Genomic DNA, 144179 nt, shown 5'->3' on the forward strand with positions numbered 1-144179 from the left:
GGGGGGGTCACTGACAGACAGAGGGGAGAGTGTATGTGTGTGTGGGGGGGATCACTGACAGACAGAGGGGAGAGTGTATGTGTGTGTGTGGGGGGTCACTGACAGACAGAGGGGAGAGTGTATGTGTGTGGGGGTCACTGACAGACAGAGGGGAGAGTGTATGTGTGTGTGTGGGGGGGGGGGTCACTGACAGACAGAGGGGAGAGTGTATGTGTGTGGGAGTCACTGACAGACAGAGGGGAGAGTGTATGTGTGTGTGTGGGGGGACACTGACAGACAGAGGGGAGAGTGTATGTGTGTGTGGGGGGGCCACTGACAGACAGAGGGGAGAGTGTATGTGTGTGTTTGGGGGGGTTACTGACAGACAGAGGTGAATGTGTGGGGGGTCACTGACAGACAGAGGGGAGAGTGTATGTGTGTGTGGGGGGGGTTACTGACAGACAGAGTGAATGTGTGGGGGGTCACTGACAGACAGAGGGGAGAGTGTATGTGTGTGTGTGGGGGGGATACTGACAGACAGTGAATGTGTGGGGGGTCACCGACAGACAGGGGAGAGTGTATGTGTGTGTGGGGGGGTCACTGACAGACAGAGGGAAGTGTTTGTGGGGAGGGTCACTGACAGACGGGAGTGTGTGTGTGGTGGGTCACTGAGAGAGGGGAATGTAGGGGGGATCGCTGGGAGAGAGAGGGGAATGTGGAGGGGATCATTGAGAGAGGGGAAAGTAGGGGGTGTCACTGAGAGAGGGGAATGTGGGGGGATCGCTGAGAGAGAGTGAAATGTGGGGGGATTGCAACTGGTACAATAAAGTTTTTATTTTTTTTATTGAGGCAAGGCACACATGACGCCATTACATCATGCACGCCGCACAACTGACAGAGGATCCGGCTGCAGCGCAAGGAGGAACAGCCAGAAGATACAGGAGAAGGTAAATGTCTGTGGGTTGTAGGGGGCAGAATAGAGACAGAGGGGTGCTGGCTAGGGAGACACTGCAGGGCTGGAGTTGCAGAAACACGGGGAGGTGGGGGGGCCCCTGCCTATTTTGTAAGTCCCGGGCCCCACGATTTCTGATGGCAACCCTGGAACCAGCCACTGCCCACCAGGGGAAGGAAGGGGAATCATCGGAAGCCCTGGTGCAGCAGTGTGCAATGCAAAAGAGCTGGAACAAGGAAGAGGAAAACATCAGAAGCCCTGGTGCAGCAGAGTGCAATGCAAAAGAGCTGGAACCAGCCACTGCTCACCATGTGAAGGAAGGGGAAAACATCAGAAGTCCTGGTACAGCAGTGTGCAATGCAATAGAGATGGAACCAGCCACTGCCCACCAGGTCAAGGAAGGAGAAAACATCATATGCCCTGGTGCAGCAGTGTGCAATGCAAAGAGCTGAAACCAGCCACTGGCTACCAGGGATGTAGTCTGGAACCCGACGGTCTAAATGCCGACCGCCGACTTCCAGACTGCTTTATCCTGACTAGGGACAAATGACAGGCATCTAAATGACAGCCGCGGGGGGGAGGGTTAGGTTTAGGGCTCCCGGGGAAGACTTAGGGTTAGGCACCCCCCGGGAGGTTAGGGTTAGGCTAGGGGGAGGGGGGGGTTAGGGTTAGGCACCCCCAGGAGGAGGTTAGGGTTAGGCACCCCCCCTGGGGACTTAGGGTTAGGCAGTGGGGAAGGGGGGGTTGGGTTTAGGCACTTAGAGGGGGGTTTAGGGTTAGGCACAGGGGGAGGTTAGGATTAGGCACCCCTAAGGAGGGTTAGTTTAGGTTAGTTGATACTTACCTTTAAGACTATCGGGATTTCCAGCGCTGTCGGGTAACCGCTGTCGGGAATTGAACCGCCGGCCATGCGCCCGCCGGTAATACATATCACACCTGGCCACCAGGTGAAGGAATGGGAATACATCAGAAGCCCTGGAGCAGCAGTGTGCAATGCAAAAGAGCTGGAACCAGCCACTGCTCACCGGGCGAAGGAATTGGAAAACATTAGAAGCCCTGGGGTTGTGGAGGGTGAAGAGTACCAGAAGCACTGAGTGTGTCAGCCCTCAGATGGGAGCTCAGAGTCAGGATGGGCCCCTGGCTGAACCAGGCCTGGTTCAACCAAAGAAGTCAGTTTTCTGTGCATACAACATTTTCTAAAATGCTGCATCATCTAAATGCAGAAATACTCAAAAATACTTAAGTCAATCTAACTAACGACTAGAATTGCAGAATAGCTGCTTACTGTAAACTAAAATGAGTTGTCCTCTTAAAAATATATAAATATGTTTTATAGCAATAATAGTGTGATTCTTACACAATGGATGTGATTAGGGGGAACCACTGCATCTTGTAACTATGGAAACTAAAAAATAAACAAGGCTAGACAAGCAAGGTCTATATGCATGGAAATTATCACTAATGTACTGATTCATCCACTGCTTCCAACGATTATGACAGGCTGGGCTGACTTAATCATAATAAGAGACAAATATATCCTGCAAAGCATTACTTATACGTGCCCTGACAATTCAGGATATTATCAACACTACACCAATAAAAAACTAAACGATTACTGATGTGTCAGCTGGAATTTAAATGACTATAATAGGACTTAATTTGTTTAGAATATAATTCTCATGAGTGTAGATTGCTGCTAAATGATAGCTTTAGTTTTGTTTGGGAACATAAAATGATCTGTAAAGCAAGAAAACACCTGAACATGTTCACAAAGGTGACAGCCTGTCATTATATTAACATAATTCCAAATCGTGTTCTGTATGTTGTGATTAACTTTGCAGTAACGTCTGCCAGTGTTTTGCAGCAGAACTGTAAAACCAGTCCTGTTGCCAAGTAGCAGAAATGTCGCCGGCTTTCTTATGTACTAAAAGACTAAAAGAGGTATTCTTTACAAGGGTATTGCTAGATACCAAAATCTCCCAAATCTTCAGCATAGTGTCCGGGGTAAGTTTAGAAATGTACTGTCTTACTTTTCTTTTATTGATTTCTTGTATCCTTGATAAGATTAAACCATTAAATGGTTCCAAAAAAAATCTCTTTCATTCATATATAATACCTACTTTTTTAAGATGATCCTCGGAAGATCTTGGGAAGGGGGGGTCTAGATGAAGGTGATGGGAGTGATGCCACTTTGACTAGCATCATCATGGATCTGTCCCCTGCAATGTGCTGTTGTGATTTGCATTACGCCATGGGCAAAGCAATGATGACTGGATTCACAGCAAATCACATCATGGTACCGTCCCACCCACTTCGCTGGGAACGTGGAGGAGGGATCTGGGAAGGTCGTCTCCCAGAACCTGGGAGAACTCATGTTTAGAAACCTCCAAGTATGAATGTTTACCAAATGTGTTTCCATGGCTGAATGACAACAGATGTAGTGAGGGGAGACAAGAGCAACGTTACCTAGCACATTTTACTTTTGCCATTTTAACACACTTTTAACTATAGCAATAATTACAGTACATATATGAAAGATCTTAATTACCTATAGTATTGGTTTTTCAATAGGACAAATTTTAAGCATGAAAGAAAAAAATAATTTTGTTTGTCATTGTTTTTATTTGCCAGGTTAACAACGCAGCAGCAAGGAACATTGGTCTACCTGCCATGAAATTTAAGGTGACCAAGTCTACCAGAGATTTGCACCATTATTATTTTTGCAGCTTGGTAGTGCTTCTCCTTTTCTGTATCCAAGATGTTGCAACAATTCCCTGGTGTATTCATCTATTGACTTGTTACTTATCCAGCATTTGTTAATGATCTTAGGAAACAGCAGTTCCTGCTCTATGATCATTGCCTTTGTTCATTGTTCTACTTTGATCAATAACATCACAAGATACAAAATAGAGTAATAATCATAATGTCATATATTACAGTGGCCTTTGTAAATGTGAACGCTTTGGAAATTGTAATGCTCTATTTGGCTCCTCGTTCATGTACATTTCATGGTTTACTCCACAGAAAAGAGTTTGACAAAAATCAGATGTCTGTCGGATTGCTGTAGTTTATTTATAGATATGTAGTTTGATATAGTAACAATAAAATTGCAGCAGTAAAAAAAACAAACAACTTTTTGATGAAACACCACGACTGTTAATGTTTTTGGCAAATGAGTCAAGTTCTTAAAAGGTCTGTTTGTAATCCCAAAATATTACAGTATCCAATAATGTTGTCCCATTCACTTGGACTAAATAGACTCACCCTGACATGTTTTTACTTCCTGTTACTGATGCATTTTCCCCTCAGTTTTATGGCTTTTCAAGCTTTATAAATATTTGTTTTACTATCAGACAGCATATATACTGCCACATTATTATTATTATTACCCTTCTCCTAAAGTTAAATAATAGCATTGCCTGGAAGAGAAATAGTCTTATAGGATATAAGTAATGGTTTCACAAACCTATATAATATTAAAGTAGTGTAAGCGGTATGTCACGTTTATATACTGGCCTCCTTTGTTTGTTACTGACAGATGAGAAAACCCGTTGCAAGCAGTAGTAGGTGAACTTTTGATTGTTGGTTGTTGAAAAAGACACTTTGAAACACCCCCATGCTAATAACCATATATTGTAAAAAACAGTTATTGTAATCATGTTATTGGGTCAACTCTAAACCAACTTCTGTATAAGAAAGTGAGTCTCACTTGTTAGTTTGCTTCATGGTAACACAGAGAAGCTCTGTAATGTTCCATAACTGAAGAAGTCAGTGCCTGGCAGCCATATATCAGTGTTTCATTGCTATTCAAGGATGGCTTAATGAGGTATCTTGGCCAAGAGGAATTGCGGCTTTGGCGGAAATACAAGCATGTAATAAATTGATCCCTGCTGAACAAAAAAATTGCCATCCTATCTAAAAATGAATGTAGCATTGCAGTGCTCTGTAAATCTGTAATTCGCTAGTAGTCAGCAATGACTTTTAGTTTTATAGCTATGTTTATTGAAAATACAGTTGAGAAAACAATAAATAAATCACAGTGTAATGAAAATATGATAAGATAGTTAATTGTGTATAGATCAGATATTTGCATCAAATATGCTAGTTGAATAAAAACTTGACATAAAAATGCACTGGCTTACTGTAACTGTCCCTCTTTAAAGATCTGAAATAAACAATTTAAAAATACAATGGATAGTCAGTGATATAATCTTCTTACAAGCAATACTATGGGGTCTATTCATGATGTTAATTATCGGGTCTGAATGGACCCCGATAATTAACATTCTAACCTGCCGAGGATGCCGGAGCAATTCATCATTGCTCTGGCGCGGAGACAGCTGATGCGAAAATCATCTGTCCCCACGAGTGGCTTCACTGATCCAAAAGGATCTTAGAGGTCACGCATGCGCACAAGAGCACCAACGTCCGACGGAAGGAGCCAGACAGGGGCGTAGGGATCCGAAAGGATCCCTCTTCACAAACCAGGACCCAAAAGGATCCCTCTTCACAACCCGGGACTCCTTCCCATAGGGAAGGAGCGGGTAGTGGGAGCACGCACCATCTGAAAATGGCGAATACTCCCGCAATCAAGCTCCGAAAATATTGTATTTTCGGAGCTTGATGAATTCTGTCCCCATACTAGTGTATGGGGACAGTGAGACATTCCTCCAGAGGAAGGTAAGCAGGAGATATCAGTAATATCTCCTGCTTTACCTTCTTGATGAATGGCCTGATAACTTAATTATTACAATTGCAGTTAAAATTTTTCATTTTCACCTACTTTTGTAGAGGTTTAAACATAGCTTAATCATAATACATTCTTAGTGTATTGCAGCGTGACGTTTTTCCTAAAATTCCTGTGCCCATGTATCACTGGAAATAGTGCTGTGTGACTTTGCATGTTATAACTGCTCTCTGTATTCAGGACAATGGCCACAGTTTGGCATAGTGCATTCACAGAGTACTTGTTTGTTCAATTTTATGTCTCTGTCCCTTCAGCTGCCCTGGCAACAGAGCAACAAACATTAAAGGATACAATCTTTCTCCTACCAGGGTGGAGTTAGTGATCTGTTTCACTATTTTCCATTCTTACAACACCCATCTTCATCTGCTGACGATCTTGTGGTGACTTTTTACCACAGAAATATAACTGCTAGAGAACACAGCAAGTTTACAGCACCACAACTGTGTAGAAAGTGTAAGCACAATGGCCTAATAGAATCACACAGATTAAGGGCTTATAAACAGCATTGAAAAACAACGCTAGCTAAAGCAATGACAAAAACTTGTACTTTGTGGGTTTGAACAAACATACTATGTGTATTTACTAAGCAATTCCATAACAGTAAATTGTATTTTTGACTAGCATCAATACTACTGATGTCAACACTGACTGAAAGCAGAGTGAACGCCTGTCGGGTGATGTGTGTACAGGTCCATTAGATTAGGTTATTTTTGGACTATGCATCGTTTCTGGATGTTTTTTTAAAGTACAGTATGTGCACATTCATTACATTTTCTAACATAACAAAGAGAGAAAATTATAGTATTTAGATTATGAAAGAACCCACAAATAGAGATTAGACTAAGGGGTATATTTACTAAAGTGAGAGTTTTAGAAGTGGAAATGTTGTCCATAACAACCAATCAGATTCTACATAACATTCAACTAGCCGATAATAGCTAAAATCTGATTGGTTGCTATGGGCAACATCTCCACTTCTAAAAACTCTCACTTTGGTAAATATACCAGAGTGTAAACCCAATCCCACAGACATGAACCTAAGCATATACATAGACTATATATTTTTTTTTCTATTTTTTTGCGCTTAGGAATTATGCCCAGAGACACACATATGTATGTTTGCAGCAAGCACAAGCTATTGTAAGTGCATCATAGTGAGATTGTGTGTAGGCCACAAAACCATGTGTTAGTTACTGTAACTAAATTACAATGAATCTGTTACTATAAACTGAAATACGATTAAAACAGGTTATCACCAGCCACTTGTAGGACAGATGTACACCTGTGAGAAATTATTAAGTATTAATCTTTTGTATTGTTCCGCTTAAAACGGTCACACCCATGTCCTAATAGTTAGGACAAAATACCCATTGACTGTAGTTTTCCATGTGCATTTGTGTTTCCATGTTCTTATGTTTTGCAAACTTTTATGGTGTAAGAGTCAATAAGACCCAGTGCCGGGCACCCAGACAGGGAGGAAAACGAGCATAGCAAAACCAGCAATGAGGTTCAGTATAATGAACGTGTTTTGTATAGCTCCTCTATCCCAGCGGTCAGCAAGCTGTGGTTCCCCAATTATTCCTTAACTATCAGTTAAATAATTACAGGTTGCAGATGATCTTCTATTTTATTATTACAAAACACTATCACTATATTCTCCTAACTTATAGTTACAATATGATCTCATATTTTATTATTACAAAAACACTACCATAACATTTGTTATAAATCAATATAACCGTCTGGAAGAAAAAAAACATACTCCTAGATATATATATATATATAAAAAAAAAAGTTTATTGCAGGATCCACTGAGTTATGTACATTGTAGATATCTTTGACAGTAATATTAAACAGAAAAAGATACTGATTCCATCGAGCCATGTAAGGTTATCGTCAGAAGTATTAGTGCTAAAGGCATTAATATTGCAGTAAAAAAAAAGTCCATAGTCTTTAGTTTTCCCGGATTTTAAAGTGTCGTGTGTGAACTTTTACAGAAGGTCCTTTTTAAGCCAATGTGCTCTGGCAAGAAGACAGATAAAAACCAGAAGGACATATAAATACAATCTAATCTAGACGTGTACAAAAAAGACAAAAAAAAGAAACACAGATAAAAGATAGTGTCCATATTAAATGTAGCATACTCCAAGCCTTCATTGAGACTTAATAACAACTGCTTAACCAACACTAAATATTATCTGTATACATTATGCTAAACAGCCCTGTGATATGTGGGGATTTTAAGAAGCCTCCACTAGCACTTACGAGGGCAATTGTTAGCCAACTAAAAACAGATTTCCATATCAAAGTGTTGAGGTGCATATCAAACTCTGCTTTGTTCTGCAACCGAATGGAGACACCTATTCTTCACCAGTCTCTTGTCCTCGGAGGTCATCATCCTCACTTTCTGCATTGGAAGAGTTTATGATGCAGCCAAACAGAGACAGTCCCTCTGACCAAACTTATACTCCATGGTTAGAGAACTCTTCTAGAGCGGTCTGTGGTCTCCTTCAGCAACTGCTGCTATTATCTTGGCTTTGCATTAAAAGCCTGACACCAAGAAAGGCATGTTCCATAGCGCACAAGCTCTCTCTGACTGGTACTCTTCTTGAAGAGTCCATTAATAGCTTCTCTCACTCTTCTCTTAAAGAAAAGACTTGCGAGGAAGCATGTACTAGCCCTGGTACATCTCATGGTGCCAGTTTAGGCTAGTCAACGACCCTCCAGGCCAAGGTGACACTTTAAAGAGGGGGGAAAAAAATTACATTTTTTTCTCATTTATCGAGGAAGATGAGTAAGAAAAGTTCAGTGGCTCTGCCCACTCCATAGACAGAGCCACTTAAACTGCAGATCCTGCTGAGCGTGGTAGGGATGAATGTAGAAAATCTAGGTTTGACATTCCTGTTGTTTCATCAGATGGAAGCCGGGACTGAAACTTCTTCATTTGCTCGGGACTGGCAAGGTTCTTCAGTAGACAGTTCTCCTTCTCAAGCTGAGAATTCTTCTCCACCAGCTCTTTGATTTGCTCTTTCAGGACTTCCACCTCTTCTCGCACTGCATACATAAGATGATTCTTTACCAAATCCTGTAGGAAACAGCAGTGAAAGGTCAAATTATATTGCTATACAAACAAATATTACCATGTTTCAGTAACCTACAGTATATACAGTGAAACAGCAGCTAGACAGATGCCCTACACTTTGTTAGACCAATGCAGTAAAGAAAGGCTTGTAAGGTCTGATCAAGACACACATGGTTTATTCTTCCATAGCCAGAGGGACCCTTATAAGTCAATACCTAGTTATTATATGATGAGTAAATTTAGATTTTTATACTGTACACAATTGCCACATCAATAATGCAGCACTCTATAGCATTATTCATCATTGCAAGAGAACATGCTTTATAAACTGTAATGCTGGGTCCACACTACACAATGTGTGTACCCAGCAATGGCACGATACATCACACCGTCCATACACACTGCACAATGCTGTGGACGATGGCGTGATGTGTAGTTCCATGCTGCATTTAGCATCATGGCACCATTCATCACATCGTCCCATCTGCTGTGCTGCATAGCAGATGGGACGATGCAATGAACGACCCGCGGGCACGCGCAATTGGGCGTACACACTATGCGATCCACACGATGTATCATTCTGATCCGTGTTGGAATGATATAGCGTGCAGTGGATCATGTACTGTGTATGCAGCTTTAGGGTGAGACTGAATTAAGTGTGAGTTGTCATTTAAGTGTGGGGGATTGTGCCCCTATTAAAAATTTTAGCTTCCGGTTAAGCAATTTGCTTTTTCAGAATTAGTAAATTTTTTACCATTACTGCTTTTAATTCTCTCAGTGTGGCGAGGAAATGTATAGTACAGCCGTGCAGCCTTTTTCATGTGTTCAAGATGGACTGGATGGAAACGTCCTTACACAAAGGACTCCATCGGGGAATCTTTTACTGATACCTTGAACACTGCAACAAATTCATAATGGTTTTCGTGCTACTTTATGGTATGAGACTAGATTGTTTATGTCTGATCCTTCTGTTCAGCTTATTTAAAAAGTGTTTTTGTCCAGTGGAGTGTTTGGGCCACAGGCGATCCCTCCCCCCCTTTCCTCCAATCCCCTTTATCTCTCCCACATCTTTTTCCTTCCCCGTTCATTTGCCTTTCTTTTTCTTCTATTTAGCATTTCAATGTAATATACTTATGTATTACATGGATTGTAATATTTCTTTAATATGATTGGTTATACTATTAGTTTTTACTTTATTATACAATGCTTGCAACATTCATATTTTCCTCTCTGTAATTACTCGCTGTAATTGTTTTTACATATTTTTGTAACCTATGTGCTAAAATCTTTCATAAAAAAACACTTACATTTTTTTTTCCATATGAACATAAGCACATTATTTTTATTTTATTAAGATTTCTAAGATCTCTAATTCAAGGATTGAGACCTTGAGGTATTAAAAGAAAAAGAAGGAGTTTTTGTTGAACGTGTACAAAAATGTCTGCAGTTTCCTTTCCAAGAGATGGGATTCCCACATACCCAGCCTGGCACAGTCTGCAGTTTACACTGCAGTCCTGATCTGTCCAATGAGATCCCAGAGTCTCTGTGGAGAAATCTGCTCAGCAACAGCAGCAGCAGCAGCAGCAGCAGCAGCAGCAGCAGCAGCAGCATATGTCCACATGGAAAACAGGGAGACCTCCAACTGGAAATCATTTCATCATATTAATGCACCTCAGTAATTCACTGTTAATATTTGAGTACAAATGCTCCCCAGATTCCAATACAAAGACTCTTCCTTGGTGCAAAGTGTAGTACAAATCTAAGATGTCACACTGTGTCATTGTAATGCAACAGTAAGGTTCACAAGATGCAGCCTTGTATTTTTAAGGATTCCTCGCATATACATTTCACCAAGACTTTCCCAGTTACCAAAATAAGAAATGGTGTCTAAAAAATAATTATAACTAGTTATGTGGGTGCATGACACTCACCATGGCTTGTTCAATCTTGTTATCTATTGCAACCACGCTTGCCCCTGATGCACTGTGGAAAAGAATAAAAAAAACTCTGTTAGTTACAGTTGTAATGAAACCTCTAAATAAATAGATAATAATAAAAAAGTGTATATATATATAACTACTGATGTAATAAGCTTCCTAATGCATGCTTTTGGCAAGGGATCATGTTACATGTGCATATACCCGAAGGGGTTAAACTGACAGCACAGACAAAGCAATAGTCTCCTGCAACCCTCTAACAAACAAGGAGGCGGAAACAGAGCTAGCTATTCCAGTCCAAACCAGGATAATCCTGCTGTAACCAACCCGCCATGGTCTCATGTTGCTCGGGCATGTATACAATACTACAGCACTATATAATGATACAATATTACTATACACAGATAAGCAAAACCACAATACATAGATATAAGGCTAAACGCAGCACAAGGTGCTCTGTAAATTCTATTGTTTGACTAGCCAATATTTCAACAATATTTTGTATGTATCAGTCAAAAAATATAAACTAATATATTATAATACATTACAGCAAGAAAACAGCTTGCTACATCCAGATTAGACACTAGGCAATTATTTATGTCAAATGAGCTACAAGAGTGTAAAGGCTGCTGTAATAAGCTGCAAGTGCAGACATATACAATAGGATTGAACCCCACTGTGCATACAGTATGCTGTGCAGTTGCAATTAATTCTTTTCTGCAAGTGGGAACAGTGCAAATCAACAGACATGGATGTAACGGCATCTGCAAAGCTTTACGGTGATAAAAATACATAAGCTGAATGCAAAACGTTATTACCTGTTATCCAGTTTAACAGATACGACGTCTGCCCCCAGAAGGGACGAGAAAAATGAAATGGAGAAATTGTGTAGTTCATACACAGCCACCTCCATGGGGTATTTACACATTCCTGTACTCATGTTTGCAGGAGGATATTTCTGTTTAAGCTTCCACAAGCAACAAAAAACCCTGCAGTTTTATATATCCTATACTGTATGCTTTGGTGTTTGAATGAAACACCCTGATCTGATCTTTAGACTTCAACTGCTGATGCCACAAGCTTGAGGCTGAGTGCTTGCTATTTCAGTGCTCCACGCCCTTAAATAGCTGTGGGCGATGACATCATATGGTGTCACCCCCCCATATGCAAAGTAGGATGACTTCGTAATACACCCCCCTTCTCTAACCCACAGAGCTAATAAACAAGCCCTGTGCAATACACTTGCAAAATAAGTCACATAGTGTTTATCTTCAGAACATACAATTTTTTTGGATTAGTAAATGAGCAATGAACAAAATAAGATCTGAGCCAGCATGGGAATAATCATATCTTGCCTGTAATATACACTACCTAGTACAGGGCCTTCATTTCTTCAGCAGGTAGATTTTTTTTTCCTGAGAAAAATATTTGAAGTAATGTAATGCCAGGAAAAGATGAGACTATAAATACAAAGTCTCCTATTACACTGCTTCATTATTTTTATTCTAAAAAGAGAATATTTTAACCTATTTTTTTCATCCAACTATAAACATTTCTGACACAAAAAGAGATAAATGATGTCACCAAGTAAAACAATAGTCTTTATGCTGACAATTTATTTTCCCTGTGCACTTTGAACAGCATTGCTATTTTAATTGTAAAAACACGGAAGAACAACTATAAAAAGCAACACGCTAACAAGTAAGGGGCGGGTGCAGAGCTGAACGTGCGCCCACCTGCGTGTATCTACAGTAGCATGGATTCGCCCTGTGCATGCTCCCAATATGGCCGCATTTCTATTGAATCTACCCATAAATACATGCCCGTCTATGTGCAATACTGATGGCTAGTAGCCAGCATACTGCATATGCTAAATTCACAGACGGATTACATCTTGGTATGAAGGCATCTCTGCCTATGGGCGAATATACGCATTTATAATGTGCTCGCTTCCTCAGCAACGTAGGCCTGATTTATTTATAACTCTACATCAGGCCCTAAGTGTATGAAGTATAATGTAAGGATGGAATCGGTGTGTAATGCCAGCGGCTGCACCCAATCTTACATCAGGCCCTAAGTGTATTTAGTATAATGTAAGGATGGAATCGGTGTGTAATGCCGGCAGCTGCACCCAATTGTATCATTTTACATCAGGCAGGCATTATTGTATAATGGCAAGTAGTACATTCGGATGTCATTTTTAGGGATCTGCAGCCGCCTCCAGTATGTAGATGGAATCAGTGTTTGTCAGGTTACTGACTCCACCGTTTTACCAGTACTGGCATATATATTCTACGTGATATTTTCCATAAAAAAGAAATAATGCAGATATGCCCACTTAATGCTAATATAATGTTAATAATAGTGTCCAAAAAATAAACATCACCTGATATTACACCTATGCACATATCTACAGGTGTGACTGCTCGTGGGCATTGGGCCTGATTCAGCAAGGAACGCAACTGAGAATGCAATAGCGATTACGCATGCAGTTCAACTGCGATAGTATGCTAATCCATTGCGATCGCAATGCCGCCACTGCACTACATAAGGACGCCCACTTTACTTAGCACATATCGTAATGTTTAGCAGGGCTGCAAAAACATCGGTACAATCGAGTACCATCGCAGCCTCACGCACACTTGCACAAGCCCTGACCTTTCTCAGGAATTGCTAACTTCCACGCACGCTATCAGACCTCTGCGTAGGCCATCACAGTACAGTAGACAATTTATGCACGCCCCTGCAATGGCAATCAAACGCACTGGTACGCCTGTGTTTCACTGACCACCCCCTGTCACCACCCACAAATGCTACTTCCTGTCAATCACTCTGCAATGGTTCTGCATACGCACGTGCAGAACGCAATAATCAGCCGTTTAAGTGCGTATTAGCAACTGCGTTCCTTGCTGAATCAGGCCCATTAGCAAATAATCTACAAAATGGCTTATTTTACCCTGGTTTTCATATGAAAGCTTAATCAATACATGACAAGCTCAGATAGATAGACAGACAGACAGACAGGAGAGATAGCTGATTATAACAATATATATTTTGGCTCTACTTCCCTGCCTCCCTGTGTCATGTCAGTAAGCACAAACCCTTCAGCTTATGTAGTGCAAGGATAATATGTCGTTTTATGCAAGCCATTGTTAATCACGTACTACAAAAACATTTGCCATGAATATTTACATGTATGGATAGTAAATAGATAATAGGTGGAGTTTGTCTTGTTTCATTATATAAAACACACACCATCCTCTATGGTGACATTACATTCCACAATTGCAGGTTGTTAATGAGGAGTGGAAAGAGACAAAGGGGTCAATCCTATTCCATGTGAAGGCTGCGAGTTTCTGTTGCAACAGTGTGAAAACGTCGGCAACAGCGCCGCACCTCATACCCTTTGCGGCCCGCTCCGAGCCCCAATTCGCTTCATTTTGCTCAGAGCTCTATGGGGCTGTAAGCACTTTTAGGTGAATCCGGGCTGCCGTCAAGTGCGGCCATTGTCATGATGACTCGCACCTGTAAGTACATCGCGTACAATTGGATTTACCCCAAAGTTTTAATCACCTTTATACTGTAAGGAGGTGTTTTATGGAGCCCTGCAAAACTGAGCTTTCACTTTGCAGAGAAAGAGAGTGGAAAGAACAAAATTAGGATATGGGGGTGGAAGGGATCCCTTGGTTTGCAAAAGGGCTCCATTTACACTCACTCCACAAAAAAAATACTTCCATTTTGCACAAGCTCTGAGCTAACAAGAGAAGAGGTCTCATCCTATAGTCTTAATGGGTGGGGAGCATTTTGAATCTCCCAGTTCCACTTCTATGGTGAAGTACATTTCTACGTGCATCTTTCTCCATGTAAATAAAATAATAAAATCTTAAATATTAATAAAATCGTAAAGCTCACTAATGTGACACATGCAAAATCAAAGAGATCTGCAGTGTGCAACCACTGCATTTTGTATTACCAGTGCACCGTGAAAGTGACAGCTATCCCTCCCCCACACGCTCTGTGTCCGGCGTTCTGCGTTCCTGGACATTAGTCTGCATTTCTCATTACGTTGTACTATGGTCCCTTGCTCCCTCTACTGGCCTCTCCCAGCAACTACAACTACACAATCCTCACCAATGTCATGTTTACACTTGGGCTGATATAAGAACACTCTGTTCTCTTCTGATATCTATGGTTTAGCCAAAACAATATTGAACCCAGAGAGATTGTAACTTTCCAAACAAACCAGATACATTCTGTTATTTCACGGGTGTGGCTGTCCACAATATGACCTCATTTAAAAGCAGACTGTCTAAAGTAGTTTTACACACCTTTGCACTTTTTTTATTTATAGCATTTAAAATTTTTCCATGAAGACATTTCACTTATTTACACTGTAATAAATACATATTAGAATAACCAAAACAGCACGTTCACTTCTATTATGCAAGGTCTTTTACTTCATGTTATCCTTGGCATAAGTAGGGCAGGGAAGTGTAAATAGAGTACATACATGATTCATCAATTATGGACAACTGATATACACAGATGGCACATGGACATGATATAGCTCTAATGAGGATCCCCAGCAGGGGCGTATTAAGAGAGGAGGGCCCGTGTTCACTCCCTGTCCGGGACCCCCTCCTCTCTCCCCAGCTGCCATCAGCGAACTGACAGCAGCAGTAGACTCCGGGCACTAGTCTGTGCCTGGAGTCTACTGTGCATGCTCAGGTCCCCGCAAAAAATGGCGCGGCAGCCATTTTCCCGGTGATTTCCTACAGTGCATGCAAAAAGCGCTGGAAAAATGGCGGCGGTGGCCATTTTCTGCATTTTGTGTAGCTCTACTCCGTTAGACTTCGGAAAGGTAAATATAAAAAAAAGTGTGTGCGGTGCGGGCCCCCCTTGGGTGTGCGGTGCAGGCCCCCCTTGCAGCCATTATAAATATGCCCCTGATCCCCAACACCAGAATAGTCATTTCCTACTTATGAGGTCTGCTTCCTACAGTAGTTATTGATAAATCATATCACTATGCACTCACACAACCCATAGTAGTAGGACAGCAGTGTGACCTAACTATCACATTAGTGGGCAGGGCCGGCTCTGGGTTCTCCTGTGCACCCCGTGCCCGGGCTGATGGCATGCGGCATGGCACTTTGGCAGTATCCATTTTAATGTTGTTATAGTAATGCATTGGATGCACGCACTCTGTCATCCAATTTCAGGGTTACGGAGAATGCTCCTTGACCAAAGACACATGTTGGAAGTACTGTAGGTAGATGCAACCATTTGCTAGATTACCATTGTGGTTTATAAAAACATAATATCTCATGGGCGCCCTCACTCCTTCATGTCTTTACATTCTTGTGATTGGTCTATTTGCTGTTTGGGGCCAGAAAAGAAGGAATGCTGCCATCATCCATACATCAGGATTAATGCTAGTCACATGTCAGGTCACTGAGGCAAACAAGTGGGCACAATGCCCTGTCACCAAGGGCCATATTTACAAGGCAGCTGCTTATGTAAGTAAGCCATCGCTTCTTTAAAGTCGCACTCACAATGTGAATAGCCAAATATTCTCTGCAAAGCACTGTGGAATATGTGTGCGCTATGTATAATCGGTAATAAATAAACACAGATTTTGCTAATTGGAATTAAAAAGCAGCATAACAATGCAAGTGACAAGCAAATTGTCTGTATCTGACACCTTGTGGTACAAATCAGTAATGCACGTGGAGTATCTGCATAGTGCTCACCTGTCATGTATTTCTCAATATAAATTTTGTTTTATTTTTTCCCACACAAAAACAGAGGAAAAAAGACTTCACAATCCAAACAAAGACAAAGGCCCTCATTCAGAGCCGTACGCTCTGAGCAGAGCGCACGCTCTGAATGAGGGCCGGGCTCCATTTTCATGGAGCGTCCTCCTGGACGCTCGTATAGCTGTGGGTCACCACCCACAGGCTATACGAGCGTGCTTTTTGATGGCCGCGATGGTCGAGACCATCGCGACCATCGAAATTGCGAGCCGGAGCCTGCGGTTGAGGTTTTCAACCGCAAGCTCCGGAGTGATTTTGGCTCTATCAGAGCCAAAATCACTCCCACTGACATCACTAGTGATGTCAGTGGGCCGGCTTCTGACGGGAGGCGTTCCCGTGGGAACGCCCCCGTCAGGGAGGCACGCCCCCGGCACGCCCACCAAAGGGGGCGTGCTGTCAATCAACATTGACAGCACGCCCCCTTTGATCGGACACAACGAGCGAAGGACTTTCCTTCGCTCGTCGCGTCTGGCGCATGCGCACGACAGAGCTCCCTCCGTCGTGCGCATGCTCAGTGCATAACATCGACCCACTTGCGAGCGGACAGCCGCTCGCGAGTGGGTCTGAATCAGGCCCAAAGACATCTGTGCAGCTGATTGCAGCTTTATAGGCAGCACACAGGAGCCTACGGGCCTGATTCTGAGTAGCACCCAACAGTGACATATACACAAATGGTGAATGTTTTTCAATTGCACATGCATGTAAGGGCCTGTTGCAGAGATGGACGCAGCACCAGTATTTACTATTTACGCAGTTGAACAATGTTTTGATACTGCGCAAACAGGAAAAGTCCAGAAATCCCTTACTGCGCACACACGAACCAATGTGTGCGATACCGTTGTTAATTGCGTACAGAAATGCTGACACAAGAGATGGGTTTGTAATCCCTGAGAGAATCAGGGTGGATACTGGAAGGTGACCTAAAGTGATCGCAAGGATGGGATGTTTCATAGGCTTGTTATACGAGTGTCACGGATTTGTTATAGGAGAGTCACGGGCTTGTTATAGGAGTGTCACGGCCTTGTTATAGGAGTGTCACGGGCTTGTTATAGGAGTGTCAGGGGCTTGTTATAGGAGTGTCACGGCCTTGTTATAGGAGTGTCACGGCCTTGTTATAGGAGTGTCACGGCCTTGTTATAGGAGTGTCACGGGCTTGTTATAGGAGTGTCAGGGGCTTGTTATAGGAGTGTCAGGGGCTTGTTATAGGAGTGTCACGGCCTTGTTATAGGAGTGTCATGGGCTTGTTATAGGAGTGTCAGGGGCTTGTTATAGGGGTGTCACGGGCTTGTTATAGGAGTGTCACGGGCTTGTTATAGGAGTGTCAGGGGCTTGTTATAGGAGTGTCACAGCCTTGTTATAGGAGTGTCAGGGGCTTGTTATAGGAGTGTCAGGGGCTTGTTATAGGAGTGTCAGGGGCTTGTTATAGGAGTGTCACAGCCTTGTTATAGGAGTGTCAGGGGCTTGTTATAGGAGTGTCAGGGGCTTGTTATAGGAGTGTCACGGCCTTGTTATAGGAGTGTCACGGGCTTGTTATAGGAGTGTCACAGCCTTATTATAGGAGTGTCAGGGGCTTGTTATAGGAGTGTCACGGCCTTGTTATAGGAGTGTCACGTCCTTGTTATAGGAGTGTCAGGGGCTTGTTATAGGAGTGTCAGGGGCTTGTTATAGGAGTGTCAGGGGCTTGTTATAGGAGTGTCAGGGGCTTGTTATAGGAGTGTCACGTGCTTGTTATAGGAGTGTCAGGGGCTTGTTATAGGAGTGTCAGGGGCTTGTTATAGGAGTGTCAGGGCCTTGTTATAGGAGTGTCAGGGGCTTATTATAGGAGTGTCACGGCCTTGTTATAGGAGTGTCACGGGCTTGTTATAGGAGTGTCACGGCCTTGTTATAGGAGTGTCACGGGCTTGTTATAGGAGTGTCAGGGGCTTGTTAAAGGAGTGTCAGGGGCTTGATATAGGAGTGTCAGGGGCTTGTTATAGGAGTGTCACGGCCTTGTTATAGGAGTGTCATGGGCTTGTTATAGGAGTGTCAGGGGCTTGTTATAGGGGTGTCACGGGCTTGTTATAGGAGTGTCAGGGGCTTGTTATAGGAGTGTCACAGCCTTGTTATAGGAGTGTCAGGGGCTTGTTATAGGAGTGTCACAGCCTTGTTATAGGAGTGTCAGGGGCTTGTTATAGGAGTGTCAGGGGCTTGTTATAGGAGTGTCAGGGGCTTGTTATAGGAGTGTCACGGCCTTGTTATAGGAGTGTCAGGGGCTTGTTATAGGAGTGTCAGGGGCTTGTTATAGGAGTGTCAGGGGCTTGTTATAGGAGTGTCACGGCCTTGTTATAGGAGTGTCACGGGCTTGTTATAGGAGTGTCACAGCCTTATTATAGGAGTGTCAGGGGCTTGTTATAGGAGTGTCACGGCCTTGTTATAGGAGTGTCACGTCCTTGTTATAGGAGTGTCAGGGGCTTGTTATAGGAGTGTCAGGGGCTTGTTATAGGAGTGTCAGGGGCTTGTTATAGGAGTGTCACGGGCTTGTTATAGGAGTGTCAGGGGCTTGTTATAGGAGTGTCACGTGCTTGTTATAGGAGTGTCAGGGGCTTGTTATAGGAGTGTCAGGGGCTTGTTATAGGAGTGTCAGGGCCTTGTTATAGGAGTGTCAGGGGCTTGTTATAGGAGTGTCACGGCCTTGTTATAGGAGTGTCACGGGCTTGTTATAGGAGTGTCACGGCCTTGTTATAGGAGTGTCACGGCCTTGTTATAGGAGTGTCACGGGCTTGTTATAGGAGTGTCAGGGGCTTGTTAAAGGAGTGTCAGGGGCTTGATATAGGAGTGTCAGGGGCTTGTTATAGGAGTGTCACGGCCTTGTTATAGGAGTGTCATGGGCTTGTTATAGGAGTGTCAGGGGCTTGTTATAGGGGTGTCACGGGCTTGTTATAGGAGTGTCAGGGGCTTGTTATAGGAGTGTCACAGCCTTGTTATAGGAGTGTCAGGGGCTTGTTATAGGAGTGTCAGGGGCTTGTTATAGGAGTGTCACAGCCTTGTTATAGGAGTGTCAGGGGCTTGTTATAGGAGTGTCAGGGGCTTGTTATAGGAGTGTCAGGGGCTTGTTATAGGAGTGTCACGGCCTTGTTATAGGAGTGTCAGGGGCTTGTTATAGGAGTGTCCTTGCACTAAGTAAACATATCAGTCCTTGCACTAAGTATCTCAGTCCTTGCACTAAGTAAGCATCTCAGTCCTTGCACTAAGTAAGCATCTCAGTCCTTGCACTAAGTAAACATCTCAGTCCTTGCACTAAGTAAGCATCTCAGTCCTTGCACTAAGGACCTGATTCAGACCTGCTCGCTAGCAAGGGGGCGCTCGTTGCAGACGATGTTCGCTAATGTGCGCATGTGTATAGTTTGCAGTGCGCATGCGCAAACTAGTATGAGCGATCGGATTTTGCTCATTCACCTTGCAAAGACAGCCCAGTGGAATGAGTGACAGGAGAGGCTATTTGTGGGTGGTAACAGGTGCAAGGCAGTAGTAACGGGGGAGTGGAGTTGCGTACGCAGTCGTGCCAGAGTGTTTCCACGCCATTTCTGGGGCATGCATAATTAAAAGGCAGCGTCATAGTACACATCACCTAGTTGAATAATACACTGAAGTGCTCACAGTGCTTGCGGTAGGGTACAGTCAACCGCAAGCACTGCGGTCAGATCCGATGGAACCCGATGTACCAATGGCTGTATATGCTTCCTGGAGATGATGTACACAAGTGGGCAGCTAAAGACAGGCTGGTGGGCGTCTCTAAACACAAAGTGATCGCTCGCCCAGACATAGCTTATGCCTTGCCGAGCGAGCGGCTGCCTTGACGTCACTTAGCAAAATTTCCATACACTGGGAGCGAGCGGCCGCATCTAGCGAGCAGGTCTGAATCAGGCCCTAAGTAAGCATCTCAGTCCTTGCACTAAGTAAACATCTCAGTCCTTGCACTAGGTAAACATCTCAGTCCTTGCACTAAGTAAACATCTCAGTCAGAGCCGTAACTAGACTTTTTGGTGCCCTGTGCCAGAAAGAGCATTGGCGTCCCCCTCATTCTTCAAATGGACATAATGCACCCAAAAAGGGGGAATGGCCTCATGGGGAAGGGCCAGGAAAGAGATAGTAGAGGCCAGGAGATGCTGGGGCTGAAATAAGAGGAAGCTACAAGTGAGAATGATAATAAACAGAAATTTGACAGGCCCAAATAGCGCCCCGTGATCTGTGGTGCCCTGTGCGATGGCACCAGCCGCACTACCCTAGCTACGGCCCTGATCACAGTCCTTGCACTAAGTAAGCATCTCAGTCCTTGCACTAGGTAAGCAACTCAGGGCCTGATTCAGACCCGCTCGCGAGCGCTGGGCGCTCGCAAGCGGGTCGATGTTGGCCCAGTGCGCATGTGCACGACGGAGGCGGCTCCGTTGTGCGCATGCGCGAGACCCGGATAGCAACGGGCAAGCCGTCGCTCCGGGTCTCACTACAAAGGGGGCATGCTGTCGATGTTGAGTGACAGCACGCCCCCTTTGGTGGGCGTGCCGGGGTGTGGCTGCCCAGACGGAGGCGTTCCCATGGGAACACCTATCGTCTAAGGCCGGCCCCACTGACATCACAAGTGATGTCAGTGGATGGACTTATTGCTCTGTAAGAGCAAGAAGTCCACTGGGACTTGCGGCAACGAGACCCTACCACAAGGGTCTCTTCGCAAGTTCGATGGTCGCGATGGTCTTGACCATCGCGACCATCATCCTGGTCGCTTGCACTAGCTGTGGGTGGTCACCCTCAGCTATGCGAGCGGCCAGGAGGCCGCTCTAAAAATACAATAGGCGGGCACTGATTCAGAGCGAGCGCTCTGAAAGAGCGTCCGGCTCTGAATCAGGCCCTCAGTCCTTGCACTCAGTAATCATCTCAGTCCTTGCACGTTCAGATGCATGCTTGTACACAAAGGAAAGGGCTAATACTAGCATTAACATAAAGTTGCAGACATGACTGCTGCAAAAGACTCTAAAGCCGTCTCACCCCTACAGATGTGTCATCCATCGTTGTTGCTGTGATACAGAATGACGCACCCTGTGTAACATAACCCATAATGCAGGAAGGACATATCTATATGTGTGAAGAGGTGTACGCACAGGATTAAGGATCAAATGAAATCTGTCAATAATGAGACTATGGGCCTGATTCAGGTTGGTTCGCACCCGATGTTTGCATTCTGCGAATGCTTATAAGATGCAGTGTGCATGTGTGAACTGGCCACAGCGATCAGGAAGCAATCGCAGTGAGCACGCAGAGTCTTCACACAGTGATTGACAGGAAGAGACCATTTGAGGGTGGTGACGGGGGGTGGTCAGAGAAACACAGGCGTGCCTGGGCATTTGAACGCCGTTACAGGGACGTGCATAATTAAGCCCCTGCGATAGCATACGCTAGCAGAAATCTAGATGGCGACAGGAAGTTTAGCAGTTTCTGCGGTAGGGTCATGTCAACCACAACTGTGCGGATGGTTTCGATGTTACTCGATGTTACCGATGTTTTCACTGACTTGCGGATGCATGTCATGGGAACTGGGCAGGCTTTACACAGTGATGGGTGCCTTGGTATTGTGCTGCGGTTGCCGTGCGATTGCATTCTTTAGCATATTTTTGCAGCGAGCGGGGTGCATGCAATTGCAGCCTTGCGAACCAACCTGAATCAGGCCCTATGTTTTCTTGGTTCACAAGTGTCATTTACAAATGGTAAAAAGCCCCTATTGGTGAGCCAGGTCCTGGGGTGACTCAGCCATGCTGAGCGTCTTGCTGAAAAAGTGCATCTTATTAGCATAAATAAAGCACCTGGGAGGTTTTGATGGGGATAAAGTATCGGGAGCGTGCCCGCTTTTCCCCGTATTCAATTAGGAATCAGCGAAAACGGGACCCAGCAGAAAGGTAAGTATCGAAAAAAATTAGGGAATTTTTCTGGAAATGTTCCTGGGACCCCCCTAAAGATGTGCAGACATGGGGGATCACTATGGGTATCCTCATATTTGCCCGCTGAAGGGAGTCAGGGTTTTTAAATAGCTGCGGCAGGTGCATAAATGCAGCATTGAAGAAGGGGTGAAGAATAGCACTCTGCTTATTTTTGGGGGCAAAATAACTATGCCCATCAAATTTGGGGTACACGAAAATTGGTGTAAGCATATTTTTAAGTCCCTTAACCACTTAACTGACTAATTATTTTTCAAAAAAACGCTCCGAAATTATGATTGAATTAGGTCAAGAACATCTTTTTAAAACTATTCCAACGCAATTTTTTTTTAAAAACACCATATATCATAAAAATAATTTTTTTTATGGTATACTGTAGTGATGGCCATTGACAACTGTACCATCGATGGCCGCTGGGTTAAAAAAATCGATATAAACAATTGATTGTTTGAGACCGCAGCAGCCGATGTTTCCTTGACATTGGTTGGGGGGCTGTACACACAAACTATACACATATACAGTATATATGCATATATATGGGTATATATGCATTTATACCCATATATGTTTATATACATATAGGTATATATACATATACTGTATATACAAACATACAGTATATGTATATATATATGTGTGTATATATATATATATATATATATACGTATATGTATACATATATACACACATATATAATATATATAATATATATACTGTACATACACGCATATGTATATACACATACATACACATATACAGTATATATATATATATATATATATATATACACACACTCATATATATATATATATATGCACACACACATATATACATATATATATACACACATACATATATACAGATACAATAAAGAACCTGAGGGCGCTAATCAACAATGAAAAACAATAAGTTAGAATAAAAAATTTTTATTTTTATTTTATTTTTAACAGTCCATCTTTGTAGGAAATAATGCTTGTTCCAATTTAGGGAGAATGACAGCAGTCCAGGAAAATTATTCATTAGACTTTTCTTCATAAAATGTGGAAGAACTGTTACGATTGGAGGGAATGTCCTGAAATATACCCTCACACCAAAATGTCACCCAAGAAAGAAGGCCGATAGGCCTAATTAGAACTGATACAAGAATTTATCTTTAGGTTTTGTTAAAAATTATTTCAAAACAACTTCTTACATCAGAATACAATGGTGTCAGATAACCAACGTCTTGGTAAGGTAGATGAACACCACCATTCACCCCAAAGGGTGTGAGCTCATAGGTGGATACCTGACGTGGGACAGAAGGGTACGAGACCTTTAATCCTACGCGTTTCATCTCTTGAATCTTGAATGGGACTTCCTCAGGGGTACAATCTTGCTGTTAAGCATAAACATAATCCACAGATAGTCACTGCTCTCTAATGGAGGTAATTTTATATATATATATATATATATATACATACATATATGCACACATACATATATATACATACATACACACATACACATATATATATATATATATATATATGTGTGTGAAAAGTCTTTAAAATTGAATACAGGGATAATTTAAACAGGCGAAAATTACATCATCGGCGATAAATTATCGCCGATAACGGCTTTTCGCAGCCAAACTAAATACCCCCTGAATCTGAATCTTTATCACTCCAAGTTCCGTTGTGTTTCATCTGCAACTTTTTCTATTATTAAAACTAATACCTGTGCAGTTAAATTCGCAGCCCAGCATTTCTAGTACTCTGTGACTGGTGTTTTATTGTATTTGCGATACGAATAAGAAGCTAAATTTATAGAACAATTTGGTTCTGTCCTCCTCTAGAACCATCTCAGTCACGCTGAGAGTCTCGCGCCATATGGCATATAGAAGCTAAGATGTATGAGGACACACACACATATATATATATATATATATATATAATCTTCAGTACAGGGTGCAGTAAAAGGAATCACTTATAAGAGTGGAAGCATATACAGTCAGGTGCATAAATATTGGGACAGTGACAGAATTTTCATATTTTGGCCTCTATTCACCACCACAATGGCTTTGAAATGAAACAAACAAGATGTGCTTTAACTGCAGACTTTCAGGTTTAATTTGAGGGTAATTACATCCAAATCAGGTGAACGGTGTAGGAATTACAACGGTTTCTATATGTGCCTCCCACTTTTTAAGGGGCCAAAAGTAATGGGACTATCAACTGAAAAGCTATTTCATGGGCAGGTGTGGGCTATTCCCTCGTTATTTCATTATCAATTAAGCAGGTAAAAGGTCTGGAGTTGATTCTAGGTGTGACATTTGCATTTGGAATCAGTTGCTGTCGACTCTCAATATGAGATCCAAAGAGCTGTCACTATCAGTGAAGCAAGCCACCATTAGGCTGAAAAATCAAAACAAACCCATCAGGGAGATAGCAAAAACATTAGGTGTGGCCAAATCAACTGTTTGGAACATTCTTAAAAAGAAAGAACGCACCGGAGAGCTCAGCAACACCAAAAGACCCGGAAGACCATGGAAAACAACTGTGGTGGATGACAGAAGAATAATTTCCCTGGTGAAGAAAAACTCCTTCACAACAGTTGGCCAAATCAAGAACACTCTCCAGGAGGTAGATGTATATGTGTCAAAGTCAACAATCAAGAGAAGACTTCACAAGAGTGAATATAGAGGGTTCACCACAAGATGTAAACCATTGGTGAGCCACAAAAACAGGAAGACCAGATTAGAGTTTGCCAAACAACATCTAAAAAAGCCATTACAGTTCTGGAACAACATCCTATGGACAGATGAGACAAAGATCAACTTGTGCCAGAGTGATGGGAAGAGAAGAGTATGGAGAAGGAAAGGAACTGCTCATGATCCAAAACATACCACCTCATCAGTGAAGCATGGTGGTGGTAGTGTCATGGCGTGGGCATGTATGGCTGCCAATGGAACTGGTTCCCTTGTATTTATTGATGATGTGACTGCTGACAAAAGCAGCAGAATGAATTCTGAAGTGTTTCGGGCAATATTATATGCTCATATTCAGTCAAATGCTTCAGAACTCATTGGACAGCGCTTCACAGTGCAGATGGACAATGACCCGAAGGATACTGCAAAAGGAACCAAAGAGGTTTTAAAGCTAAAAAGTGAAATGTTATAATGGCCAAGTCAATCCCCTGACCTGAATCCAATTGAGCATGCATTTCACTTGATGAAGACAAAACTGAAGGGAAAATGCCCCAAGAACAAGCAGGAAGTGAAGACATTTACAGTAGAGGCCTGGCAGAGCATCACCAGGGATGAAACCCAGCGTCTGGTGATGTCTATGCGTTCCAGACTTCAGGCTGTAATTGCCTGCAAAGGATTTGCAACAAACTATTAAAAAGTGAAAGTTAGATTTAGGATTGTTTAGTTTGTCCCATTACTTTTGGCCCCTTAAAAAGTGGGAGGCACATATAGAAACCGTTGTAATTCCTACACCGTTCACCTGATTTGGATGTAATTACCCTCAAATTAAACCTGAAAGTCTGCAGTTAAAGCACATCTTGTTTGTTTCATTTCAAAGACATTGTGGTGGTGAATAGAGGCCAAAATGAAAATTCTTTCAATGTCCCAATATTTATGCACCTGACTGTACATAGAGGTTTGATTGCGCTGTGGTTTCACAATTCACTCTACACAAAATGTAAATTGGTCTGTATTGTTACTAGTTAGCTCTAGAAAGTCATATGATTAGCACAGGACGTACATCCTGTAGTGTTTTCTGGATTTCAAGGTTGCTAAAATGTTCTTGATTTTCAAGACAGTTTATCATTTTAAAGCTTTGTGCCAGAAATTATGCATGGTGTACAAATAACTTTTGATCTCAGTGTCTAGACAGAAGAGGTTACCACCTTTCTACATGACTCCTTCTTCCCCTATATTATTATTGGATAACAGTGGATTTTCTACAAGTGGGACACGGGAGGTGAGTCAGCTTGGGACGGAATTACAAAGCTGCAAGCAAGCAGCCTTGCAATTCTATCCTTGTAAAAAAGGAAATGCAGTAGGAGAATTATGACATCCCCTGCTGCATTTGCGATCCTAGCACTGCGACCGTGGACGGCGCCAGGCCCCCAGCCAGCTGAGTAAGCCTCAGCTTACTCAGGCTGGCCGACTTCCAAGGCCAGAAATCTGCGTCCTTGGCCTTGCCACTCCCGGAAAACAGGGCCAACATGCCCCCGTTTCCGTGAACACCGGCCGACCCCACCCCTGCATTGCCCCTTAAATGCCTCTGCCTGTCAATCCTGTGCATGTGCAGATTTCTGATAATTGGGAATCTGCGTTCACTTGTGTGCAATGCTGAATTAGGCCCCCTGTTTGCATGATACATCTGTCCTTTACACACACTTGAACTAAGAAATCAGCTTGAAGTGCTACAAGAGAGCTGTCAGTAACACTAATAAGCAATGATAATGACAATTGGCATCTGTTTTGATGGACATGGCCATTGCCCAATCAGGATCCAGTTGTCATCTCTGTAGGTTCATCTTGTTCCTTTCCTGTGGATCTCACACAGCCATACATAGCAAGGGCTTTTATCCTCTATATAAGTAAGATTTAAGGGTCTATTTACTAAGCTGTGTTAGGAGATAAAGTGAACAATGATAAGGTACCAGCCAATCAGCTCCTAACTGCCATGTCACAGGCTGTGTTTGAAAAATGGCAGTTAGGAGCTGATTGGCTGGTACCTTCTCATTGTTCACTTTATCTCCTAATGCTGCTTAGTAAATAGACCCCTTAGTCAAATAAGTGTGTGTGCGTGTGTGTGTGTGTGTGGGGGGGGGGGGGGTTTGCGACTGGATTGTGATAGATGGGAAAAGACCCCCACCAAAGTCCTAATCTCTGGGATGTTGGATAAAATTACCCTAAAAGAGGAAAATCCTTTCAAAGTAGGGATGACCAATCGTGTGTCCCGAAAGATTGATGCAGGATCACTATGTCTGCATTTAAGGCAGAAGAACATCAGAAAACTTAATATCAGTCTTCTCTAAGAACAATATAAGTTTGCAGCATGTGATGTTACGCATTAAGAAAGGATTGGCCATGCACAGTTAATTAAAGAGAATAGAAAGAAAAGCCAACATATTCGCAGTGAAATGGGAAATACCGGGCATCAGATAAATACATCGATGTATTGTATTTTATATTGATCCTATTAATACATCATGTCTCCAGAATCGATGTGGCATCGGACATGAACATCGATTTTTGTAGATTATCGGAGATAGATGACCATCCCATATGGCCTTAGAAACTCATTCAGACCCACTCGCAAGTTGCGGTCGCTCGCTTGCAAAAAGGGGATGGATATTTAAATGAATTGCTCGCACTAGGTCGTGTATTGACGCCCACTATGTTTTAGCGAGCTACGGCAAAGTGCGCTCGCACGTGTCTAAAGACGCCCCCTTGCCACTCACAACACACGTCATCTCCGGGAAATGTAGGATTAATCGGGAACATCGAGAGCCATCGGAGCTGCTCGCAGCCCTTTAGGGTTGCCTTAACCCGCCGCAAGCACAGCGATCAGCGCTGGCTGAAATATATGCAGGTGACGTGTACAATGACGCTACTTTGCTAATTATGCACGCCCTTTAAACGGCATTTTGGCGGCCTGACACGTCTGCGTTCGCACATCCACTCCCCCGTTTACAAGCACCTTCCCCTGTTACCACCCACAAACGGCACTATCTGTCACTCAAAGCAGCGACCTGATAGTGGCTTACGAGCAACCAAAATCAGATCACAACGAAATGGCTTGCGCACGCGCACTGCAAATTATGCGCATACGCAGATGGGTGAAAATCGCTCAGAGCGAGCAATAGCGCCTTAGCGAGTGGGTCTGAATCAGGTCCTTAGTCCTATGATAATATTATTAATTATTCCTGTTGGTTCAAAAAAAAGTTTATTTTATGAAAAGTAATATTTTTTGTTTCGAGCTACCGTATGATCCTAGTAATGATATCACTTTGCTTGTTGTAGTGTCCTATGTTTGGATATTGTGTGTTGCCTTCACATGAACCTTCCCAGCCATAACTCTGAAAACTGTGTGTATAGTTGTCAGTAATAGCATGTACTGTATATGTAACATATATGTATATGTAACACATATGTATATGTATATATGTATATGTAACATTATCACACATATTACTGTTTACATTCCAAAATTAGTTCTTTTACTAAATCAGAATATAAACATTAAAGTTGCACTTCTTACACATATATAATGATATTGTATATATATTATAAGTACAGGTGAGTACAATGTAGGTGTGCACAGAAATGTATGCCAATCATTATATAATAGCAGGAGTGTTCTGGAAATAAGGTCACGCACTAACATGTAATTACAGCAGCTTATGAGTAAAGTCAGTGGAATGTTAATCTCCAGACACAGGAATATGTGTAATACCGATAATATCAATACCTTGATGTTGTTTGATTATATTAGGGATTAATGGATTAGATCCCATTATTAGGCATCAGATTCTTCACAATCTGCTCCTAACAGAGGGCCACAAAGTGCTTAGTGACCGCCCAGGTCATTTGTTAAGTACAGATGCTCTTCACTTAATGACCTATTTGTTTAGCGGCTGCTTGGATTTACGACCAGCGCTCTGACCAGCTATCTGGGGCTTGTACTGCAGATCCAAAATAGTTGGAGGATACAAAAAACATAAAAGGACAGACCCTGCCATGAGAGGGGGACATGGCTGTGGTGCGGGACACGCAGAAGACTCTGCCTGCCATTAGGAAAAGGACGGATGGGGATGTGGCACACACAGGGGCGCTTCACACTCTGCCCCGTTCCTGTTGCTTCCCGGCCACACTTTACGTCCTTGCTTAGCGGCTGATTCGTTTAATGACTAGTCTCAAGTACGGAACTTGGTTGTTAAGTGAGGAGCATCTGTACAACGGTGCGCAGAATAATGTTTTCATGCATTTATGACGTCCAAGACGGGATACAGTCAAAATGCCGACAACCGGGAGGCCATCTGCCTAAATCCTGGCATTGAAATACCGACGTGGGTCTAAACACAGGCGTCGAAATCTAGATGGACGGCTTCCCGAACGAAGGTAAACCGAGCAGTGTTACCGCTTTGCCGCGGGGGGGAGGGTTAGGTTTAGGGACCCCCGGGAGGACTTAGGGTTAGGCACCACCCCGGGAGGGTTAGGTTTAGGGTGCAGGGGGGGAGGGTTAGTGTTAGGCACCCCTGGGGGGAGGTTAGGGTTAGACACCACCCCAGGAGGGTTAGGTTTAGGGTGCGGGGAGGTTAGGTTTAGGCACCCCTGGGGGGAGGTTAGGGTTAGATACCACCCCAGGAGGGTTAGGTTTAGGGTGCAGGGAGGGGGGGGTTAGGTTTAGGCACCCCTGGGGAGGAGGTTAGCGTTAGACACCACTCCGGGAGGGTTAGTTTTAGGCACTCCCGAGGGGAGGTTAGTGTTAGGCACCACTAAAGGAGGGTTAGGGTTAGAGGGGGAGAGGGGAAGGTTAGGGTACTTACCAGCCCCAGTCGGGATTTTGAGCGTTCAGACTTGCGGCATCGGAATTTAGGAAGATGGCTTCCCAGCCATTGGCATTTCATACCCAACCCGTTAAAGACATTGCATTATTTTGCTCCAATCAAATTTGCACCGACCATGCAGGGAATAGCACAACAGGATGATATCATTTGTGTAGGTGCACAGGTTTTCACATAGCAAAGAGCAGATCAGTAAGTTCCCTAGAATTCAGCACCTACAGTATGCAGCCCAAACTGCACTTTTTGCCGAACGACAAAAATACTGTCTAAAGATAACAGATGCTGGTTTCAAATTGCCTCTGTATTTACAGATTCGTTGCAGTTGGTTAATCAAATCTACCTAAGTACCATCTACAAAATACCCTAGTTTAATGAACCTTAACTTACCATAAACATATCATGCCTATATGAGGCCTTAGGGGGTGTGACTTACAAGCCAGCCTTGCTGCATCATGCATGTCAGCCTCCCTCCATAATAGTGAGTGTAATTGATTTTAACTGCAATTCTTTATTACTTTAAGTATGATGTCAGAATAGCTTTTTAGGAATTTGAGGAGCCATGATGTGGGCTACAAGCTGAAGAAGCATATTTATTAATCACACGTACATTTTCAGGGGTGTACTCACAAAATGTTAGTATCCCCTGCAGTGTTGGCTCCAGGGATGGGGCTGCAGCACAGTCCAAAATTCAAATAGGGGAGCCACACCAACTGCCAGTGAGTCCCAGCCATCTATGTTTGGCAGTGTTTGCAATGGCAGTTGGTGTGGCTCCCCTATTTGAAATTTGGACTGCGCTGCAGCCCCACCTCTGGAGTCGCCACTGATCCCCTGAATGTATTACAGGGGTTCCGCAACAGATATCGGCGCTAATCTGCATCTATCAGGTGTCAATCAGAAATGGAGAAATGACTGCACATTAGACATTTAACAATTATGCCAAAAAAGAATCCAGCAACAAATGACTGGATCAGTAGGATGTGGGTATACACAGCTGCAGCATGAGGGGATGCGGGGGGTGCCTCACCCTCGGAGGGGGTGACATAAAAATGCTGGGTCCTCTACAGTGACAGGAGCCGGGTGTTGCAGTGTGATATTCTCCTGCAGTATCCAGCTCCTGTCATAAAAGAGTAACGGACAGTGCTGACAGCCCAGTTTCCAGGGACAGCCCAGCATCTCCGTCGATTCTGGGATGCCCCCGAAGTGACATAATCTTGATCCCCCGCAAAGCCACACCCCTTTATTTTCGGCCATACTCTCTTTTTGGACATGCAGGGATTTTTGGGGCGTGGGTCCCCTGGATTGCTTTGGTTGGTCTGGTTCAGGGCATCGCATTATAACACATTTTTCCTTTTTTGCACATTTTAACACTTTTATTGTGTGTTTATTATATTTGTATTTTCTCCATCCTATGTATGCAGCCGTAGCTGCTCTTACCTATCTTACTTTACACTTCACCTTTTTCATTCGAGCAATGCCCTGGCGTGGCTCGCCTAAGCTGGTTTGGGGGTGTCCTGCGCTCTGGATTTGAACCCTAGTATGTTAGGGACCTACCCTACAGAGGTTACCTGGATATGGTGGGTAGGCCCATAACCTTGGCTATGATTATGCTAAAAACCTCTATTTATTGCAAAATGTTACTGCATAATGTATTTATATATAATTAGTAATTTGGAGTTGTGCATCTGTGATTTGTCTTTTTTTGTGACTGCATTAATAGTCTCAACAGGTAGCAACTCCCATTATATATATTCAGGGTGTGCAGTCTAGGACCCTTTCCTATACACTCCATTAGGGTGCTTACTTGCACACCTGAAGGCATGAGACACCTTCAGCCTGGACTAGCACCCCTCCCTTATTGATTTAAAGCATGGAGTCTGGCATTGTGAATGCACACTAGTAATAGACACAATTTAGGTAAGCCCTACAACTTATATACTGTAGTACAACTTTGGGTTGATTTTTGGGGCGTGGGTCCCCTGGATTGCTTTGGTTGGTCTGCTTCAGGGCATTGCATTATAACACATTTTTCCTTCTTTGCACATTTTAACACTTTTACTGTTTGTTTATTATATTTGAATTTTTACTTCTCCATCCTATATATGCAGCCGTAGCTGCTCTTACCTATCTTACTTTACACTTCACCTTTCTCATTAGAGCGATGCCCTGGGGTGGCTCAGCTGAGCTGGTTTGGGGGTGTCCTGCGCTCTGGATTTGAACCCTAGTATGTTAGGGACCTACCCTACAGAGGTTACCTGGATATGGAGGGTAGGCCCATAACCTTGGCCATGATTATGTTAAAAGCCTCTATTTATTGCAAAATGTTATTGCATAATGTATATTATGCAGCTTTGGATGATATAAGATCAGCGCGTGTGCCCCAACGGAAGCCGCGACCACCTGTATGTAGAAGCTGCCAGAGGGAAGGGAAAAGAGCAGCTGACAGCGGTCGCTGGGAACTTCCCGCTCGCCGGCCTTCGACAGCCAGGACCCCAGCGCTGCCAGGCCCGGTTCCACCATTGAATGTATGGGGAGGAGCGGAACCAAAGTGGTGTTTTCAGAATTCCGAGGGCATCTTTGATAAAGTTATCTGTCGACTCTGGGATTCTTTCTGAGATCAAGTACACGCTGGCTCCATACTAAGACCCCTGATGTGCCTGTTTTTTAATTGATGAAGGTACTTATAAATACCTATTTTGAAAATTCAAATATTCTTAAATACTACACCAGAGAGCGCCTTTCTCACCTCCTTTTTAGATATTCAACTACTATTTGAGACAATACAACAACAGTCTCTCAGGAGAAAATTGGCAGGCACCTGTCACACGGGGAGTGTATTTTTGGAAGAATTCATTTCAAAGGACTGAAACACAGATATATTGTGGTGTAGCGCTATTAACAGTACCCTTGTTCTTTAAATATATACTTATATATATATAGTAATTAATAATTTGGAGTTGTGCACCTGTGATTTGTCTTTTTTTGTGCCTGCATATTTTGGAATGCTTACGGTCACTTGAACATGTACATATACCAGACCATTTCAGATATATTCTGTCTAACTCTATTCTGATCATTGCTTTGTTACTCCTTTTTCATACTGTACCACCTGTTTACACAGAATATTGTAAATAAATGTTGTGTACATTATTTATGCTGTTTAGTGGATTATATGTGTCATACAATAAAGTGTGTATATAATAATAACAGTTTTTGAAATATTAAAAATGAAACTGGAAAACAGAATCTGTTTACTGAGCGCAGAATCCATTGTTTCATGTGTGAAGATGATATAATCCTCTCTGCATGTTTTTGTAGCAGTCACGAAATCTAATATAATTAACTAGTCAGAAATCATCCCACACCCAAAGGTTTAGTAACCTAATAGTTTGTCGTACACAAAAGAAGTTAAAGAACATGAGGTCTGTGTCATGTCTATTAAAAAATAAATTATGGTTTCTTTGCTTAATATATACCTCCTGCTCAGGGTTCACTGAACATTTTACACGGTTAATATTTTTCATTTGTTCATCAAGGGATTTCAGAGTGGTGGTCATCTGAAGTGAGCATGAGAGGACTGGTCTAAAGGTCCCCTGGTATAGCATATATTTTATTTTTAGATCATAGCTTGTGGGGTAGCGGTTAGTACAGAACCTAGCACCCATGGGTGCCATGTAGGAGCGTCTGCAGACAACATGGAGAATAATGATCTTCCAGCTGTGTGTCTGCTAATATCACAAGGGATTTAAAGCTCTGAACTGCTTTGGCATATGAACTGCCAAATTGTAAATTAAATCTCCTCAGACAGGAAAATAATTCCGAGGTTCTCTCTGAGCAGGAAGTGAAGTGCAGAGCAGTGTACAATGGAGGAAGAGGAGGTAGTACAGACGGCTATTGGTGGGTTAGCCAATGATGGTGTCATTGGTAATTACCATCAATGTAATAAAACCATCAACAGCCACCACTGCTGGGGGGCATGGCTGCCCGTGGGCCAATCAGCATTGGGGTGGACCTTAGCGAGACTGCTGAGAGCAAGGCTAAGCTCAGTGCCGCCAGTGCTGATGGGAGAAAAAAAAAACATGGTTCCCAGTCTGCCATCAATTGCAGAGAACCATTGGATTTTCGCCACTGATGGAAAAACCATTGACCATCAAAGGTAGACCATCGAGGGTTGTTAGCCATCGATGGTCAATGGTCATCGCTAAGAAGAGAAGTACTCCTTCATATTTTATGTTCCCAAACGTTCTAGCTACAGTATGCCTCTGGTGCAGGCAAATGCAATGGAAATCAGTGCAGGTGTATGGTACATTACACCAATCAATAAAAATATTGTGTTGGTTAGGACGAAGTACTGTATGCAATGTTTAAGTCATCTTCAGCATTGAGCCTATATACAGCACAAAAACACAGCCTACTGTACTGTACATCTCAGCATATCCTCGGCTGTAAACAATTAGAACAAGGTCAACAATGTACCAGGAATCTGTTAAGAGTGGAGAACAAAAACATGTTAACTGTCAGCAAGTTGTCTCATCCTGTGAGAAAAGTGTATTAATAGCTCACACACATAAATAGCTGCAACACGAAAGAGATAGGGTTTATTTCAGGAATTCACAGCCAGACAGATTTTACAGGTCCTATTGATCTATAGTACAATTCTCAGCATGTGTTTCAGTCTGTTCAATACATTTTCAGAAACTATGATATACTGTATATGAGGCCTGAGCCAGTTCCAGAGCATTGAAGACTACATTAGAAAAATAATAGCCCTAAACAGCTTTCTTGGTAAGTGGCATAGGCCCCTATAGTTACTACAATCCGCATTTCAAATGTGGATTGTAGTGTCATAATATCACCTAAATTCACATTGTGAATTTAGGAAATATCATGGGAATGTATTAACATTCTCAAGCAGGGACAGAGCTTGCGAAACATTTACAATTTACAATCATCACAGCACAATTCTCACTGTACTTTTTGCAAAAAATACAGTAAGTGCCTCCACGCATGCAACAACGACGATTAGCGCAACCCCACCTGCACGAAACCAAGCTCAACCCCTTCCCTGCGCAACCAAGCATGGGGGAGAAAAAAACTCCTCCCTCCAGCGATCCCCACCAGAGCCCACAGCGCATCAGCCTAGTGCTGATGCGCTGTGTCTCCCGACCGGCTCCACTGGGCATGTGCGAAATCTCACATGCAGCCCGGAGCCGGCAGTCGCCGCAGTCAGGGACAGTGCTGTCCCTGCTGTGGTGATAGGACAACAACAGCTGTAGCTGACGAAATTGATAGCTGCATCTGTCGGAGCGACCATGTCATTTACCACCCAGCCCCACATTTATACATGCCTGATACCTCTAAAGCCCATAACAACAGATCATACATCTACCCCCATGTTCTGACAAGAGAAATATGTTAAATTCTAGCAAAATTACGAGGGTGGTTCAGAAAGTAAGGTAACAAAACCTCTCACGTGTTCTCTTTGTTTCATTCTAATTTCTCACCAAGCCAGGGCAGGTAGACCACTGCTTCCCCTCACAGCCATTAGACTGCGCCTCATATCAGTCATACTCTCCCAACATCAGTTATTAGATGGTGGGGCAGACGTAAACATGGGAAAACATTGAGATGCATAGTGTGATCAGAGTTCTGTGTCTAAATGGCACATCACCAGCTGAAATTCATCGCCAACTTGTTGAAATGTATGGTGATAACATCATGTCATGGAAACAGGTTTGGGTGTGGTGCACGGCCTTTGATAACAACAGGACAGACGTTCAAGATGAGCGGCGATCCGACCAGCCAAACACGTCCACCACAGATGACAATGTGTGCCGCATTGAAGGTCTGATTCAGGAGGACAGACGCATTCGAGTTAGTGATATTGCTGGAGAACTGAACATCTCAGTGAGTACTGTGCATCTCTTTGTACGATTGAAGAAGCACCTCGGTGAAGGCGATTCGCAACCAACGGTGAAGTTCAGCAAGCCATTATGGCCCTCATTCAGAGCCGTACGCTCTGAGCAGAGCGCACGCTCTGAATGAGGGCCACCCTCCATAAAAATGGAGCGTCCTCCTGGACGCTCGTATAGCTGTGGGTCACCACCCACAGCCTATACGAGCGTGCAGTTTGATGGCTGCGATGGTCGTGACCATCGCGACCATCGAAACTGTGAGCCGGAGCCTGCGGTTGAGGTTTTCAACCGCAAGCCCCGGAGTGATTTTGGCTCTATCAGAGCCAAAATCACTCCCACTGACATCACTAGTGATGTCAGTGGGCCGGCTTCTGACGGGAGGCGTTCCCATGGGAACGCCCCCGGCAGGGAGGCACGCCCCCGGCACGCCCACCAAAGGGGGCGTGCTGTCAATCAACATCGACAGCACGCCCCCTTTGATCAGACACAACGAGCGAAGGAAAGTCCTTCGCTCGTCGCGTCTGGCGCATGCGCACGACGGAGCTCCCGCCGTCGTGCGCATGTGCAGAGCACAACATCGACCCACTTGCGAGCGGACAGCCGCTTGCGAGTGGGTCTGAATCAGGCCCAATGTACTGTCTTCAGGCGCTTGATTTCTTCTATGCCAGGATAGATGCCTTGGTGTACCGTTGGAACAAATGCTTAGACAAGAAAGGGGACTATGTGGGAAAATAATCTGTACCAAGGCCATAGTATTGATTATATGTATATGTACGAGCTGAATAAAATTACATAATGAGAGTTATTGTTTAAGTATTTATTGAACCACCCTTGTGTACTTGTGTATGCTGATTTAGTCACATTTTGTGCTTACAACTCCTAATGCTTATAGAATGGTTGAGGGTGGCGTCACACAAGTGTAGGTCAGTACAGTAAGGGCATGAACACCAAATGCGACTTAGCCAGACCACAACAAGAACCCACATGTGACTGCCAGGTAGCATAGTGCATGCAGGTGCCCGACCCTGCTGCTGTTTATTCAAGCTATTGCATTGACATGTGCATTCAGTCCATAGCAGCAAAAGCTAATTCCAGGTTGATTTTTTAAATGGAAACACAACAGATGCATTTAACACTTGCAAGATTTCATTGTATTTTAATTGTAAATATAGATTTGTATTGTCTTGTCCAGACACAGACTATCCTATGTACTGTATATGTCACTTCATTAAAGTATGTATTGTGTACAAATTGAGTACTGTAACTTAAGCATTTACAATTAGCACTGTCAAGACATCTCCTGGCATAAACCAATAGCATTTTATCATGGTGCATATACTACCCATGCAGAGCATATTGAGATGCTTCCAGCTCTGCATGCTGTGCAAAATGCATCTCTTTGCAGAGCATTTTCTGCTTGCAATTAGGGTGCCCAACGCTACATCAGCCGCAGAGTGACTCACAGCATGACAAATATGCACTATGTGTATTGGATCACAGTCCAATAGATGTGGTTCAAGCTTCAGCTGCCTGTATTAGAGAGGGGAGAGGCATTTCTTGATAATTAAAATAAAACCTGAATAATACTGTTTGCCCTAACAATAACATCTGCACTAATATCCATACTTGCCAACGCTCCCTGATTGTCAGGGAGACTCCCTGAAATAGTAGCAATCTCCCTGTCTCCCTGAGGAGTCTAGTAATCTCCCTGATTGCATCTTACCACCATTATGAAGCCGTTATATTAAGAAACAACAGAGATATATATAACGGAGGTTAGGAATAGAGCCGACGGCACATAAACTTCTAGTCAGGGATAGAGGGGTTAATAAAGTTAAAAATGTTTGTTGACAGTAGTAGGCAGATGTGATAGGACGTTAGGTTAGGGGCGGGGTGAGTGAGAGGGTGTAGTGAATCTACTGTGGAAAATCTGCCTCTTTGAATTGATCTGCGACCAGGAAAGTACAGTTCTTCCTTTGCAGATCTGTCCGTTGTGAATAAACGTTCTTTATTCATCCCTACTTTATATCTTTCCCTACTTTATATCTTCACCTACTCTCTTCTCCATACTTTCCCTATACCTACACTCTCTTTTCTTATCTTCTAATTTTTTCTTCTTTCCCTTGCAATATAAACTGTTTGGGGCAGCATGAGCCGTCCCCAACGTGCGCGCTAGGTACCCGCCTGTCAGACGGTGTCGGGTCCGGCGCGCTTTATCCCCCCCTCTCCCATGGCCTGCCCTCCCGGCGTTCGGGAGGGTCAGGCGTGCCCTCCTTGCAGTCAGGGAGCGGGACGGTCGCGGGCGCGCGGCCGCGGCGGTGCCGCGAGAAATCAGCTGCTCTGCCTCCGCCTGTCTCTGGTTCCCCTCCGGTCGCCAGTACTAGCGCGGCTGGGGACCGGGGCAGGCAGGGATCGGGAGAGGCCGAGCGTGCTACAGCGCCCGCGGGAGTCACGGGCGTGCGCTCTGGATGTTCCCGTGGGCGGCAGCGGGCAGTAACACCGCCTGTCTCTTCTCCCCCGGTGGCCGCCCAGATTGGGTCGGCCACTGTGCAGGCGGAGGGGCGGCGTAAAAGGAGGCATAAGCGTGCAGGCCGGGTGCCTGTCATGGCGCCGGCCTGCACGCATGATAGTACAAGCACAGGCGGGGGGCGGAGATGAAGGGGGAGGAGCCAGCGCCTGCACAGTGACAGGCAGGTTGGTCCTCCTCCTATTCTGCTCCCCTCTGTGTATAATAATAATGGTGACTCAGACATGGGTTCCCCCATGTCTGTAGCTGCCAGTTCTTCCAGGCCTGCAGGTGTGGCAGCGGCACAGGCAGTCTCTACACCTGCAGGGCCTGCGTCGACAGGGAGTGTTCCCTCGTTTGACGCTGGTCTCTGTGGTGGGTGCATTGACGCCGCTTTTGCATCAGCAGTCCGGAAACGCTGACACGGGGGGTCCTTCTGCGTCAGCGGCGTCCGCCGTCCAGACGCAGCTTGGCCCTCTGGTGCAGCAGTTAGGTAGGATTTGCGGTCTCTCCCTCGCTCCCATGCCAGCAACTCCTTCTGTTTCTTTCTCTCCCTCTGCCATCTCCCTTCCTCAGCCTAATCAGGCTGCGGGCACTGAAAATGCGCACGATGCTGCTTCAGTTTCTTCTTTTACAGACGACAGTCTGGAGGAGTTACCAGTGGTCGCAGCTCTGACCAGAAGTGCGGCGGCTGAAGTCACAGCTGGCGCAGGGATTGGAGGCAGCAATGCCTTTGCCAGTGCTTCTGGTGAGTGTGACAGTACATCTTACTGCGGGTCTACTTCCATTTCCTCCTCCTCTTCAAGCGATAGTTCGCATAAGGCTAGGCGTAAAAGGGCAAGGAGGTCTCGTAGACGCCGCTCACGTCGCCATAGGCATTCTAGCGAACGGTCCTCCGGCAGTAGTACCAGTGTAGATCGCGGAGCGGGTCCGGAGGATGTTGTACACTGCGCTAATACCGCTGTCACTCGAGGTATGCGTACCAGGGTTAAGCAGCGGATCAAAAAAGGGCGCTACGTAGATATGTTCAACCTTACAGCTACAGCGAAAAAAGCGGCTGCGACCGCAAAGGCAAAAGGGGGTATTGGTCTGGAGGCCTTTAAGTCCTACACGAATTGGCTATCTGGGTTCTGCGTGTTATCAACTTGCTATCTTAAAACCAGGCCTTCCGAGTACCTTAATGTAATACGATACTTACACCTGATACATGGCCTATTCAAGGCCTCACGCAGTACGGCGTGGCGTCAATACGACGAAGAGTTTCGTCGAAAGCAAGATCGGGTCAAGGTCATGGAATTGGTTGTAAAGACGTTGAGGTGTGGATGGAGGTGACACAGCCTACACGCGTCCTTGCTGATCAGTTCCCTGGGCGGCCAGTTCAACCCTCGTCCCCCTCGGCATCAAGGACAGCCAGTGGAGGGCAAAACAAGCGTAAATGTTACGCGTACAATAATGGGAATTGTACCCTCGGTAACAGGTGTCGCTTTCGACACCAGTGCCTCCGCTGCAGCGCGACACACCCCAGTAAGGACTGCTCCCGTAGTCCAGGAGGAGCTCAGGCCTCCGCTGCGACACCCTCTGGCAAACGGTCAGGGGCCGGGACTTCGAAGTAAAGCGACAACTCCCATCCGTCTGGATGCCATGGCAAAATGGTTAGACTGGTATCCTGTGCGGGACGCCGCCGCCTTTTTGAGTAAGGGTTTTGCAGAGGGGTTTTCGCTTCCAATAATACGGCCTGTCGGTTCCGGGTCCCCTAGGAATTTACGCTCGGCCTGCGATTTGCCTCACGTGCTTAAGGACAAGGTTATGAAGGAGGTCGGGCTGGGTCGCATGATTGGACCTTTCCCGCAGCCTCCGATACCTGATCTTGTCCTTTCCCCGGTGGTTGTCGTCCCCAAGAAGGCCCCCGGGAGTTACCGTTTAATTCAGCACCTGTCACATATGTCAGGCACGTCAGTTAACGACGCCATAGATGTTGAGGTCTGCCGCGTACAGTACCAGTCATTCGAATCTGCGTTAGCGTTAGTTCGCGCAGCGGGTCCGGGTTCTTTCATGGCGAAAATGGACATTGAGTCCGCCTTCAGATTGTTGCCCCTGCATCCAGAATCATTTCGCTTTATGGGGTTTCGGTTGCCGGATGGCTATTACCTGGACAAATGTCTCCCGATGGGTTGTTCGATTTCCTGCGCGTTCTTCGAGCGTTTCAGTTCCTTTCTCCATTGGTGTGTCGTGGTGGGGTCTGGGGAGACGAGCATAGCCCATTACTTGGACGACTTCTTGTGCGTGGGTCCAGCCGGTTCGCGTCGCTGCAATCGTCTCCTTTTTTCATTGCAAGCACTCTTCTCGGAATTTGGAGTACCTATTGCGCACGATAAAACTGAGGGCCCAGCCACTAAGCTGGTTTTCTTGGGTATTGAAATTGATACCTTGGAGGGTCTTTGCCGGCTGCCGCCGGACAAGATTCGTCGTTTGCAGGATACTATCCTCCTAGCGCTGGCTGGAGGAAAGGTAACACTTCGTCAAGGTCAGTCCCTGCTCGAGCTGTTTAACTTCGCGTGTCGAGTTATCCCGATGGGGAAGATTTTTTGTCGGAAGCTACAGAGGGCCTTGGTAGGGCTACGTCAGCCGCACCATTTTCTGCGGCTGTCGTCTGAACTAAAGCTGGACCTGGCGGTTTGGGAGACATTTTTTGGCGATTTTAATGGAGTGCGCGTCTGGCCTGCGGATCCTCAGCCTAATGCTTGCCTGCAGCTCTTCACGGATGCTGCTGGATCATCAGGTTTCGGATTTTTTTTGGGAGGAGATTGGTGTTTTTCAGTTTGGCCGGCGGAATGGGTGCAGGCAGGATTGACCAAGAACTTGCTCCTACTGGAGCTGTTTCCCATAGTGGTGGCATTAGAGCTATGGTGTCAGCGGTTGCGCGACCGTTCCACAGTTTTTTGGTGCGATAACCTGGGGGTAGTACATGCGATCAATAACCAAAGATCGTCGTCGCTACCAGTGTTGCGGCTTCTTGCTTGGCTGGTTCTGCGCGCATTGCAGTTTAACATATTGTTCACAGCTCGTCATGTGCCGGGTACTGATAATTCAATTGCAGATGCGCTCTCCAGACAGGATTGGCGGAGGTTCCGCGAATTGGCCCCGTACGCGGCATTAAAAGGTGAGCCTTGTCCATTTCATTGTTGGCAGATCATCAAACCAGAATGGAAGATCTCGCACGTCGGTCCGTGGCCCCACGGACGTTGACGGCCTACCAAACATCTTGGCAACAGTGGGAGAAATTTTTGCAAGGACGGAGTTCGTCAGGTAGCTCTCGTTATATTAATATGGTTGCTTTTGTTTGTTTCTTGTTCGATTCCGGCAGGTCACGGGCTTATGTTGCCCAGAGGCTTGCTGGGATTTCATTCTTTTTGCGCCTAGCGGGGCGGAGAGACATCACTAAGGGTTTTTTAATCCAAAGAGCCCTTAGGGGTTGGTCTCGAGTCAGGCCTGCCACGGATGACCAGCGTCGTCCTATTGGTCCTGATTTGTTAGCGCGTCTAGGTGAAAGTTTGACAGGCATTTGTTCTTCGCGATTCGAGGTTCTGTTATTCCGCCTCGCTTTTGCGATGGCCTTTCATGGGGCTTTTCGCATCAGCGAGCTGGTGGCGTCTTCGCGCCGCGCTCAACCCCCTCTGCTTCATTGTCACATTTTGCTGCGTGATACGCTGTTGTGCCGTATTCGGCGTTCCAAGACCGATCAGATGGGTAGAGGTCGCTGGGTGTCCCTGAAGTCCTGTCCTGATGACGGGATTTGTCCGGTTCACTTGGCCTCCCAATATACTCTTTGCAGGCCAATGCAGCCGGGGGCTTGGCTTATGCATGAGGATGGATCTCCTCTGACTAAATTCCAATTTAGATCGGTCTTTCATCGCTGCATACGGCACCTCGGGCTTTCCCCTTCGGATTACGGCACCCATTCTTTTAGAATAGGTGCCGCCACTTTTGCGGCCTCATCGGGTCTTTCTTCACAGGAGATCCAGGCTCTCGGAAGATGGAAGTCCAATGCCTACAGAAGTTATGTTCGTGTGGAACCATAAATTGTTATACTTTACTCGTTTGGACTTGAGTGCCTTGGCCAACTCGCTGCCTTTCCGGTGGGGGTCCCGAGAGATTTTGCCCTGTTTTTTTGCCCTGCTTTGGACATTGATCGATTAGCTTAAAATAATATTAATATGAATAAAGAAACATAAAAAAGATCCAGCAGGTTTTTTGTAGGTTTTCACCTCGGGTCAAGTCTTCCTCCCCCCCTCCCACCCTCCCACTCCTCCTTTGTGATTTATATGTTGCATATATACTTATCTATTATATTTCTGTATATTTGCAGGTTTCCAGGACGCTAGGCCCATTTGGTTGATTGGTCACTCTTTTATTTTTTGGGCCGGGCAGTCGCGCTTTGCTGAAGATGCCTCCGTGTTCCCACGTTGGGAGAGTGTTAGGTGGTTGGGGCAGAGGGGCATGCTGTGGGAAGCTTTGTTGCGCAACTTGCACAGGGCAGTAGCTGAATTTGGTCCCCCTTTAGTGTTAATTATCCATCTCGGGGGCAACGATTTGGGTCAGCAAACTTCCTTAGAGTTGCGCCATGCGATTGTTCGTGACTTGAGAGAGGTGGTTCGGTTATTGCCTAACTGCCTTTTGGTGTGGTCCCCTATCATCGCCAGGCTTTCCTGGCGCTATTGCTATAATAGTGTGGCTTTGGACAGGTCCAGGAGGAAGGTTAACAAATGGGTGGCTAGGCACGTGCTGGAATTGGGAGGGCTAGTGGTGCACCATCCTTTAATTCGGATTCAGGATGCCCACCTTTTCCGCAGGGATGGAGTTCATCTTACTGAGGAGGGTAATTTTTTGTTTCTAGAAGATATTTTTGCAGTTTTTAAGGGTTTGGTTTGTTAGCATGGTGGCGGGCTGCTTCTCTCCTGAGAGCCGCTGTGGCGGGAAAGACCGGCAATATTGAAGTGTCCATCTTGCAGCAGTAATAGCGGTGCGCACCCCTTCAATGCACTGATAGGCTGATTTCACCCTATTGGGGTCAGCGGCACCTCTCGACCGAGCAGGATGAATGGTGCATTGGCATGGGTGTTGGGGCCGCATCACTTGCTCTGAAAGGGATAGTTGGCCCTTGCAAGTTTTAAGATCACCCTACCCTTGTCTGGGATAGTTGGCCCTCACAAGTTGTGATCTACTTCCGGCCTAAGACAAGTGGACGCTGGTTAGTTGCCGTTCTTTCTCCTGCCACCATGTCTACCTTGTAACCAAATAAAGCTGACCAATTAATTTAAACGGCATAACTTGGTCTCCTGTGTTTATTTTAGTTATGTTTAGTTTAAGTTTATGGGTCACATCTATCTTCTGACGATAGAAAGTTTAATACATTAAAATGGGTTTATTAGTATCATGTCCCTGCGTTGGCTACATGCATTGTCTGAAAAGTATCAGTGTGTTTTCATTAACAAATAAATCTTACTAACTGCTTTGGGGGTCTTTTACATTTGGATGTAATCACTTTTATTACACGCCTCTCAGATGTAGCCATACATGCCCACTTCACCGCCCGCTCATAGGTGTTGCTTTCACAATCGCCCTGAAATGCTTTTTCAAAAGTAGGCAAGTTTGCTAATATCATAGGCGTAAACACATAGAGTCTGGGGCGTGCCATTGAACCTCTTAATTTTGGAGACCATCTCCATGCTTGTAAACAAAATTACCGGTGCCTGCAGCATTTCGATGAGATGACAGTGAGTCAATGACTCACATCATGTAGCAGAGCAGTGGCGCCTTCCCATTCAGTTCATGCCATAATTATCTCGAAATCCAAAAGAGCTGAGGTTGGGAGCAGTATATAATACATCGTCCAGTTCTATTCGGCCTAATATGAATTAGGGTGATTACTTTGTGGCACAATAGGGTCATAGACTAGTCAAAGGACTGAGTTGTGGGGAATGATGGCAGATATAATGATGATAGGGGGTAGATTGGGTGGACATGGTGAGGGAGAATTCATGATATAAAAATAGTGCTAGACACACCCCTTGGTGCAGAGTATCCTTCCTTAGATTTTCCTGGCTGTCCTCCCTAATGAAATGTTCTGTGTACGCCAGTGACTAAATATATACTGGAATAATAGGGGCGATATATCAATGAACACTTATGAAGAAAGCACTGTGTGTTCAAATGTGTCTTCTATTTCTTATTTTTCTTTTATTAGTGTAGTGAGTGTGATATCTAAGAAAAGGTCCTGAGAGTAATGCTGTATGCAGTACAGTGCTCTGATTCATAATGTCAGGAAACAGGAAATCATGTTTAGTGTAGACATCCTTGTAGAAAACTCCTGTTATGTACAGTATTTCTGTACACAGATCTGCTCCATGCGTGTAAGGGTGGGACTTCTAATTCTGTCAAATTCTGGAAAATAAACACATTTGGGTAGTGTACTCAATGTACAAAGCAATGTACTGTAGTGTTCTACTAGTCGATTTTTTGTATTTGGACTGACTGTTCATTCCCTTGTCTGCAATGTTACTACTCCCCTTTTCCAGCTTTTTGGGAGCTGTCCAGCCCAGTTGGGATGTATATATACTGTACGCCCATATGCAGAGTTGTACGCATCTCAGGATGGAACTACATCTGCGTGCACAATTGGCTTACTACTAATCATCATCATCAGTGAGCACGTTCTCCTGCCCTGTACTGTGAATAGATACACCTCCAGGTCTGCATAGACTCTATTTGTGTATAAACCCCGTCACTAAACTTTGCCTATGTGAGAACTCCCGATACTGTACAATACAGTTCTTCCTCTTCAGTCGTAAGTGTAGATGCATAAATATACAATACACCATCAGGTCCTAAAGTCTGAAACGCCAAAGGCATCTCACTTGTTCTGCCCTTCATCTACTGGCTGTGAAACTGACATACCTACATTTACCTTCAGTCACAGTAAATATAAATATACTATTGACCGTCATCGCACAGCATGCACAGCAGCTGTTTGTGTTCCTGACTTAACTTCAGTATGGGTCTCTGCTGCTCATCCACTGACATAACTGAGCTTTTCTAGAGTTTATGTTACAAGCCAAGTAGACAGTTGAGGAATTCTATATAATACGATCTCTTTGCAAAGTTACCTAGTGTCATGCAGCAGTGCAAACGGAAGACTCCACATCTCAGAAGCCTCCCCCTCAGCTCATCAATACATTGACCCTGAGACACCATGAACTTCATAGGGTCACTGACAAGATAAACTCAAAGCTGCACACATCAACTTGAAGTACTATGTCACCATTTCAGAAGGCATCCGATGCTTGTGTTACAATAGAGATAATTACTGGCTTACACAGTCTCTTCCTTGAGTGAAGCTAAGCTGCTATACTCATCCCGATTGAGTGAAGACAGAGGCCTTTCCTGCTCAAACAGCTATATGCTCAGTGTCAGCAAAACCCCAGCATGGCTGCACACACTTACAGACAACATCACCAATTTCCTGTTATTTATATAGTATAACACTGGGAAATGATTTGCTTTAGAAAAATATAATTGCTTATCTGAAGTTCTCCTTCTGCAGTGGGCTGACCACGCTAACTATAGTGATACTACACATGACTGTCCCCAGCTGGTTGTAAACTCTATAGAGAAGAAGAAGGGGGCATGACCAGAAGACAGGGAGACCTCTGGAAAACAACGTTTGCTCTATACACGATTGCGGGCCTCCATCCTCTATTCAGGTTATATGATTGGTTAAGAGTGAACATTTGGCCATGCAATTGGATATTGTGATGTTATTGTTGGCAAATAGTCCAACAAATTATGATATTTTACCGAGTGTAATATCATAACTGATCCTATAGGAAGAGCTGAATAGAGTAGCCATCTCAACTATGTAACGCACATAGTGACACCACTACACTGCTTAATAATGAAAGCAGTGTCTGCTATCATCTTGCTTCTTCTTAATGAGTGGCGGGCTGACCTCTCTCAGCCAATGAACGCTCAGATATGACTCTACAAAGGCTACAGCCACATCTGAGCATTTCATTTGGGAGATAACAACCAGCCTGGTTGTTATAAGTTGCGTGGCTCGGAATTCGCGTTTTATTGTTTTAAGAAGACCTTGGATGCCTACTTTGGACAAGAGGAGCACTCCTGGTAATGTAGGTGAGTATGTATGAGTGTGTATGTATGTATGCAATAAAACTCTATTTTCACGGTATGTGTGTTGTGTGTTTTTTCACACATTTCGTTACAGGTGAACTACAGGTACCAGTGGCCCCTTAATGCCCTGCATGCTGGTACTTGTGGTTATCCAAGTACCAGCTTGCGGGGGATGCTTGCTGGGACCTGTAGTTCCACTGTAAAGACAATGTTGTTAATTCTATTTTTTACACACTACATACAATATCATCCTGCCACCCACCGCCCTAGGGTGGCGGGGATAGTCCCGTGCTATCAGCCTAAGCCAGGGGTGCCCTGGAGAGGGGTACCCCTTATTGGGGGTGTCCCCAACTCCCCATGGATCCCTGGCCCGGGCTGACTAGCAGTGAGGACTGATGATGTGGCTGAAGGATGCATGGTGAAGCCAATGAACGCTCAGCCTATGCATTTCTAAGTGAAATGCTGCTGCTGAGCTGACGATCGAGAAGTACCGTCCTTAGAGGCACTTATGTCCATGGGTCGTGACCGCATTCTGTTATTTTAGGAAGACTTATATGCCTACATGGAGAAAAGGACGTGTACAGGGATTGTAGGTGAGTATGTGTAAGTGTAAAAAAGTTCTACTTTCTGTGTGTGTCTTGTTTTTATTTTAATATTTATTTTGCAGGTGATCTAGAGGTACCAGTGGGCTCTCAATGCCCTGCATGCTGGTACTTGTGGTTTTCTAAGTACCAGCATATGGGGAAGGCTTGCTAGGACCTTTAGTTCTCCTGTAAGAGACAATGTTATTTAATCTATTTTTACACACAATGAACTCTGCACCCACCCGACAGGGGTGCCGGGCATAGCCCCAGGCTTTCGGCCCTGGCCTGGCGTGCCCTGGAGAGGGGAAACCCCTTTATTGGGGGGGCACCTCCCCAGGGATCTCCGGCCTGGGCTGACTAGTGGTCAGGTATAATGCTTTGGCCGGGGGACCTGGTGAAAGGTTACACCGGCTGTGGCATTCCATCCCCGCTAGAAAGAGTCCGATGCTAGTTTTGGACCCCTATGTGTTTTGTCCCCCGTATTTTGAAAACCAGGACCGGCTCAGAAACGCCTGGTGCTGGTTGTGCTTTTTGGCGGGGAACCCCACATAATTTAGAAAAAAAATGGAACACTTTCCAACCTTTTTACACACAGAAGCATGAAAGGATCTCACCGATCTGTGCATGCATCTGTGTAATTCATATCTGCTCATTCTAAAATCGCCATCATGAAGCAGGTCTATTATTTTGGGGATTTGAAGTTCGATTTGTTTTCGATTTTGTTCGATTTGGACATGGGCATGCAAAATATCACTATTCAAAATCGAACCACATCGAATTTGATTTAGAAAAGGCTTCAAAAGTCTAATTTTAGTAAATGTTGACTTTTGACAAGGATTTCTACATTCAATTTGATTCGATTTCAGGTGAGCTAAATTGAACATATAATCAAATGCAAAATAGAACTTTGATAAATATACCCTAGATGACTGGATCATAGTAGCTCATAATTGTGTATGTTTAGCTCAGGTGCATGTGCAGTGCAAAAAATTGCAAGATCCATCCGTGGGTTGCTGGAGAAATTGCCGCTATGGGGGAAGCTTCCTGAACATCTTGCGAATATTCCAGCAGCTATTTTTATTATATCCCCGCCACTGACTGCCTGCTGGCCCGACAATGTATGATTGTAGCAGTGCTAGGGGTACTACTGTGTAGTGTAATGTGAATAACGGACACTACTGTGTGGTGTAATGTAACTAACGAATACTACTATGCGGTGTAATGTAAATTGGTACTATTCTGTGACCACACCGCTTTCCCATGAAGCCATGCCTCTATATTTTTAGCATGCACCTTTGGAGCGCACTGTCCCTATTTTGAACAGGAGGGGGGAGCACCAATTCTCTCTCTGGCACAGGGCACCAAAATGTCTAGTCACGGCTCTTCCTTTCCTTTCCCTCCCTAACCTACTATCTTCTTCCATCACCTTTATCTCTTTCAACTCAATTATATTGTAGTGATATGGATGTTATACAATATGCAACCTGTTTTAATCTGACATTACAAAATAAAAAGTTTAAACAAAAAATATGGGGAATTCTGTGACACAATGAGGGTAATTTACAAAAGTGCAAAAACTCACCTCCTACAGTGCCAATGCAATCTGTCTCTGCTGGTGCCACAGAGTAAATACCACCCTTATATTGGGTACACACTAGGTCCTCCGACCTATCTGATGATTAGTAAGTGCATATACACTTACCAATCGTTTGCCCAATGTGTCAGGCCTGACGTCACAAGTGTACTCATGTGTACGGATGATCAGGTCGCCTGTACACACCAGCAGATGTACCAATATATATGCAGATATATCGCCCATCTGCTGTTCTGCACAGCCGATGCGATATACTGTATATATGAAACAAGGTCATTTACAGACATATCAGGGGTACACACCCACCAACGCGCTCACGATATATATTGGCCAATATATACACAGTGTGTACCCAGGCTTAAGATACCCATACATGCACAGCCAGATTGCCCGATCCTCCGACCGACTTGGAAACAGCGATATGTTGGTCGGAAATGCCGACTGGTGATCATCAATGAACGCCAATCCGTCAGGGGATTGGTGAAAATCCATATGTTAAAGGTCCATGATTTGCTAATCACGGTCATGTTTCGATCGTGATCAGCAAATCAGTGAAATCCAACATGTCGGATTTCACTGATGCGCCGACCCCGACATCTGGGGGTCGGAGAATTGTCCCAGTCAATAGTCAGTGTATGGGGAACTTATCTCGAATGTGCAGATTGCGAGACAGTTGGGAGATATGCCGTACAATAATTACTGTAGTCCATTGATTAGTTTTCATTTTGTCTCAAATGACCAAGCAAATATAGAAAAAAAAAGTAAAGTTCCAAATGTAGAAACTAACAATGTAATCAAATACCTAGCATAGTATATTTCCCTTTTTATTATGTAAAATGTGTAACTTCTACGCAACACTGATAAAAGATCAGGGAAAAAAATAGAAACAAATCAAGCTCAAAACAAATATTACTTAACATTCTATTTGCATACAAGCAAAAGGAATGTTCTGTCCTAACAAACAGACAGTGTCCCAACTGTGCAATCCATGTTATCTGTACATCATGACGTGGCTCCTATACAGTACAAACCAAGTACAAGTAAAAAGCAACTGAAATGAATAACCGTAGTGTTTGCTTAGTAGTTGTTACATAGCCCATATATAAACTGTCAAGTACTGTACTTTCTGAGTCAGAAAGACTAGATAGAAGAAATGACTAAGGCAAAACACAATGATTAAACAATAATAAAAATAAAGGAACAATTTACAGAGAAAACTATTACTAACAGTTTTCATAGAAGAATAAATATACACAGAGAATAAGAGAGAAGAAATTCAATAAAGGGACAATAAAGAAATGAGAAGGAGAGAGACAGCTGGCAGCCTTTCTGCTTCCTTTGATAAAGCACTTGGCAGAACTCCCAGTTCTTAATGTCTGGCATCCCAGTTACGCCCCAGACGAGAACAACCCCTGTCTAAAGGCCTCCCCATTCTCCTATTCTCTCTTCTCAGGCTTTTGTAAAATGAAAACAACACAAACAAACAAGAGGACAGAGCAACAGAGACCTACGGGGCTGGTCTGGAATGAACCGTGGTTATTTGTATAATAATACAGTATATGGCAATTAACAGGGGATTATGTTTTAGGGATGGGTAACAATACCAGCCTTTCTATGGACATGAGGGGTGTGCATACAGGTAAAAATGTGGAATGGGCACATCTCATTCAATATCCCATTAATTCTGCTTATAAGACAAAAGGATATTTACAAAACCGCATTTTTATACATGAATTTATTTGTGGTTTGCAGCATTCTTCCTGGTTCCCCAAATGATCAGGCCTCAGCTTCTAGAGAGCCCTAGCCCAATGAAACGTAGCACTGGGCCCATCCTGGTAACCCTGATAGTGTGTACCAAGATCCAGATGATAACATATAGTGCACCAGAGCTTATTTGTACTTGTAGTTCCCCAAGAGCATGCGCTACAAGTGTTGCCACTCTAAAAAAAATAAATAACAAGTGCCCTGATCTAAATGAAATAATAAATATTTAATGCCACACATTTTTGCCCCGCTCCCCCTTCTCCCAGACACACAAGTTATCATGTGGCTTGACCTAATTCATATGCCTAAAGCTGGGTACTCACCTATACAATCATCGGGCCATTCATCCAATATGGAGAGAACGACCGTCGGATTGTATAGGTGTGTACCCTGTCCCGATGCAGGAGCGTTAGCTGATAAACGGCTTTTAACACTCCTGCAACGGTCGGGATCAGGAGGTTCGACCTCCCGATCCCATAGAAGCCCATACACACTGTGCTACGTCTGCACAGTGTGTACGCGGCTGACAGGGTGTCACACTGGGGACAGACTGTACGGCTGATCGGACTGTTTTACCCGATCAGCCTGCAATCGAAAAAGTGTGTACCCAGCTTTAGCTGCAAGCAATTTAGGAGTTTTGAAACAAACACACTGAATGTTCCATTTGAATGATCACGCTCAAATCCGCAGGTAGTAAATCATGCTGTATGGAGCTGGCATGTGAGGTGAGTTGCAAAAAAATATGCCCCCCCTCCAGTAATCTCACTATAGAAAGAAAAGACAAAATATATTTTTGAACACAAGAAAGAGAAATATTGTAAGTATGTAATTTAAATTTACCAAGGACACTACAAATTACGATAGATAAAATTACATTAAACATTGAAGGGCATTGTTAATAAATAAATAAATGACAAGCACCAAATACTACTTAGCATTTCTACAGGCATCTCAAAATGTGCAGCAGGACCGGTGCTCAGTAATAAGGCCCATAACCGAAGGTACGTAAGGATTTTTTTACATGCTCAGTCAGCAGACCATGAATGTGTGGCAGCCATTGCCGGTGAGAGGTTCCCCGAGGAACCCATTTACATTATTTTTTGTGAAATAGTAGCCCATAGACTACTATAGGGTAACGACATCTGCTGACGGGCTACTATTTCACTAAATTTTATGTAAATCAGTTCCTTTTTTTTATGTTGTTCACAGACATATCGCGTCAGCTGTGCTGCACAGCCAATGGCACATATATCTGTCCGTCGTGCTGTGTATACGGGCAGGTTACGATGCAACCCCCTGCCAGCGGGACCCACAACCAGATGACAAATGATGGTTGTTCAGTGTGTATGAACGACCATCATCTGCAGACATACAGTCAGGTGCATAAATATTGGGACATTGACAGAATTTTCATATTTTGGCCTCTATTCACCACCACAATGGCTTTGAAATGAAACAAACAAGATGTGCTTTAACTGCAGACTTTCAGATTTAATTTGAGGGTAATTACATCCAAATCAGGTGAACGTTGCAGGAATTACAACGGTTTCTATATGTGCCTCCCACTTTTTAAGGGGCCAAAAGTAATGGGACAAACTAAACAATCCTAAATCTAACTTTCACTTTTTAACACTTTGTTGCAAATCCTTTGCAGGCAATTACAGCCTGAAGTCTGGAACGCATAGACATCACCAGACGCTGGGCTTCATCCCTGGTGATGCTCTGCCAGGCCTCTACTGCAAATGTCTTCAGTTCCTGCTTGTTCTTGGGGCATTTTCCTTTCAGTTTTGTCTTCATCAAGTGAAATGCATGCTCAATTGGATTCAGGTCAGGGGATTGACTTGCCATTGCATAATATTCCATTTTTTAGCCTTAAAAAACTCTTTGGTTGCTTTTGCAGTGTGCTTCGGGCCATTGTCCATCTGCACTGTGAAGCGCCGTCCAATGAGTTCTGAAGCATTTGACTGAATATGAGCATATAATATTGCCCAAAACACTTCAGAATTCATTCTGCTGCTTTTGTCAGCAGTCACATCATCAATAAATACAAAGGAACCGGTTCCATTGGCAGCCATACATGCCCACACCATGACACTACCACCACCATGCTTCACTGATGAGGTGGTATGTTTGGGATCATGAGCAGTTCCTTTCCTTCTCCATACTCTTCTCTTCCCATCACTCTGGTACAAGTTGATCTTTGTCTCATCTGTCCATAGGATGTTGTTCCAGAACTGTAATGGCTTTTTTAGATGTTGTTTGGCAAACTCTAATCTGGTCTTCTTGTTTTTGTGGCTCACCAATGCTTTACATCTTGTGGTGAACCCTCTATATTCACTTTTGTGAAGTCTTCTCTTGATTGTTGACTTTGACACATATACACCTACCTCCTGGAGAGTGTTCTTGATTTGGCCAACTGTTGTGAAGGGGTTTTTCTTCACCAGGGAAATAATTCTTCTGTCATCCACCACAGTTGTTTTCCGTGGTCTTCCGGGTCTTTTGGTGTTGCTGAGCTCTCCGGTGCGTTCTTTCGTTTTAAGAATGTTCCAAACAGTTGATTTGGCCACACCTAATGTTTTTGCTATCTCTCTGATGGGTTTGTTTTGATTTTTCAGCCTAATGATGGCTTGCTTCACTGATAGTGACAGCTCTGTGGATCTCATATTGAGAGTCAACAGCAACTGATTCCAAATGCAAATGTCACACCTAGGATCAACTCCAGACCTTTTACCTGCTTAATTGATAATGAAATAATGAAGGAATAGCCCACACCTGTCCATGAAATAGCTTTTGAGTTGATAGTCCCATTACTTTTGGCCTCTTAAAAAGTGGGAGGCACACATAGAAACGGTTGTAATTCCTACACCGTTCACCTGATTTGGATGTAATTACCCTCAAATTAAATCTGAAACTCTGCAGGTAAAGCACATCTTGTTTGTTTAATTTCAAAGCCATTGTGGTGGTGAATAGAGGCCAAAATATGAGAATTCTGTCAATGTCCCAATATTTATGCACCTGACTGTATCTTTTAGGTGTGTACCCAGCTTAACATATACACTTTATATATATCATCTTAAAAGCTAATTACTGATTAATGACTGTAGTTGAGTGTTCTATTTGCAGCGTTTGTATTTATTGGAAGTCAGTGCAGCAGTGTGGCACATTTTATCCCCCTACAAATTAATTGTTACTGTCATTTGGAGAACATGCTCTCACATTTTATGATATTTTGTATGATATTTTGTATTTTGTATGTACAGATACATTGCACAATATTTCTGCAACATGTCTACAAAAGCAAAACTGTCACCTAAAGCTAATGATTAATATTGCATTTAAACTAGGGATGTGCAGGCTCGGATAGGTTCGAGTTTGCACGTGGAGTTCGGATTTTTCCCTCCAAAAAAACGGAACTCAGAACGAGGCAAAACGTCATCTTACATGGACGAACATCATCATTCCTGGTCTTTTGTCCAGGAATGATGATGTTCGTCCATGTAAGATGACGTTTTGCCTCGTTCTGAGTTCCGTTTTTTTGGAGGGAAAAATCCGAACTCCACGTGCAAACTCGAACCTATCCGAGCCTGCACATCCCTAATTTAAACCTACATGAAGTTTAGCTGTTATAGGGCAGGATGTACTAAAAGGAAATTCGGACAAAAATCCAAAAACTGCCATTTTCGGAATTTGCCCGCATTTTCCATATGTACTAAGCTCCGGAATGCGATACATTTTGGAGCTTCAACCCGGTGGACAATGCTATCTTCAGATGTGTGGACCAATAGAAGCCTATGGGCTTCTTTTCATGATCTTCACCGGAAAGCTGGTCCAGGCTTGTTATGGTATCCAGTTAAAAGCCACAAGGTGACTTAACCCTTTCTTTTGGAAACATCTGGATTTAACCACCCTATTCACACCATGGACATTTGAGGACTCCGAGTGCAGCATATGGAACTGTATGCCAATAGGACCATCCCTCTACTGGTGTAAGGACTTGGTAACTATAAATCCATTGGACAAATACTATTTTCTCAAACTGAGATTGATGCTACGTAGTATCTATTATCCGGACGCACATATAGGAACAGGCATTGTTTCATTTGAATAGTCAATTGGAAGAGGCCTATTGCTCATATGTTATTGTGTGATACATGTTATCCTTTTTTAATATTTTTATTAATGCGTCTTTTTTCATGTCCATCTATATATACTCATTGATATTATACACACATCATAGCGCTGCTACCCCTTTTATATCTGTATTTATGCTTGTTAGGGTGTGACTACCCCTGTATTAGCAGCTGTTTAGTAAAAACAGATCATCCCGTCGCCTGTATTCTAGGGGTGTGCACCGGACACTTTTCGTGTTTTGTGTTTTGGTTTTGGATCTGGATCTTTCTTCGTGTTTTGGATCTGGATTGGTTTTGCCAAAACCACCCTTCCGTGTTTTGGGTTCTGGGTTTTGTGTTTTGGATCTGGATTTTTTCTTAAAAAATAAAAAAAAAACGCTAAAATCACATAAATGGGCCTTTTTTTGTTCCTACGCTATTAATAACCCCAATAACATTAATTTCCACTCATTTCCACTCTATTCTGAACACCTCACACCTCACAATATTGTTTTTAGGCCAAAAGGTTGTACCGAGGAAGCTGGATGACTATGCTAAGCGACACAAGGGGGCGGCACAAACACGTGGCCCATCTAGGAGTGGCACTGCAGTGGCAGACAGGAAGCCAATCAGCGTTATGGTGCCCATTTGCATGTAGCACGAACCCGGGAGATCCGTGCTACATGCATCTGTGTGATTGGCACAGAGCAATGACAGGTCCGTGAGACCCGTCTGTGCTGCTGTGGTAAAAAAAAAAAAAAAAAACCTGTGTAAAAAAAGAAAAAAATGGCGTGCACCCCCCCAAAAAAGAGCAACCAGCCCCGGGCATTAGTAACCCAGTGCTGGGTGTGCTTAAATACAGGGGACAAACGACGTAGGGGTCCCCTGTACTTAAGCACAACCAGCACCGGGCTAGTCAGAACCAGCGCTGGTTGCCAAAATACGGGGGACAAACGACGTAGGGGTCCCCTGTATTCTGCGCAACCAGCTCTGGGCTCTGATCCGGTCCTGGTTCTGGAAATATAGGGGACAAAAAATGAGTAGGGTTCCCCTGTATGTTCCAGAACCAGCACTGGACTTTTTCTAGCGGGGGGCTGATGCCACAGCCAGGGGAGCCCTTTCACCGGGCCCCCCAGCCGCAGCATCAACCCTGACCGCTAGTCAGCCCAGGCCGGGGATCCCTGGAGAGCTGGGGACCCCCCCAATAAAGGGGTCACCCTCTCCAGGGCACCCCAGGCCCAGGCTGATAGCCCGGGGCTATCCCCGCCACCCCTGGTGGCGGTGGGTGGCGGGTTGATTGTGTGGTGTGGTGTAAATAAAGAATATCAAACATTGTCTTTACAAGTAGAACTGCAAGTCCCAGCTAGCCTGCCCCGCATGCTGGTACTTGGAGAACCACAAGTACCAGCATGCAGGGCATTAAGGGCCCACTAGTACCTGTAGTTCACCTGTAAAAAAAATGTTTAAAAAAACACAGGACACACACACCGTGACAGTATAAGTTTATTAAACATACATACACACACACACATGTACACATACTCACCTATGTAACCTGTAGCATCGGTCCACTTGTCCGGTAAAGTATCCATAGGGGACCTGTGAAAAAAAACATACTCACCATCTCCTATGCGAGGTTCTGTCCTCTTCGTTCCAAAGTAGGCATCCCCGGACTTGGCAAAAAAAAAAAACGAAAACGCGATCCACGAACTTAGTACCGTTCTATAGAACGGTACTTCCCGAATGAGAGCTTAGCGGCGGGGTATCACCATGGAAACCCCGCTGCTAAGCGTTCATTGGCTGAGAGAGGTCATCTCCCGTCTCTCAGCCAATGAACGGCTCCCTCCATTGTAGTCAATGGTGGGAACCGCAGGGTAAACTTTAATAACCTTGCGGCTCCCAGCATTGACTACAATGGAGGGAGCCGTTCATTGGCTGAGAGACGGGAGATGGCCTCTCTCAGCCAATGAACGCTTAGCAGCGGGGTTTCCATGGTGATACCCCGCCGCTAAGCTCTCATTCGGGAAGTACCGTTCTATAGAACGGTACTAAGTTCGTGGATCGCGTTTTCGTTTTTTTTTTTTGCCAAGTCCGGGGATGCCTACTTTGGAACGAAGAGGACAGAACCTCGCATAGGAGATGGTGAGTATGTTTTTTTTCACAGGTCCCCTATGGATACTTTACCGGACAAGTGGACCGATGCTACAGGGTTACATAGGTGAGTATGTGTACATGTGTGTGTGTGTATGTATGTTTAATAAACTTATACTGTCACGGTGTGTGTGTCCTGTGTTTTTTTTAAACATTTTTTTACAGGTGAACTACAGGTACTAGTGGGCCCTTAATGCCCTGCATGCTGGTACTTGTGGTTCTCCAAGTACCAGCATGCGGGGCAGGCTTGCTGGGACTTGCAGTTCTACTTGTAAAGACAATGTTTGATATTCTTTATTTACACCACACCACACAATCAACCCGCCACCCACCGCCACCAGGGGTGGCGGGGATAGCCCCGGGCTATCAGCCTGGGCCTGGGGTGCCCTGGAGAGGGTGACCCCTTTATTGGGGGGGTCCCCAGCTCTCCAGGGATCCCCGGCCTGGGCTGACTAGCGGTCAGGGCTGATGCTGCGGCTGGGGGGCCCGGTGAAAGGGCTCCCCTGGCTGTGGCATCAGCCCCCCGCTAGAAAAAGTCCAGTGCTGGTTCTGGAACATACAGGGGAACCCTACTCATTTTTTTCCCCTGTATTTCCAGAACCAGGACCGGATCAGAGCCCAGAGCTGGTTGCGCAGAATACGGGGGACCCCTACGTCGTTTGTCCCCCGTATTTTGGCAACCAGCTCTGGTTCTGACTAGCCCGGTGCTGGTTGTGTTTAAGTACAGGGGACCCCTATGTCGTTTGTCCCCTGTATTTAAGCACACCCAGCACTGGGTCACTAATGCCCGGGGCTGGTTGCTCTTTTTTTGGGGGGGGGGGCACGCCATTTTTTTCTCTTTTTACACAGGTTTTTTTTTTTTTATTTACCACAGCAGCACAGACGGGTCTCACGGACCCGTTAGTGCTCTGTGTCAATGACACAGATGCAAGTAGCACGGATCTCCTGGTCCGTGCGTGCATCTGTGTCATTGAAATACACAGCAGCACAGACGGGTCTCACTGACCCATCTGTGCTCTGTGTCACTGTCAATCACACAGATGCATGTAGCACGGATCTCACGAGTCCGTGCTACATGCAAATGAGCACCATAATGCTGATTGGCTGAGAGCCGTGACAGACGGCTCTGTCAGCCAATCAGCACTTTGCCCATTAAAGGCAAAGGCATTTTTTTTTAAATGGCCGCTCGAGGCAAAACCTCGAGATCCGACAGCAGATCTCGAGGTTTTGCCTCGGGAGAGGGATCCGGGGCAGACAGGGAGATCCGAGCTTGGGCTCGGATCGCCCCGGATCCCCGAAGTTCGGGTGGGTTCGGTTCTCAGGGAACCGAACCCGCTCATCCCTACTGTATTCCCACCTACTTGGTTTCTATATTTTGCATGTAAATTACCCATACTGACATCCTTTTTAAAAAATTGTAACATTAAAGACAATAATAATGAATGTATAGACATGCATTTAGTACATGCATGGGCAGATTCTTTGTTTCTGCATAAGTCCACCATAACTTACACTATAAATCAGAGAGTCACATAGTAAGCACAGCGTATATATTTTGCAATGTTTGTTTGCTGGGTGATGTTTTCCTTCTAACAGTTATATAACTTCTCGTGCAGTTTGTCTCCATGCCAAGACTGTCTGAGAGGAGAATGATCTCAGCATTTATTGCAGAGTTTGCAGGGAGAGGCTTCCGTGTGATAACTTGTGGTTAGAACAGACGCAGTAATATGGCGTTGAGGCCCCTTGGGAAAGGAAATGTCATTATTGGGCAGGACATGTGAAAGATTAAACATTTTAAGGAAAAAAATGTTTGCTTATGAATAATATAATATTTTGCTTAAATTACATAATGATTATATCATAATACATCTGTAGTAGAGTACCACTCTGCAAATTCCTACACTGACTACATGTGTCCTCCAGAATCCAATTCAAATTACACTTTCAGTACCTAGAAAGCCCTCACCCCCTCATACATGTGAAATCCCATCTAGAAATATTTCCCTCTTATTATACCACCATGGGCATAACAACCATAGGTGCAAGGGGACCAGCTGCTATGGAACCGGGATGAAATACCGCAGGCTGCATAAACTAACCTAACCTAAGCCCCTAACCCTAACCCTCCTTAGGGGTGCCTCACCCTAACCTCCCCCCCCAAGTGCCTAACCCTAATCCCCCCCTCTAAGTGCCTAACCCTAACCCCACCTTCCCCGCAGCCGAAATCTAAGTCCCCCGGGGGGGTGCCTAACCCTAAGTCCCCCCCGGGTGCCGTAAACCTAACCCTCCCCCCCGCAGGTGTCCGCTCGCGGCGCCCGGTATCCCTTCGATCGGGATGCCGGGAGCCGGTCTCCCGGCGTCGGGGAAATGTCAGGTGTCTACATGTAGATGCCCGGCATTTCACCCTCGCCGGGATATGACTGTCGGGAAGCCCGCTGTCGGTATTAAGACAGCTGGTTTCCTGATTGTATACCGCTGCTATGGGGCCTAGAGCTGAGGGGGACCATCTTCCTTGTCAAAGATACATGTGTTCAGGGGCGTAGAGAGCCCTGCGGGGCCCTGGTGAAGAGGGGGCATGGCCTAATCATGGGGGACGTGGCCACACCCCCTTGACGAAAATAAGAAAAGAATAAAACACTTTTGCAGCGCCGTTTCGCTGGGGAGGGGGGGGGGGCGCTGTGGGCCCCTCAGCCCGGTGCAAAGCCAGGGGGGTGCGATCAGTGTGATCGCTTCCCCCCACAGGCAGTCACCCACTGCAGCTCAGCAGACGCTGTGTGCTGGGCCGCTGTGAGGGAGGGGGAAGGGAGGGGAGGGGCGGCGCTAAACCTGGGCCCCCACCGGGCCCATCAGGAAGCCTGGGCCCAAGTAAATAGTACCCGCTCCCCTCCCCCTCTCGGCGCCCCTTCATGTGTTATATACATTTAAATTTTTCACCACTGGGGGGTATATACAGGCCCTTACAAACTTTTGCTATGGGGCCTTCAAATACCTAGTTCTGCCTCCTGTGGACAGCACCCCGTCCCTCCACCAAGTGTACAACAGCTTGTGCCCTCCCTCCAGCAGCAGCCGGTGGCCCCTTTCTACCCTATCGCAGCAGCCACGGTGCGGCTGGCACCAGGGCCGGATTAAGAGGGGGGCGACAGGGGCGGTCATCCCGGGGCCCCCACACACAGAGGGGACCCCACACAGGGTCTATGTGACCCTGCCGAGAACAAGTGTCCAGCAGCACCTGTTCCCAGGTGGAGGCTCAAGCAGATGAGGCTGTTCTACTGAATGCAGCAGCACAGTCAGTGCTGCTGCATTAGCTTTCAAGGGGGGAGATGTCCCGGCTTTACAATTAGCGGATGTAGGGGAATGACACACTGATTCCCCTTACACTTACTGCGTCGGGGGCGGAGCCAATACAGCAAGCACCGCCCCCAAATCCCCATGAATCGTGGCATTACCTCTAGGGTGCAGGGTCTAATGAACCGAGGTGCCCGGCCCTTGGTGCAACCTATACCTGCTGTATTAAGTGTAAGTACTGTATGTATGTGTACTGTTTTAGTGTCTGTCTGTATGTATGTACATATGTATGTACTTTATGTGTTTCTGTGTATGTATGTGTTATGGTGTATATCCATTAGGCATCCTGAAAAACTGAACAACTAGCGTTCAGTCCTTCAGGTCGCCTAGGTGCGGTGCCCGCACTGAACAGCGTTCACTGAACGTCATTCAGTGCATGAGACCGACATCCTTTCTGCAAACATGTGGAACCTGACAATCATCGTCAGGTTCACGAGCATGTTCCACAGATAGTCGGCGTCGGCAAGGAACCAGCGTTTCCGACCAAAACCTCCTTTAGTGTGTACTGTATGTATATGTTAGTGTGTATTGTATGTACAGTATATGTTAGTGTGTACTGTATGTATATGTTAGTGTGTATTGTATGTACAGTATATGTTAGTGTGTACTGTATGTATATGTTAGTGTGTATTGTATGTACAGTATATGTTAGTGTGTACTGTATGTATATGTTAGTGTGTATGTATGTATATGTTACTGTGTACTGTATGTATATGGTAGTGTGTATGTATGTATATGTTAGTGTGTACTGCATGTATATGTTAATATGTATGTATGTATATATTAGTGTGTATGTATGTATATGTTAGTGTGTACTCTATGTATATGTTAGTGTGTATGTATGTATATGTTAGCGTGTACTGTATGTAAATGTTAGTGTGTACTGTATGTATGTTAGTGTGTATTGTATGTATATGTTAGTGTGTACTGTATGTATATGTTAGTGTGTAAGTATGTCTGTTAGTGTGTATGTATGTATGTTAGTGTGTACTGTGTGTGGGGGGGTGGCGGGTAGGCTCCGTGTAGCTTGGAGGGGGTCCCCACAACTTAGTTGTCCTGGGGCCCCCACGAGCCTTAATCCAGCCCTGGCTGGCACCATCCCTGCGTGGCAGATGCAGCGGCAGCAGCCTCCCTCCCCAGCCCAGCAAACAACACCGTACGCTGGGCTTAGAAGGGAGGTTGCTGCCACTGCCATGCTGGGATAGTAGAGTGGACCCATGCAGGGACAGTAGAGTGGACCCATGCAGGGATAGTAGAGTCGACCCATGCAGGTATTGTAGAGTGGACCCATGCAGGGATAGTAGAATGGACCCATGCAGGGATAGTAGAGTGGACCCATGCAGGGATAGTAGAGTCAACCCATGCAGGTATTGTAGAGTGGACCCATGCAGGGATAGTAGAGTGGACCCATGCATGGATAGTAGAGTGGACCCATGCAGGGATAGTAGAGTGGACCCATGCAGGGATAGTAGAGTGGCCCCATGCAGGGACAGTAGAGTGGACCCATGCAGGGATAGTAGAGTCGACCCATGCAGGTTTTGTAGAGTGGATCCATGCAGGGATAGTCGAATGGACCCATGCATGGATAGTAGAGTGGACCCATGCAAGGATAGTAGAGTGGACCCATGCAGGGATAGTAGAGTGGACCCATGCAGGGATAGTAGAGCGGACCCATGCAGGGATAGTAGAGTGGACCCATGCATGGACTGTTCCACTACACAAAAAACCCATAATAGACTGTTGGTCTCACTGCGCATGCTCCCTATACAGAAAACAAACCCCTTCATTTGTCAGCGGTGATTGGACAGAGAAACAGCGCTGACAGAAGTTTTTAACATGAGCAGGTGGGTGATAAATACCAGCAAGACACCACGGCGAGTGATACCACCAAGAAAAGAACTCGTCTGTAAATGGAGCTCTATGCCACACTTGCTGCTCATGTCACAGTTGTGCCATTTTCCCATTTAATTGCAGCTCTATCATGAGCATTACTAAATCCCTTTGTTTTCACAGCTGCATTTATTTTGCCTACCTTGCATCTCCCTGTTTGATAAATGACCTGATTTCCCCCCTGTAGAGATCTGCAGAGCATTGGGGCATCTTAGCACAATGTGCTTTCTTAATATGTTTTATCTTTCGCAAAGCACGTTCTTGCAGTGGATAATGAAAGTTTATTATTTATTATTCATTGCTACAGTCATTGCAAACAACTTAGGGCCTGATTCAGAGCCGCTCGTAAGCGGACGCTCGTTCGTCCCGAGCGATGTTTGCCCAACTGCGCATGCGTACGGAACGTTATACTCATACGCGAACCAGTCAGTGCGGTCGAAATTCATGTGCTCGCAAAATAGCGAATGCCTGATAATTTGAGTGACAGAATGAGGCGTTTGTGGGTGGTAACAGGGGAAGGTGCTTGAAAACGGGGAGTGGAGATCCGAACGCAGGCGTGCTTAAAGGTCAAAACGGGTGTTTTATGGGTGTGCATAATTAAAACAGCAGTGTCATTGACCACGTCACTGGGTTATTTTATAGTCAGAACTGCTCGCAAGATTGTGGTAGCAAAAACCAACCACAAGAATAGCGAGCAGTTCATACGCTGGTCGATGTACTCGATTAATCTAATAAATAGCGACATGACGTAGGATGCGAGCGGCCAGGGGGCGTATTTTTTTCAAAAAACGACCGCAAGTTTTGTTCGCTCGTTCAGACATAGAGGCGTGAACAGACCGCAAAGAGCGAACGGTTCATTTGAATAGCCACCCCCTTTTCCTGAACGACTGTCCGCAAATTGCGTCCGGCTCTGAATCAGGCCCTTAGTCTTGGGACTGCTGGCTGTCACACTAGAACTGGAAAATATGCAAAGACAGAAAACTCTGTTGTGATAATCACAGAAGTACCCACTAGAGTAGGGGTGGGCACTTAGAGGCCCCCTAGCTGTTGGAGAACTACACATCCCAGGATGCCTTGCAACAGTTTTGCTATTTGGCCATGCCAAAACTGTTGCATGGCATGATGAGATTTGTAGTTCAACAACAGGTGGAGGGCCGCTTATTGCCCACCCCTGCACTCAAGGTATACAGTCACAATAATAAGAAAAAAACACAGACACATTTCTCCTACAAATATCAGCTTTACAACATAGATTATTTAAAGATGGAAATGGAATTATCCTTTAAAACATTTTAAACTACGCAGACTGTATTGTTAGAGAGGCAACGTGTGGCCCTTTAGGCAGGCTGCACTGTGTACCCCTGTGTGTCTCTGCACTCGCACTGCTAACGCCTTACATAGGGCCTGATTCAGATCCACACACAAATGGCGATGTTTAGACAGATTGAGTGATTGTTAGCCATTACGCATGCGTGAAAGCCGGACTGTGCACGCACAGCGATTGTTTTGCAATTACGCTCGCACAGAGGATTCACTCTCAAAGTGAGTGACAGGCAGTCAGTGTTTGGGGGAGGATAACGGGGTGTAGCTAGTGAAATGCAGACATCGCAATAGCATTTAAACTCTGCTCTGGGCGTGCATAAATTAGTCACTGCGTCCTTGCTTGGAACAGGAGAGGCCTCTGCATGTCTGGAGACCTACAGTACTATGGGCCTGATGTAGAGCCGCTCGCTGCTGGCGAGCGCTCGCTCTGAATCAGGGCGGGGATTTGTTATTTGTATTTTTTTACCAAGCCGCTCGCTAAGCTGTGGGTGACCACCCACAGCTCCTGTGAGCAGCCTGGAGATGGTCCCGATTATCGTGACTATCAGGCTTGCGATGAGACCCTGTGGTAGGGTCTCGGATCCCGCAAGCCTGAGTGGACTTCCTGCTCTAATAGAGCAGGAAGTCCACTACTGACATCACGAGTGATGTCAGTAGGGCCGACCACATATGCCAGGCGTTACTTTGGGAATGCCTGCGTTTGCTCAACCAACCCCCCTACCAGCCTACAAAACAGGGCGAGCTGTCAATCAACATCGACAGCCGCCCTGTCTTGTAGTAAGCCCCGGAGCGACTGAACTTCAGTCGCTCGCTGGGGCTCGCGCATGCGCGTGCCGGATGCGGCGCATGCACAGGGGGCAAACATCGACCTGCTTGCGAGCAATGTGCGCTTGCGAGCAGGTCTGAATCAGGCCATATGTCTGCAGCAACTTAGACTTACTCAGAAGATTGATGGCCGCCTGATCTGTGTTTGATGTTGCTGGTTTTGTGCGTGATCAGCGGAAGTGAGATGCTTTCAGTGGGCGGCTCTAAACATTGGACAGCAGGTGAGTAATTAGTGTATTTTCACAATTGTGATCCGTGTGAGATAGCAGCTGTGATGGCATTTGCATGTGGATCTGAATCATGTCCTTGGTACAGTGGGCCTTATTCAGAGCCACTCGCAAAAAGCGTGCGCTCGCTCTGAATCAGGGCGTGAGGTTTTTTTTTTGTTGCGGCCTCTTGGCCGCTCGCATAGCTGTGGGTTACCACACACAGCTTATGCGAGTGGCCATGATGATGGTCGCGATGGTCAAGACCATTGCGACCATCGGGTTTGCGACGAGACCCTTGCGGTAGGGTATAGTTGCCGCAAGCCCCAGTGGACTTCCTGCACTATTAGAGCAGGAAGTCCACCTACTGACATCACTAGTGATGTCAGTAGGGCCGCACACAAACGAAGGCGTTCCTGCAGGAACGCCTCCGTTTGCTCAGCCACCCCACTTCCACGCCTTCCAAATAGGGCAGCTGTCAATCAACATCGATAGCTGCCACTTTTGGATGCGAGCGCCGGAGCGAGTGCTTTTAGCGCTCGCTCCGGGCTCACGCGCGTGCGAGCTGGGCCACCATCGACCTGCTTGCGAGCGTATATCGCTTGCGAGCGGGTCTGAATCAGGCCCTGTATGTGAACATTTCTAATAATAACACTCTAGTGTAAAAGATACAGTGTTCTGTATGGTTTTCATGATTATCTGGCCAGTAGGGTCAATGTACCCTTGCTGTCATGATCAATACTGTGAGTGGGATGCATCAGTGCTAAAAATGTGATCAAACCTCTGAAAAGGCTGTTTTCGGAGGTTTGACTGCATTTACTATATGCACCTTCACTTTCCAGATTTTGGACCCGATAGGCAATGCCATTTATAGATGGCGCTGTCTAATAGAAGCCTATGGGCTTCTTTTCTGAGACTTCCCCGGGAGGGAGCCAACCTTTTTTTTAGTAAATCACTGCTAATCTAAAGCAAATATGATGTTTACGCATTTGATCGATTATCGGTAATCTGTGCAAGCGTCTAAGTCACAGGGCTCATGCGTGAAGGTGCATTATTGTAGTCGCTCACACCTACTATTTTCTCACAGTGTGATTGACAGTCAGGGAGCATTTGGGGCGGTAACGCGGAGTGGCGGCATAAAACGCAGGCTTCTGTTTTCGGAGTGTGTCACAGCCTGCATTTCCATCCCGAGCGCAGTGAACTCACTACACGCGACCATTCTGTGTGCCCTTAGGCTTACTCAGAAGTCCAATTATCGAAGGATCTGCATCCTTTTACACAGATGCTTAGATTTGCATAACCACAGGTGGCCGTCTCAATACAATCCTCAGCACCTGCAACATTTGCATATTTTCACACAGCAGCTGCATATGCGATGGCATTAACGTACATCTCTGAATCAGATCCACACTCCTAATACAGTCCAACTAAGGTAATCTAATTGTTGTATATAGCTTTTTTATTCATTTCTGATATGTTGCATATTCCAATACTTTTAAGATCACCACTCCTGGAGGATTCCCAGAGGTGAGCTGGAAGTGGTCACTGTGGGGGAGGAGGGCCAGGCAAATTGCATCATTTGGCTTCTGCCCAGTAGCGCAATTCGACAGCATCACATACAGGGGGTGGGACTATAATGTCTCTATTCCAATGTCCTTCCTATGTATTGATTTATGTCATAACCTGAAATAATGATACTTAAAAGACAAGAAATTCTTAATTAGATGAGAAGTGTACCAGCCATATTTGCACAATGTTTATGTGTCTCATGTTATTCCTTCACTAATATTCTGCTCTTTAAATGAAATTCTTCTTTAGCTTCATCTGGCTACGTTGTGTTTGTGTTCTTATGTATTGTCACTGTATCTTTGCATTATGTATCTCTCTCCTGCTGTGTTGTCCTCCAGTCCTGTCCTTGTCCTGTCTTGCCCTGTTCAGTGGCTATTCTGATATTATGTTCTGCTGTTCTGTAACTTCCTCAGTTGTGCTATGTTGTGTCCTGCTGTACTGTCTGAACCAAAAGTCAACTGAGGATCCCCTCTTAAGCACTGGCAGAGGTCCTGTAACTTTCCAGAGCATCATATTAACCTTTGAAAGGTGGCAGAAGGCACAGAGCTAGCATATGGGGTCTATTTATAATCGGTTGTGACATTTGGAGACATGCTGTAGTTTATTTATTGCTATTCATACCTCCAGCAATTATTTCAACTTTTCACTGACTCACAAAAATGTTATGCTCGGGAAGAGCTAGCCAAAGCGAATAAGATTGTGGGGTCTATTTATTTAACTCATATATGCAGTAATTCCTCCAAAATTGTGCATGGTTTGATCATCCCGGGGTATTTTTCAAAGAAGTAATGCAGCAGATATCGGAGACATTTCTGCAGTACCTTATTTACGGGTTGGGTATGGGATCCCGGTGATCTGAATGCCAATGGTCAGAATACTGACAGTGGCATGCCAACAGTCAAAGGCCCTGATTCAGACCCACTCGCAAGTGGCTGTCCGCTCACAAGTGGGTCGATGTTATGCACTGCGCATCACTGCGGGAGCTCCGTCGTGCGCATGCGCCAGACGCGACGAGCGAAGGACTTTCCTTCGCTCGTTGTGTCTGATCAAAGGGGGCGTGCTGTCGATGTTGATTGACAGCACGACCCCTTTGGTGGGCGTGCCGGGGGCGTGCCTCCCTGACGGGGGCGTTCCCAAGGGAACGCCTACCGTCAGAAGCCGGCCCACTGACATCCTGTATTTACGATTGCAAAGGCAGTCCTCATAGCGGGTTGCATAAAAGTTAGACTTACCTAAAAGCTGCTATGATACTGTGGTGAATGAATGCTGTTGTACTGTGATGAATGACTGCTGTGGTAATATGGTGAATGAATGCCATGATGCTACGCTGAATGAATGCCATGGTACTATGGTGAATGAATGCTAAGGTACTCTGGTGAATGAATGCTGTGGTTCTGTGGTGAACGATGCTGTGGTACTGTGGTGAATGAATGCTGTGGTAATACGGTGAATGAATGCCATGGTGCTACAGCGAATGAATGCCATGGTGCTATGGTGAATGAATGCCATGGTGTTATGGTGAATGAATGCCATGGTGCTATGGTGAATGAATGCCATGGTACTATGATGAATCAATGCTGTGGTACTACTGTATGGTGCATGAATTCTGCGCTATTATGGTCAGTGAATGTTATGGTACTATGGTGAATTAATACCATGGTGCTGTGGTGAATGAATGCCATGGTGCTATGGGGAATAAATGCCATGGTGCTATGGTGAATGAATGCCATGGTGCTATGGTGAATGAATGCTATGGTGAATGAAAGCCATGACACTATGATGAATGAATGCCTTTGTACTATGGTGAATTAATGCAGTGGTTCTATGGTAAATTAATGATGTGGTGCTATGGTGAATGTATATCATGGTGTTATGGTGAATGGATGATATGGTGTTATAGTGAATGAATGCCATGATGCTATGGTGAATAAATGCCATAGTGCTACATTGAATGAATGTCATAGCACTATGGAGAATGAATGCCGTGGTGGTATAGTATATGAATGCCAAGGCGGTATGGTGAATGAATTATGTGCTACTATGGTGATTGAATGCAGTGGTATTATGTAGAACATGAAGCTCTTAGTGTAGGCACAATGATAATTTATGTGTCATGAGCAGAAGACTCATATGTGGGCATAGGACTATATTAGGCTGTTAATATGGGTACAAGGCTGTTTGTGAGGTCGAGAGACAGAGGGCCTGATTCAGAGCCGCTTGCTCTGACAGAGCGCTCGCTCTGAATCAGGGCCGGGCTTTTTTATTTTTTAGATCGGCCTCTTGGCCGCTCGCATAGCTGTGGGTGACCACCCACAGCTATTGCAAGCAGCCATGATGATGGTCGCGATGGTCAAGACCATCGCGACTATTGGCCTTGCGACGAGACCCTTGTGGTAGGGTCTCGTGGCCACAAGCCCCAAAGAGAGATTTCGACTGTAACAGAGCCAGAATCTCCACTGACATCACTCGTGATGTCAGTGGGGCCGCCCCCAAACGGCAGGTGTTCTCATGGGATAGCCTCCGTTTGGGCAGCCACCCCCCCGGCCCGCCCACCAAAGGGGGCGAGCTGTCACTCAACATCGACAGCTCGCTCCCTTTGGTGCGAGACCCAGAGCGACGGATTGCCCATTGCTAGCCGGGTCTCGCGCATGAGCACGACGGAGCCGGCTCCGTCGTGCGCATGCGCTGTGGGCCACCATCAACCCGGTTGTGAGCGCTTGGCGCTTGCGACCGGGTCTGAATCAGGCCCAGAGTACCTGATTCATTATGGATCCCTATTATGATTACGCACGCAGACGGGCGATTGTTGCATACTGCGCATGCGTATGCATCTCAGTGCTTGTGCACCAAGGCACCACTGCGATCGCAGAGACCACGCAGACCCATCGCAGAGTAATTGACAGGAAGTGAGCGTTTGGGGAAAATTCTAAACTGATTTGTTGATCAAGGTTTTATGTTTAGTAAACCAGAAAACTACATCTAAACCTTCTCATGTAAAACAGGAGTAACTACAGTACCTACTGTAACCCGACATCTCAAAAGTATCAAACTAATCACATGCCAAGGGCTAAATAATGTATTTTGAGGGCCTGGGTCACTTAAGAGAAGGTGTCCCCTCTCTAAATAAAGGACGTAATGGGGCTGATTCTCAGTTGCACGAATCTCTGTTCACGGATGCAAATGGTGATTTTGTGCATATAGCGCATGAGCAGATGTGTATTTACTGTGCCAGGTGCAACTTAGCTGGATCCGTCTTCTCGTGAAATAGGGCAATTGGAACGGGAAGTGGGTGGTGACAATGTGATCATACGTAACAACTCTGACCAGTGAGAGTGTCATGGCAGTGTTGTGGGCAAATACCAACAGCTCAAAGTGATTCCTGTGTACCAGGTGGCGAAGTCTGTTTCAGGCATATCTCCTGCACCTAGCATGAGGCTATGCAAGTGCACCCAACTCATTGCTGTTGCCATTTCTATTCCTCATTTGGGGATCTGCACTGCCTCCATGGTAATAGCAGCTGCAAACATGGGTAAGGACTGTCTTGGCTCTTCTTCCAGGAGTGACTAGGGCTGTCTTTTACCAGGGCCGTAACTAGGGGCATGTGACCAGTGCTGCTGAACAGAGCTTGGTGGGTGACACCAATGCCACCCCAGGGTCCCTGCTTCTGGCTGCAGGGTGCCGTTTGCCGTTCAACCAGTATCACTGCGGCAGTGCTGCCTGTAGGGATACAGACAGACACCCTGCCATAATTACAGCTGCCCGGACACTGCAGTAGTTCCTGGTGCCGGAGGCCCTGCCCCCATATGCGCGGCATCATGACATAATGTGCAAATGGGGCGGGGCTGGCACAGTGCGCTCAGAGCCCTTGTTACGGCTCTGGTCTTTACCATCTGTTTCATGTAATTATATGCAATTGGTTTCTTATGATCCCCTCACTGTACATCGCTGCGTAAACTGTCAAATAATAATAAAAATATAATAATAATTATTCTAGTGACAGTAATGCATGTAACTACCTACAGTATTACAAGTTCTAGAACTACAATAACAAACATAAAATAAATGTCAATGTTGTTATTATTTAGCAAGCCGTTGTACAATAATCTCAAGTACATTCTCCGCCATGTGGGTGTTGGAATCTGACTCTCACTATATAACAGTCTTGTTTACATACAAACCCACTTCAATAGGAATTTTGCTAACTACTGTAAGAATTACAATTAGATGGGTCTGTCAGAATGGTTTCATTTATACTCTGGAAACTCACTGCATAATAAACCACAGATTTGGGGATACCCTGTTGAAGATTGTATGTTATTCAACACCCTCTGGCTCACGGGTGTTGAATAAAAATACCTATTAAAGTATTACTATAACCATGTACAGTACTTTCTTGTTATAGTGCATTCTAAGTGTGTTCTCAACAATTATTTGCAGTGTAGTTTACTATTGTTATGTCTATTGTTATCGCAGCTGCTACCATGGTAACAGCTGCGATAGCACTATTATGGTAATGGAGCAGGAGGCATCACGCCTTCTGCATGCATTACTGTCCCGAGCTGCGTCCATGAATGCAGCATCAGAACATCATCGTGGGATCACTCAAGCCAGTGAACGCAGTTGCTCAAAAGAGGCCAGGAAATCCCTGTCAGCCAACGGAGATCCTGGCCTCTTTTCCTCCCCCTCAACAGCGGCAACACGCCTCCGTTTGAGGAAACGGAGGCTGTTGCCACCCCCTTCCAACCCAGAAAACGGCAACAGACTGTCAATAACTGACAGTCTGATGCCGCTCTGCGTGCGATCACGCAGGCCCGTACTGCACATGTGCAGAACGGGTCTTGCACCAGGGCAGAACAGCAAAATCGGAGATGTGCGCTAACCATTGGGTTAATTCATTCCAGTGGCAGCTCCAGAGGTGGGGCTGCAGCACAGTCCAAAATTCAAATAGGGGAGCCTCACCAACTGTCTTTTCAAACACTGCCAAACATCAATGGCTGGGACTCACTGGCAGTTGGTGTGGCTCCCCTATTTGAATCTTGGACTGTGCTACAGCCCCACCTCTGGAGCCTTCACTGATCATTCTATTGTGTGGTGTTGTTGGAGTAGGACTCAAAACACATGGGGGTCTATTTACTAAGCAGTGTTAGGAGACAGAGTGAAAAGTGATAAGTGATAAGAAAGTGATAAGGTGCCAGCCAATCAGTTCCCAACTGTCATTGTGTTTGAAAAATGACAGTTGGGAGCTGATTGGCTGGCACCTTATCACTTTTCACTCTGGGGTTCATTCAGACCCGCTTGCGAGCGCAGGACGCTCGCAAGCGGGTTGATGTTGCCCCACTGCGCATGCGCACGACGGAGGGAGCTCCGTTGTGCGCATGCGTGAGACCCGGATAACGACGGGCTCTCTGTCGCTCCGGGTCTCGCACCAAAGGGAGCGTGCTGTCGATGTTGATTGACAGCACGCCCCCTTTGGTGGGCGTGCCGGGGCGTGGCTGCCAGACGGAGGCGTTCCCATGGGAACGCCTACCATCTGAAGCTGGCCCCACTGACATCACTAGTGATGTCAGTGGGAGTGATTTTGGCTCTGATAGAGCCAAAATCACTCCTGGGCTTGCGGCAGCGAGACCCTACCGCAGGGTCTCCGTCGCAAGCCCGATGGTCGCGATGGTCTTGACCATCGCAACCATCATCATGGACGCTCGCATAAGCCGTGGGTGGTCACCCACAGCTATGCGAGCGTCCAGGAGGACGCTCCATTTTCATGGAGGAGGGCCCTGATTCAGAGCGAGCGCTCTGGTCAGAGCGTTCGGCTCTGAATCAGGCCCTCTGTCTCCTAACACTGCTTAGTAAATAGACCCCTTAGAGGTCTATTTAATAAACACAAATATGGCATTACTCCAGCATTTTAGCCATACTTTGGATTTATCTGTATTTAGTTACATGAAGAGCGCAGAGAAATCACTGATTTCTTTGCCTTTTTATTTCTCCTTACACATTCCTGCAGCCCCATTGGATACAATGGGGGCTGTGCAGGAATTGTATTTATATACATGAGAGAAGCGATGTAAATCTACTCGCTAGGGCAGCCTTTTACCGCAAAGGCTGTCCCAGCACTTAATAAAATATAAATATGGAGATAAAAACAATGTGAAACATGGCAATTTTTTGCTTTTTTTTTTTTAAATAGACCCCTTAAGACAAAGGTTCCCAAAAGCGGTCCTCAAGGCTCCCCAACAGTTCAGGTTTTAGAAATATCCATGGTTGAGCACAGGTGACTTAATTAGTACCACAGTCAATTTGAATTAACCACCTGTGCTCAGCCATGGATATCTCTAATACCTGACTGTTGGGGAGCCTTGAGGACCGTGTCTGGGAACCTCTGCCTTAAGGCCATATTCTGCGTTTTGTGGCAGAATAGAGTGAATATTTCACAGAAAAGGCTTCAAAATGGTCACTTATCTCTACTGTACGCTATTCTCTGTAAACAACTTATTTATAAGTATCACACCCAATTCCTCTCTGAACACAACCTACGTGACCCTTGAAAATCTGCTCTTAATAAGCTGACAAATGACCCGTTCACTGTCATGTCCAAGTAACATAAAACCTCCTTAACCTCACAGCAGATATTTACCTACATGAGTGTCCTTTGCTCTTAAAATCTCTGATGGTCTTACCCACCGTGCCTATTGCAGGCCATACATCAGCGCCACAATTCCCCAAACCCCTGATGCAGATTTGATCTGATGATCGGCGATCAAACCTACCCTATGATCAGTGATGCAGCTGGGAATCGGGGAAACTCTGTATGTCAAAAATCCCCAACTTGCAGATCACGATATTTTTTTTGGACAGGATCAGCAACATGTTGGATTTCCCCGATCCCCTGACCCAGACGTTTGGGGTTTGAGGAATTGCGTCAATCAGTCACAGATGTATGGACCCCTTTAGTCTTTGCTCTTCACAAAATGATGGTCCTAGCCATTGTGAATTGCCTCTTTCCTTGTCTTCCTCTCTTTGCAATTGTACATTTAGTGTCCTCACATCATGATGTAATCTCCTCCCCCTTCCCACTATTAGCCCTTCTTATTCTTACATTTATTTTATCCAAAACAGAATTGTAATATTCTCCCCTTATTATGCTGCTCATATTCACACATATCCTATCACCACCAAGAACACAATTATCTCATCAGTTTTCCATACTCAGGTCCTACAGTAGTTGTTACAACCTATCAATGATCAAATGCAAACTCGTTTCATAGTGCTCTCTCAACCACACAGCAAGCAGGACTGTAGCTATGGGACCCATATATCTGTTACTGATTGCAGCAATTCCCTGCTCTGTGGGGCCTGGGAAACAGGTATATTCAACATGTTAAAAAAATGTTGATTCTCCGATGCCGACCCAAAAATGGTCAGAATTTTTTACATGTTGATTTTTCCCATTCCGCCAACGTATTGCTGATCATTGATGTCCGCCGATCCGTAGATCAGATCGTGGATCGGCAGTTGGGGTCAGATCAGCAGATGAGGGAATCAAGGCCATAGATGTATGCAGGGGAGCCGAGAGGGGGGGAGCGGGTACAGATTACCCGGGCCCGGGCTTCCTGAGTGGCCTGGCGAGGGCCTGGGTCCGGCGCCGCGCCCCCACCCCCTCCCTCACAGTATCCCAGCACACAGCGTGCCTGTGGGGGGGAGCAATCACACTGATCGCGCCCCCCTGGCTTTGAGCAGGGCTGAGGGGGCTGAAAGCGCCCCCCCTCCCCAGCACGAAGCGGCGCTGCAACATATTTTTTTTGCCGGGAAGGGGGCGTGGCCATACCTCCCGCGATTAGGCCACGCCCCCTATTACCCAGGCCCGCCGCAGCTCTCAGCGGGCCTGGATGTATGGGCCCCTTATCTTAGTCCTTTACCTATCCCAGACCTTCAAATAAAATAATAATTTATTTGTATCCTTTTACTTAGGACAACTAGGTGATACAATTGTACATGAATCTGGAGTTGCTGTAATTGGGAGGAATTAGGGACAGTGTATTTTATTATTATTATTATTATTATTATTATTACAATAAACTACAGAATAAAAGACCTATTGCTTCCTGGTGCAGCACAAAAACACAAAACTGTTCTAGTCATTAAGGTGCAAACTACCTGCAGTCAGGAAGAAGAGTGGGTAACATTGGTTTATCTCTTTAGGGAGACACCGAATAAGCGTTGACTTGATTTTGTGAAAGTATGAAGTAACCTATGTTAGAAACAAATTATATTGTCTACTACTACAATCATTTATTCCAACGAGACATACACACATAGGAGTTTCTTTATAATTCTTTAACCATCACTTGTAATCTCACACTAGTGCCATGTGGCGGTTCTGCTGGGTTGGCCTGGGGGGTCCGTGCCCTGTACTTGTTCCATAGGAGTGTTTAGGGACCTGCCTGATTAGAGGTCACCTGGACACGGTGGGCAGGCCCATAATTATGGCCAATGGAGCACTACAAGTCTCAGAAGGTAGCACCTCACATTGTGCTTATGGTATGCAATCTAGGGCCTCTCCCCTATGCAAATTACCTGCAGTCAGCAAAAAGAGTGGGTAACATTGGTTTATCTTTTTAGGGGTACACCAAATAAATGTTGACCTGATAGTTGTGAAAGTCTGAAGTAACCAATATTATGCTAGGTACACACTGACAGATATATTGGCCGATTAATTGATCGGCTAATATATCTGCTGCCCGTTGGCCAGTGTGTATCCGCGATATGTCGGTGAACGTTGTCGCTCACCGACATATCGCATTGGCTGTGCTGCACAGCCGATGGACAGATGTTTGCAGACATATCTGTCCATCGGCAGGTGTGTACGGGCAGTCTGCAGATCGCCCGTACACACACACAGCGGCAGCTGTGGGGCGGAACATGCCCCCCGCCCACCAGGACACGCCCCCGACACGCCCCCTGGTCGCCGGGACCCGCAGCCAGACACAGATGATGGCCGTTCAGTTTGTATGAACGACCATCATCTGCAGATATATCTGTATAGTGTGTACCCACCTTTAGAAACAAATGATATTATCTACTACTACAATCATTTATTCACACGAGATATACGCTTCTTTGGAGATGTTATATGCTGTGTGTGTCATGTGGCAAATTGAGTCTTGCATTGCTAGAATACACAGTCACACCTGTTCACTGAGACCAGATAATATGATGGTTCAATAATTTCTCTAGTCACAAGACATTAACCAAGATGAACAATGATGTTGGATGTCTTTTCACTGTGAAGAAATCCCCTTTGGTATACATTATTACAGCACACCTTCTTAGAAATGTTATGTACAAGAAAAAATCTGTATAAAACAAAGTGAGTATTTCTGCAGATATATTTTTTTGCATGAGATCCGCAGTTTTAATTCTTTTTAAATTATTTTCAACGATTTTCAACAAGATTAAACACAGGGGTAGAAAAATACAAGACCCAAAATAATAAGCAATATATGCAGTAAAATAAAATAAGTTAGCGCTGAGTATTATGACAAGCTTTAACAATGAAGTTTAATGATAACTAAAATATAGTTTAACAGTAGAATTCATAAATGTCCAATCCATTGCATTTATGGTCCAATTGGATCCCTCCCAGCACCCCCTGCTGCGCATGCGCAGAAGGATGCCGGAAGTCCCTCCATCACAAGGGACTGCTCTTACCGAGAGGCAGTGTCCGTCATGCATACCGACGGTGATAACGGCGGCATGCATGCGAAGGGTGACGGGCACATCGCATCCCGAATACAATGCATCGTGCTTCCCGTCCCAGAACTGGTTGTCGGGGATGCCGACATCTTCTAGTCAGTCCTAGTATAATATGACTACAATGTATTAATCACAGGCATATGATTATTATTTAGAACCACCTATACTAATACATCAGAAACTTTAACTTGGTGAAATTAAAAATGTTGTTTTCCTTTTTATAGAGCTGATCAGATTGTAGCTACAGTATCATTCATCTAGTACATGCTGGAGGACAATGGCTATAATCTGGTTGGTTGCTATGGGGCAACACCATCACTTTCCAAACTGTACTACAGACAGTTATCTTGTTGAATAAAATAATTCAATGCATTTCTGACTTATATTGTTTATAAATATAACTATTTCAACTAAACGTGTCTTGTCTATTCATATATGTACGAGTACACAGGTTGCATAAGCCTTGAACGTGTCTATCCTGGAATCCACCAATCACAAGCCTTTCATGTAACTCACAGTTATGACACATACGGGAGGTTCAGTGATGCCTGGAAAAGAAGATTTATGAGGTGTTGAAAGCTAATATGCGGTATGTAATGTGCTGTAATGTGATGCTGCTTTCAGACACAATAACAGCCACACACTTATCCTGTCCTAATCGCTCTTCTCTGGCTGTCTTTCTGGGTGTATCTCAATTTCTGGCCTATATAAGTGTGTCTGCATTAGTGTGTACACATCAGGGCTGGACTCTATGCAGACTGACTGCATAGAATTACCACAACAAGATATGTACGCAGAGGAAGTGACACTATTGATGCTGCCTTATAGCCAGAAGGCATAGAATTACCACAACAAGATATGTACGCAGAGGAAGTGACACTATTGATGCTGCCTTATAGCACAGAAGGCATAGAATTACCACAACAAGATATGTACGCAGAGGAAGTGACACTATTGATGCTGCCTTATAGCACAGAAGGCATAGAATTACCACAACAAGATATGTACGCAGAGGAAGTGACACTATTGATGCTGCCTTATAGCCAGAAGGCATAGAATTACCACAACAAGATATGTACGCAGAGGAAGTGACACTATTGATGCTGCCTTATAGCACAGAAGGCATAGAATTACCACAACAAGATATGTACGCAGAGGAAGTGACACTATTGATGCTGCCTTACAGCACAGAAGGCATAGAATTACCACAACAAGATATGTACACAGAGGAAGTGACACTATTGATGCTGCCTTACAGCACAGAAGGCATAGAATTACCACAACAAGATATGTACGCAGAGGAAGTGACACTATTGATGCTGCCTTATAGCACAGAAGGCATAGAATTACCACAACAAGATATATACACAGAGGAAGTGACACTATTGATGCTGCCTTATAGCACAGAAGGATTAAGTAGAACATGTGGTGTCTTGTCACTCAAACTAATCTGTAATTTACTTTAGGTATGTAATTAGTATGTCTGTGTATGTCTATATGTATTTTGTTTCTTTGTCTGCACAAGAATGTCCCCTGGCTAATAAAGCTCCCAAAGTGTCTAAGGTAGAGGATTCCAAGCTTGAGGCCTTTATGATAAACTCTTGCACTGTATACAAACTGTATACACCTGCAGTGTCATAAACAGAGGACACATAATAATAACATATATATATATATATATATATATATATATATATATATATATAATAGAGTTAGAAAACACACTTACTCTACTTACACGCAGACCAGAGGAGCTTACTATAATCAGATATGTTATATATATATATTTCCTTTTGCACCTCCCAGGAATATAATATAAGTAGAAGACTATTTAGGCCCTCAATGCAATAATCGAATAAGGTCCTAATCAGTGATTCTTCAGACTAATAGAATAACAATCACAGTAGAAATGTAATAGCAAACAGGGTCTTCATTGTGCTTCTAATGTATGAAAAACAAGAGCAGGGGTCCCTGGAGCATTAAACAAATGTTAATTCCTTGGCTCATGTCCATAATATGTGTTGGAGAAGAACACGCTCCTGCACTGTCTCCTGCTCTGTACTGTGATGTCACGGTGCATGCACGACCCTGCACGCATTACTTTGTTAAGCATCATGGTGCTGCATGGCTTAGCAGTACTTAGCTGCTCAGAGGTGAGACCGATTACAGCTGTAAATTACCTGCATTACTGCCGATATAACCACAGCTGTTATCACCACTGTGTACTAGGGATGAGCGGGTTCGGATTTCTAGTTTTCTGAGTTTTCCCGTTTGACTCAAATCTGAAATCGAGGCAAAACGTCATCATCCCGCTGTTGGATTCTCGCGGGTTTTGGATTCAATAAAATGTCCCCGCGTCGGCGCCATTTTTCACTCCGGCTGTGGACAGTGAAACAGGAGGATGGAAGTTGTTTTGCTGTTGTTGTCCATAGGGGCTGTGCCCACTCCAAAGTCCATAGTGGCTGGCTGAGCTGTGTTGTGCAGTGTCCCATAAAGGCTGTAGTCCTAAAGGGGTGCTGTAGTGTTGTCCAGGGGCTGATCTGTCCATCGGGGGTGCTCCCCCCAAGTGCAAAAAAAAATAATTTCTGTTTGTGTGCACTGTAGCCGCACGTGCATCAACAAAGTTGCACCAAGCGTGCGCCTGAAAAAAAAATAAAATGTTTCTGTTTGTGACTTGTGTGCGCTGTAGCCGCACATGCATCAACAAAGTAGCAGCGCCAAGCGTGCACCTGTGTCATAAGTAAGTGGCCAGCTGGCTCGTCTGTTGAAGGGTGGTGTAACCCCCAACGTGCGCTCCAAAAAAATTTTAAAAAAATCTTTTTCTGTGTTTGTGACTCGTGTGCGCTGTAGCTGCACGTGCATCAACAAAGTAGCGCCAAGCGTGCACCTGTGTCATAAGTAAAGGGCCGGCTGGCTCGTCTGTTGAAGGGTGGTGTAACCCCCAAAGTGCCTGAAAAAAAAAAAAATATGTTTCTGTTTGTGACTTGTGTGCGCTGTAGCCGCACGCGCATCAACAAAGTAGCAGCGCCAAGCGTGCACCTGTATCATAAGTAAGTGGCCAGCTGGCTCATCTGTTGAAGGGTGGTGTAACCCCCAACGTGCACTCCAAAAAAAATTTTTTAAATCTTTTTCTGTGTTTGTGACTTGTGTGCGCTGTAGCTGCACGTGCATCAACAAAGTAGCGCCAAGCGTGCACCTGTGTCATAAGTAAAGGGCCGGCTGGCTCATCTGTTGAAGGGTGGTGTAACCCCAAAGTGCATAAATAAAAAAATGGTTCTGTGTTTGTGACTTGTGTGCGCTGTAGCTGCACATGCATCAACAAAGTAGCAGCGCCAAGCGTGCACCTGTGTCATAAGTCAAGAGCCGGCTGGCTCGTCTGTTGAAGGGTGGTGTAACCCCCAAAGCACGCTTCAAACCCCCCCCCAAAAAAAAATTTCTCTGTTTGTGACTTGTGTGCGCTGTAGCCGCACGTGCATCAACAAAGTAGTGCCAAGCGTGCGCCTGTGTCATAAGTAAAGGGCCAGTTGGCTCATCTGTTGAAGGGTGATGTAACCCCCAAAGTGCCTGAAAAAAAAAAGTAAAAATCTTTTTCTTTGTTTGTGTGCGCCTTAGCTGCACGTGCATCAATATCACATAAATGGAGGACAAAAATTTGTTCGATAAAAATAAAATAGGGAAAGATCAAGAACCACTTCCTCCTAGTGCTGAAGCTGCTGCCACCAGTCATGACATAGATGATGAAATGCCATCAACGTTGTCTGCCAAGGCCGATGCCCAATGTCACAGTAGAGGGCATATAAAATCCCAAATGGTAAAGTTCAGGAAAATTACCTTAAAAAATAGATTTAAATCGTATGAGGAGAAACGTAAACTTGCCAATATGCCATTTACGACACGGAGTGGCAAGGAACGGCTAAGGTCCTCCCCTATGTTCATGACTAGTGGTTCAGCTTCACATGACGAAGGAAGCCCTCCTCCCTCTACAAAAATCAAACGAGTTAAGCTGGCAAATGCACAGCAAAGAACTGTGCTTTCTAATTCTAAGAAGATATCACAAATCCCCATGGAGAGTCCAAGTGTGGCGACGGTTGCAATGCCTGACCTTCCCAACACTGGACAGGAAGAGGTGGTTCCTTCCACCATTTGCATGACCCACTGCAAGTGCTGGAAGGAGCACCAACAGTCCACTTGCTGATATTCAAAGGTGGAATAAGTAGGGGTAGAGACGTTAACCACCTAGGAACATCCTCCCTTATACGTCACCTGCTGCGCATTCATAAAAAGTTACTGTCAAGTTCAGAAACTGTGGCTAAGACCATAAGTAGTCCAGGGACACCAAAAACCCTTTTTCCTGTTGCGCCTGCAAACCACACCGTCAACTCCCTCCTCTGCAGGCCATATCACTGGCATGACTGACTCTCCTATCCAGGATTCATCGGGAGGATCCTGCATTGCTACGCCAACTGCTGCCGCTGCTGCTGTTGCTGCTGGGAGTTGTTCATCAGCCTAGAGAGGAAGTAGAAACACCATTACTTCTTTTACTAAGCAATTGACCCTCCAACAGTCCTTAGCGAGGAGGATGAAGTACAACAGCAGTCATCTTGAAGCAAAGCGGATAACTGAGGCCTTGACAGCTATGTTGGTGTTAGACGTGATTCCGGTATCCGCCATTAGTGCAGTGGGATTTAGACAATTGATGGAGGTAGTGTGTCCCCGGTACCAAATCCCATCTAGATTCCACTTCACTAGGCAGGCGATACCGAGAATGTACAGAGACGTCAGAAAAAGTGTCCTCAGTGTTCTAAAAAATGCAATTGTACCCAATGTCCACTTAACCACGGACATGTGGCGTAGTGGAACAGGGTAAACTAAGGACTATATGACTGTGACAGCCCATTGGGTAGATGTATCACCTTACGCAGCAACAACAGCAGCGTCACCAGTAGCAGCTTATCAGAAACACCAGCTCGTTCCAAGGGAGTCTGCGCTGTGTATCACCGGTTTCAGTAAGAGGCACACCACCGACAACCTCTTAGAGAGAAACTGAGGGAAATCATCGCCCAATGGCTTACCCCACTTAGACTCTCCTGGGGATTTGTGATATCTGACGCCACCAATATTGTGCGGGCATTACATCTGGGAAAATTCCAGCATGTCCCATGTTTTGCTCACACAATAAATTTGGTGGTGCAGAATTTTCTGAAAAGCGACAGGGGCATGCAGGAGACGCTTTGGGTGTCCCGAAAAATTTCTGGACACTTTCGCCATTTAGCGACTGTGTGCCAAAGACTGGAGCACCAGCAACCACTCTTGAACCTGCCCTGCCATCACCTGAAGCAAGAGGTTGTGATGCGGTGGAACGCAACCCTCTATATGCTTAAGATGGAGGAGCAGCAAAAGGCCATTCAAGCCTATACATCCACCTATGACATAGGCAAAGGAGGGGGTATGCACCTGACTCAAGCGCAGTGGAGAACGATTTCCGTGTTGTGCAAGGTTCTCCAGCCCTTTGAACTTGCCACAAGTGAAGTCAGTTCAGACACTGCCAGCTTGAGTCAGGTCATTCCCCTTATCAGGCATTTGCAGAAGCAGCTGGAGAAAGTGAAGGAGGAGCTAAGATGGAGCGATTCCGCTCAGTATATGGGACTTGTGGATGAAGCACATGATTCGCTTTGCCAGGATTCCAGGGTGGTCAATCTGTTGAAATCAGACCACTGCAGTTTGGCCACCGTGCTCGATCCTAGGTTTAAAGCCAACATGGTGTCTCTCTTTCCGGCCAACACAAGCCTGAAGAGGTGCAAAGACCTGCTGGTGAAAACACTGTCAGCTGAAGTGGAATGTGACACGTCAACAGCTCCTTCTTCATTTTCTCCCGCATCTGGGGCTGCAGGAAACAACTTAGTTATCCTAAGCAACCCACTGGCGGTGATGCAGGGCAGACAGGACCAAGTTTGGACATCTGGTCTGGACTGAAGGACCTGGCAACAATTTCTCACATGTCTACTGTCACTGCATATGATACTGTCACCATTTACAGAATGGTGGAGGATTACATTGGCGACAGCATCCAAGTAGGCATGTCAGACAGTCCGTACCTGTACTGGCAGGAAAGAGAGGCAATTTGGAGGCCCCTGTACAAACTGGCTCTATTTTACCTAAGTTGTCCCCCCTCTAGTGTGTACTCCGAAAGAGTGTTTAGTGCAGCCGGGAACCTTGTAAGCGAAAGGCATAGGAGGTTGCTTCCACAAAATGTGGAGATGATGTTCATCAAAATTAATTATTAATTCTTCCAGGGAGACCAGCCTCCAGAAGGTACAGAGGGACCTGTGGTGGTGGATTCCAGCGGGGACGAATTAATACTCTGTGAGGATGAGGATGTACACAACACTGAAGAGGGTGAGGAATTGGTGGATGAGGAGGATGAGGACGACATCTTGCCTCCATATAACCAGTTTGTGCAGTAACAGATTAATTGCCAACTTGTTTTGTGGGGGCCCAAATGAACCAATCATTTCAGCCACAGTCGTGTGGCAGACCCTGGCGCTGAAATGATTGGTTTGTTAAAGTGTGCATGTCCTGTTTATACAACATAAGGGTGGGTGGGAGGGACCAAGGACAATTCCATGTTGCACCTCTTTTTTTTGTTTGCTTTATGTACTGTTTGCCATAATTTTTCAAACTGCCATCCTGTCTGCCACTGCAGTGTCACTCCTAGATGGGCCACGTGTTTGTGCCGCCCACTTGTGTCGCTTAGCATAGTCATCCAGCTACCTCGGTGCAACCTTTTGGCCTGAAAACAATATTGTGAGGTGTTCAGAATAGACTGGAAATGAGTGGAAATCAATGTTATTGAGGTTAATAATAGCATAGGAACAGAAAAACCCACAAATTCTGTGATTTTAGCTGTTTTTATGCTTTTTTCCCAAAAAATACAGATCCAAAACACAAAACCCAGAACACAAAACACAGAAGGGTGGTTATGGAAAAACCAATCCAGATCCAAAACACGAAGAAAGATCCAGATCCCCAAAAAAAAACACAGGACACGAAAAGTGGCCAGTGCACATCCCTACTGTGTATGGCTGTCACCACTGTGTGTGTTACCTCTGTAACCACAGTTACTGATTGTAATATCTTGATGTACCTTTCTTTATAGCAATGACTCATCAAGTATGCTGTTTATATAGTTTATTTATTATCAGTAATACTTGCATTATTACAGGTAGACAAAGACATAATCTCCTCATGGCTGTTCTCCTTTCCTACTTTCTCCTATGGTTAGGTCTAGACGAGAGAGGGCTGATGGCCCTGTGACGTCACACCCACGTGACTCTGCCTGAAAGGGGGAGGGGCGGGGATGCTAACGGGGGACCAAAAGTGTCCCCTCGCGGGCTCGCTACGCTTGCCTCGCTTCGGGCATGGTGGTTCGCTGCGCTCGCCACAGATATTTATTCCCCCTCTATGCCCTAGTGGATGGTGAAGCAGGAGCGGTCCAGCCTCCTGCTGCGGTCACGTGGTGTCTACGTCACAGAGGTCCTTTCTCCAACTTGGAAATAGCAGCAACCTTTCTCCTATATCTCTCCACTTCCTGATCACATGTCCTTCTATGCTGCAAGATCCTTAAAGGTACACTACCTCATTTTACTAATACATGACAATGCACCTATACTATCTTTATAAATACTACATCTCCCCCTTCCTTTCATATAATTTTTTTTTGTAAATATAAAATTTACGTTCCAGTAGTGCATTTATAAAATAAAACATATAACAATGTGTTAACGGTATCTGAGCATGAACATTAATCCAATATACATGAAACTGGAAAACCTTCTAGAATGGTTACAAGCCAGAAATTAAGTCATATCTGCTCAATAAGCCTTGCAGGAGGTTTAATTACTCTGCCTCTTTTTGTCTGAATATGTGATCCTTCACTCAAAGAAACAGACTCCATGATCGGATCACTTGATGCTGAGGATGGTAAAGGTACGGTGGTGACATCCTCTTGACTTGGTCCATCAGAAGATACAGATGGAAATATGGCCCTCATTCAGACCCACTCGCGAGCGACTGTCCGCTCGCAAGTGGGTCGATGGTCTGCACTGCGCATGCGCGAGACGCGACGAGCGAAGGACTTTCCTTCGCTCAGAGTGTCTCATCAAAGGGGGCGTGCTGTCGATGTTGACTGACAGCACGCCCCCTTTAGTGGGCGTGCCTGCCAGACGGAGGCGTTCCCCAGGGAACGCCTACCATCTGAAGCCGGCCCCACTGACATCACTAGTGATGTCAGTGGGAGTGATTTTGGCTCTGATAGAGCCAAAATCACTCCTGGCCTTGCGGTTGAAAAACTCAACCGCAGGCTTTTGCTCGCAGTTTCGATGGTCGCGATGGTCAAGACCATCGCGACCATCATCCTGCACGCTCGTATATGCTGTGGGTGGTGACCCACAGCTATACGAGCGTCCAGGAGGACGCTCCATATTAATGGAGGTGGGCCCTGATTCAGAGCGAGCACTCTGGTCAGAGCGTCCGGCTCTGAATCAGGGCCTATCTTCTTGAAATAAGAAACATTCCTTGTCACTGTTTGATTGTCATTTCCTGCAACAATCATTGTTCCTTTCCTTTTCATTATAGTCAGTGGACTTGGGTGCAAAGCAGTCATGTCTTTGCGTGCTACTTTTTGTTTCACAAGAACACAATCTCCTTCTTGTAAATCAGAAACAATAGCTCTCCTTTTCTGATCTGCATACTGTTTAGCTTTTTGTTTTTTTTGCAGAGTCCGTCTTCCTAATGTGATGATCTTTAGATGCAGGAGTTAAATGATTTTCCGGAAGTGTGGATCTGATCACTTTTCACTGAAACATTAATGCCTGAGGAGGGACATGTGTTGTGGAGTGAGGCACTGATCGATATTGTCTGAGACATTGATTTAAGGACTGTTGAATTGGAATTGGAATCTTTATTTGCTTTCCAAGATTATGCATAAAACGTTCAACAAGAGCATTAGCTTGTTGCCACAGGGGAGTAATTTTTTGATGTCGAATTCCAAAATGTTTCATGAATTTGCTTAAATCAGTACCTTGAAATGGCGGACCATTATCTGTCTTTATTGTTCCTGAAATTCCATAAGTAGTGAAGATTGTATCCAACGCTGGTAGAACAGATGTGACAGATATTATTTAAAGAACAGGATATCGTGAATATTCATCCACAGCTACTAGTATGTATTTACCATTGTATAATGGGCCATAGAAGTCAACATCAACATTTTCCCAGACATTGTCAGGCAGGTCGGCCATCCGTAATCGTTCACTGTTAGGTTGCGTAGAAAGAAGAGAGCATGTCATGCAGTTTCGGATTTCTGATTCAACACGTTGCTCCATGGAGGGAAACCATACCATTTCACATAAAAGTTGTTTGGCCTTTACAATTCCTAAATGACTGGCATGGGCAATGTCAATTACTTGCTTTCTCAAAACAGCTGGAATGACAATTTTGTCACCTCTGAGAATGATTGAATCATCATGCACAATTAGTTCTTGACAATGTTTATGAAGTGCTCTAAAGTCTTGTTTCTCATCTGTTGAAAACAGAAACTGCCCCAACTGCCAATCATTGGAAATAATACAGTGTTTTACTGTTGACAATACTTTATCTGAGGAAGAAGCCTCTTTGATGCTGTCACTAATAAGTGAATCAGGAATTGAATTGTTGATAATAAAGTTCACATACTCCTTCACTGAAGTAGACTGTAAGATATCAGAAGCCAAAGGGTGTCTAGACATGTAATCTGAAAGATTATCAGTGCCAGCTCTATGAATGATAGAGAAATTGTATGCCTGTAAACGTAAACCCCCTAGCTGGTTGTTTGGATTTTAGATTTCCAAAAAGTGTCACCAGTGCTTGATGATCAGTCTGGATGGTAAAGTCAATGCCGTATAAATAGAGATGAAAGCGTTCACAACCCCAGACTACTGCAAGAGCTTCCCTTTCTGGCTGGGAGTAGCGTTGTTCTCCCTAAAGATGCCCACACACATACCGACTTTTCATCCAATTTGGCCGATTTTGATGAATCGTGATGACAGATCATGTAAAAAATGGCCAAATCGTGAGTTTCTACTCTTGATCACGATGCCGATGCTCGTCCCCGCTCGTTGTACCTTGCATCTTCAGATCTGCTGTGCTGTAGGGCAGATTAGCCAATATGGGATACAATGCACTGGCTGCAAGATAGATCTTAAGTCAGATTGGACATTTTTAACTCCAAATCGTGACCATGACTGCCTGGGGAGAGTTCAGGGGAAATCGTGTACATCGGCTGATTGGGAGCAAGCCAGTATGTGTGTGGGCACCTTAAGTGGGGCTGTCAAAGTGGCGTATTTTGGAATGAATTGGAAACAATAGTTAGTAATGACTTTACTTCACCAGCATTGGTAGGTTTCGACATTTTTGTAATAGGCTGAACTTTTTGTGGATATGACTCACTCCATTTTCAGAGAAAATTTGACCAAAAAATTTGAGTTTCTGTTGAAGAAAGATGCATTTGTCTTTATTCAGTGTTAAATTCCTGTCTTGAACACACTGAAACACTTGACGCAGAGCTGCATCATGTTCCTGGTGCGTTGCTCTAAAAACCAGAATGTCATCACTGTAATTGATGGCATTTTCAACTGACTGTATGACTTGACGGATAGAATTTTGAAATACCTCTGCTGTGGATTTGATTCCAAATGACAGCCGTTTGTATCTTCGTAGCCCAACATGAGTTGAGAATGTTGTTATTTGTCGCGACTCTTCATCAAGTTCCAGTTGATGATAACCTTTATTTAAATCCAATTTTGAAAAGAAACATGCACCTGTTAGTAGATGTATAAAATCATCCATAGTACGAGTAATATGGCGCTCTCTTTTAATGTCAACTTTAGGACGACGCTGTCACGTCTGAGACTGGAATGTGGGAAGTTGCGGGAGAAAGCGGAGACGAGGGGCCTGGATATATGTTCTCCTCATCCACAGGTCTTGAGTGTTGGCGAGACCTGGGCAAAGGTGCGGAATCTAACCCACGGGATGGTGTTCGCCAGTGACCCCTCCAAGCGGGATTTGGGCTTCGCTGCACCTCGAGAGCAGGTCGCGGTCCTTTGGCCAGGTACCCAAGCCCCTTGGGAATAGAGACACAACACCCGTGGCTCGAGAGGATATGCCTGGGTAGGCACTAATGCTAATCTACAGTGCAGTGTAATAACCCCTTGACACGTAGATCACTAGCAAGGAAGATATTCAAGTGGAGATGGACTCACGGTTACACGAGGAATCACCAGAGACGAAAGGCACACAGGTAGAGATGGTATACACTGCTGCATGGATATTCACCAGAGACGGGAGGCACACAAGTAGAGATGGTATACACTGCTGCGCGGATATTCACCAGAGACGGAAGGCACACAGGTAGAGATGGTATACACTGCGGCATGGATATACACAAGTAGAGATGGTATACACTGCTGCACGGATATTTACCAGAGACAGGAGGCACACAGGTAAGGATGGTAAACACTGTGGCACGGATATTCACCAGAGACGGGAGGCACACAGGTAAGGACGGTATACACTGCTGCTGTAACGATGGATAGGAACCTGGACCGGGAACTCAACTATAGCACACTAGGAGACAACCGTTGTTCAGGCAACTTCCCTTTGATAGATGCACAGCATCAGCTGATCACTCACCTATCATGGGATGGAGATACTGTCACATGGGCCGACTGTCATGGCGGCGCCCATGTCCGGAGTTGCGATGCCAGACACCAGCCCACCCGGAAGTCACTGCATGCGGGGAGAATGCTCAGCTTCTCCCCCGCCGCCACGCCAGCTGTCCGACCGCCCGGGATGTCAGGAGAAGCCGGCGGGACGGTAAGTGAGAGCTGATCCCTGGCTGAGCCCTGACAGACGCATATCAAAATATATAGTCTCATTGCATTTGGTTGACCTGGTTTGGGCACAACCACAATAGGTGATACCCATGATGTTGAGCCAGATACCTTTTTAATGATATGAAAGTCTTCCAGTGTCTGTATTTCCTCTTCCACTTGTTTCCTTATGTTGATATGAATGTGGTGATGTTCTTGAGCAATTGGTATAACTGAGTGATCAATGTGAAGATGAGCTTGATAGTCTTTAAGTTTTCAAATGACGTGAAAAAGATGATCATGCTACTGCAGTAAAACATCCACATCACTTCATAGTTATTTTGGTTCATGTAGGACAGGAGTGGAATTGGAAGTTTCAGGTATGACAGGAGTGTAATTGTGAGTGTGGGCCACAATTTGTATAAGACCCAATTATGATGCAGTATCAAGTCCCAAGAGATTGCCTCTTGCATATTTAGTAACAAAAAATAATGCTTTTGTCAGTTTGACATTTTTGCGTGCAATAACGTCAAAAGAACCCTGTAAGGGAAGGGGTCGTTTATTACCACAAGTGAATATTCTTACAGATGTTGGATTCAAAACCACCTTGCCATGCAGCTTCTTGAAACATGTAAAGTCTTCTGGCATATTATCACTGTCAGATGATTGTGCAGTTGGAGACGATGTTGAATCCACACAATGCACTGTCTTTCTCCTGGATTTAAACTGCTGTGAAGATTGTTTGGGTGTAGATTTGGTTTCCCTGGATTTGCAAACAGAGGAAATTTTACCAGTGGCAGGAGAGTTAGCATTGTTGCTAAGGGCAACATCTCTTCTAAAACTCACTTCTAAAAACTCTCACTTTAGTAAATTTACCCCATAGAGTCTCTGGACTACTACAAGATCTATCAATTCATGGTAAATCTCTGAATCTGGGCCATAAACCACTCTTATGTATGCATTTGGCATGTGCGTCATAAACGTTAAGGTAAAACAAAAAGTGTTCAAAGTAACGCAGACCAAAGTGACTTCTTATTCATGTCATTAAAACAGATAAAAGCGACAAAACTACACTGCTACAGTGACCACTGGGGCTTGTCACATTTTTACATCTGTGTGCGACTGAGCCTGCATCTTTGTTATAACTTATAAGGGCTCCGATGAGAGCAGCCATACCAGGCCTTTCCTCACACCAAGTTCTGTTGTGCTTCATAATCATATGCAACTTTGTAAATGTGTAAAAACAAGTCCTGTGCAGTTAAAGTTGCAGCCCATCGTCTCTTCCATGTGTCTGCGATGTGACTAATACTGGTTACACACCTGGCAGATCTAACTGCCGACCCACTGTCCCGCTGAAAGAGCGGCCGATCAGGTAAGCTATACACAGTTACCGATCAGCTGCTCGTTGTGTCTGCGCGGACATCACAACTGGGTGGGCATTTAAATTTGCCCACCCAGTTGAGATGTCAATCAACGGCGGTCCCTGCAACAAGTGCACGGGTGGTCAGTGGATCTGCAGATATTTCAGGCATCAGTTGTACTGCAGGGCTTATGTGTATGACGTCGCTCACAGACATATGTACACACCCGCTGGTCCGCAAATGATACCTCAGTGTCATGTATGTAGGAATGCAAAACAGCTTCAAGGTGTTGGCTTTTAGTCCCTGCAATTAGCATGGTATAATAAGCAGTAGCCCAGGGTGCAATCTTTAAGACTTCTATTGCTTTACTGAATATGGGCCAAGTATTCTTGTCTTATAGTCAAGGTAATAGCTTCTGTAAATAATTGTCTGTGAAGATTGTGATGAACACTCATGAATTATAAGGCATGAGAAATCCCATATTGTATATTTAAAACTGATGTATCCATTATTTATTCATTGACATTAATATACACATAATCTACAGTAAGGGCTATGTTAATCCATAATCTGTACAATTACTCTTGCAGAAACAATGTATTAATGCAATTTATTTGTTATTCCTTTCACGGCATTTGTAATGTTGTGTTCTGTGCTCACAACAGACAGTACAGGGATCACTTGGTGGAAGCCAGTTCAAGTTTATGGCTCCGTTGCGTGCTGACAAGTTCATCTCATCTCCTTGGATATTGTACTAGTTTAACAAGATATTCTAAATAGCGTTCTGCACATTCCACTGAAGCATATTTTCGCCACAGGCAAATACCTAGAACTCACCCTCTACTTCTATTGGCCATGCACGCTATACACTGAAGTTCCAAAAGTCATGCGATAGCAGTATATAAAGGTAATGGTAGGTGGTGCCACCGTACTGTGATGTTTTTGAAATGCCCAGACCTCTATCAGTTGTAATATGACATCTCATCATGTCAGTTTGAACACTGGCTAGGCTGGTTATGGCAAGGCGATGTGAATTATCGGAGTTTGAACTGGGCACCATAGCGGATGCCCAACGGATAGGACATTCCATTTCCGAACTTGTGTGGACATTCAACATTCCTCGATCTACGGTGTCACATATGTACCAGAAATACCTCATGGAAGGCATTACCACCCAGTGTGGACAGCACAGTGGCCAATCATGCTTTATGATTGTGACCAACGATGTCTGGCCTGAATTGTCCGTGGTAACAGACAAGCAACACCTGGCTCAAATCACATCCGCATTCAATACAGGAGGTACCAGATGCATATCCAGCAGGTTAGTGCAGCGTTCTTTAGCTTCCATGGGATATGGGGTAGAAAACCCTCCAGAGTGCCCTGTTAACCCTACGAAACCGGACACATCGCCTCACCTGGGATCAGGACATCGCTAATTGGACCTTAGAGGACTGGCAACATGTGGCGTGGTCAGAAGAGTCATGGTTACGTTTGTTTCGGGTTCATGGTAGGATTCAGGTGTGATGCAGATCCCATAAGGCCTTGGACCCCAGTTGTCAACAAGGCACCGTGCAGGCTGGTGGTGTGGGGTGTGTTCACATGGCATGGGTTGCACTTCACCGGGATAGATGGGGTCCTACACGATACGAAGCACCTATTCCATGACTGTTGGCATATCAGTATTTTTTTTTTTTTTCAGCAGATCCTATCATGCAAAGTACAATCAATGTTTCAATCCATGCTACGCCTGGTGGGATGCCAGGGGGAAATTTTATTTATTGATGGAAGTGATTTTATACCTTGTCGGATGTCAATCTTCTGGGCTGTTATGCTAGCGGGGGCTATCTTTCCATATACTTTATTCATTCAATGGTGGCATGGCACCCACAAATGCTGTTATACTGTACAGTGCAGGTGCCAGCTTTCCATAGTGGTTTCCTCTATACAGACAAAACTCAGGATCTGGGCTCGTTACCCTGTCACTTTCATACTAAGTTCCCCATTGCAGAATTGTCTATTTTAAATTAAGTAGACATTATTTTATACATAGGTTAAGTGATTCCAATAACACAATATCAGACAGTGCCATGGCAGTCAGTTCTCCATCACCTAGATCTTTACAAACAAGTGGCAAGAAAGTTCCCAGATCAAGAAATTAAATATACATCATGTCAAAGTCACAGGAACATCAGCCTTGATCCAACATATCTAAATGCATTATAGTATCCTTTCCGAGAGACACACAAGACCTAACAAAGTAAACAGAACTTCAAATAAAATAAAAATTAACTTGTTAATAGGTAGTATATAGAATTGTTGTACTTGCTGGAACATATAAGCGTGACGATGATGTACATCATTCTGGTACTGAGCTGCACCTCTAGAAAAACATGAAGGCAAACTGGAAGTTCTTAGTTATTGTCAATTAATGTTTGTTGTAGTAACTCCAGCTACAGTATCAGGGCCAATAGTAATTGCTGGAAAAATGAGACAAAGGCAAATATATCTCTCCTTACATGTTACTTAGCAAAAATTATAGCTTTAGAGATAATACTGTACCTTTCAGGTTATGTAGAGCTTGCATCATTTTGAGAACAAGTGCCTTGTTGTTAATGTTAATGTTGCTCTCCTGCAACTTACTGTAAACTCACCACGAGTTTTGGAAGGTCCTCCTGAAGCCTCCGAAGAGCAAGACGCCCTTCCCTAGTGAAATAGGCAGGGCAGAGGCGAGGTGACACAATTTGCAGCAAATTCCACAAGGCCGTAGCCATGCACTTTGCCTAGTGGATCCCGGATATGCGGGAGTCCTAAAAAGTATTGTGCACCCTTTGGGCTTACAGAAAAAAAGTAGGCTCTCATTTCGAAATAAAGCAAAAGGCATTCGAAATGAAATGCCGGCTGCCGCATGGCCGGCAGTTCGATTCCCGCGGGGGCAGCACGACAAAAGAGCAGAGCCGTTCAGCGGAAGCCTGACAGCGCTGGAAATCCTGATCATCCCTAAGGTAAGTACTTACTAACCTAACCAACCCCCCTAACCCTAACCCTCCTTAGGGGTGCGTAACCCTAACCTGCCCCCTCTAAGTGCCTAACCCTAACCTCCCCTTCCCCGCTGCCTAAACCTAAGTCCCCCGGGGGGGTGCCTAACCCTAAGTCCCCCCCGGGGGTGCCTAACCCTAACCCTCCCTCCCCCTAGCCTAACCCTAACCCTCCTGGGGGGGGTGCCTAACCCTAAGTCCCCCCGGGTGCCCTAAACCTAATCCTCCCCCCCCCCCCCGCGGCTGTCCTCTCGCGACGCCCGGCATCCCTTCGATCGGGATGCCGGGCACCTGTCTGTCGACGTTGGGAAGATGACAGGCCTCCAGATTTTAGACGCCTGTCATTTAACCCTAACCGGGATTGAGGATTCTGGAAGCCGGTGGTCAGTATTGCGGCCGCCGGCTTCCTAAACGTATCCCAAGCAAAAGACACAACATCATTATAAATAAGGCATGCATTCTCCTTATAACAGCTATAACATTAAGATTATTCTCTGACACAATATTAACACATAAACATAATAACCAGAAACTCAACAAAAGCAGCATATAAAACGGACACATCACAAAGCTGATAAGTACTAGTGATGTCAAGGACAAAATGATCTCGATTAGCTAGATGTCTGTGCTGATTGTGTGATAGGGAAACAGTTCAGGTCAAAGTTTAGAATATATGCAGCAATAAGCAGAACATTATCAGAGTCCATCTGATTACTTTATGATACATGATCCCAAGGGCAGAGTCAGACAGTTATTTAGAATTACTCAGTTTTCTGACAAGCAACCCGGCCGCAGCATGATTAAATGATGGGAGTAGGGAATGTTATTCCCCTGTCACACTGGAGAGTTTCAGTTGTCAAACTGCTGCCTGAATTGATCTCTTTCATGTAAACTGACCTTCTGTGTAGATTATCATTACAGGTTCAGACAGTATTGTTATCTGATCTCAGTAACTATGTTGTATAACAGACCCTTCAGATTTCAAATAAATAGAATAGGATCCAACCAGTTTTGGATGTAGGGACTTTCTGACTGCAGATTATAATAATAATAAATCCACACGGCTTTCTATGTAATGTAATGCGACTTTCTCTGCACCCCACGCCATTTCACATGATATATCTATCCTACATGGCCTGAGCGTGTCCTTACAAGTTCAATCACACCTGCTGATTAGCCCAGTGAATTGAAATGCTGCTATTCATTAAAGTAGGTCAATTCCAGCTATAACACAATTACTGCCTGGCTATGTAATAATATATATAGAATTAGGGCATATGATATATACACCCATATACAATTTGTGCCTTATTTACATTTAGGAGTAAATCCAGCTTGAAGGTGCAATTTTGGAAATCTTGGCAACACCATGCTGCACTGCGGGGTGTGTGTGGAACAAAATTAAAATATGAAGACAGATTTAGAGAACAAGTCCTGGCTAACCTCTAAATAGCATTGTAAAAAATAAAGTTGCTAAGTATTAATGTATTACATGCAGAGCAGGCAGAGTTCTACCTGCATACTAAAAAATATCCTTTTGTACCTATGGAATTGAAACTTGGTCTGTTCAGGTGAAATTTGCATTTAGGAGCTGATGTGTTACAAGCATGATCATTTACGGACAGATCTTGTGATTATTGCACTCGGCATGCTCCATAGCCAAGCGAACGCATCTACGTTTTTTATTAAATGTTATTTAATGTCGTGTGGCTTTCATCAGATCCCGATTGGATGTATTAAAGGTAAAATCAATGAATTCTTTTGTGCACTTACAGCTTCCCTGCTGAATGTTTACATCAGTTTCCATGCAGTGGTTATTATTGTGTGACTGATAATTCCATTTATGACAGTTACCAGCAAAGCCGATAATTCACGATCTTCCTGAGTAAAGGAGAAAACAATCAATCCCTTGAGAAACATACGACAAACTAGATCTTCAAAAGACTTAATTATAGCTTTGAGCCCACAAAGTGTAGCACTCCGTGCCAGAATACCCACAGTTGTTCTCCTGACAACAGAGGTCGGTTGTCCAGCGACATAGCTGATTGTTTTCATGTGAATCCTGGAAATTATTACTCATGTGAGATGGATTCAGAGTTAATAAATTGAAAATAATTCCAATATAGCCATGAAGTGTTTTTTTTTTTAGTTTTTGCTCAGTCTTCTCATATTTATGAAGGCCAAACGCATTAGGTGACAATTTACACATATTTATCTACATCTGCTCTGTTCTACCCTTAAGTCCCCATGCTGCAAAGGTGGTGGACATCATATTCTTTATTTACAAGTGTATTATTAAAGTTTTCTTCATTGTAATTTGGAGTTTAATTTCATTCAACTGTTTTTATTGTATAGCCGAGGTTCAGCTGTGAGTACATCACTCTAGAACCAGGTCACTTTGTTTCAAAAGGTTCCAGACTACTTATAATTTGGCCCTGCATACTGTACTTTAGAGGCTTTTTAAAATAAATGTTACCAATGATTTACTTCTGACAGCACCCCCATACAGATCACTGCTCTGTAATATTGACCTGAGGACAGCTAAGCTAATGTCAGATAAAACATACTTGCCTACACTCCTGGAAGTCGCGGGAGGCTCTTGATTTTTCGGGTAGCCCCCCGCACCCCCGAAAGTGTAGGAGGCAGATCTCCCGCATCCCGCCCACTTTCGAGTGAAGTGGGCAGGATGGGGAGATTTTCCTAGGAATTCACAGGTCTGTCGGGAGGGGGCAAGGCTAAAACGACACAAATCGCATTATTTAGCCCCGCCCTCGAAATGCTGACTTATTCTGTGGTGGGGCGGGGCCTAATTATGTCTACAGTCCAGCCCCGCCCCCTGAAGATGTTTGCAGAATCTCCTCTCCGGGCGGAGTTCTGTAAAGTCGGCAAGTAACATTTCAACAAGTTGTTAGCAGTTACTAGAGATGAGCAAAATTGCAGTAACATTCCACAACAATCCAGTTCAATGACAAAACAGGCTGTTGTGTTGAGGTGCAAAGTTCCGGCAATGCAGTCTTCTCCTTCTGGCATGCTGTAATAAAAAACTAAACTAATTTAGTATTCAGAGCTGCTGTTTTAAAAGTACCTGTATTACTATTACTGCTATGACTTTTAATTAGAGATGATAGGTTTGGTTTTGACTCTTCTTTTCGCCAAATTAGCGCTAGTTCAGATTAGTTCAGATTTTTCTTATTGGCTATCTAGAACATGTGAGAGCAGGAAAGCCAACATGAGGCCGTTTTTGAGATCCGAAGCTAACTGAACCGCTCATCTCTACTTTTAATAAACATTGCAAGCAAATAAAAAAGGAGAAAACAGAGCTCAAACTTGCCTTATGGATTATAACTTAGAGAAAAGATGTTTTACTTTAAAATCGTAAAATTATCAATTAAGAGTGTTTTATTTTTTCCTTTTAATATTTAAGTTCTGATGGAACATACAACATTGTATTATCAATGATTTGTTTGTGGAACACATAGCGCTATGGTCAATTCATTCTGCTGTATGGTGTGACTGGGGAAAGAACGAGAACACTTAAGGCTAAATTCCATCACAGAAATGTATAAAATACAGTATGGCAGCCAAACATGTAACAAGGCGAATATTTTGAAATGTTTCCATCTCTAGCAGTGATTTATATAACCACCATTTTGCAACTATGTCTTATACAATAATTAAAATTGGTAGCTGGAAGCTTTAGAGCAAAGTTTATTTATTGATAAATATACCAGGTTCAGTGCAACCCTGCAGAAATCAGCTCATTGTTCTGTACACTAGTTACAGATCACTCAATGTGGGAGGTGTGGGTCACAGAATGTTTTTATAGCCTAGCATTGCATTGTAAGCATTCGCAATCTTCATTTTCCATTCCTCAGGCAGCTGCCTACTGTAGAAAAGAACATGGTTTATGCTATTCCAATGCTTGCTGTCTTCTCTCCCTACCTGTGCCTTGTAACATAAAGACACACTACCCCTCTGCTGTCTCAACTAAATAGTTTTCTATTCCTCTCCTGTCCTCTGTCTCCAGGGTCTATCACCCCAATCTGTACAGTTGATCACCTCATTTCCATATCCCTTCTCACTGTGATACATATTAAATAGGCTTCCCCATGCAAATATATATAAACAGACCTTTGCAGCTAATCTCTTTGCCCATGCTAAATATGCACCTATGCCTTCCATAGTAACTGACTGAACTGTTTGAGGGAAGACATGAAGTGGAGTCATTAAATGTTTCATATAATTTATTGTTAGTAGTACAAGTAATTGTCTTGTCTGGAGGGATTTTAAATTACTTCACAATAAGCATTTAAAATATAAACCCTGAGGGCTAAAAATTGATTCCAGAAAGTGTACAGGTGTGCTAAGCACAAACTTCTGTTCAGTTTTAAAATCCCTGATTAAACACTTCTAAACATGTCTACGTTATTATATGTCTTCTAATAAATCATATTATAGCCTGATTGCAGCTCTTGTGAAAACTGCTGTTACTCAGTGTCATTCACACTAACGTGCACATAACAAACACTGTTGGGTGATATCATTATATGTTATGCATATGCACAAATGTGCCTAGTTTAATGTAGAACATAGATGAATAATGAATCAGCACTGTCCCAAGTTCAAGTTCCTGTGTCTAATCTAACATGTGTTGTTTATTTATATATATTCAGCTACATTTCTTGGAGCGACATCAGTTGCAGTGGGCCAGTCTCTGATACAAACTGGCTGGATACTGTATATTAGAAAGGAATGGGCGATGTATCAAGCCTTGGAGAGAGATATATCTCATCCATTATTATGTGTTATGTCTGTGTGGAGTTTGCATGTTTTGTGTGTGTGTGTTTCCTCCAGGTGTCCTGGTTTCTTCCCACAATCCCCAAAAATATATTAGTAAGTTAATTGACAAAAAGTAACAGTAGTATGTTTGTCTCAGGACAGGGGTTTTTTAGCTCCAGTCCTCAAGTACCCCAACAGGTCCATGTTTTTGAAAACAGGTGGGATAATGACTGAAACATCAAAACAGATTAAGTAGCCTATTTATCAAATAATATTTGCTGTCTATACACCGAAAACAACTATTTTGGGGGGATACCCGCAAATATTAAGGATCCCTGAATATTCGAAGGAGGGACCGCAGTGGATACTGTATCTCCGATATCTACTGCAGTCCCCCCATTTCTGACAGCAGATGCAGCCCCCATAAGTTTCTATGGGGGCTACAAAGCTGTCAGATTTACCAAGCTTCAGGTGATGTTACCCTATAGTAGCCTATGGGCTACTACTTCACAAAAATTACTGGAAGAGGATTCTCCTTCATTTCTAATAGCAGCCACAGTCCCTATAGGTTTCTATGGAGGGTACAAAGCTGTCAGATTTGAACCCTGATCATTACTGTTTCTCCTCTTTTGTCAAACATGGGGAAAAAGAAGGATGCCCGGAATTCTTTGGTTATGCCTTTTATTAACCCTTTCTGCAGGGATGTACTTGTCTATAACCTGGCAGCTTACAGTGTCTGCAATGAACGGCTATGAGCTGAACTCTGTTGCAAGGACAGTGGCTGCTGTTTATTGACCATATTTTAAATACCATACAAGACAAATACAGCCATATCTATTAATATTTAATCATAAGCACCTACTAGGCCTCACACATACCTGAGTTAGCCAGCCCTTCGCTTGCCACGTATAGCTGTTTCCATGAACTTATAAGGGACTGGAATGACAGCTACAACATTTTGATAGGAATCATAGGCAAATGCAGGGGGGGTTCCGTCTGCCTGGAAACCCCCCTCCTCACCCCACACCATGACAACAATAGAAATAGTAATATAATAGAATTTTACTAGTGCTGCAAGTTCTTCACAGTATCACAAATGAAATAATTAGCACCACCTGTGCAACTTTTAACATGTATCAGTCAGTAATAAATAACCTGTGCACCAACTAGGAGATCTGGAAAACATTCACTGTTAGGGATGTGCTGCTATAGAGCCCAATATGTACATATATGTCCAGGGCAGTGCTAGGTTATTCTGCTGCTCCCCCAGACTCCCGGACTTGCTCTAATACTCTGGAATGGTGCACACATCTAAAATAAAAACATTCAGCTCAGACAGGATGGCCCTACTGCCACATTTAATGGCTTATTGTGATCGCAGGTCCTGTACGTGCTGGAATTATCACACACAATACACTTTGTATGACGCATATTAAAGTTGGATAAGTGGTAATTATGCCCTCTTCATGGACTGGCCACACTCACTCTAAAATCAAACATTTGGAAACCCCCCTCTAGAAATCCTGCGTTTGCCACTGCGCATAATTTCTCTATACAAAATGTGTAGATAATTTACTTTACAGTAAAAGGTTACATAAACAAGTTGTGGAAATGTGAAAGGAAAACTCAGGTGTAGATAAGCTCAGTTTGTCAAAATGACAAAGCAATAAACTGCACACGCGGCTAAAATGAATGATTTCTCCCAGTAAGTCATTATAAAGGAATTTTGTATTACTTTTATTGGGGTTGCAGTAACTCCTGTAGTTATCACAAAACTGCTAAGATACCTGATTTAAAAGGGCAGTTTTACATTTTTAAAGTCTTTTACCTTGGATGACCAGCTGCACATTTCCATAACTCTTGTTATGCTTGCCTTGCAATTCTTAGTATATTATGAATACAAATGTATGTATATTGATTTTGCATGCTGGATAAGTTCATTTTCATTCTAAATCGTGTATTTATAGGGCAATATGATTGCACTATGAATATCTACATTTATTTTTTTATGCTGAGAAGAAAAGTTACGTCTACCTACCGTACACTTCATGTGAAGTTAATAAACACACCTTCTCATCAGGTAAGTGACCTTGAAAATTGTATTTTGTTTTTAGGTAATTGATAAGAGTTACTTGTGTAGTTAGCCCAAGCTAATGTTCATATGCTTCTGATTAAATATAAAACAAACAATGAATGGAGAATTTCTCAGCAGCGCACATCATTCATGTCAGTAACGTGTTTTATCAGACTGACATATGATATAAAGTTATAAACATGATGCTTTATAAACATTACTGGTAACTATTTGGTAAATGTACACTATTATATGCAATTATACACTCATAGTCCTACATATGTTTATAGGTAAGTTTAATAACCATATGCACGCCATGCACCTATACACTGTCATAGGTTTAGTTCTTACCATCCCATCCTAAAACTAATGGTAGACGGGGTTGGAACTAAGATACATTGTCTTCTAAACAAGTACCCAGTGTTCACAAGTGATCACTTTAGTCATTATTAGATCTACCAACTTTATTTGTCATTTTTGCTATGTTTCAATCTGCCGTTGCATATTGTATTTATGCTCTGATAACCTGTTTTCTAAGTAAACCTTGTGTGGTGCTGCAGACACTTTGTGGTACCTTTAAAAATAAAGGTTAATAATAATAATAATAATAATAATAATAATAATAATGATAATAATTTGTAGCAAACAAATTATAATTTTGCTGATATAATTTCCCGCTGTTTCAAACAGCTAAAGGCCCCAATACACCTACCGACAGATCTTTGGATCCTGCAATGGGATCGGAAACACCAGTCGGAAATGCCAACCATTGATGTTCAGCGATCCATCGGTGGATCAGTGAAATTCTCCATATTAAATTTCACTGATTTGCTAATCACGGTCATATTCTGATCGTGATCGGCAAATCAGTCATTTCCAACATGTTGGATTTCACAGATCCTGAGATGCCGGGTTGCAGAATCGCAACATCGCGACGACCCGTTGCTAGTGTATGGGCCCCTTTACTTGATTTCCTTTGCTATAGGAGCACACCTGACGACTTGATTTAACCTACCTGTGGAAGAACAAGAGGATGGATAGCAAGGTCTGGTCAATGTTGCTGTTGCAGATGCCCTCATTCAGGAGGTAGCAGGGGTCCCTCACAACAGGTTCCAGTGAGTCTTGCCTCATGATGGTGTTGAGCTTATCAGTGTTGAAGTTCTCGAAGACCAACTTCTTCCGTAACTGGCGGAAATTGCTTACGGTTGGACTGCCAAGGTTGTTATTCTGTCCGCTGCCTTCATCCATCTCACTCTTGTTAGCTAAGTCCAAGCAGCAGCTGCAGCAATCCAGACCGATGGGTGAACGGCAACCTTCTTCCTCTGACATGTCGCTGGATCTCTCTCTGACACACTAAATGCTCCTCCAAGAACAGATGACAGCAAACTCTGAAATTAAGACTGATGGAAAAATCTAAGAAAAAAAACTCTCCACTTGCTGTTTTCTGTATTTGTCTAATTTGTCCCAAGGTCTGACAGAAAACCAAGATCGCTTTCCATGTCTAGGTGGCTGTAAAGTTGTGCTGCTTAGCAGAGCAGGAGAAAAATCCAGCACTTGCTTATCTGCTCAGTTTAATGTGCACATATACACACCTCTCTGTGTAGAAACCGGGAAGAGATTCTCTCTCTAATAGGCACATCCCAGTTGTGAGAGGCTGAAATGCAGTCCTCGGACTCCCCCACAGGCAGTGCTACAGTGAATAGACTTTACATAAGAGGACACCAGTGAGTGCAAAAGGGGACAGACTCACATGTGTGTTTTACGCTAGGAGTGGAAAAGAGAAGATGCATGTGTAAAGAAGGCAATCCCTGCCAGGAATGTATCCTTAGCTGTTCTTATGCTGCTGACTAGGCAGCATTTCTGTCTGACAGGAAAACCAAGAAGTGACATTTTCTTGTTTAGTCATATAACCTCTATAAGCCGTAAACTTTGCTTACAGAATTATCTATGGCTAATGAACTAATCTGTATTATAATAGGAAACATAATAAAACATTAATGCATACTGTCTGTGTAATACTTTTTTTTTTTAAAGCCATTCTGTGCAATATAGAAAAATAAGCATTTAGAGAGAAATTTAATGGAGTTCGATTTGCTAAAATCAACAATTTTCAGAAATTCTTTTGGATATCTTACAAATCCTTGGCTTTATGCATGAAAACTTTCGCAGCACCTCGCCGTCCTGATTTTTTACTGTGTTCTGAAAACAGATCTTCGTATTTAATAAGCTGCGGTTTCAGAAACCACCACCAAACATACCCAAAAATATTGGCAAACAAAAGAATATCTGTGACAGGTGAGATGGCTCTGATCGCACACCTGTGGCCTATAAGCATACAGGAAGCCGATAGAAACGTAGCCAGACCCCCTTGCAATTGTGGGTGGTTAAATAAATGGCTGTGTTTGAAAAACATGTTTGAGAGATGCATCGCTGAGGACTTCTACCTGACTAAAGAGAAGGGATGTCGGAGGGAGGAGGAGTTTTAGCACCGGATCCGAGGTCTATGCAGGTCTTGCGCTTTACACTTCGTTAGAGTTTGATTGGCCCTGGACTCACTCTCTGAAATCAGGAGGTTGAGCAAATGTATCAGTTGAAACTCAGAAACCTTCTTAAAGAAAAGAAGTGCAGAATTTTTATTTTGGGGTGCACAGATGAAAAAACCACTCAGAACCCTTGGGACAGCCCCCCAAAGGACAACTGCGTCAACAAAAAATCCCAGGAAAAAAAATTAAGAACACCCCAAAAATATACTTTCATTTTGGGTGCAAAAAAGCACAAAGTGGGGGGACAACTTAAAAAAACTAGCGAAATAAGGTTCTGGGGGTGCTCTAAGAAGGGGCCAAGTGTTCTGGGGATTGCAGGTGCTTGTATGACGGAGGAATTTCACTTTTAGTAAAACTTCACTTTAGAGACATTAAAATATGCTAACACCCATATTTTCTAAAAAAAATACAGCAAAATGCCATTCTTCACCACTTAGAAGCTATTGAAACAACTTCAGTACCCCAAACAGTTTTATTAGGGCTATTCGGACACATCTACATTGATCCCCAACGTTAGTGCATCTTTTTGTGGGGTTCAGGCTGATTTCCCCTATTCTGCCAGCACTTTCCGCCTGTTCTGACTTTGCGGCTTGCCGTTTTCACGTGGTTTGGAATTGAATACGGCGAATATCGGTTCCGCGCACGATAAGTTTCCGCAGCTAAAGCACGCGATGTAGGCAAAAACTCCAGCAGGCGGAATTTTATTGCAGACGCGAATCTAATTGAATGCCGCCCTAAGATGGAATTAGCCATTGCAGAATTTAGGTTATTAGTTTTCAGAGAGAGATGCTGTGGATCCTGCCCCATCAGCACACACTTGCACATACATGACCCAAATCTAGAAGTACAGTTATTACTTTTTAGAAATACTGTAGAAAAGAAATGGTGCTTCAGTAAAAAGTCAGGCTAATCATACAATCTGTGCAGCTCACCAGAAAGGGGTGGCATGCCCCCATATACAATGAAAAACAACAGCAAAAAACTGGGAGTGCAGTTAGAATCGATGTGAATTTAATATAGTAAAAAAGTAAAACAACACAAGCAATAATATGGAATCGCAAATAGCAGAACCCACTATATATATATATATATATATATATATATATATATATATATATATATATATTGTATATATCAGAATGCCTAATTATATCAGCTCTTGATAATATTAAACAAGATAAATGATAACCAATACAATATAAATCGCAAGTGCTAACTGTTGTAATAGACCCAGTCTTCGATAAATTGTGACACTTTTTAAAATGTCCTTTGATTGATATTGTAACAAGTACATCAGCAGTAGGACCTCCTCATGTTAATAAATCGACCATTTAGAGCATTTAGCATCACATAGCAATGCAGTGTCTGTGTGGCACATGGCTCTTTCCAGTCTATGAGCTCTAAATTGTTAGTGATTGTGCAGCAAACAATTTCAAAGCACGTAAGATAAGAGTTAAGTACCCTCAAAATTTTGTGGTGTACACATATCTGCTTCACGCAGGAATACTGGTAGACCCAGCTTGACTATAAGGGGTAAATTTACTAAGAATCGTGTCTGATTGAGTTTTTTTTTTTTTTAACTCGATTAGCATCGCCGAAGTTCGGGTGATTTGATGCTTCAGAGACTCTCAAATTTACTAAGAAGTGTGTCGAGTTGGCAAATGGTGAAGCAGATTGAGAAGTGTCTTCTCTCTGCCAAACTCTCCCAAACAAGCAGCCTGCACATATCAGTGAGATATGTGAAAGCTGCTTGTGTTATACCTGTAAAAAAAAGGGTTAACATTTAGAAAAAAAAAAAAATGACTCAGGGTTCCCCCCAAAAAGCATAACCAGCCCCGGTCTCCAGAGCCTGTCCAGGTTCCTAACAATACGGGGAAAAAGACAAGTATGGTTACCCCGTATTTTAGGCACCAGCACTGGGCTGCTGACCAGTCCTGGTTTTAAAAATAGAGGGTAAAAAATTGTGTAGGGTCCCCCTATTTTTAAAACCAGCACTGTACTCAAATCCGTCCTGGGTGTAATGCCACAGCCAGGGGACCCCTTCACTGGGGCCAAAGCATTATCACCCCAAGCCGGTAAGCCCAAGCCAAGGGACTCAGAGGAGGTGGGGACTCCCCCTCTCCCAAGCACCCCAGGCTTAGTCTGAAGCCCGGGGCTCTTTCCCGCACCCCTGGAGCAGTGGGTGCGGGGTTAATAGTGGTGTAAAAAAATAGAAACTATTGTTTTTTACTGTGGAACTACAGGTGCCAGAATGCCTGCCCTTTGGCACTTTTGGAACTACAAGTGCCAGCAGGTGGCCGGCACCCATACCCCCGTTGTTAAAAAATTATTAAAAAACAATAAGACACCCACCATAGCAAGTTTTATTTCACACTTAACAGGCCATTCATCATCAGGGATCCGAAAAGGACCATCTGATATTCAGCAAACTCCAAAAACTGGGAGTTTGCCTACTACAACAAGCGCTTGTTTTCATAGCCCCGCTCCTTCCTATGGGTAGGAGTTCCGGGAATGTGAAGAGGGATTCCAGTGGCTCCCTCCGCTGCCTCCTCACTGACTCCCCGGCGGCTTTGCACATGTGTGACATCAGGTCACACATGCGCAGAAGCCGATGACGTGGACAGGTAAGTAACACAGCTACTTCTGTAGCTGCAGTACTAAACGTGGGGATAGCTGCTTTTCTGAGCAGCTGTCCCTGCACCGGAGCAATGATGAATTGCTTCGATAATAAGTATCCCCTGCGGTGAGATGGATACTTAATATTCGGGGATGCGGTCATAATCCTGGCAAGTGAGATTCTGGCGCTTGGAATACCGGCGCCGGATTCCCAACACCTGTCAGAATCCCTGTGCTGGCATCCCGAAGGTAAGTAGTGGGGTTAGGGGGGGTTGAAAGTTAGGGTTAGGCACTATGGGGAGGGTTACAGTTAGACACTGGGGGCAAGGAAGGGCAGAACTATGGGAAACAATGGAGGTGCCTGCCCCCGGGTGCCAGCACTGAAGGGGCACCTCCTCCATCGCCCACAATACATTCACCCCACTTAGGTCTGTAAATATATACCCAGAGTGTACCATCATGACTGCTCAATACATGGCACCCATTCCGGCACCTGATAAACTACCATAACCATATACTAGTGGAGGGCTCGGTGTCAGACCATCAGTTGCCGCTTCCATCCATCTATATAGCCTGTCCCTGCTCATTGGTGTTGCTGCTCCTCAGCAGCTTCCAAAGCAAGTGAGACACATCTGATTACTGGTGTTTTGGGGGGATATCCTGCAAATCTACTTTAGTAAATAGACCTAATAGAAACATAGTAACATATTCAGGTGTGGGGGGGGGCACCAAATGACATCTTGCCTCTGGGCGCCTGGGATGAACTTACGCCATTGGGGGGAAGGTTAGGTTTAGGCTGCAGGGGGGGGGGGTAAGGTTTGGGCACTAGGGGGAGAAGGTTAGGTTTAGGCAGCAGGTGGGGAGGGGTAATGATAGGAGAAGGGTTAGGACACCCACCGACAGGCATCCCATACCCAACCCTTTTAATTTGTTGGTTTGGATGCTAAAAGTGTCAGCGATTTGCAAGCATTTATTTCGCAGCCTTTTAGAATTAAATACAGAAAGGACAAACTGAGGTGCTTTAGTTGCAGTGGAGCTGAGATTTCAATTTATTTTTATTAAGCAAAACGACAAAACAACTACAAAATATTCCATTAAAGACCATTTCAGTTAACCAAATCCAAATAAGATCTTGTGTAAATGATAGAAATAGGTAGGGTTGGTGAGGAGAAGTTGGGAGAGGGTCTCAAAAATTGCTTTTATGAACAAGATATCACCATAACACCAGCCAGAACTTTGTGGGACCCATACCAACATTTTGAAGGGGTCCTTCCCTAATGCTACATATCTCCACAGTGGTTGTTTTTATGCCTCGTAATTGCCCTAGTTAATTTTATGCACCATACAGTAATAGTGCCCTAGTTTATATTATACCCCATAGTAGTGCCCTATTTCACATTATATTACAGAGTGCCACCAGTTCATATTATTCCTCCAGTTAACAATATGCCAAATTGTATAGTGCTGCCAGTGCACACTGTATTATAGCACACAGTGCCTCCTGTTCACATTATGCCACGCAGGGGGCAGGGACCAATTAGCTGCTACCTGAGGGAATACTTCAGGATGCAGGAAGTTCCACTTTAAGTAAAGAGCTTCTTCATTTAGGCACACTATCACCTGTCTCTTTCTGGGACCGCCATAATTTTGGAGCTATGGGCCCGATTCAGACCCGTTCGCTAGGCTGCGATCGCTCGCATCCAAAAGGGGCCGGGTATGCAAATTCCGTGTTTGCACTGTCTGGCTTAATGACGCCCTCTATGTCTTAGCGTGCAGCGACAAAGTAATCGCAAGCTATTGTACTGCTGCCTTCTTTACTTTCGCAGCAGACATCATCTCCAGGAAGTGTATAAGACCATCGGTAACATCGAGAACCATCGGAAGCGCTCGCAGTGCTTGAGGTAGACCCAACCTTACCGCAAGCACTGAGGACCTCATTCAGAGTCGGTCGAAGCGGCCGCACGGTCGTACGCCACCGATGTTCGCAATGCACGTGCGCAAACTAGCCGCTACGATCAGGAATTTCTCTCTCCTTGGACACAGCCAGGTCGGTAGTTTGAGTGACAGATCGAGGCGTTTGTGGGTGGTAACAGGGGAAGGTGCTTGAAAACGGGGGAGTGGAGATCCGAACGCAGGCGTACCTAATTATGCGGACGGCGTTTTGTGGGAGTGCATATGGTTTATGGGAGTGCATAATTAACAAAGTAGCGTCATGGCACATGTGACATGGGAGGTTTTTACACTGACGTGATCGTAGAGCTTAAGAGAGGGTATAGTCAACCTTAAGCTCTACGACTAGTTTCGATGGTTGCCGATGGTCTCGATTAATCCTTATATGCCCGGAGATGACATGCAATGCGTACGAGAGGGGGGCATATTTTTTTGTCTTCCGACCGCTTCCTCCCCTTGGTCGGCCAACTACCGATCCGAACTTAGGGACGCAACTTACGAGGGAATCATTTGCATATACGGCCCCTTTTCACGTACGACCGTGCGGCCGCTTCGACCGACTCTGAATGAGGTCCTGAGTGCTTCAGTCGAAAAAAAGCACCAGCTGATGTGTACAATGACGCTCCACTTTAATTATGGACGCCCATTAAACGCTGTTTTGATGCCCAGACACGCCTGCGTTCGCAGCACCACTCCCCCGTTCACAAGCACCTTCCCCTGTTACCACCCACAAATGGCACTTTCTGTCACTCATAGTAGCGTCCAGTCTGTGTACTAGGAGCGCACTATTCCCGATCGCAGTGACTGGTTCGCGCACGCGCACTGCGACTTATACACATGCACAGTTTGCGACAATCGCTCGGCTGCGAGCGATCACAGCCTAGTGAATGGGTCCTAAATTTCCACCCCCTATCTTTATAAAGGCTGTAACCAAGGAAAATCCTACTCTTCAACAGTGCCAGGTTTACTGATAAGCTCAGCTGTGTCTGTGAGGATGAAATCGGAGTGTGGGAGATGGATCATATCAGTTTGGAGTTTTACCAAGAGAGAGAAATTGCCGCTGACTTTTCCCCTTTTTCAGAGCCGGTAATTTCAGGAACTTAGTAGACAACTAGATTACTGACATTGTACAGCCGGGGCTACGAAGATGCGATTCAGCGCGAATTGGCTGTCCCCAGACCGCCCACTTATACAATAGGGGAGCGGACGCCGGCACGGGGGTGACCTGAAACCAGCGGGGTTCGGTTTTCAGAATGCTCCCAGCCGTTCTGGGAGAGTCAGCAAGTATGGTCTGGGCCACAGAGCAATGGGACCCCTTGCACCCACTATAGTTACGTCTATGACACCAGCACTATGATCATAAGCTCCTAGGTGACTTCTATCTTCTTAATAACAAAGGAATGTTGATGGCACATTCATGGAACTATCAGTCTGTTCTGATAGTTCAGCCTGTGTTTTCTTAGTATACGGACAAACTGGCTTTAGGACACTCATTACTCATTGCTAGAGTGTGCATGTGTGTGTAGTGAGGTACAGTATCAGAACACACAGTTAGTACCATGAATGTACCATGAACATTCCAATGTTATTAGGAAGTTAGAAGACACCAAGCAGCTTGTAATCAAAGTATAATACGTACAAGGCTACAGCATGAGTGTCTCTAAATAGAGCTTTGAGCATTCAGTGTCTTGAAGGATCTATCGTCATCTATGGGGGCCTGTATATCTTAAATACAGAAACTTATACAGACATAAACACATTAACATATATAATTATTAGAGACGAGCGGTTTGGTTTTGCTGAAAACCAAACACACCCGAACTTTGGCTTTCTGAGTCGAAATGAGTCCCGGCTCAGTTCACTTTGTGGTCCTGAATAGAACCAAGTCCCAAATCGGGTCTGCTCGCCAAGTTCAGAACTCGGATCTAAAAACCAGATCTTGCATATTTGGGATTGCATTTAAGTCCCTCCCTCGTGATTCAGGTGCAGTCAGGTGGGCAAAATTAACTGGAAATGACTGAAAATGAATTTTATTAATGTAATTACTTGTAATACTATCTGAAATAAAACAGGTCCAAGTTATATGATTTTAGCTGTTTTTATAAATTTTTAAAGGAATCCAAAATTAAACCAGAACACACGAGGGTGATTTTGCAAAACACAAAGATGATTTAAAACCAAAACCAAAGCACGGGAGTCTGCATGCATCTCTAATAATTATAGACGCATATATTCATACTCACATACTCTATGACTACAGCAGCCACAGACAGTTATTTATTAATAAGGGTTCTAGCAGCTGCTTATTAATAAATAGACGGTTTTTCCTTTCAAAAACAATGAGTCATGTTAATGCATGCCTGAGCTTCTTACAGCCACAACTGGGAGGGAAGAGTTCAGGAAAACACCACCAGCCATGGGTCAATGAACTACAGAGTATATAGAAAGGTATTAACAAACATTGAATTGATGTGTTCGAGCATCAGAATGTGCCTATTATAGAAACATTATTTACAAAAAAGTTCATCAACTACTTCCCAGCCCCCTAACATAAATAATCTGCAGTGCATATATTAGTGATATTCAAAGAAAGCTATTCGTGCTGCCCTTAGAGGAAAAAAGGCAACCCAGAGAAAAGTAAGGGAATCTCTATCCTTATGCAAGTAACAAATTATTCAAAGGTGCATATAGTTTTGTACGTGTGTTACACAATGAACAGAAATAAAGGCATTATCTGATATTCTTTATTTAAGAAACAAAGTAATAATATATATGTGTGAAAGAAAATAGAGCACCTTATAGTGTATAATAGCAATGATAGTCTAGATTAAGACAGAAACGGACGCCATAGGGTGGACATTATACATATTTATGCTGGATTGAAAGTTTACTCCATTTTCTTCACCACAGTGAGTGCCAGTTCTTTCTGTCTTTTCACGGATTAGGTGAGTGTATTATATATAGATCACAAGCTGATCACTGCAAAAAAACTAATAGTTTAAAAAAAACAAAAAAACAATTGCAGCCGGGGGTCCACTGAACGGTGAGGTCTCTCCTCTGATCTCTGTTGTGCAGTAAACTGGCATCTCAGTTTACAGCACCACTGCCAGGGGTCACAAACTAGGATCTCCAGCGACCAGCTGACCAGAGGAGAAATCACCGATCACAGAGGTAAGTGTCCTCTTGGGGGTGGGTCGTGGGAGGCAATCACAAGGGGAGCAGCCCTGGGGAGTACTAGCTGGCATCATCGCATGTTCAAAAATACAGTGAGAATTGTGCAATGATGATTCGCAGGGGCAGGGCTGTCTCACAAACTCTGGCCCTGCTTGAGAATGTTGATACATTCTCATGATAATTCATAAATTTGCAACGTGAATTTAGGTGAAATTATCACACAACAATTCACATTTAAAAATGCCATAGTCAATGTGTATACGGGCACGTTGCTGTACACTGCACTGTACTCTGCTGTAAATTGGCTGAGCTGTGTCCAGATTCCAGACTCACAACTGGCTGTGCTCTGTATAGTCAGTGTGTATAGGGGCTCGCTTCTATATGTTGCACTCTACTCTGCTGTAAATTGGCTGAGCTGTGTCCAGACTCATAATAAGTGGCTGTGCTCTGTATAATCAGTGTGTATAGGGGCACACTGCTGTATGCTGCACTGTGCTCTGCTGTAAATTGGCTGTGCTGTGTTCATCTAAAGTGGCTGTTCACAAACAGCATTACATTGTGTATTGACACTGTCAGTTGCAAAAAAAAGTAAAAACATTTTGTAAAAAAGCAAACAAAATGTAAAATTAAGAAAAAAATTATTTTAAATTTGCACAACCTGTGCGCACTGTACCCCTGTGCTTTATTATTCACATACATAATAAAATAAAACCACTTTGAATTGCCACAGTGAAAGTTGAGCTACAAAGTGAAAAAAATATATATTATTCCTTCTATTGTTTGTAGTATTTGGTGTGCTTTACCCTAGCAGTTTGAACCTAGCTGCAAAGTTCAAAAAAGAAAAAGAAAAAATATAGATCTATTGTTTGTACGGTATGCAGTCGGGATGCCGACGGCATGAATGCCGACCATCGGCATCCCGACTGTCTAATCCCGGCAATGGTCTAATGACAGACGTCGATATGCCGACTCCTGTAATTTTACCTACGCCGGGAGCACGGCACCCGGCATCCCGATCGAAGGTAAGCCGGGCACCGCGTGCAGACAGCTGCAGGGGGGGGGGGTAGGTTAGGGGCTCCCGGGGGGGACTTAGGGTTAGGCACCCCGGGGGGAGGTTAGGCAACCCCCTAGGAGACTTAGGGTTAGGCTGCAAGGAAGCGGGGGTTAGGTTTAGGCACTTAGAGCTGGGTTAGGGTTAGGCACCCCTAAGGGAGGGTTAGGGTTAGCGATACTTACCTTAATTTACGATCAGGATTTTCACCCTTGCCGGACTGCCGCTGTCAGGATTTGAACAGCCGGCCGTGTGCTTTACCCTAGTGGGCGTTGTTCTCGTGCATATATAAGCCCTGTGACTCCACGCAGTTTGAACCAAGCTGCAAAGTTCATAAAATAAATAAATATATATATATAGATCTATTGTTTTTACTGTTTGGTGCGTTTTACCCTAGTGGGCATTGTTCACCTGCATATATAATCCCTGTGATTCCATGCAGTGATCGGTTTAAAGAAGAGCAGCCAAGTACTGTCACTGCAGCTGCTGCCACCAGTTGCAATAACGACACTAGTGATTCAACATTATCTACTAAAGCACAAGGGCATAGACGGTCTAAGTCAGGGCATCTAAAATAAAAAAAAAAAAACAATATACAGTGCTAAAGACAAAAACACATCTAATAAAGGGAAAGTGTGGTTCAAAAATACATAAGAATTACCAACATGCCATTCTCCACATGCAGTGGCAAGGCCTTGGCCTTTTTTAATATGTGGTGGTTCTGCAAGTGTCAGTGAGGCATCTTCCTGTGACTCTCATGACGATACAAGACCTATTGACTTAGAGTTTAGAAAAGGGGTAAAAAAATGAAAACCACTAAGGCAGTAGAACAAACGGTGTGTTCAGAAACAGAAATGTCACAAATGCCTGAGGAGAGTCTAAATATGTCCACGAATGCTATGTGTGAGCCTGACCTATCTGACACGGTACTCACAGAGAAGCAGCCTTCCACCATTTCTGTTCCCTCTGCAAATGAGGTGATGAGCAGCACAAATATAGCTGATGACCTAGAAATTGAGGATGCCACGAGGAAGTGTAAGAGGATGAGGGGGATATTTGTATAGCTGACGCCGGCACTAATGAGGATGTTGTTTGTGTCAGGCACCAGTGGAAGCAGCTCCTGGCCATGATAAGAATTACTTTTACCCAAGTCCTGACAACAATTGTCAAGCCATCTGTAGTATTGGTAAAACCACGGTAAGTAGAGGTAGGGACGTTAAACGTCTAAAAATCTCATTACGTCAACTCCTTCATCGTTAATATCCACAGAAATTATTGGAGATAGTCCTGCATCTAATTTGTTAAGGCTAGGTGACTCCTCCCCTCTCCAGGATTCCTCAGAAGAATCCTTGAGTGCTAGGCCTGCTGCTGCTGATTGGTATGGATCTTCATCTCAGAAGGGGACCAAGAAGACTAATATTTAAAAAACTAACTGACTGTAAACAATCCTTTGCAAGGGGAAGCAAGTATGACAGCTCACAGTCGCACAGTGGATCACTGATGCCATCACGTCTATGCTATTATTAGATCTGCGTCCAATATAGCCAGCACATCATCATCAAACAATTAAGGTATGTCATAGCAAAATGGCTTACCCCTCTTGGACTTTCCTCAGGATTTGTGACTTCTGACAACGCCACCAATATATTGAGAGCATTACAGCTCGGTGAATTCCAACACATCCTATATTTTGCTCACACAATCAACTAGGTGGTACAGGGTTTTTTTTTTTAAATTACAGCTTTAGCTCCTGCAGCCTGGCCAATGGAACATCGACAACAAAAATGACCGATGGTCGCAATTGTTTCGATGGTGACCCCAGGCTGCGACCTGGGTCATAGCGATGGGATCATGCAAATGTAGCAAGGTGTATGACACCGCCTTCTGCATTTGCATTTTAAATTGATGGAAATGCTGAGCCGCTTGTGTGCGGCTGTGCGGCTGTGCAATTCCGTCCATCTCTCAATCAGGCCCAGAGTCCCTTTGACTGCTGGAAAGAAAAAAAAAGGCAATTTGGAGGCCCTTGTACAGGCTGGCTTTGTATTACTTATGTTGCCCATCCTCCAGTGTGTACTTAGAAAGAATTCTTAGCAAGCCGGGAACCTTATCAGCAATTGACGTATGAGGCTACTTCCTCAAAATGTGGAAACGATGATGTTCATCAAAATGAACTGGAAATTCCACGAGGAAGACCTTTACCTCCAATTACTTGAAAAAATAACAAAGGCACCTGTAATGGTGGATTCTAGTGGGGATGAATTAATATTGTGTGAGGGTGATGTACACACTGATGAGGGTGTGGAATCAAATGAGGAGAATGACCTCTTCTAACTGTATAGATGATTAACAATACTGTTAGCTGCCTTAAGTCCATTGGTAGCTTGTTTTGTGGGGGCCCAAACAAACCAATCACTTTAGCCACAAGTGACAGCCCCTGTCAATGAAGTGATTGGTTTGTTAAACTGTGCATGTCCTGTTTAATATATACACAACAGAAGGGTTGGTGGGAGGGCCCAAGGACAATACAGGGGTCTATTTACTAAGCAGTGTTATGAGACAGAGTGAAAAGTGTTAAGTCTGTGATAAGGTGCCAGCCAATCAACTCCCAACTGCCATCTCACAGGCTGTGTTTGAAAAATGACAGTTGGGAGCTGATTGGCTGGCATCTTATCACTTTTCACTCTGTCTCCTAAGACTGCTTAGTAAATAGACCCCTCAATCTTGCACCTCTTTTCTTTGCAATAAGCGCTGATTGGGGCATTACTGACTGTCTTTTTGGGTAGACGAAAAACATGTTTATTGTTTATTAAACGCCCATCCTGTCTACCACTGCAGTGCTATTCTCTTTCCTAGATGTGCCATGTTGGAAGTTGAACTGTCAGAGCTGCTCAAATCTTCTACATGCCGTTGATGAATGGCAAAATTGTCCAGAAATGTTTATGGTCAAAGACAGTATCTCCTACATGCCCTTTAATTTAAAAAAAAATCTGAACCACTAAGTTTATTTTGTGGGCAAAACATGGGACATGTTCACCCATGCTGTCCTCTCCTCCCTCATTTGCTTCAGAATCAAACATTTTAATTAAATTTACAAACTAATCAATCCTTCCTTCCTTTCTCTGCCTTCAACTACATACATACTCCATCTCCCTCAGGCCTCTTGTTAATGAATACATTTGTTTCCTATATGTGCCATGTTGGAAGTTGAACTGCCACATGTTTGTGCCGCCCACTGCTGTCGCTTAGCTTAGTCAGCCAGCTAGCTCGGTGCAACCTTTTGGCCTAAATTGGATGAAAGCAATATTGTGAGCTGTGAGGTGGTCAAAATTGGCTCAAATTATGTGATTTTAGCTTTTTTTGGACATTTTTGGAAAAAAATCCAAAGCCAAAACCAGTCACGGCAGCATAGCAAAACCAAACCTGGCCAACAATTTAGAACCAAAACCAGCAAAAATGGTCCGGCGCACGTCTCTAAAAGTATATATAATATATAAATATAGAATATCGAAGGGTGGCACTCCCAATAATCACAATGAAAAACGTCCAGGTGCTCTCCAATAAGGTCCGACACCAGTCAGCCCAAATATATTTCCGGTTAGGCGGCACTCTAATCAATGAAAACGGCTTGACACAGGGATATCACCAACATTTCGGAGCTATTTATTGCTCCATCATCAAGGTCAACATGCATAACATACAATGAACATATATATGTACTTACACATCACCACGTGGGGTCCGTGCCGCTCGGCGTCTAGGACCGGGTGACACTGTTATGACATCAAACCACCTGACCATCATGCCGGCGCCTGCTGATGACGCGCCTGCACTGGAGATGAGAGGTACGCCCACAGGTTGCATCCCGGTTACCCAGATGACGCGCAGCCCAGGACCTGTAACAATACAAATATGTCATGACACACATATCAAGTACAAAAAAGGACTAAGTAACAAAGTACATTAAGCATGTGCCAACTAACGGCATAAATTACATTATCAAAAAGACGATCTTATAAACGAGGGATAATGTGGGTATACATATCATGTCAATACACTGAGGGCCTGATTCAGACCCGCTCGCTAGCAAGCGGCCGCTCGTTGCTGTCTATGTTCGCTAATGTTCGCATGCGTGTAGTTCGCAGTGCGCATGCGCAAACTAGTACGAGTGATTGGAATGTGCTCGCTCGCCCTGCAAAGACAGCCCAGTGGAATGAGTAACAGAAGAGACAATTTGTAGGTGGTAACATGGGCAATGCAGTTGTAATGGGGGAGGCAGCGTCATAGTACACGTCACCTGTTTGAATTTTACACTGAACTGCTCGCAGTGCTTGCGGTAGGGTACAGTCAACTGCAAGCGCTGCGATCAGATCCGATGGAACCCGATGTACCGATACTTGTTTATACTTCCTGGAGATGACGTACGCTAGTGGGCGGCTAAACACAGGCTGGTGGGCGTCTGTAAACACAAAGTGATCGCTCGCCAAGAAATAGTGGGCATGCTTATGCCTTGCCACGCAAGCGCCTGCCTTGATGTCACTTAGATGAATTTACATACGCAGGGAGCGAGCGGCCACATCTAGCGAGCGGGTCTGAATCAGGCCCTGAGATCACTCAGTAATCAGATTCATAAGGCAGATGTTATATTATATTATTGTTTCTTAGTCAGATATTCTACAGCATTACCTTTGTCAAATAGCCATATATACAATAGACCAATAGTTGATATACATATGCCTAACCTTAAAACATCAAAGACATAAAAAATTGGGAGAAGTGAAGAGAAAGTAATGCAACATGAAAAATTACAGTTTGGAGAGACCAGCTAAACTCAACACCAATGTTTCATAAACCTCACATATAATCAGGTTTTTTTTAGTTTTTAATTATTATACTCCCAGTTTATATACCCATCTCCCCATAAGTGATATATATAACTAGAAAATGACTGCCCATTGTGGGCACCGACCCGGATTTAAATCTACATAATACTCGCATCATGCCCTGTTACACCAGGGAGCGTAATTTACGTAAATGGTTGGTCAAGACTGACATCAGTAGAATAGATTCTGATAAATCGGATGGTTTTCTATACCCTAAATTGGGTTGTTCTAAATGTTTAAATTGCTTGACTTGTCGGTCTCTTAATCATACATGCCGACTATCTGGCTGCCCCTTCCGGGAGGGAGCAGCCAGATCGGCATTACTGGGGGCGTGGCCAACAGAAGGGGGCGCAGCTGGCAAGATGAGACGTTTTTGCGGGCGGGGCGGGGACGGAGCCACGCGAGCACGTCATTTTGGCCATGCCCCCGCTACACACTGCCGATATTACAGGCAGTGTGAAGCGGGGGGCGGTGCCAAAATGACGCGAATCGCGTCACCGCCCCCTTAGCTGCCGGGAGACTTGCGGTGGGACAGGAGGGGTCGGCGGCAGCCGCGAGACTTGCCTGCCATCCCGGGAGGTCGGGAGCGGCACCCAATTTTCGGGAGGCTCCCGACCAAATCGGGAGGGTAGGCAAGTATGATCTTAATGTGGGATAGAGTTTCTGCCATCCCTATAGTGGTAAGAGATTTACTATACGCCACTGAGTAATGTGTACCATCAAATATATAGTCTATATGATCACCTGTCCTTGCGGTCTCATATACGTCTGGAAAACTGACAGAACCCTGAGGGAACGCATGGCATTGCATAGATCAGCTATCCGTTCTGTCATTGCTTCAGGAAGTAGTAACCAGCCGGTTGCTCGCCACTTTGAGGCTAAAAAACATAATTTGTCTACATTACGCTACATGATCATAGACCATATTCCACTATCTTTTCGTGGAGGTGATAGATCACGTAGACTACTTCAATGCGAATCACAATGGATTTTTAGACTAGATTCATTGGCTCCCAGAGGACTCAATGAGAACCTGGGTATGCTTTGTTTCTTGTAATATGTATATTTGTGTGTGTACTTTATTTATATGTAGTACCCGGATGACATAATAAAATAAAACCCCTTTGAATTGGCGCAGTGAGAGTTGAGCTACAAAGTGAAAAAATTATATATTATTCCTTCTATTGTATTGTACTATTTGGTGCACTATACCCTAGTGCGCTTTGTTCACGTGCATATATAAGCCTTACGACTCCACGCAATTTGAACCGAGCTGCAAATGAATAAAAAAAAAAAAATATATATATATATATATATATATATCTATTGTTTGTACTGTTTGGTGCGCTTTACCCTAGTGTGCTTTATTCACGTGCACATATAAGCCCTGTGACTCCACGCAGTTTGAACCTAGTTGCAAAGTTCAAAAAAGAAAAAGAAAAAATAAAGATCGCTTGTTTGTATGGAATGCAGTCGGGATGCCGACGGTCTGAATGCCGACCGTCGGCAACCGGACTGTCTAATCCTGGCAAGGGTCTAATGACAGGAATCGAAATCCCGACACCTGTCATTTTACCTACGCTAGGAGCCCGGCACCCCGATCGATGGTAAGCCGGGCGCGGACAGCCGCGGGGGGGGGGGGGAGGATTAGGTTAGGGGCTCCCGGGGGGGACTTAGGGTTAGGAACCCCCCGGGAAGGTTAGGCTAGGGGAAGGGGGGTTAGGTTTAGGCACCCCCAGGGAGAGGTTAGGGTTAGGCACCCCCCCGGGAGACTGTTAGGCTGCGGGGAAGGGGGGTTAGGGTTAGGCACTTGGGAGGGACGTTAGAGTTAGGCACCCCTAAAGGAGGGTTAGAAAGGTTAGCGATACTTACCTTAATTTACTATCTGGATTTTCACCCTTGCATTGCTGCTGCTGTCGGGATTTGTACCGCCGGCTATGCGATTTACCCTAGTGGGCATTGTTCACGTGCATATATAAGCCCTGTGACTCCATGCAGTTTGAACCGAGCTGCAAAGTTCAAAAAAGAAAAAAAAAAAATTATATATCTATTGTTTGTACTGTTTGGTGTGCTTTACCCTAGTGGGCGTTGTTCACCTGCATATATAATCCCTGTGACTCCATGCAGTGATCTGCAAATTGAAAATGGATAACGATCGGTTTAGAGAAGAGCAACCAAGTACTGTCACTGCAGCTGCTGCCACCAGTCGCGATAACGACGCTAGTGATTCAACATTATCTACTAAAGCACATAGCGGATCTAAGTCAGGGCATCTAAAATAAAAAACAATATACAGTGCTAACGACAAAAACACATCTAATAAAGGGAAAGTGTGGTTCAAAAAAACATAAGAATTACCAACATGCCATTCTCCACATGCAGTGGCAAGGCCTTGGCCTTTTTTATATGTGGTGGTTCTGCAAGTGTCAGTGAGGCATCTTCCTCTGCCTCTCATGATGATACAAGACCTATTGACTTAGAGTTTAGAAAAGGGGTAAAAAAAAATGAAAACCACTAAGGCAGTAGAACAAACCGTATTCAGAAACAGAAATGTCACAAATCCCTGAGGAGAGTCTAAATATGTCCACGAGTGCTATGTGTGAGCCTGACCGATGTGACACGGTACTCACTGAGAAGCTGCCTTCCACCATTTCTGTTCCCTCTGCAAATGAGGTGATGAGCAGCGCAAATATAGCTGATGACCTACAAATCGAGGCTGCCACGAGGAAGTGTAAGAGGATGAGGGGGATATTTGTATAGCTGATGCCGGCACTAATGAGGATGTTGTTTGTGTCAGGCACCAGTGGAAGCAGCTCTTGGCCATAAGAATTATTTTTTCCCAAGTCCTGACAACAATTGTCAAGCCATCTGTAGCATTGGTAAAACCATGGTAAATAGAGGTAGAGACGTTAACCATCTAGAAATCTCATTACGACATTTACAGCGAACGCATTACATTTTTTTAACATCAGTGCTAAAAAAATAACAAGCAGTCCAGCATCAGCTAGCTCCATTCTCTCAACTAGATCACAGAACCTGCAATCTGTACCACCAACACCATCATCTTTAATATCCACAGAAATTATTGGAGATAGTCCTGCATGAAAATTTGTTAAGACTAGGTGACTCCTCCCCTGTCCAGGATTCCTCAGAAGAATCCTTGAGTGCTAGGCCTGCTGCTGCTGATGGGTATGGATCTTCATCCCAGAAGGGGACCAAGAAGAATAGTATTTAAAAAACCAACTGGAGTAAACAATCCTTTGCAAGGGGAAGCAAGTATGACAGCTCTCACTCAGTCGCAAAGCGGATCGCTGATGCCATCACGTCTATGCTACTATTATCTGCGTCCAATATGCGCCATTAATGCAGTGGGTTTCACAGTTAATTGAGGTGCTGTGTCCCCAGTACCAAATCCATCTTGGATCCATTTTACCCGAAAAACCATTCCTCGGCTGTACCAGGACGTTAAAAAAACCTAATTATTAGCCTACAAAATGCCAATGTACCCACTGTCCACCTAACCATAGATATGTGGACAGGCTGTAGTGGGCAAACTAATGATTACATGACTGACAACTCAATGGATGGGTGATTTGTCTTTAGCAGCAGCAGCAGCAGTATCTAACTAACAACACCAGCTCATTCAGAGGCAGACTACATTGCATATCACCGGCTTCACTATAAGGCATACCGCTGACAACCTCTTAGAAAAATGAAGGTATGTCATAGCAAAATGGCTTACCCCTCTTGGACTCTCCTAAGGATTTGTGACGTCTGACAGCGCCACCAATATATTGAGAGCATTACAGCTCGGTGAATTCCAACACGTCCCATATTTTGCTCACACAATCAACTAGGTGGTACAGGGTTTTTTTTTTTTAAATTACAGGAGCATGCAGGAGATGCTGTTTATGGCCAGAGAAAATTTCACCATTTAGCCACAGCATGCAGGAGATTGCAGTAGCTGCAAGAACATTTGAATTTGCCCTTCCACCAACTGAAACAAGAGGTGTTAACCAGGTGGATTTCCCCCCATTACATGCTTCAGCAAAAGAATGAGCAGCAACAAGCCATCCACAGCTATAGAACAAGCCATGACATTGGGAGAAGACAAGTGTTCCTTAGTCCAGTGCAGTGGAGAATGCTTTCGGTCTTGTACAAGGTGCTCAAACCCTTCAAAGTAGCCACCTGTGAAGTGAGTTCAGACTGCTAGCTTGAGTCAGGTGATTCCCCTAATTATAAAATTTAGTAGTACTACTCCCTTAGCGCAACCGATAAAGCAGCCCTAGGTTGAAACACGTGGGTACCTTAGGCTCCTAAAATACAGATGATCCTATAAAAAAAATTGTGACCTCCCGGTGGCACTAAACCTACTCAATATGCAAACAAACTAGGGGTGAGCGGGTTCGGATTTCTGAAATCCGAACCCCCCCGAGCCCCCCCGATCCGAGTCAGATCCGAGTCAGGCTCGACTTTTCCCGCCTGACTCGGATCTGAAATCGAGGCAAAACGTCATCATCCCGCCTTCCGGGTCTCGCGGGTTTTGGATCCTATATAAGGTACCCGCGTCGGCGCCATTTTCTCACTCGGCTGTGGACAGTGAAGAGGGAGGGTGGGAGTTAGGGCTGGCTGGCTGTGAAGTGTAGTGTAGTGCAGAGTAGTGTTGTGCTGTGTTGTGCTGAGCTGCTGTTGTTAATAGGGGCTGTGTACACTACTTCAAAGTCCATAGGCGCTGGCTGGACTATGTTGTGCAGTCAGCTCTCCATAGGGGCTGTGTCCACTCCAAAGTCCTGTGCAGTGTCCCAGTCCTAAAGGGGTGCTGTAGTGTTGTCCAGGGGGTGCTCTGTCCATCAGGGGTGCTCCCCCCAACTGCTAAAAAAATAATATTTTTTGTGTGTTTGTGAATTGTGTGCGCAGTAGCCGCACGTGCATCAACAAAGTAGTGCCAAGCGTGCGCCTGTGTCATAAGTAAAGGGCCGGCTGGCTTGACCGTTAAAGGGTGCTGTAACCCCCAAAGTACACTCCAGTCCAAACCAAAAAAAAAATTATTTTCTGTGTTTGTGAATTGTGTGTGCAGTAGCCGCACGTGCATCAATAAAGTAGTGCCAAGCGTGCGCCTGTGTCATAAGTAAAGGGCCGGCTGGCTTGACCGTTAAAGGGTGCTGTAACCCCCAAAGTACACTCCAGTCCAAACCAAAAAAAAAATTATTTTCTGTGTTTGTGAATTGTGTGCGCAGTAGCCGCACGTGCATCAACAAAGTAGTGCCAAGCGTGCGCCTGTGTCATAAGTAAAGGGCCGGCTGGCTTGACCGTTAAAGGGTGCTGTAACCCCCAAAGTACACTCCAGTCCAAACCAAAAAAAAAATTATTTTCTGTGTTTGTGAATTGTGTGCGCAGTAGCCGCACGTGCATCAACAAAGTAGTGCCAAGCGTGCGCCTGTGTCATAAGTAAAGGGCCAGCTGGCTTGACCGTTAAAGGGTGCTGTAACCCCCAAAGTACACTCCAAACCAAAAAAAAAATTATTTTCTGTGTTTGTGAATTGTGTGCGCAGTAGCCGCACGTGCATCAACAAAGGAGCAGCGCCAAGCGTGCGCCTGTGTCCCATAAGTAAAGAGCCGGCTGGCTCATTTCTTAAAGGCTGGTGTAACCCACAAAGGCCCTGATTCAGACCCACTCGCGAGCGGCTGTCCACTCGCAAGTGGGTCGATGTTCTGCACTGAGCATGCGCACGACGGAGGGAGCTCCGTCGTGCGCATGCGCCAGACGCGACGAGCGAAGGAAAGTCCTTCGCTCGTTGTGTCTGATCAAAGGGGGCGTGCTGTCGATGTTGATTGACAGCACGCCCCCTTTGGTGGGCGTGCCGGGGGCGTGCCTCCCTGACGGGGGCGTTCCCACGGGAACGCCTCCCGTCAGAAGCCGGCCCACTGACATCACTAGTGATGTCAGTGGGAGTGATTTTGGCTCTGATAGAGCCAAAATCACTCCGGAGCTTGCGGTTGAAAACCTCAACCGCAGGCTCCGGCTAGCAGTTTCGATGGTCGCGATGGTCACGACCATCGCGGCCATCAAAATGCACGCTCGTATAGGCTGTGGGTGGTGACCCACAGCTATACGAGCGTCCAGGAGGACGCTCCATTTTTATGGAGGGCGGCCCTCATTCAGAGTGTGTGCTCTGCTCAGAGCGTACGGCTCTGAATGAGGGCCAAAGTGCACTACTCTCCAGCAAAAATAAAAAAATATTTTCTGTGTTTAGCCGCACGTATATATCAAATCGATATAACATAAATGGAGGACCAAACTTTCTCCGATAAAAATAAAATAGAGAAAGATCAAGAACCACTTCCTCCTAGTGCTGAAGCTGCTGCCACTAGTCATGACATAGACGATAACATTCCATCAACGTCGTCTGCCAAGGCCGATGCCCAATGTCATAATAGAGGGCATATACAATCCCAAATGACAAAGTTCAGGAAAATGACCTTGAAAAAAACATTTAAATCAGCTGAAGAGAAACGTAAACTTGCCAATATGCCATTTACGACACGGAGTGGCAAGGAACGGCTAAGGTCGATCCCTAGTATGTTCATGACTAGTGGTTCAGCTTCACATGACGATGGAAGCCCTCCTCCCACTAAAAAAATCAAAAGAGTTAAGCTGGCAAAAGCACAGCGAAGAACTGTGCTTTCTAAGAAGATATCACAAATCCCCAAGGAGAGTCCAAGTGTGGTGGTGGTTGCGATGCCTGACCTTCCCAGCACTGGACGGGAAGAGGTGGCTCTTTCCACCATTTGCACGCCCCCTGCAAGTGCTGAAAGGAGCACCCACAGTCCACTTGCTGATATGCAAATTGAAGATGTCACTGTTGAAGTACAACAGGATGAGGATACTGGTGTAGCTGGCGCTGAGGAGGAAGTTGGTGAGGAGGATTCTGATGGTGATGTGGTTTGTTTAAATCAGGCTCCGGGGGAGACAGTTGTTGTCCGTGGGATGAAAAAGCCCATCACGGTCATGCCTGGGCAGAAGACCAAACATTCCACCTCTTTGGTCTGGCAATATTTCTATCCAAATCCGGACAACAACTGTCTTGCCATATGTACCATATGTAAAGGTGACGTCAACCACCTAGGAACATCCTCCCTTATACGGCACCTGCAGCGCGTTCATAAAAAGTTACTGTCAAGTTCAGAAACTTTGGATAAGACCATAAGCAGTCCAGGGACACCTAAATCCCGTTGTCCTGTTGTATCCAAGCGCCTGCAAACCACACCGTCAACTCCCTCCTCGTCAATTTCCTCCTTAGTCAGGATCGGAAGTAGTCCTGCAGGCCATGTCACTGGCATGACTGACTCTCCTATCCGGGATTCCTCCGGAGGATCCTGCATTGCTACGCCTACTGCTGCCGCTGCTGCTGTTGCTGCTGATGGGAATCGTTCATCATCCCAGAGAGGAAGTAGGAACACCACTACGTTTACAAAACAATTGACCCGCCAACAGTCCTTAGCGAGGAGGATGAAGTACGACAGCAGTCATCCTGAAGCAAAACGTATAACTGAGGCCTTGACTGCTATGTTGGTGTTAGACGTGCGTCCGGTATCCGCCATTGGTGCAGTGGGATTTAGACAATTGATGGAGGTAGTGTGTCCCCGGTTCCAAATCCCGTCTAGATTCCACTTCACTAGGCAGGCGATACCGAGACTGTACAGAAACGTCAGAAAAAGTGTCCTCAGTGTCCTGAAAAATGCCGTTGTACACAATGTCCACTTAACCATGGACATGTGGACAAGTGGAACAGGGCAGACTAAGGACTAAATGACTGTGACAGCCCACTGGGTAGATGTATCACCTTACGCAGCAACAGCAGCAGCGCCACCAGTAGCAGCATCTCAGAAACGCCAGCTCCTTCCAAGGCAGGCTACGCTGTGTATCACCGGTTTCAGTAAGAGGCACACCGCCGACAACCTCTTAGAGAAACTGAGGGAAATCATCGCCCACTGGCTTACCCCACTTAGACTCTCCTGGGGATTTGTGATATCTGACAACGCCACCAATATTGTGCGGGCATTACATCTGGGCAAATTCCAGCACGTCCCATGTTTTGCTCACACAATAAACTTGGTGGTGCAGAATTTTCTGAAAAGCGACAGGGGCGTGCAGGAGATGCTTTGGGTGGCCCGAAAAATTTCTGGCCACTTTCGCCATTCAGGGACTGCGTGCCGAAGACTGGAGCGCCAGCAAACACTCTTGAACCTGCCCCGCCATCACCTGAAGCAAGAGGTTGTGACGCGGTGGAACTCAACCCTCTATATGCTTCAGAGGATGGAGGAGCAGCAAAAGGCCATACAAGCTTATACATCCACCTATGACATAGGCAAAGGAGGGGGTATGCACCTGACTCAAGCGCAGTGGAGAATGATTTCCGTGTTGTGCAAGGTTCTCCAGCCCTTCGAACTTGCCACACGTGAAGTCAGTTCAGACACTGCCAGCTTGAGTCAGGTCATTCCCCTCATCAGGCTTTTGCAGAAGCAGCTGGAGAAAGTGAAGGAGGAGCTAAGATGGAGCGATTCCGCTCGGCATGTGGGACTTGTGGATGAAGCCCTTCATTCTCTTTGCCAGGATTCCAGGGTGGTCAATCTGTTGAAATCAGACCACTACATTTTGGCCACCGTGCTCGATCCTAGGTTTAAAGCCTATGTGGTGTCTCTCTTTCCGGCCGACACAAGCCTGCAGAGGTGCAAAGACCTGCTGGTGAACACACTGTCAGCTGAAGCGGAACGTGACACGTCAACAGCTCCGTCTTCATTTTCTCCCGCAACTGGGGCTGCCAGGAAAAAACTTAGGTATCCTAAGCAACCCGCTGGCGGTGATGCAGGGCAGGCAGGACCAAGTTTGGACATCTGGTCCAGACTGAAGGACCTGGCAACAATTTCTGACATGTCTACTGTCACTGCATATGATACTGTCACCATTGACAGAATGGTGGAGGATTACATCGGTGACAGCATCCAAGTAGGCATGTCAGACAGTCCATACCTGTACTGGCAGGAAAAAGAGGCAATTTGGAGGCCCCTGTACAAACTGCCTCTATTTTACCTGAGTTTCCCCCCCTCCAGTGTGTACTCCGAAAAAGTGTTTAGTGCAGCCGGGAACCTTGTCAGCGAAAGGCGTAGGAGGTTGCTTCCACAGAATGTGGAGAAGATGATGTTCATCAAAATGAATTATCAGCTCTTCCAGGGAGACCAGCCTCCAGAACGTACAGAGGGACCTGTGGTGGTGGAATCAAGTGGGGACGAGTTAATACTTTGTGAGGATGAGGGTGTACACACTGAAGAGGGTGAGGAATCGGTGGATGAGGAGGATGAGGATGACATCTTGCCTCCGTAGAGCCAGTTTGTGCAGGGACAGATTAATTGCCAGCTTGTTTTGTGGGGGCCCAAACGAACCAATCATTTCAGCCACAGTTGTGTGGCAGACCCTGGCGCTGAAATGATTGGTTTGTTAAAGTGTGCATGTCCTGTTTATACAACATAAGGGTGGGTGGGAGGGCCCAAGGACAATTCCATCTTGCACCTCTTTTTTTTCTTTGCATTATGGCCCTCATTCAGAGCCGTACGCTCTGAGCAGAGCGCACGCTCTGAATGAGGGCCGGGCTCCATTTTCATGGAGCGTCCTCCTGGACGCTCGTATAGCTGTGGGTCACCACCCACAGGCTATACGAGCGTGCATTGTGATGGTCGCGATGGTCGAGACCATCGCGACCATCGAATTTGCGAGCCGGAGCCTGCGGTTGAGGTTTTCAACCGCAAGCTCCGGAGTGATTTTGGCTCTATCAGAGCCAAAATCACTCCCACTGACATCACTAGTGATGTCAGTGGGCCGGCTTCTGACGGGAGGCGTTCCCGTGGGAACGCCCCCGTCAGGGAGGGACGCCCCCGGCACGCCCACCAAAGGGGGCGTGCTGTCAATCAACATTGACAGCACGCCCCCTTTGATCGGACACAACGAGCGAAGGACTTTCCTTCGCTCGTCGCGTCTGGCGCATGCGCACGACGGAGCTTCCACCGTCGTGCGCATGCTCAGTCCATAACATCGACTCACTTGCGAGCGGACAGCCGCTCGCGAGTGGGTCTGAATCAGGCCCTATGTACAGTTTGGGGCCTAGTTTTTCAAACTGCCATCCTGTCTGCCACTGCAGTATCACGCCTAGATGGGTCACGTGTTTGTGCCGCCCACTCGTGTCGCTTAGCATAGTCATCCAGCTACCTCGGTGCAACCTTTTGGACATAAAAACACTATTGTGAGGTGTTCAGAATAGACTGGAAATGAGTGGAAATTAAGGTTATTGAGGTTAATAATAGCATAGGAGCAGAAAAACCTACAAATTCTGTGATTTTAGCTGTTTTTATGCTTTTTTTCAAAAAAATACAGATCCAAAACACAAAACCCAGATCCCAAAACACGGAAGGGTGGTTTTGGCAAAACCAATCCAGATCCAAAACACGAAGAAAGATCCAGATCCAAAACCAATACACAAAACACGAAAAGTGGCCGGTGCACACCCCTAAAACAAACATAGAAAAAAAACATATTACTTCTCTTGCAGAGCGTTTTTTTTTCAAATGAAGTTTCAAACATGTAGGGAAAAACAGAAAGCACAATATAGCGTAATATTGTAACACATATAAATAAATACATTTATTATGTCATTAGGGACAGATATAGCCAGCACATAAAAACATGAAAAAACATAGCACATGAAATGGCCAATAATATGGAGTAACAATAGGTCTGCGTACCGGAATCAAGATGCTACAGGGTGTTGTGTATGCACCACTGGCAATCCAGATAATGCCAAAACGGTGTCTAACAAGCAGAGGTTCTGGTGCACAGGTCCTTAGACTCCCTCCCGTTGTAATGGTAGTCCTTATGGTATTTTGGAAAATCAGCTAAATTGAAGAAGGAGATGAAACAACGATTCTGCTAAGTATGTTGGACTTGTGGATCAAGGGCCTGATTCAGAGCCGCACGCAAAAAACGTGCGCTCGCTCTTAATCAGGGTGTCTGCATGTTTTTTTTAAATCCGGCCTCCTGGTTGCTCGCATAGCTGTGGGTTGCCACCCACAGCTTTTGCAAGTGACCAGGTGATGGTCGCGACCATCGGGCTTGCACCGAGACCTTTGTGGTCGGGTCTCGTTCCCACAAGCCCCAGTGAGCTTCTGGCTCTAATAGAGCCGGAAGCTCACCACTGACATCACTCGTGATGTCAGTGGGGCCACCCCCAAATGGCAGGCGTTCCTTCGGGAACTCCTCCGTTTGGCAAGCCACCCCCCCGACCCGCCTACCAAATGGGGCGAGCTGTCGATCAACATCAACAGCTGCCCCTTTTGGATGCAAGCGCTGGAGCGAGTGATTTCTAGCTCACTCCGGGGCTCGCGCGTGCGCACTGCCTAACAATCGACCCGCTTGCGAGCGGGTCTGAATCAGGCCAGAGGTCCTTTGTTCGCTTCGACAGGATCCAAGGGTTGCCAATATCTTGAAATCAGATCACTACATTTTGCAACCATGCTCGATCCTAGGTTTAAGTCGTACATTGTGTCTTTCTGAACCAGATCTTAAGAGATGCAAAGAGGTCCTGGTGAGCAAGTTAGCTGGTCAAGTGGTACAAGGCACAACAACATCTCCTCCTTCAGTTTCTTTGGCAGATGCCTGGAAAAAACTCAGCTTTCCCCAAAGACCCAGCGGTGATGCAGAGGAGTCAACACAACATTGTGACATATTTTTGGGTCTAAAAGAATTGTCAGAAATTAGTGACACCTCTACCGCGACTCCATCCAAATAGAATGGTGGAGGATTATTTTCATGACACCATACACATTAGGCATGTCACAGATGGCCTGATTCAGAAATGTACGCTAACCCGATGGTTAGTGCACATATCCGATGTTTGGAGGACTGCACATGCGCAGCAGATGTACTGTGCATGTGCAGCCCTCCGACTGTGAGCCCGCTCGCAGTGTGTCCCAGCCAGAGCCTGATTGACAGGCTGCAGCATTTGGGAGGTGGAGCAGGGGCATTCCCTGGCAAAGTTCCAGGAGGGATGAGCCGAGGGTCTGCGTGGGTGCATGCAGACTTCCTGGCCTCGCAAGCTGCCAGGACCCGGCCAGGCTGCAGGAAGCTTTAGCTCCTGCAGCCTGGCCAATGAAACATCGACAACAATCACGACCAATGGTCACCATTGTTACGATGGTGACCCCAGGCTGCGACCTGGGTCGCAGCGCTGGGATTATGCAAATGCAGCAAGGAGGTGTATGACACCTCCTTCTGCATTTGCATTTTAAATTGATGGAATTGCACAGCCGCTTGTGTGCGGCTGTACAATTCCGTCCATCTCTCAAACAGGACCAGAGTCCCTTTGACTACTTGACTACTTCCATCTTGCACATCTTTGCATTATGCGTTGATTGGGGCATTGCTGGCTGTCTTTTTGTGTAGACGAAAAACATTTTTATTATTTATTAAATGCCCATCCTGTCTACACTGCAGTGCCATTCTCTTTCCTAGATATGCCATGATGGAATTTGAACTGCCATAGCTGCTCAAATCTTCTACATGCCGTTGATGAATGGCAAAAATGTCCACAAATTTTTATGGCCACAGACAGTATCTCCTGCATGCCCTTTAATTAAAAAAAATTCTGAACCACTAAGTTTATTTTGTGGGCAAAACATGGGACATGTTCACCCATGCTCTCCCCTCCTCCCTCATAAATTTACTTCAGAATCAAAGACTTTGATTTACAAACTAATCAATTCTTCCTTCCTTTCCCTGCCTTCAGCTACATACATACTCCATCTCCCTCAGGCCTCTTGTTAATGAAAACATTTGTTTCCTATATGTGCCATGTTGGAAGTTGAACTGCCACACATTTGTGCCGCCCACTGCTGTCGCTTAGCGTAGTCAGCCAGCTAGCTCGGTGCAACCTTTTGGCCTAAACTGGATGAAAGCAATATTGTGAGCTGGTCAAAATTGGCTCCAATTATGTGATTTTAGCTTTTTTTTGTAAATTTTTGGAAAAAAATCCAAAACCAGTCACGGCAGCATGGCAAAACCAAAACTGGCCGACAATTTAGAACCAAAAATGGTCTGGCGCACATCTCATAATGTATCGTGGTGATTGGGTGACAAAAGGAACATGTCCCAAGTGCTGTGGGACTGTAAGCTCATTGTCTGGGTCGAGTGGCAGTTTCAGAAATGGGGATGCAGTGCAGTCTAATATTCAAATAAGGGAGCCACACCAACTGCCAGTGATGTTTGTCAGCATTTGGGGTGGCAGTTGGTGTGGCTCCCCTATTTGAATATTGGACTGCACTGAAGCCCCACATCTGGAGTTGCCACTAAGGAGTTAATACTAGTTTTTTTTCCATTTGGATTCTTCGCTTGCTTTCTATTTGGATTTTTATTTTCCTCGAACATGGCAATTGAGCTTTTGAATAAAAATATGTTAAGATGGGAAGAAGGAAATGGAAATACTTCAGGTCTAGCCAGGTACATAAACACATCTGCTAGTATATGTGTGTGTAGATAGAAACCATATTACATGTAAACAAACCAAAACATGTGCTACAAAAGTGTATGCAATAGGAAAAATACAATAGTTAAAAGACACATATGATCAAAACTAAGATTAAAGAAACATTTATAAATTCAAAATGTCCAATATAATACAAATGAAGTGCATAGGACAATCCACATGTAAGGGATAGCAAAGCTTCTCATCAGAATTCACACCAGCTCCTAATTCAGAAAAAAACACAAAAGACATGAGTGCCTCCTACTGCAATAACACGGTGTGTGGCGATCAGCAATAGTGAAAAAGATACATAAGGTGTGTCACCATCTGGTTATTTTGTAGATCCGGCTCGGGACCCTTAGGCCTGACTGACATGCATAGGAAACGAGATGGCTTGATGAAACTCTGGCTCATGGGTATGAGAGCTAGGTACACTAGTGACAGTGTAGGAACTACAGACTTGTGATATGCAAGGACACTGGACTAGAACAGGGGTGAACAGATCAGATCCACTTGGCAACCCCTTGTCTAGTGACCTGTGAGGGCCAGTAAGACCAGGAATAAGCTCCAGCGACAAGGGTGACCCCCAGAATTCAGAACAGTATAATACTGGTAGATAGGAACTCGGGGCCTGATTCAGACCCGCTCGCGAGCGCTATGCTCATTGCGACCATCTTCCTGGTCACTCGCTATAGCTTGAAAAAGAAGAAGGACGGCCCTGATTCAGAGCGAGCGCTCTGTCAGAGCGTCCGGCTCTGAATCAGGGCCTCAGAACTCAAGCCAGGAATCAGTCTTATGTAGTCAGAGTACAACTTGCGAACTCTGGTACAGGTCTGACCCAAGACCTGGAACTGGAACCAGTGAGGAACTCAGAAACTGAGAGTCAAAATAGGTAATGGAGCTATTGAGCACCTCAGTGCACAGACTGTTTCCTACACACTGAACGCTAGCCCTGGAACCAGCACCCTTCTCTGAACCAGCCCAAGACAAAAGCACACAATGCAGGGAAGCCAATACTAGTCAGCACAATAGTATAACCTGGACAACCACTGAGTATAACAGCATACAGTAAGTAACTTACATGCACTGTCCCAGCACTATGATGGAATGAGACCACAGCTGAACTGGTTAGATCAGCACTGATAGGTGATGGTACACAGGCAAAAGTAAGTGATATACTTGCTGACTGAGATGAAGTGGTAGTAGTGCAGGTCTGTATGCGGTGTGGTCGCTGCGGCACTGACAAATAATGAAACAGCGGCAGATGAAACACTGGGCCTGATTCAGACCCGGTCGCAAGCGCTAAGCACTCGCAACTGGGTCGATGGTGGCCCAGAGCGCATGCGCACGATGGACCCGGCTCCGTCGCGCGCATGCGCGAGACCCGGATAGTGACGGGCAATCCGACGCTCCGGGTCTCGCACCAAAGGGGGCGTGCCGTCGATGTTGAGTGACAGCACGCCCCCTTTGGTGGGCAGGCCGGGGGGGTGGCTGCCCAGACGGAGGCGTTCCCATGAGAACGCCTACCGTTTGGGGGCGGCCCCACTGACATCACAAGTGATGTCAGTGGGAGAGCTTTCGGCTCTGTTTGAGCTGAAAGCTCTCTGGGGCTTGCGGCAACAAGACCCTACCACAAGGGTCTCGTCGCAAGCCCGATGGTCGCGATGGTCTTGACCATCACGACCATCATCCTGGCCGCTCAAATTAGCTGTGGGTGGCAACTAGTGATGTCAGTAGGGCCGCCCACAAATGGAGGCGTTCCTGCAGGAACGCCTCCATTTGCTCAGCCACCCCCCTTCCCCGCCTTCCAAACGGGGCAGCTGTCAATCAACATCGACAGCTGCCCCTTTTGGATGCGAGCGTCGGAGCGAGTGCTTTTTGCGCTCGCTCCGGGGCTCGCGCACAAGCAGTGCGCATGTCGCGCGTGAGCACGGGGCCACCATCAACCCGCTTGCGAGCACATAGCACTTGCGAGCGGGTCTGAATCAGGCCCACAGGTCTGTATGCAGCGTAGACGCTGCAATGCTTACAGGTAATGGAAACACAGGTCTGTATGCAGCATAGATGCTGCGGCACTGGGGTAATGGACCTGCAGCAGATGGAAGACAGGTCCGTATGCAGCGTGGAAGCTGCAATGTCGGCAGGTGAACAATACTCAGAATAGATGGTAAATAGGGATAACCCACAAAGTAACAGATGAAGTCACAGAGAACAGGGACACAGGGTACAGGAGGAAGCCTGGAGCCTTGAACTATCCTGGGTAGGAACACATTGTTCAGAGATGTGTTGCACACAGTAACTGGTTTAAATAGGAGGTGGTCAATAGCCATTGGTCTAGCAGGCCAGATGAGCACACAGGTGCATCAATTTATCACAGGGATTATTTTATAAAAAAAAAATATTTTTTTAAACACCGTATACCATAAAAATAGAATTTTTTAAGGTATACTGTAATGATGGCCATTGACAGCTGTACCATCGATGGCCGATGGGTTCAACCATCAATGGAAACCATTGATTGTTTGATGCCACAGCTACCGATGTTTTCTTCATATCGGTTTGCAAACCATTGATGGTCGGTGGCCATCCCTAGTATACTGTATAGTATACCATCCCTAAGCAAAGGCCCCGTATCGAGTCTTAATCGTACAGGACCGCCATAATAGAAATAAAATGACCTATAACATCAATATTAGAAATAAATAAAACTGGGATTACGTACATCTCTGAATCAGACCCTGATGTTCTTAAAACACCATATGCTGGAATACAACCAAGTAGGAAATATACTGTACCACTTACCCCTTGTGGGTTGCCGGGTTACAATGCAGTACTTGGTCCAGTGTTCAGATGGCTGTTAGTAGGGTTTTGGCAGAAAAATAATGGCTTCAGCACCTACAGTATGGCCCCCACACCATACCATAGGTGGGGGTGGAGCTTAACATGACCAGGGGGCTCCCCACACTGTAGTGGCACATTTCGAAGGTGACCAGGGACAGAGCTTAGCAAGTCCAGGGACTAACACATAAACACACTGGTCTGGTGACACAGCGTTGTATGGCCTGAGGCGGATCTTACTATGATGACGGGGCGGAGCTTTGAGTGACAAGGTGCTCCCACACTGGGAACACAGCTTTGGAAAGCTGGAGGCGGAACTTAGGACAACCAGGAAGCAGAGTTTACCACGACGAGGGATCTCCTACATTTGTGACACAGGTTCAGAAGGCTGGGAGCTGAGCTTAGTGCAAGTAGGGGCGGAGCTTCGTATGGCCTCAGTGGTCAACGGGGGTGAGAGGGGTTTGGTGTTTGGTGGTGGTGGTATAGTACACAATGCTTTGGCCGGTCTAGAGGATAATGTGCTGGGCCCTTGGTTGTGACAGGAAAACCTGTTCCTGTAACCACTGTCACTGTGCACTGCAGGGGATCCTGCGGGCCTATTTTCATGGGAAGCCTGGAGCTGAAGCTCCACCCTACCCCATTGTTAATCCGGCCCTGCCCTTGCCAGGATCCAACATACAATGTCTGATGACGAGACAATAAAGTCTCAAAACGTTAATATCATTACTGCCTGTGTCAGTGTATGATTATCCGAGTGTCTCCTCTTGTGCATTGAAAGGATATATATATATATATATATATATATATATATATATATATATACAGGTAGGGAGCAGCACGGGCAAAATCTTGGAGGCGGGAGAAGAAGGAAGTAATCAGTTGGCAGGAGAGACTGCATGCATTTGTGAAGGGAGATGAGGTCAAAGATGTAAACGGGAGACAATTGGGTGTATACATATACTAAAAATGTGACTTCAGCACTGGACAGTATATATATATTTTAGGGTGGTCCAAAAAATAAAACATTCAAATGTTCTTTCTCCACAAGGTTATTTTTATTCCTTAGTACATCAATGAGTAGTACACCAAATCATTTTCCAAACAAGCAATATTTAGGGGTTGCTCTCTGGGATTGCGCTCTGCCTACCAGGTGCCCAATCTAGGACACCGCTGCAGTGGGAGACTGCTCGTAGGGGGGAGCGATCATCCTGATCACGCTCCCCCTGGCTTTGAGCCAGGCTGAGGTGGCTCAGTGCACCCCCCCTCCCTAGCACCGCCTAGCGGCGCTGCAAAGCTTTTTTGTTTTTGTATTTCCGGGAAGGGGGCATGGCCATGCCTCCCGTGATTAGGCCATGCCCCCTATAACCCGGGCACGCCGCAGCTCTTGGCGGGCCTGAGCACACCGTCACCAGTGTCATCCCGGCGACACTGGTAACAACTCAGCGTTCCTGGTGCGCTATTAAGCACACCATCGCCAGTGTTATCTCGGCGACACTGGTAGCAGCCCCACTGTCTCTGTTGCATACCTCTCTTGAGTCTCTTTAGCACAAAGGCTGCAATGGTCCTGGGGCCCCAGGTCTATATTGAACTTTTGTAGCTTTCTTACCAATTGTTACATTAGGGTAGATTTTTAGTAGACTTACTGTATGAGTTCAATGTCATTATATGGTGCTTTAATTCCCAATGGAGCTTCATTCCAATACTTTACATAAACCAGACTTACAAACAAAGCCAAATTCACCATGTTGTTTGCCTTTCTAGGTGTTAACTGGAACTGATTTTGACAGACACATACTTTCTGTCAGGATCTGCGGTTAAGAAGATCTTATTGTTTGCAGCTTCCAGCCTGAGGCATTCCATTAATTACTGCCTGTCTGTGAGCAATTTCAGGTGCACACTAATTAATTCTCCTGTTTGTGCATAGCACAGCTACAGTACATCGTTATTGGAGGCTTGCTCTGATTGGGGCCTGTTCCTGTTAAAACCCAGCCAGTCCTTCATTCCATGCCGGTGGCAGAGTTTCTTCGTGCTTCTGGTTTCCAGTATCCTGCTTGTCAGTCGAGTTCAGACCTGTCTTGCTGTGTTCCGTGTGTGCCGTTTGTATTCTGTCCACGTGTGTTGCTTGCACTATCTGGGCAGCGCAGAGTGCTTCCTACTTCCAAAGTGCCTGTCACCATCCAGCGGCTTGTGTCAACCTGCCGGTGCTAGTCGCAGTTCTGTGGTCCAGGTGTGCAATCTTGCACACCGTCGCCAGTGTAATCCCGGTGACACTGGTAGCAGCTCTGCATTCCAGGTGCGCCATCTAGCACACCGTCGCCAGTGTCATCCCGGCGATACTGGTAGCAGCTCTGCGTTCTAGGTGCGCAATCTAGCACACCGTCGCCAGTGTCATCCCAGTGACATTGGTAGCAGCTCTGTGTTCCAGGCGCGCAATCCAGCACACCGTCGCCAGTGTCATCCCGGCGAGACTGGTTGCAACTCAGCGTTCCTGGTGCGCTATTAAGCACACCGTCGCCAGTGTCATCTCGGCGGCACTGGTAGCAGCCCACTTTCTGTTGCATACCTCTCCTGAGTCTCATTAACCCAAAGGCTGCAACAGTCCTGGGTCCCCAGGTCACTATCAGCACTCAAGGCTGCTGCAACAGCCCAAAGGCTGCTTCACTCCATTAGTCCCTTGGCCACGACTATAAAGGCCACAATCAGCCCCCAAGGCTGCTCCAACAGGCCAAAGGCTGCATCACACCTCCTGCCCTCGGCACAACTAGTACTATACATTCCCACACCCGGGTTAACATGCAGGCCAACCTGACAATGTTGTCAGGTTGCTGCATGTTATGGAATGGGGGAGAGAGCCCGGCGCTGAACGATATCGTTAATGATATCGTTCAGCGGGTGTGCTCAATGTCATTGAGCACACCCTGCCGGGGACACACTAGACGATATCACTCAGGGAGCATATCGTCTAGTGTGTACGCACCATTACCCCGCCATATAAACCCCTCTCATTACCATCAGCTGCCACACTCCACCTCGGGTGCGAGCACCACCCGCCGGAACCGGACGCTGCCACACTTCCGGAGATCACTCCAGCCATCACCATAGGAACCGCCTGATTGCGTTCCACCGGTTACTTCCATGTGCTCCAGAAATGTTGACATCATGCCCCATACTTGCCAACAATCAGCTCCAGCCTTCCGGGAGGGAGCTGATTGTCGGCTAACAGCGGGGGGGGGGGGGGGGCGGAGCCGGGGGGGGGCAGCCAGTTGGTGGTACATTGGGTGTGGAGCCGGGGGCGGAGCTGCACGATCGCGTCATCGTGGCTCCACCCCTCTTCACAATGCCATTATTTTTGGCATTGTGAAGCAGGGGGAGGGGCCGCGATGACGCGATTCAGTGCGAATTGCGTCACCGGCTCCCCCGCTGCGTGGGGTTTCTAGTCTTTTCAGGGGGGAGGACAGGAGGGTCGGAGCTTCCGGGAGGCTTGCATGCCTTTCCGTGGGGCCTGGAGCGGCACCCAAAAATCGGGAGGCTCCCGGCCAAATCGGGAGGGTAGGCAAGCCTGATCATGGCCATCCTCCGTGGGGCCGCTCCAGCACAACCAAACAGGCAGAGATACTGTAGCTGCCGGCAATAACAACTAGCTGAAACACCTACAGAAATAAATAACAATACCACACTTAATAGAATCAGTACAATACAAAAAATAACCACCACAAAGAAATAAATATTAAATATGAAGTAACAAAAAATAATTAAATAGAAAAATAGAAAAAACAATACATTCCACAATATCACATTTATCAACTATAGAGTACTCACATCCGTTGTGTGCATGCGCCGTGGGCCACCATCGACACGGTTGCGAGCGTTCAGCGCTTTCGACCGGGTCTGAATCAGGCCCACTGCTCACCAGAAGATAATCAGTCAGATCTCCATAGAATTCTCCAATGAATATGCTGGATCAGTAAGTAATACCCCTATCGACTAGCTTTGCTCCTATTCAGGGGCTTTTCTGTATTACTGCTGCATTCATCTCCCTGCTCACCAGCCTTGATCTCCTGTTTGCCCGGTTTTGGACTTGCCATCATTCAAACTTACAGTAGACTGGCTGCTCCTCCCTCCCTGTGGACAAGCATCAGTGAAGGGTGTGGCTGTTAGCTGAGGTCTTTGCCACACACAGGATGTACAAGAAAGCTTGCTTACAAGCTGATATCTGCCGTTCATGGCTGCTCCGCCATTCCTGCGGCTGAAGCGCTGTAAGATTGGGCACAGTGAGGCCCAAGACAATCAGTGCTGCACACTATTTACTCACTACAAGTGTTATTTGATCAGCCGTATATGCAGGTATTATATAATATTCATACTAACTAATCTCAGGACTTGCTGTGATTTTATACTACTCAAGTGACATCCTATTACTACTGATCCAGCATATTCATTGCTCTGTGGAGAATATCTATGAAGATCTGACTGATTATCTTCTGGTGAGCAGTGTTCACTATGAGTGCATAAGCCATACACCTAAAGTGCATCTGGAAAGTATTCACAGTGCTTCACTTTTTCCACATTTTGTTACAGCCTTATTCCAAAATGGAATAAATTCAGTTTTGTCCTCAAAATTCTACACACGATAACCCATAATGACAATGTGTCAAAAGTTTTTATGAGATTTTTGCAAATTTAATAAACAAAAAACCTAAAAAATCACATGTACATAAGTATTCACAGCCTTTGCTCAATACTTTGTTGATGCACCTTTGGCAGCAATTACAGCCTCTCAAGCTTGGCACACCTACAGGGATCTTTGGGCAGTTTCGCCCATTCCTCTTTGCAGCACCTCTCAAGCTCCATCAGGTTGGCAGCAGTATTGGGAATGTACTACAGGTTGAGTCTCCCATATCCAAATATTCCGAAATACGGAATATTCCGAAATACGGAATATTTTTAGCATGACTGAGATAGTGAAACCATTGATTTTTGATGGTCCAATGTACACAAACTTTGTTTAAGGCACAAATTATTAAAAATATTGTCTAAAATGACCTATAGGCTGTGTGTATAAGGTGTATATGACATATAAATGAATTTCATGTATCTACACAAACTTTGTTTGAGCCACAAAATTATTGAAAATATTGTATAAAATTACCTTCTGGCAGTGTGTATAAGGTGTATATAACACATAAATGCATTCTGTGTTTATATTTGGTCTCTATTCCTAAGATATTTCAATATGGTATGTAATTATTCCAAAATACGGAATATTCCGATATCCAAAATACCCCTGGTCCCAAGCATTTTGGATATGGGAGACTCAACCTGTACTGATATTAATCATCTTATATTGTATGTGTTTTTGAAATAAATGTTTTTATAAATAGTCAGAAGAAGCCTGTATTTAATTGGTCTATCAAGCACCATCACTTAATATATATTTTTCTCACCATTGCAGCGCATTTTTTTTCTTCCTTTCTAATATGATGGACATCTCTCAAACCTCTGGCAAGGCAGAAGACATCTCTTGGACCTCTGGCAAGGCAATAGACACCTCTCGGACCCCTGGCAAGGCTTGGAACCTCTTGGACCTCTGACAAGAAGGGCACATCTTGGACCTCTGGCAAAACGATCACCTCTGAGTCCTCTAGCAAGGCAATGGACACCTCTCAAACCTCTTGCAAGGCAACAGACACCTCTTGGACCTCTGGACACAATACTGACCCCTCCTTGACCTCTGGCAAGACAGCAGTCACTGGACTGAAGCTGGGCAGAAGTCATTGGACTTTGAAGCTAGACAGCAATCATTGGACTTTAAAACTGGGTAGCAGTCACTGGACTTTGAAACTGGGCAGCAGTCACTGTTATTTATAGCTAGGCATCAGTCACTGGACCTTGCAGCTGGGCAGCAGCCACTAAACATCGAGGCTGGGCAGCATGCACTGGACTCACTGGGACTGGCAGACAGAAGTCCCTCACTGGGACCAACAGACATTAGGCCCTCACTGGGACAGGCAGACAGAAGTATCTGACTGAGGTCAGCAGACAGAAGTCCCTCACTAGAACTGGCAGGAGGAGTAGCGAAGTTGGGAGGAAGGGCAGGGTTAGGCACTAGGGAGGGTTAGGTTTAGGGTGCGGGGAGGGGGAGGTTAGGTTTAGGCACTAGGGGGGGTTTGGTTCAGGAACCGGGGAGGGAGGTTCCTGAACCTATCGACAGGTGTCGGTATCCTAACCCTGTCGGGATGCCTGCATCAGGATTTTGACCGCCGGGATCCTGAGCGCCGGCATCCCCTACCAATCAGATTGCCGTGACACATCCGTGGAATTGCTGCTAATTTGTTGTGGAGAAATTGTTGCACTAAAGTGATTTGAGTTTCATCTGAGGCCTTCTGCTTGGTATTGATTGATTTTAATGGACGTAGTCCCATTTGGATCTCACCTGGGTTACACTTTATTTAAACCACACATTGTAACTACGAATTGTTGATTGGCCATATTTCTTTTATGCTGTAATTGGTGACACGTCCTAATTTCATTTAAATCCTTGTGGCACACCCTACTTTATACAAAAATGCATCGAATCAAACCCATCTGGGCGACCCCATTAAAACAGAATAGAGTGTTGGGTAAGACCACACTGTTCGAAGCACATTTGCCAAGCTTACAATAATTTAATTTGTTTGGCAGCTGCTAGTTGCCCCCAACAACCCCATATTCAGCAGCTCCTCAACATCTTTTCCATCTGTAACTGCTCCGGGCACCAAAAGATGGAATTGGTTTGCTAAATAACATAATTAATTCAATGTAATCCCCCAAAAAGCCAAACATATTATATAAAAAAAACCAGTACAAAACATTTGCTTATACAGTATATAAACAAATTGAAACACTATGGCCCTCATTCAGACCCACTCGCGAGCGGCTGTCCGCTCGCAAGTGAGTCGATGGTCCCCACTGCGCACGCGCATGAAGGAGGGAGCTCCGTCGTGCGCATGCGCGAGACCCGACGAGCGAAGGACTTTCCTTTGCTCGGAGTGTCTCATCAAAGGGGGCGTGCTGTCGATGGTGACTGACAGCACGCCCCCTTTGGTGGGCGTGTCGGGGGCGTGCCTGCCAGACGTAGGCGTTCCCAAGGGAACGCCTACCGTCTGAAGCCGGCCCCACTGACATCACTAGTGATGTCAGTGGGAGTGATTTTGGCTCTGATAGAGCCAAAATCACTCCTGGCCTTGTGGTTGAAAAACCCAACCGCAGGCTTTTGTTCGCAGTTTCGATGGTCGCGATGGTCAAGACCATCGCGACCATCATCCTGCACACTCGTATATGCTGTGGGTGGTGACCCACAGCTATACGAGCGTCCAGGAGGACGCTCCATATTAATGGAGGTGGGCCCTGATTCAGAGCGAGCGCTCTGGTCAGAGCGTCCGGCTCTGAATCAGGGCCTATATCCCAATTTATTTATAATAATAATTATATATAGGATAGTGAATTATGAAACCATAAACCAACATTAGACTATGACTTATTATTCATATTATTATTATTAGTATTATTGATGTGTAAGTTTTATAAGAGCCTTTAGAAGTTATGTGCCCTTTATGTTACTGTCAACAAACAAAATGCTGTACTATTAATATTAAGCTTAAAGTTCCTTAAATCTTTCTTTGAGAACGGAACATCTCTAGACAGTTTTGCAATTAATCACTTCTCAAGGAGAATGAAAACACATTTTATATTGTGTAACTGCTTTGGAGAATCACTGTGTATCTCATGCAAAGCTCTGATCAGCTGATCTGTCAGCTTAGTAAGCATTCATTTAACAGTCATTAGAATGACTGTAAAGGAAATGGATTTGTCCGCTCTTTCATTAACTCCATGTTCATTAGTGACACTTATAATGTCAACCGGAGGATATGCAAAATATGTAGCCCTCACAGACGCAAAACTGTTGGGTGTTAAGGCTTTTACCCAGATTAATGAAACAACCATAAAATTGTAAGATTAATTAATGAATCAACCTGCAGTAGATGGTGGTGACAACATTGTAATGGATACCATTTAAAATAAAAAATTAAACAATATTTATTTAAATTTTATCTTCTAAAACAATATTATAAAAATCATAATAAAAACATTTACCCTACTATTTAAAGAAATGTCAATCAATACATATAGTATATACAGTATATTTGATTAATATCATAATATTTATATACCATTAGTATAGAAAGAACTATCTATAACTATCGTAAAATGTAAAACAAAAAATATATTGCATTATATATATATACAGTCAGGTCCATAAATATTGGGACATTGACAGAATTTTCATATTTTGGCCTCTATTCACCACCACAATGGCTTTGAAATGAAACAAACAAGATGTGCTTTAACTGCAGACTTTCGGGTTTAATTTGAGGGTAATTACATCCAAATCTCACCAGAGAAATAACTCTTTTGTCATCCACCACAGTTGTTTTCCGTGGTGTTCCGGGTCTTTTGGTGTTGCTGAGCTCTCCGGTGCGTTCTTTCTTTTAAGAATGTTCCAAACAGTTGATTTGGCCACACCTAATGTTTTTGCTATCTCTCTGATGGGTTTGTTTAGATTTTTCAGCCTAATGATGGCTTGCTTTACTGATAGTGACAGCTCTTTGGATCTCATATTGTGAGTCGACAGCAACTGATTCCAAATGCAAATGTCACACCTAGAATCAACTCCAGACATTTTACCTGCTTAATTGATAATGAAATAACGAGGGAATAGTCCACACCTGTCCATGAAATAGCTTTTGAGTTGATAGTCCCATTACTTTTGGCCCCTTAAAAAGAGGGAGGCACATATTAAAACTGTTGTAATTCCTACACCGTTCACCCGATTTGGATGTAATTACCCTCAAATTAAATCTGAAAGTCTGCAGTTAAAGCACATCTTGTTTGTTTCATTTCAAAACCATTGTGGTGGTGAACAGAGGCCAAAATCTGAAAATTCTGTCAATGTCCCAATATTTATGGACCTGACTGTATATGTATATATTTATATATATATATATATATATATATATAGTGTATATATATATAAATATATATATATAGTGTATATATAGTGTATATATATATATAAATATATATATATATATATATTAGGGGTGAGTGGGTTCGGATTTCTGAAATCCGAGCCCCCCCGATCCGAGTCCGATCCGAGTCAGGCTCGACTTTTCCCGCCTGACTTGGATCTGAAATCGAGGCAAAACGTCATCATCCCGCCTTCCGAGTCTCGCGGGTTTTGGATCCTATATAAGGTACCCGCGTCGGCGCCATTTTCTCACTCGGCTGTGGACAGTGAAGAGGGAGGGTGAGAGTTAGGGCTGGCTGGGCTGTGTAGTGTAGTGTAGTGTAGTGCTGCTGTTGTCCACTACTTCAAAGTCCATAGGGGCTGGCTGTGTTGTGCTGTGCTGCTGTTGTTAATAGGGGCTGTGTCCACTACTTCAAAGTCCATAGGGGCTGGCTGGACTGTGTTGTGCAGTCAGTTCTCCATAGGGGCTGTGTCCACTCCAAAGTCCTGTGCAGTGTCCCAGTCCTAAAGGGGTGCTGTAGTGTTGTCCAGGGGGTGCTATGTCCATCAGGGGTGCTCCCCCCAAGTGCTAAAAAAATAATATATTTTCTGTGTTTGTGAATTGTGTGCGCAGTAGCCGCACGTGCATCAACAAAGTAGTGCCAAGCGTGCGGCTGTGTCATAAGTAAAGGGCCGGCTGGCTTGACCGTTAAAGGGTTGTGTAACCCCCAAACTACACTCCAGTCCAAACCAAAAAAAAAATTATTTTCTGTGTTTGTGAATTGTGTGCGCAGTAGCCGCACGTGCATCAACAAAGTAGTGCCAAACGTGCGCCTGTGTCATAAGTAAAGGGCCGGCTGGCTTGACCGTTAAAGGGTGCTGTAACCCCCAAAGTACACTCCAGTCCACACCAAAAAAAAAATATTTTCTGTGTTTGTGAATTGTGTGCGCAGTAGCCGCACGTGCATCAACAAAGTAGTGCCAAGCGTGCGCCTGTGTCATAAGTAAAGGGCCGGCTGGCTTGACCGTTAAAGGGTGCTGTAACCCCCAAAGTACACTCCAGTCCAAACCAAAAAAAAATATATTTTCTGTGTTTGTGAATTGTATGCGCAGTAGCCGCACGTGCATCAACAAAGTAGTGCCAAGCGTGCGCCTGTGTCATAAGTAAAGGGCCGGCTGGCTTGACCATTAAAGGGTGCTGTAACCCCCAAAGTACACTCCAGTCCAAACCAAAATAATATATATTTTCTGTGTTTGTGAATTGTGTGCGCAGTAGCCGCACGTGCATCAACAAAGTAGTGCCAAGCGTGCGCCTGTGTCATAAGTAAAGGGCCGGCTGGCTTGACCATTAAAGGGTGCTGTAACCCCCAAAGTACACTCCAGTCCAAATCAACAAAAAAATTATTTTCTGTGTTTGTGAATTGTGTGCGCAGTAGCCGCACGTGCATCAACAAAGTAGTGCCAAGCGTGCGCCTGTGTCATAAGTAAAGGGCCGGCTGGCTTGACCGTTAAAGGATGCTGTAACCCCCAAAGTACACTCCAGTCCAAACCAAAAAAAAAATTATTTTCTGTGTTTGTGAATTGTGTGCGCAGTAGCCGCACGTGCATCAACAAAGTAGTGCCAAGCGTGCGCCTGTGTCATAAGTAAAGGGCCGGCTGGCTTGACCGTTAAAGGGTGCTGTAACCCCCAAAGTACACTCCAAACCAAAAAAAATAATATTTTCTGTGTTTGTGACTTGTGTGCACTGTGGCTGCACGTGCATCAACAAAGGAGCAGCGCCAAGCGTGCGCCTGTATCCCATAAGTAAAGAGCAGGCTGGCTCATTTCTTAAAGGGTGGTGTAACCCACAAAGTGCACTACTCTCCAGCAAAAATAAAACAATATTTTCTGTGTTTGTGTGCGCTTTAGCCGCACGTATATATTATCAATATAACATAAATGGAGGACCAAACTTTCTCCGATAAAAATAAAATAGGGAAAGATCAAGAACCACTTCCTCCTAGTGCTATTGCTGCTGCTGGGAGTTGTTCATCATCCCAGAGAGGAAGTAGGAACATCACTACTTTTACTAAACAATTGACCCTCCAACAGTCCCTAGCGATGAGGATGAAGTACGACAGCAGTCATCCTGAAGCAAAACGTATAACTGAGGCCTTGACTGCTATGTTGGTGTTAGACGTGCGTCCGGTGTCCGCCATTAGTGCAGTGGGATTTAGACAATTGATGGAGGTAGTGTGTCCCCGGTTCCAAATCCCGTCTAGATTCCACCTGCATCCTCAAAGCAGCAGCGACTAGCGTGCGTCTGTCTGTTAAAGGATGGTGTAACCCTCAAAGTGCGCTCCACAAACAATAAAAATATTCTTCTTTTTTCTGTCTTTGTGAATTGTGTGGGCTGTAGCCGCACTTGCATCCTCAAAGCAGCAGCGACAAGCTTGCATCTGTCTGTTAAAGGGTGGTGTAACCCTCAAAGTGTGCTACACAAACAATAAAAATATTGTTCTTTTTTTTTCTGTCTTTGTGAATTGTGTGGGCTGTAGCCGCACTTGCATCCTCAAAGCAGCAGCAACAAGCGTGCGTCTGTCTGTTAAAGGGTGGTGACACCCTCAAAGTGTGCTACACAAACAATAAAAATATTCTTTTTTCTGTCTTTGTGAATTGTGTGGGCTGTAGCCGCACTTGCATCCTCAAAGCAGCAGCGACAAGCGTGCGTCTGTCTGTTAAAGGGTGGTGACACCCTCAAAGTGTGCTACACAAACAATAAAAATATTCTTCTTTTTTCTGTCTTTGTGAATTGTGTGGGCTGTAGCCGCACTTGCATCCTCAAAGCAGCAGCGACAAGCGTGCGTCTGTCTGTTAAAGGGTGGTGACACCCTCAAAGTGTGCTACACAAACAATAAAAATATTCCTCTTCTTTTTTCTGTCTTTGTGAATTGTGTGGGCTGTAGCCGCACTTGCATCCTCAAAGCAGCAGCGACAAGCGTGCGTCTGTCTGTTAAAGGGTGGTGTAACCCTCAAAGTGCTCCAAAAAATAAAAAACTATTTTTTTAATGTGTTTGTGACTTGTGTGCGATGTAGCCGCACGTGCATCAACATAGTAGCAGCGCCAAGCGTGCGCCTGTGTCATAAGTCAAGGGCTGGTTTGGACCTCTGGTCCGGACTGAAGGACGTGCCAACAATTTCTGACAAGTCTACTGTCACTGCATATGATACTGTCCTCAAAGCAGCAGCGACAAGCGTGCGTCTGTCTGTTAAAGGGTGGTGACACCCTCAAAGTGTGCTACACATACAATAAAAATATTGTTCTTTTTTTTTCTGTCTTTGTGAATTGTGTGGGCTGTAGCCGCACTTGCATCCTCAAAGCAGCAGCGACAAGCGTGCATCTGTCTGTTAAAGGGTGGTGTAACCCTCAAAGTGTGCTACACAAACAATAAAAATATTGTTCTTTTTTTTTCTGTCTTTGTGAATTGTGTGGGCTGTAGCCGCACTTGCATCCTCAAAGCAGCAGCAACAAGCGTGCGTCTGTCTGTTAAAGGGTGGTGACACCCTCAAAGTGTGCTACACAAACAATAAAAATATTCTTTTTTCTGTCTTTGTGAATTGTGT

The 144179-nt window shown here is 44.9% G+C and overlaps 1 protein-coding gene across 1 annotated transcript; it reads right to left on the reverse strand.

Moving 5' to 3' along the window:
- Nucleotides 1–7455: 7455 nt before the first annotated feature.
- Nucleotides 7456–100516, reverse strand: LOC148508651 (TSC22 domain family protein 3-like). The gene is made up of 3 exons (XM_088444262.1): nt 99925–100516; nt 10692–10743; nt 7456–8763 (listed from the first exon to the last, which is right to left on the reverse strand). Exons 1-3 carry the CDS (start codon nt 100236–100238, stop codon nt 8518–8520), a joined length of 612 nt encoding a protein of 203 aa, XP_088300388.1. The 5' UTR covers nt 100239–100516; the 3' UTR covers nt 7456–8517.
- Nucleotides 100517–144179: the final 43663 nt, after the last annotated feature.

This window comes from Taudactylus pleione, unplaced genomic scaffold (genome assembly GCF_031769625.1).
Source record: "Taudactylus pleione unplaced genomic scaffold, aTauple2 ptg000352l, whole genome shotgun sequence".
NCBI lineage: Eukaryota > Metazoa > Chordata > Amphibia > Anura > Myobatrachidae > Taudactylus > Taudactylus pleione.

Bases quoted from the DNA above. Each gene is read 5' to 3' on its own strand.
- LOC148508651 (XM_088444262.1), bottom strand. From the start codon at position 100,238: ATGTCAGAGGAAGAAGGTTGCCGTTCACCCATCGGTCTGGATTGCTGC. The intron at 10,744-99,924 runs GTAGGTTAAATC...TCTTTTCCACAG, and splicing joins ATCCTCTTGTTCTTCCACAG to TGCATCAGGGGCAAGCGTGG. The intron at 8,764-10,691 runs GTGAGTGTCATG...TGTTTCCTACAG, and splicing joins ACAAGATTGAACAAGCCATG to GATTTGGTAAAGAATCATCT.